Below are 109144 nucleotides of genomic sequence, written 5' to 3'. Positions count from 1 at the left end.
TCCCTTCTCCCCACAACAGATGAATATGTGACCATCTCAGATGGGGAATACGGTGTACAACAGTACACCTCCTTGCTCTGAAATGTTAGGACAACATTAGGACAGCTCCAATAAGCTGAAGTGGAAGAACATGGTCCCGCTCAAGCAAAACCCTGTCGGAGCCCCACCTCCCCACAAAGAACCTGGAGAAGAGGGTGTACATCTCAACCTCGGCAAAGCCTGAGTGCATGGGGCAGCTCCTTCACCTGCCCTGAGGACGTGGTGACAATCAGCAATGGGACACATGGATGGGGCTGGGTTCTCTGTCCTGACATGGTGAATCCTGCAAGAAAACTGCCATTCCCTACCTGACACTGGGAGAATCATAGAGCAATCAAACGGCCTGGGTTGAAAAGGACCACAACGATCATCCAGTTTCAACCCCCTGCTATGTGCAGGGTCACCAACCAGCAGACCAGGCTGCCCAGAGCCACATCCAGCCTGGCCTTGAATGCCTCCAGGGATGGGGCATCCACAGCCTCCTTGGGCAACCTGTTCCAGTGCGTCACCACCCTCTGAGTGAAAAACTTCCTCCTGATATCTAATCTAAACCTCCCCTGTCTCAGTTTAAAAAGACCCTATGGAGGGGAGGTGCATCCCGTTCCCAAATGAGCTCACTGTGCTACATCCTGCTCTGACAAGGGGAAGGGAGAAGAGGCGGCCATCTGGCAGGAATGTCGCATGCTGACCCCAAATCTTAGCAGCTTGCTGTGCATGCAAAGAAAGTCAACTGTTTCCACGTGGTGGGCCAAGAGCAGCCGCTGCTGAGGGCTGCTTGGCCGGAAAAGCCATTTGGAGACTCCATCTTAACTCACAGAAGAGGAACGGGAGGGAAGGGAACCCCGACACGTGGGAGGCACGGGCGGAGGGGGCTGCAGACAGACGGGGTTCCTCCAACACGCAACTCGCCTTCTCCGCTCGGAGATCGCTGCCAGTCCCAGAATGCCTTTCCCTCCGGTTCAAGCAACCCAACACCACCCCAGACACACATGCTTCCATACTACAAAATACTCTTTTCTCTAAGGACCGCCTAATACCGCTACAGTTTGTGCAATCACCGCATTTATTATTCATTGTTAAACTCTCTCTCGCTCTCTCTCTCTCCCTGTAGAAACTTTTTTTTTTTAAGCTTTTCTCTGTTTTTTTTTTTTTTTTATGCAAAACTAATCATTTCACTTTTTCCACTCCATCATAAAATCTCCTCTAAAAACACGACGACAAGAGAACAAACATGGCACAGACACAGAGAATATCTCCCTGGTTTTGTTTTTGTTTTCCTAGGGTGTACGGGGAAGGGAAAGGGATACTTTCAAATGAACTCCTCCCCCTCAACCTCACGCCCTTTCCAAAGGGCACGGATGGATCTTTTTTTCCCCCGTCTCCATTCAAGAGCAAGGGCAAAAACTGAGGAGGAAGAGCGTAACCCACATAAATACGAAGGTCGGTTGGTCGGCCCCAAGCGGCGCGTCCACCCGAGGGCACTTGGAGACTTCCAGATAGCAGCCTGTACCTGGAAGCAGCACAGGATCTGTGTTCCAGATCCAGAGGTTCAGGGTTTGATTCCCACCTGGCGACGCGCCCGGGGAGCGACGCGTGGCGCAGGCGGTTGAGCTGTGTCTGCAAGCCGGATGGCACTCCTTTCATCCTCTGCAAAGAGGATCTACTGCACGAGTTTCCCCGCCACGACAGCACCCCTACCACGACCCACCGTGTGCTCTTCAGACGGTCCCCTTTGCTTGTCACTCCGGAGAAAGGCAAAACCCCTTTAACTACGCAGTTCCTGCCCCCCGCCCCCAAAGAACACTATATAAGAGACATTGGCGAAAAGAAGTCTGCCAAGCCAACGCACCTCGGCCACAACACATCGAGTTTCCTATTAAAGTTCCCTTTTATCTCCCACTTAAACGCTTTGATTTGTTTCAGAACCTCATTATCACAGAACAAAACACATCACCACATACACACCAAACAGCAACTAAACAACCTAAGGTGACAGGCCAGTTTGCATCAACCCCACAAAGCTCCTCTTATCCTGCAGCCTCCAAATTGTTGTGGTTTCTCATTGTTGTTGCTTAGAAGGGGGGGGAAACAAAAAGAGAAGCACCTCCTTGCTGCTTCCCTAAGAAAATGCTTTTCCCCAGAACTACAGACTGCTCATGCTTGAAGCAATGGATAGGCTATGCTCAAATAAGGGACCTTGGGTGTGCCAGGCACAGAAAGATGCAAAAGTAAAGACACAAAGAATACAGGCAGGTATTAATACAGACACGCACACGAGTCCAACACGTTATAGGAAGCCTTAGCTTGGGTGAATGGATCGGGGAAGTCTCTTTCTCCCTGCCCTGGCTTCAGCTGTGAATGCAGCCGCATCCCCAAAGCACCCACTGAGCTCTTAAGGGAAGAGAAAGGAAGAGGTGTGCCAAGGGTGGAGTTCACAGCACCCGGAGCCCCCTTGAACCCAACACAAATGCCATCCGCTACGAGGCATCACTGTGGGCAGGCAGTGAAGCTTTCACTGCACCGACTCAGGAGCTGCAATTAGGGAGGCTCTAATTACAATCGGCGGTCAGTTGGTCCTCCTGCCGCCCCAGTTCTCTCCCACAGACCGCCTCGCTGCTGCCCTCAGACCACAAAATGACAGCTCCAGGCAGGAGCACTGCCCAGGGCAGTCAGCTGCCAGCACCCTGTCCCTCATGCAGAAGCACCAAAGGGTCAGCTCCACTCGTGTTCACCCGCTCAGAGCACATCTGCAGGCCTCAGAGTGGGGAATTCTCTCCACCCTTTCCCACCTCTGCACCATAGATGTAGAAGTAAAACCCCCTGCCCCAATCCCAGCAGTGGGGACAGGGTTGGGAGGGGAGGCTCTCCCACAGGTTGATCCATCAGCACCTTTTCCTTGCCCTTACAGCCCAGCCACATGCAAGTAGAGAAGGGAGAGGAAGGAGTGGCATCTCACCACAACGCTTAGGGTGGTACGGAGATAAGCAAGCCAGAAGTGGCAGGTAGAGAAGAGAGCTCGTTTTGGGCATGAGAAGAGCACCAGAGAAAGAGCTGTGATCTCACTTGCTCTTACTTGCAAGGGCCAAGGAGAAGGAATGTCTGTATCAACCCAGAGGTGCTCTGAGAGAGAGCCAGCACACAGGCTTGCAATGTGAGAGTAATTTCTTGTTAGCACCTTTGGTGGCAGTTGTAAGGGGCCATTTCAGATCCTGGAAAAACAGAAGGGAATACTCCTTCCAGAACATCCTAGACAGAGAGGGCAACAGGAGAGATGAGAGGGAGCGGGAAGAGCACATCACCCACTTTAGCACCCATCCTTCCCTCTGAGGGAGCAAAACGGCTCAGGGGAAGCTTGCAGAGGAGGCAGGAGACCACTATCTCCTCCCAGACTGAAGGACGGGTGCTCCCACTCCCACCACAGAGGAACTGGAAGGGGTGGAGAAGGTACATTTGATGCCCTCTCCGCCAGCAAGTGCAAGTGATGAATGCCAGAAGGAAGGTTTGGCTGGAGGGAGGCTCCCTTTTTCTCCTATTCCACCTGCAGTGCTGAGCATGCTGGAAGATGCAGGGGAAGATGAGACACCAGGCTGCCTGAAAGTGACCATACAACTGCCAAGGTAGCACCGATAGTTGCAGGACCAGAGAAGCCACCATGGGATGTTTGCTGTGTGGGGCTCTCCCAGCCACCCCAGCTTTGTCGTGAGCACCTTGCAGCTATGACACTTCACCTCACACCCCTCTCCTCCTTGCGGGACATCTGGATCCACCACTGTGGCACAGAGATGGTGGATTCAGGCCACGGGCCAAGGAGGGTAAGGACGGTAGGATACAGGTCACAGCAGGGGAAAAATACAGGAATGGAAGAGACTGCGTGCACCTTGTGGGAGAAGGCTCAGGGATGTGGGCTCCAGCCCTCCTTCTACCCACCTCTTGAGGGTCTGGAGCTCCTCTTCAGTCAAAGATGGAAGGGGAAGGGTGGAGGAGCAGCCCCCTGCCACCCCACAGGCACACAGAAACACGCTCACCCCAAAGGCTCCACCGCCAGTTGGACACCACCACATTCAAGGACAAACAACCACTCTTCGGCCCCACCACGGCCCACCCTGCCTCCTGACTCCCCCCACTGCAACGCTCTGACCTCTGCACTGGATGGACCGAGCAGGAGAGGAAGAGGAGGAGGAAGGGTGGCCATGAGGGCAGAGGGACAGCGCAGGGGAGAAGGAGAGAACCAAGGACAGCCATTCACACCACGACTTCTCACAGGTAGAGCCCCCATGCCTCTGGAGCAGGGGCACCTGGCTGGCTCACTTGCTGCCACCTCCCCCGCCACCCGCCGCCGCCACCTTCTCAAAATCCTCCGCATTGCAGAACTCCTTGATGGTGACCGTGAGCAGGTTGCTGGTGACATCCGTGACCACCACGTTAGAGCAAGGGGACATCTCGGGACGCCAGTCGCTGGCCTCCAGCTCTGGGTCGGAAGAGGAAAGGGGCAAGGAGGGCGTCTGCCCCCCGCTGCAGCCTCTGGAGGGAGAACGCTTGCTTGTGGCAGCTGACTCAGGTGGGATGGAGAGATCAAGGACCTCTGACTCACGCCAGTCGGGAATGGCTGGGCTCAGGGTCTCGGGAAGCAGCTTCGGAGGGGAATCATCCGGGTCAGAGGAGGAGTGGGGCGCAGGCGATGGGCAGCCAGAGGAGCTGGAGCTGGGGGCATCGTATGGAGTGGAACCCATCATGAGCCCACAGGAGGCTGCCTGGGAGCCTTCGGCCTCCCCCTTGCCCTCCAGAGAGGGGGCGGGCGCAGCGGACGGCTTATTGTAAAGCGAGAAGCCGCCAAACTTCATGTGGCGGATCTGAGTGCGGAGGACGCTCTCACTGAACTTTTTGCTCTTACCAATGACGCGGTTTCGGGAAGGGATCTTGGGTCGAGCCAGGGCCCCAGACCCGCTGGCCGGCTTCCCACCTTTGTCAATGACTTTGAGGTTGAGGATGATGCGGCTGCGCTTGGGCTCACGGGGTTTCACCTTGCGGTTGATGATGCGGACGGTCTCCGAGAAGGGCGAGACGGGGGGACGGATGCCGGCCCCGCCACCCACACTTCCGCCATTCTGGGGGTCGGGACGGGGCAGGGGACGCCGGGACATGCGGTGGCATCGCCGGATGTCTTTCTTGAGCCGGTGCACGGCGGCGCTGGAGTGGAGCTTGGGAGATGAGGTGCTAGAACCAGGCTTGACAGAAAAGTGTACATCCCCAATGTGGAGGGCCTCCGCTTGGGCCCGAGCCTGCGGTGGTGGGGAGAGAGACAAAAACAGGGTCAGAGAGGTAGCCTAAGTGCAGCCAAATCTCAGGTCAGACGCTGCTCACCTCGCTCTCGCTGAAGAGAAATGCCACATCAAATCTATATCCACATTAATGACAACCATGAATCCACACCACCCTCCTACTGAATCTTGCTGGTGAGTCAAGACAGAAATCTGCCCCTCTGAGGCTGCTCCACAGAAGGGATGTGCCAGCTCATCACTCCCCCTACGTGCTCTCAGTGTCAGATCCAACAGTACGAGCTCCCAATTTCAGCACCCAACTCCCTGTTTCACCCCCAGATGGATGATGGTAGAGAGATGCCACCATCACGTGGTGACAAGCATGGTAAGGACTGCACGGGGAGATGGGGTGGAATATATGTGCAGTCTGGGACTATGGTCTATTGAGAGCTGTGGCACAGCCCCTATACAAGCAAAGGAGGGTTGTCCAGATCCTTTATGTACAGCTTTAATTACTCCCCTGTTGGCACATATTTCCCCAAAGAGAAAACTGCCAGGTTCCACCACATTACAAGCAATGGTTCCCAATGGTTGGTAACCTTTAGCACCAACAGTCTGGCCAGTGTTGAGTTAGCATCCTAAACTAAGTACCAGTCCCGAGTGAGGGGAGCTGCCCTGCATGCTCTGGGAACAAGAATGAGACAAGAGGGAGGCAAAGACAACTACATCCAGGTAGCTCCCACAACCAGACTCATCTGCACCACCAAACAGGGTGGATGTGGACCTTGAGGAACACAGAAGTGGGCGATGGTGATCTGATGAAGCTGTCTTAGATAAGAGCAAGAACTGCAGAGACCGGGAGCTTAGTTTTCAAACTGAGACCCGTGACCAAGTTGCTTAACCCTATCCTGCAGCGCAAACAAGGATGGCACTGCCTTGTCCTTTGGAACACCGTACTTCACCTGCAGCCCACTCCTCCCCCCAACAAAACCCCATCTCTATGCTTCTTAGTGGTTCCTTGAAGCAGAAGTAGCCCACACGATGGGGTGAGCCCCCTCTCCCATCATTACCCAGCTTGCATGCAGCTTCCTCCATCTCGTGGGCACAACAAGAACTGCAGTGCTACAGACAGCTGCTTTTCCTCCCCAACTTCTTTCTCCGATTGCCCCCTCACACAAGCCAAGATCTGGATGGCTGCCTGCCAGCTGAAAGCTTAAGTACTCCAACACCATCTCCTTTGTCACCCTGCAGCCTGTGCCTCCTACCGAAGGAACGCCTGGGGAAAAAAATGTTCTTGTCAAGACAGCAATCTAACAGATCTGAGCGAGGGGCCCAGGCAAACTTTCCTTCCACGCAATGAGCTCAGAGCCCTTTGCGCCTCGACTCCCACTGAGGGCCCAGCAAGAGTCGCAGAAGATCCTGAGCAAAAAGAGAACGGGGATGTGAAGACATTTTGTTCTTCCCTGGCTAACATCAGGTTACTTCCTACAGTACTACGTACATCCTGGCTTTAAAAGGACTGCGACCAAGAGGCCTTCATCCCCTGCTCTATGTGAAAATGCAGACCTAAGTCTCATCTGTGCCACACAGCTTCACACATCCCTCTGTGTCCTGACCAGGACAAAACATTAATAGAAGTGATACAGCCTCCCCTAACTCCCCAGTTTAAAGGAAGCAGTTACCAACAACCACAGTTGCTTTCTACACCCTGAATTCCTTGGTGGAGTTTCCCAGCAACTGGGGGAAAAGAAAAATGGTAATGCTGGGACAGTTGCTGCCTGGCCATTTCCAAAGTCCCACCAACATTCTCTGCCTGAGCTCATTAATCAGCCCCTGTCTTGCTTTGACTATAGAGACCTGTCTTTCTTTGGTGCTTGCAGACTAGTTAGCACAGACCAACGCGCATGGCTGGGATCTTCCCAGTGCACCAGAACCACCAGGTCTCCTTTGTTTGCTGTGTGTCTGTGTTTCCAGTTACTCCCCGCATTTGTAAAATACCAGTTTGGGTACTTTCTGAGCAGCCTACACAAACCACGGACTGCTTAGGCCAGGCTATCATGCAGCGGGGTGAGCCAGGCCCTCCCCAGGTGCTGTCCCCAGCGACCAGCCTCAGCGCTGGTCTCAATGAACAATATGCAGATACACAACTTACCTTCAGCTTGTTTTTCCAGGTAAGGTTTCAAGAAAAATAGTATCAAGACGCTCTATCTAAACCCAGCCCCCACCATCCTCTCACTTGCAAAGATCAGTGTTACTACTACAGGATCAGGTTTATTCAGGCATCAGCTATACAAACTCGAGCCTCTTCCTGAGGGGACAGCACATTTTTCAGGGCTGTAATTTCCTTCTCTGGCTTTCATCTTTAAGCGACTTGCACCTTCAGGTTGCAGAAGACTCAGCACTCAGGCTGGCAGCTCCCTGCTTCGGACCCATGACAATGACACACAAGAGCTGCACGAGCGTAAAGTCTTTAAAACCAAACCTATTTAAGCCTTTCAGCTGCATCACCGGTGAGTTACTCAGCTGAGAACTTCTCCAAATGGAAGCTACCTCTTGGGGTTTTGCTGTTCTCACCCGCAGGATTTGCTCACCACTGAAGAAATACTCAGCATGTACATAAGTAATTCGCTGCCTGCTTACAGCTCAGCCTACATCAGGAGCGGCTTCTGGAGGCTTGCTGCAGTGCTCTGTCACGGGAGCAAGGCAACCGCTTCCCTTCCCCCCCCCTCCCTTTTTGGGATCTGTATCACCTTTATTTAGCTTGTGTAGCTCTTTCCCATTGCCTCTGGGAACAAGTATTATCTCCCTTGTTCCCTACTATTTCTGAATAAATGTCCCTCGAGGCCCAGCACGCATATTTGTTCATTCATTCCCTGAACGCACTGAGGCACACAAGCACATGCACTGACACGTGCTTTGTGAACGCTTGCTTACCTGACTCGTATCAAAACCTTTGCAATCTGTAAGGGGAAGGGAGGTTTAAAAAAAAAAGGACCTTGCAAGGCAGCAGATTTCTAGTTAATTACTTCAGAATCGAGTGATTTTCAGTAGCACTGCTGCACCATAGCAGCGCTGCTCCCTCGTACATTACTGGTTCTGCTTTGTCTTTTATTCTCCACCTGCATTCCCACAGTCCTTGCTCCAACCAGCTCTTCTTTCCCCTTTTTGGCTGCCATTCTGCCTTTTTACTGCCCTTTTTTCTTCTACAGCTTTCCAAGTGACAAGGCAATGGCAAGCCAGTTCATAGCACAGCTCTCCCAAGAAACACCGCCATAAACTACAGCTTCCCTACTGGATAGGGGAACAAAATGCCACAAAGGGGAACAGACTGTTTTCAAACCGCCCGGGGATAATTTACGAACAGGGAGGAGATCAAAAGAAATTCAACTCCAGCTTCAGAGTTCAAGGAAGGGCGAAGTGACAGAACAACACGCTGCTCTGCCCCTCGGTCCCCTCTCACTCTGCTCTGTTACTTATTCCCCCATTAACCTTCTCCAGCCTTTTTTTTCCTTCCATGTATCTGCAGCCATCCCAAGGAGAAGCCTTTGCTAGCCACCCACTGAGCCTGGAGACTGGGCTCTGTTTCTTAATAGCACTCACTATACTTTATTAGATTAGTGGGTGAGCCTTGCGTTCCTCGCAGCAGAGTGCCGAGGGAAAAGCAAAACATAAAGAGCAAACCAAGCAGAGGGAGAGAGGAAGATCACTACAGTGTGCATGACAGGTCGATATCTCTTTCTAACCTTGCACAAGCAGTCCTCAAGGAAGCCTTCTGCAGACATCTAAGCATTGCAGCAAGAGCCTCATGTGCAGCACTGCCCGTTCTGAGCGCTCAGCACAAAGCTTACGGCATACCAGGAGCCTCCCAAGAATGACAGCCTCCCGCCAAGCCTGAGCTCAGTCAGCTGTGGGAAAGTTTGCCCCTAGCATGCAGAGGATCAAATCCCATTTCCTGCCCCCAAACTCTGCAGCTGAGGTTTGAAGGGGTGTCTCACGATGCCGGCCATCTTGATAGAGATATCACAAAGCCCGGCCTGTGACTTCCCTCGGCAGCCTGATGGAAAGGGCAAGTGTTAGGCAGCTCTCAGCAACAGCAGCCTGGCTCACAAAGGCAGCAGGTGGCTGAAGATGCAGCTTTTCAAAGCTTTTCCAAAGGGGCGGGCCTCTAACCTGCTGGAATGCGTTCTGCAAATCCCCCAGGGGTGCCTATCTGCAGCTTTTGACAGCTAATCCCTGGATAAACCTATCCCCATCTGCAAATCGAAACACCCCCGGGCCAGGGAACGGCGGCACGTGGGAGAACTTATTTCCATGCCCTACTAGAGATTCAGAAGCCCAAGTTTAAGCCCTGACACATATGGGACAGGACGAGGACAGGCGGGCCACCAAGGCGGCCCTAGGCCAGGCTCCTGCTTCAACGTCATTTCACCAGGCCTAATCTGTTCAGCTAGCAGATCAAAAAGAATATTGTTCTTACTGCCAACTTCAAAGACTCCCTCTGGGATGCAAGAATCAAATTTCTTCCCCTGCTTCTGAAATTCTCACTGGAAGCCAAGAACCAAAAATGCCGTCAGCGACGCATGAGGCAGAACAGCGCTGAGGGGCTGGCAAAGGCCAACCTTCAAGAAACGATGACCGTGATGCACATTGGTCTCAGCCATTCTGGTGGCAGCCATGCTGCTCGCCGTTTGCCTCAACAGAGCTGAGAAGCTGAGACAGAGCTGGTGGAGATTGAGTTACCTCCCGCCGCCTGGCCCAGGCCGTTATTTTTAGGGCAGGTTCTGAAGTAGCAGCAAGCAAAGCACCAGCGGTTGCACCAGCTCTGTCCCCACGCTGCAAAGGGAGCAGCAGAGTTCTGCCTGATCTAGGCTTCCCTCAGCTGGGCACCTTCAGGACAGCTCCACCCTCGTCGGAGCACTGCACCAGCTGCACAAACCTACAGGTTTTGGGGAACGTTTGAGAAGCTGGCAGAAGGAAGATGTGCTGCAGGAACGTGTCAGGGACGTGATTCAAAGGATGCTGTTGAATAATTCAGGTTCCAAGTTTAGAGGGGTTTAAAGAGCAAGGGGAGGAGGGATGAGAGGGTTTTGCTTTTTCCTTGCTTCTTTTTTTAATGGATTTTGTTGTTGTTTGAATGAGAATGAATCTATTGGCAATAGATTTTTCCACACTCCACAGAGAACCAAAAGAAAAGAAACTGATTATACACGGTAGTGTCAAAAGCACAGAATAAACAAAGGCAACACTTCCCTACCGCCGAACGATGTCAGGTGTTACAAATCCCAGCGCTTTTTAATTCAAGAGGAGAACTATTTTAAGCCGGTGGTTTCCCTTTCAGCTTTCCTTTGCATTGCTGGAAACCTAAACACCAGGGTTTCACTTAATGCATGACTGCCAGAAAAACCACCTAGCCCAGCTTCCCTGCACAATGATTACGAGGTGGCACCCATCAGTTGCATTTGTAGCTTTCAGGCTGCAGATGCAGAAAGCTGTTAGCAGAAAAACAGGCAGGGGACAGAGTAGGAGGGACTTTCAGGGGATTACCGTGTCCCTTGGGTTTTGCTTGGGGCATCAGCATGCGCCCATTCCTACATTTCCCCCATGTGTTTCAGGAAGCAGAGCTGACATCCTGCCCCTCTCGCTGCTCACTCGGTCCAAGCACTGGGCTAACTGGAGTGAAGCTCCTGCTGCTGCCAGGCAGAGGGGAGCGTTAACCCACTGGGGAAACACGCATAAAGGGATGAGGACTTGCTCTGAGCCACAGACGGAGCTGGTGATGGAGATACCTCACCGCACGGCTGTTCCATATGTTTGTATGGGATCAAAACTGCGATCTCCCTTACCTGTCTCAGTCATGCTGAGGTGCGCTGTCTGGGTTCACCTGAATCTGTGATACTCGTGGAAGGAGAAGGGAGCAAAGCACGGAGTTCTGCCTTCGGGCTAAGAAACCCACAGCGTACCCCAAGCTAACACGCTTCTTAGTTTAAAAAGGGAGTAAAATCGAGGGGTCGAGGGCTGCACTGGGACTGCTGGGACGACGGCGAGGGCTCTCCCGGAGCACCAAAGCACCGCTCCTTCCCCCAGTGCCTGCAGCTCACAGATGGAGCTCCCACAGCGAGCGGGGCGTGGGGAACGGCACGCCGAGGGAAGGGGCCACGAGGGGAGAGGCCGTGAGGGGGCCCCGCCGCCCCTGGCTCACGCCAAGCGCTGAGGGCACAGCGAGGGGCTGGATGCGCCGCGCTAGGCCGGAGGGATGTAAATAAGAGTTACCTTCAGCAGGAAAGTTTTGGGTTTCGGTCCTCTCTTCTTGGGCCCGTACAGCTCCCGCTCGCGCTCCCTGCGGGGAGGCAAAGCCAAGGGTTAGGGCTGTCCCGGGGGCCCTTCCCGCAGCCCCCCGCCGCCCGCCCGCTCACTCACTTCTGCTCGAAGGCGGCGATGAGGCGGGAGTCCAGGATGTTCTCCTCGGGCTCCCAGGTGCTGTACCTGCCGGGCGGCACCGCGGAGCGGGTCAGCGCGGGACTCGCCACCCCGCGGCCCGCCGCCCCCCCCCACCCGTCGCCCCGCACTCACTTGATGGCCCAGCCCTTCCATTTCACCAGGTACTCGATGCGGCCCTGTAAAACACACGGAGGAGACGCGGGGGTGAGATCGGACGAGGTGGGGGGAGCGGGAAGTCCTCCCCTCCCACCCGCCCCGGGCCGAGCCGGGCCGGCCGGCCGCCCCCCGCACCTTTCGGATGCGCCGCTTGATGATGGACTCGGCGGCGAAGACGCGCTCCCCCACTGCAGACAGCTCCATCTTGTGCGCCTCGGCGGCGGCGCCCGCAGCCCATAATAATCCCGCGCGCCCCGCCCCGCCCCGCCCCCCCGCCGGCTCGCGCGCGCCCGCGCCCGCGCGTGACCCTCTCCCCCCCCCCTCCCCTTCCTCAATATGGTGCGGAGGGGGACGTGGGGGGAGGCCCTTAAAGGGGCCGAGGCAAAGCGGGAGCAGGGCCCGCGCAGCCTTCGGGGCTTCGCTCGTTAAGCGTTCATTAACCGCCTAAGGCGTCAAGGTACTTAGCGCCCGTCCGAGAGCCGGGGCGTGAGCGTTCCCGAGCGGATGCTGCAGGGGTGTCAGTGTCAACGTGCGGTGAGAATTCCCAGCTGCGAGGCTGAAAGCTGCAAGATGTGCCTCCTCCTGCAGCAGCTGGAGCCCAAGCAATAGCCTGCACCACCCCTCCAGCCTAAGTGGTACCCGTGGTATCCCCACAGCTTTCCTACGAGTTCCAAAGGCAGGCCCAGGCTGCGGCAGCACCCTCGGATTTCCAGCATCCCTCCTTCCAGCAAGGCAGGAGCCAGGTGCCCTGCTTTCAGGCATCCCGCCAGGTTAGCCTGCATGGATGCGAGAGGCGGCATAGCAACAGATCCAGCTGAACCTTTAATCCAGCCAGCACACGCGTGTGGAAGGACAAGGCGCCGGGTGCAGAGTGCCAGCCAGCCGCTGCAGCATTGGCAGGGGTAGGAAGGAAATCTCTGGAGCAGGCTTTCCCGTAATGCTGCACTGCAGCTTCTTACTCCTTCACCTGACTCCCAAGCTGCTGCCAGCAAAACAAGCGGCTGGCTGCAGGCCCGCACCCATGCCAAGTGGTCAGGCCGGCTTAGAGCAGGCATGCTGGATGTGCTTTGGTAATGCGGGTGAGCCCTCAGCATGGCCCAAGCTGACTGGCACAACCGACTCACTGTAAGCTACCTGCAATGAAACCAGGCCGTACTCCACCTCGCCAACCAAGAGCTGCAGGGCTCTTGGAGAGCTCCCTGAAAGCCCCACAGGCCAACATACTCAAGGCCATCCCATCGGCAACGAGCGGCAGCCCAGGCTGTGCCGTCCCCAGGAGACCTGGGATGCAGGCGATGGCCACGCTCTCCCCCAGCCGCTGCTGGCAGACCTAATGAACCCAGAGCCATGGCCGTGCCGTGAGCAGCGCTCTCTCCTTCTCCAGTTCAGATCCACCAAAGACCAGCTGTCCCAGGTCAGCCCTGGATAGCTCTAACTTACCCACTGGTTAAAAATTACTTCAATTCACGGAGGTTAGGCTTTTATTAATGAGGAATGCCAGAAACCGCATTTTGAACGCTCCGTACTTCACAACCCTTTTTTCTTTACTGGTTGTTCTCACGCACACACGGGCCTTTCTCCATTCTTTTTCCAACCACACACTGCATGTTTATACTGACAGGAGCAACTGAGGAGAAATAATTCAGCCGTTAAATTAAAAGAAAAGGAGGTAAATAAGCAGCCGGGCAGACCATTAGGTAAATGTCAGTTTTCATATTTTAATATTTTCATAATTTCGTTTGCAACATTTACCACATAAATCATCTAAATAAATAGATGCTGTACAGTCTCTTATCCGTATCAGTACAAAAATAAAACCACACTTTGTGTCAAATTAGACTTGAGCCTGCCCTCCCTTTGCCATTACAACCTCCGCTTACAGCACACGCTCGCTCAGACAAGGCATTACACTCCGATTGGTTCACGTGGAATTGGTTTACGGCCTATTCCCCCCCCCCGCCCCCCAACCCCTCCCAAATACATTCAATTAGTCTGTACAAAAGCTAGAAGCTCGTTCTGTGCAAAAGGAAGCTTTTCTGTGTGCAAAGACTCTCATACTCTAGCGTGCTGACAGAAACAACAGCAACAGCTGAAGAGACAAGAACCAGGGACCCTCTTCTCCCAGTAGACCCCATCTTCTGCCCCCCAGCAGGAGGGAAGCAAATCGCGTTAGATGAGTCAGTGTGCAAAGAGTCCAAATGGTGTGTCTAAGCTGAGGGGAAGGTTGGAGCCGAAGACCCCAGGAGAGAACTAAGGTTCTTTTGACTGTAGAGCTTGCTAGGCAAGAAAGAAGAGCCTCTCATCCTAACCTGCTCAAAAGGCCCTTCAGATATGCAGAATAAAAGCTTTGTTTGGATGATGTTAGTTATTTGGTTGCTGTTATGTTGGAGATAAGGTGAGGAAACAGCCTCCAGAAAAATCCTGCATTTACTGAAGGCTGCTTCTGCCTCAGCCTTCCTTCCTCTCCACACCACCTGCAAGAGGACAGGTGCCTCCCCATTCCTCCCCCAGATTCATAAGGTGCAATTCTTCAGGCCAGATATAAAGATATCTCCAGAGCTAAGAAGAAGCAGGCAGAGTTCCAGACTAGGACCACTGCAACTGAACTTCCTCCTCTTCCTCCTTTATCCCTTTATCAGATAAAGGAGGTGGTGGGGAGGAAACCAGCACGCAGGTTAGGAACCCTGCGAGCCTCCCCCCTGCCTCGGTTAGCCCCCTCCACTCAGCTCGGCTCCCCTCAGCCATGGGAGGGAAGCGAAGAGCTGGGTGGGAGAGCTCTGGAAAAATAAGGGACAGCTAGCGACCTGAAATAGATCCATCTTACCAAATGCTTTTCAAATGCCACTTTCAGGCAGACGACAAGGAGTACTTTGCACTCCTAGTGCTTTGCATTTTCAAAGTGCTTCAAAACATGCTTCAGACTAAAAGCAAAAAAAAAAGAAGCTGCTTAACATCTTGACAGACTCGCAAAGAGCTTCTTTGTGCTGACACCACGTTTTCTGGTTAAAAATAAAGTAAAACCAAGTCTTTCCACTTCCTCTGAAATCCCCCTCCCAGTCACAACTGCTATCCCACTATCAAGATAAGCTGATAGAGGTTCTGAACACTCTTATAAGCTCTCTACTACAATACCCAATTGGTGGCCTCAGACATATTCAGGGTGTATTTCAGACTGGAACCCCTGAAGGGTTTGCAGGGTGTCCCACAGCAAAGTGAAACAATTCCAGCAGCAAAGCTTCTACCCACACCCTCTTGGTAGGCATCCTTCTTGGGCCTAACTGCCATTACAAACTCCCACTGAGCTCTGCTCATCACTGTTAGCTGGGGATCATCCTCGACCCACTCCCTGATAATTCATCGTACTTTATGAACTTAAGGGGGCAAGGGAAGAGGGCTGGAAGAGGAAAAACAAGGAAGTACCTGTTGCAGGAAAGTATTTGAGAAGTCTGAGTTTCATTCTAAGTAATTACTTCTCTCTTCAACAGTTCCATGGGCATTCCCAGCTGCTTGGCTGGAACATGGGTGCTTCAACACCCAGAAGGTTTATGCTGCCTCTGCAAAGACAGCTCCACTGCAGTCAGACTCACCGGGGCTCTTCATCATAACCTACTGTCTCAAGATCAAGTTTACTGTACCCTTGGGGACAACTATTTTGAAAACAGTGAAAGAGACATGCTCCTTTCACCTGTACATACTAATGCTGTATACTTCCATGTAGAAAGTACCTTACATAAGCTGCCAGCATACGCCTCCCTTGCTTTCCAAATGATAAAGGAGAGACACGAATGGAGCACTTCCTCTCCGCATGGCCTGCTCAGAGGGCCATCCACCCACCGACTGCTCTGAAGCACTGACACACCAGAGCTGATGCAAGGGATCACAGGCTTTGGAGCAGAAGGGACAGCATTAGAACAGTGGCTGAACGTGGCCTCATTTCATCCCCTACTTGCGTCTTCTCCTTCCCCACTGTATAATTTTCGCACTCTTCCTGGAGACTAAGGTAAATCCACAACCAAGGGAGAAGCATAAAGGGCCTGTAAGGAGCAAGCTGCTTTCATTTAGCTGCTATTAACTGACAGGTGGCAGTTAACACCCACCTCAATGAACAATTACAAAAAAATATTTAAAAAATATAATTAGGTTCATCATCTCAGAATTTCTTTTAAAATCATGATGATTTTGGCCCTTGAGTTTTATTACAAGCTCTTTCGTCTTTCATTGCGTCTCCTCTCTCAGTTGCTCGCCCAAAGGCCTGACCTTCGCAACATAGCAGGAACAAACTGGAGGCAGCTCCTTCCCTCTCTTCCTGCCCTTACTATTTTTTTCCTAGAAACTCCAGCAGCTCTCTTCTTCTCACACTGCAGGCAAGCAAGGGACGAGCTGAGGAGGAATAGATACCATTTAGCTTTAGGAAGAGTTGTTTACCCCGCTTTCCCTACCTTAGAAAACCTGAGAGGAGAAGAAGGGGTGGGGAAGCAATAGTAGACTCAGCTTTGCTCAAATGCATGGATGTGGCTAACAGCTCTCACTGCTGTCTTCCGCACCCCAGCCTCTGTTGTGGCTACCACTGAAGGTCTTACACGAGCTAAACCTGCCTATTTTTTGACCTGTGCAAGGCCTCCCCTCTCTATTCCAGAGAAACCATCAAACAACACTGACTGCAACAGAGCAGGAAACAGCACTGGGGCCACTGGCTCCCTGTGAGGCAAACAAACAATTTTATACATTCAGTCACAAAACACTAAGAGAACAATTCTGGATAGTTTCACAACACTAACAACAACAAAAAGAGCCATTCCTTTCTCAATAAGCTTCTTGCTGTACGAGGCTCTGACATAAGTAAGGGTCAGTTCACCAACAAATGTAAGCTTATTTTGGACAACAGAATGGCATCTGGGTGTTCTCATAATAATACCCTGGCTGTGCTTGAGAAAGAAAAAGAAAATAAAATAAATACCTTGGTCTGACTTCACAAGCAAAACGGCCCCCAAGCAAAAGGCAAGACAATAAAGGAGCATGCAGGAGCTACAAGGCTACTTAATGCCACTATTTACGTGTTAAAACTTGCCGTTCCAAGGCATCACTTACATATCTGAGCAACAACATCTACTTTGTAACCAGCCAGGAACAGAGGCAGTCCTTTCCAGTTGTTTTCAAACCACTGTTAACAATAAAGGTTTTCTCATCATCTCATGAAGCCCCTCAGTCCTGTCGCATCACACACAGTGAAGTTACTGTGAGAAGACTGATGAAAGATAAACTTCTGTCCCCCAAACACAGCTGGTCATTCTCACATTGGAACAGTTCTGAAGAACAACAACCGTTAAAATGAGTTCTTCCTTGAGAAGTTTGTTTCTTGTGCACAGTTCATTAAGTTCCACTGGCTGAAGTTTGTTTTCCTTGTTTACACCCATAGAGCCAAATGAGGTATGGGAGAGTTAGCCCATTTCTATTCTCAGCTTGTGCTTTGAATAGAGTTATTAAACTCTGCTTCAGCTGGATGCTATTCTGGCTCTCCTAATCAAATGGAATGCGTAACAAAGCTCTGAGCACAGCATCCAATTTTCATATGTTAGCTCTAGAAGTTCCAGCTCAATATCCAGATTTGGGATTGAACCTAAAGATAGACAGGATTTGGGAGAAAAGTGAACCCAGAGGAGCCCTACTACCCTTCAAAGTAAAAAAGCCCCATACACCTCCACACCCGCAGAAGTGGAATGAAGTTAAAGTCCCTGAAGACCAGCTCCACCAAGGAAGTCTACAGTGATATGTCACCAGACGCTATGGAAGAGTATTAGAAAGACCAAAAGGTAAATCCTTAATGGATTTTTAATGTTGAATTTGTGAATGAAAAATAAAAAAAAAAAAATCCCAAAAGCAGAAAACCAAACCAAACCACCCCACAGTAACTGCTTAGTTTCCTACTGCAAACTCCTCCTCACCCGTGCACATGCAACCTGCTGCACCTTAACCTGGTGGTTAACTCCTGACTGACCTGTACCTAAAGCAGCATGGGAGCCAGGTACCTTGTTCAACACTGCATGTGGTCAGGTGATTAGTCACCACAAAAAACATAAGCTAGCCTGATCCAAGCGTGACTATGAAGAGATGAAGCTGTGGGTGTATCCTCTTTGAAAGAGCACCACAGGTTTTTTGCAAACCTTTACTGTAAGAGAACGAAAAGATGTTTAAAGAGAAATGCCAAAACAAAACACTGAAAAGTCTCAGCTGGTGAGTGGAAGAAAAAGCAGAGGATGGAGAACTGGTTTTCTATGACAAGCTCCTTCCTGCCAAGGGATTGGTACTGCTTCCAGGGCCAGCTGATGACAGGAACCTTAATTAGTAGGAAGGATTTTGGTGTGCTTGTGCAACGTGATGAAGACAAAGGTGGCAGTAACTGCATTAAAGAAAACAGATCCCATAAATGCCATGAAGATTCAGCACGATGAGCTGGAGTTCAAGAATTTTCCCCAAACGAGCTAAAATATTGCGTTTCTATAACTGACTACCTGATCTACTGCAATCCTGGTGAGCAGACTCAGCCACACTAAATGCCCACAGGTCACAGTAAGAAGGAAGATGAACGTATTCTGCCTGTTTGGCAAATGTCAGGAAGAGGGGGATGTGTGTGTGTGTGTAGGGTGTGACAGTGAGTGACACCGTGCAACCTCACACACTGCAGAAGAAAGCAAACCTATTTATGTGATACAATTCCAGATTTGGAAGCCTTGCTCCAGACACCCACATCTTGGGCCTGTATGCTTACCTCATCAGTTTGCCCTTGCTAGCTGTTCTAAGCTTCTTTCCTGCTCACTCTTCCTTTCACTACATAATTATCCCCCCCTTCACTTCTCGCCCTCTCTGATTTCTCCATAATTAAACTTCCATGTCGCTTATCTGGGAGACAAAAGGTTAGTTCAGACATTCAGGATCTTCCCCATGGTCCTGAAAATGCCGTGACACAGTGGAAGACTGGCCTACTTGAACAGCTTTGAGATAGAAGGGGAAATCTTAAGTCTGCACTGACCTGTCACATCCTATCTGAGGTAAAACCTGCTTTTAATAAAAGCTTCAGGGGGCAGCCCAAGCATTTTGCAAAAAGCAGATGTTTGATGACCAGAAGTCCCAGAACTCCCAAACTCCGTAAGCCAGCAGGCAAAGCCTTTCAAAGGAACTGCTGCACACTGCCCAATTCCACAGATGCCTATACCTCCGAGCTCAGAAGGCTCATAGTTTCATCCAGAATAAATATAGCAGGAAATAAATGCTTTGTGTGCAGTGGAAAGAGGGAACAAAGAAGTTAAGGATGGCAATCATGACAGCCAGCGTAACCCTGCAGCTCTCTCTGGCAGTTCCCACCTCAGACTGTAGCTTACTTCTCTTGCTTTCCATAGGAAAATGTTTGTATTTAAAAATTTAAGTTACTTAAATAAAATTTGATTTCAAGAAAATGGAACAGAATACGCACGCGCAGGAACAAATGCTATGCTAAGCTACCAACTCAAAATACAGCATTTCTTCAAATACCTCAAAGCGTCACAGGCAGTCCAGCATGAGGCATTTTTAAGTGCAAGATCAGGCAGGGTCTATTGAAATGCAGACCACTTTCCTTGGCAAAGTTTTAAGCCTTCCAAGGGGAAGTTTCCACCAGTAAAGAAGTACAGGATCACAGATACTGTGAGGAGACTGGAGTCATGGAAGAATATTACTCAGACAGTACAATCCAAGCATTCTCCTTGCTAAGAATTATGATTCCCCAACCCCACCCCCTCCTACTCTAATGCATGACTTCTCCGCATGTTGTTTACCTTGGATCTCCCAATAGCATCCAAGAACAGAATTTACCACTAATCAAGGTCCATTTCTAGCTCAATTCTGTCCAATTTCTGTGTCCTGGGCCTGTGCCAGTATCTTGAATATCTTTGCAGTGCCAGGCAATGCTTCAGTTGTCTTACTGGCCCCTCCTTCCATGAAAGGAGAGTCAGATTTCAACCAACTACCATCACAGATTCAGGGCAGCATTTGTCATTAAGCCAGAATTTGGCAGAAGATAGGAACAACCCCACTTTTCATAACACATTTCTCACACAACACAGACGAGCCTGGAAATGTTGTTTAGCATAGACAGTTAGTTGAGGTATGCCTCAACTATGCTGGGTTTCTGGGCTTTTAACGAGGGCAAAATGAATTTAGTTAGCCAATTTACATTTCAGACACACGTTTTTGTCTTTCCTGTATGACCAACAATCAGAGAAACCTCTGCTGTCTACACGGACCTGCTGCGCTGCACAGCCTTACTTACCACAGACAGGCAAATACGGTTCTGAAGTCCTGACAGCAGGCCCCAAGTAAAACAGCACTGGAGAGAAAGTCTTAACAGGCTGTAGTTATCTACACAGGTAGGATCCATCGTCTCTCAGTGCTGCATGAAGAGAGGGAGGAGGAAGGTGGGAAGAGCAATGCACAGAGAAATGTCTTTATCCAAAGGATATCAATTGCAGAACAAGGCAGCAAGCTAGAGGCCTAGCTCTCTTTCCACCTCCACATACCCTCTCCCCACAAATGCAGCTGCTGCCACTTAGCAGCATAAAAGCCAAATGGTTCAGCTTGCTGCTTTGACATCTAGGAGGGGAGTCTTTGCCAGGGAAAGGGCTGTCAGTTTTTCAGATGGACAAAGCAATAACACCCCCCCCCCCCCCATGCTGCCTTTTTTTTTTTTTGCGTATCTGAAAGGGGAAAAAGGAGAAGAAAAAAAGGTCTCTGTAAACATTCTGAGACGTTTTGGATCTTTTTTCTTAAGGGGTAAAATAAGCCCTCCCTAGCCCCACTCTAAAAGCACTAGATTTGGGGAGCACTGAAAAATGAAGATTCAGAACTGCGCACTCCGGTCTCGGAAGAAGCCCTCAGCCACTTGTGCTTCTCTGAAAGTGACGGTAATGGAGTTTGCCGTGATGTCTGTCACTGTCACTTCGCTGGGGGGCACAGTGGGAATCCAAGGGAGATTGCCATCCACATCTGCTACAAAAGGAGAGGCAGACAGAGCACGTTAGTAAGAGGGAGTGAAGGTGGGAGAGAAAGAGAGAAAAGAGGAGGATGGAAACGGTGCCTCGTTTCTGACAAATGGTGGATGAAATCAGCCTGTATTCAGTCTGCACACAGAAGGCAAGAAAGAGCAAGGGCAAGCCCTCCATTCAGAGGCTAAGGAAAAACAGAGGATCACTGAAGGTTATAAAGGGAAAAGTAGATAGTTGTAAGGGTGTTCAGACACACACCAGCATTGGATCAGTCCACATGGAGATTGACAGCATGCAGTAACACCACCCAGCACCTCCAGCCATCCACACTTCCCCAGCGTCTCCTTCTCAACCCATGTTGTATCAGCTTTATCAGCTAAACACACTCACCCAAGAGCAAGCTGACCTTGCAAATGTCCTACCCCCTGAAAAGTCAAAAATCACAAGCTTTTAGATCCTCTAACAGGAGCCAAATGGATCCGAAGTTGAGGGTCTTCTTCATATTACATCCGTAATGCAGCCTGGCTACAAAATGTGATTATTACTTCACAGAGAGGCTGCTCTCAATTTCTCATGTTCTTCCTTCACTTCCCAATAGCTTCATGGGAAACCCAAATATTTCTGCCCTTTGGCACTGATAATTAACAGTCCGTCTCCCATCCAAAATCTCACCACCCCTAGGTCCCAGAGACAGCCACAAAAATAGGCAGAGAAAGGAAGTAAAACATACCATCCCTCTGCCACCACACCTGTACCATACCTTGTTATGTCAAGCTGGGCAAAGAATATGGGGAATGTACTCTTAAAAGGTTATTTATGGCTTCTTGTCACACTTGAGGTGTATAACCCTAAAACCACCTAGAATTCCACACATGCCATGCATCAAGGGAGAACAAAAGCCATTTTATGTATCTCCCAGTGCCATTCACCTTTCAGATCCCCAAATGCCTTAGAGGCCAGTTCTTCTAGTGAAAACAGCCCCACACATTTGCCTGTTGACAGTATGTGACTCTGGGTTCCTCTATACTTGCCCCACTGCTTCCTCCTTGGATTTCAGGTGCTGTTCTAGTCCCTGTCTGAAAGAAGAGGGGATAGTGCTGATTCCCTGGACACTGTGTTCTCCCCAAAATCCTGCCTAATCCAGCCTGGCTGGCTACTACTCCCAGCATGGAGCAACAGGATTCTCTTAACTACTACAAGCAGCACAAGCCCTTGTTTTCCACTCCTCAGGAAGCCTTACGCCTTCAGAAGCTCTAATAATGCAAGGATAGAGTTTCCCTGGTAACTCAGAGCAACGTACACATCCCACAGCCCTCCTGCACAAGAGGATGGCATCCCTCCCCAAAATGCCAAATGTGCCAGGCCATCTCCCATGCCTACACTCATGCTACCTACTCAGCAGGATCAGGCAGGAGTTACCATCCTCACTTATCTCTTTCACCCCCCTCTCACATAAGCTCTACAGCAATAGGCTTTAGAGAGGATGTGGGGTGTAGAGAGGAAAGGGAAGGAGGGGGCAGAAGGAATGTAATGTGGGTTCCTAAGGACATTCCTGTTTGCTCTTAGAGCAGCACCAGGAGAGGAGTGCCAATGTCAGAGCCTGCCCAAGACCAAGTAAGCTCCTTTAACACGAGCAACAGACAAAACACATGCGGGTGTGTGGGCAAAGGCAGAGGTCACTGTCACCTCTGCCAGAAGGAAATCAGAACACAGCATTAACTTCTAGTAACTTCTGCATGTTTTCTAACACTGGGAGTAGTGTTGCTGATTTAAGACTACAAAGAAGTGACAGCGCTCAAAAACTACAGTCATCCAACCAGGAAAGAAATCTGCAGAAATGAAAGCCACAATGTGAGCCAGCAAGAGATGCTCTGAGGATCTGACCTCAACCACAATCCCAGGACGAGGCGAGCAAGGAGGCAGCTTGTATAGCATCCTTCTCATGCCTCAGAACTTCTCAGTCAAGGGCTGGCTGGCCTTACCTTCTTTGCTGGTGTGCTGCACGGCCTCCCAGTCCTCAGGGCTTTGCTGGGCCTCCAGGTCTACCGCATCATTCAAGAAGAACTCATGCCTGCAGTTTCGGTTCTCCAGACTTGCCATGCGGGGGAACTTCTTCCTTGACAGTCGCAAGTACTTCTGGTTTTTCCGTTGCTTCCGGAGAGAGAATGGCAGGACTGTTCCCCCAGTCTTCTCTGAGAACTCTGCCTGCCCTGTCTTGGCCCCTGGCAGGCTACTGTCTCCTCCTCCAAACCTCCGTGCAAGAGAGAAACAGAGCTTTTCCTTTCCCTTGTGGGCACTCCTCAAGTCCATGCCATACAGACGCTGACAAGAATATCAACACAGCAAGGTTCAGAATGGGAATCTGACGATGCAGTCATCAGGGCTCTCACCTGGGGGCCAGGAATCTATTCTTACCTGAGCATCTAGGTGACCTAGGAGAAGCTGTGGCGCTCCTAAAACACTGTTTCTCTCATCTCTTCACCTGCAATCTAAGCTCTTCCTTACATAGTTTGGCTAGGATTGATTGCTCTGTGTGGCAACCATCAAAGCACGCTGGAAGTCCACTTCCATACAGCTACTACCTTTCACATGCTGGAAAGCCCAAGCCCAGTTTGAAATGAAAAGACCACGTCAACCAGGTAAGATCCTATTTCAGAGAGAAAGAGCTGTTTTTTGTGCTTTCGTGTCTTTTTTTTTTTTTTTTTGCTGTTTTGTTAGCTGTTCAGCTAACAGGTTAAAAGTACCTGCCTACCCACTGAGCTCAAGCATTTTACCTCCAAGTTTTGTCCATGCAACAGCGAACGGACAGCTTCCACCTTCCTGCGAGCAGAGTAGCAGCGCAGCACTAACTAATTAGAAATATACAAAAGAAGAGCAAGAAGCTACCTGCAGTAGGAGGCGCTTTGGTTTGGGACCTCTTTTTCTGTACCCTGAAGCACGGTCTCTCTCTTCCCTGTGAAGGACGAACACAAATGAGACAAAGTAATAAACACCACAGCACAAAGCCTAGCCAGGACTTCCACCTTTTGCAGCAGAGCTCCCTCATTTCCTCTGTTAAAAACCAACTGTGAATAGCATGGACTTGGAAAACATCCCAGAACTGCTTCTTGCAGGAGTGAAATTCTTGCAATACAGGAACTTCTCTGACTTAACTGATCAAGAACAGGCTAGGGAAACTTATCATCTCCCATCACAACAGTCCACCCCTGCACCCAATTAAAACCTGCGAACAATTGTTGTTTGGCTCAATGCTTGTGCCTGGCCACATTCTGCCTTATCGGCCTCAATCAAGGCCAGGTTACAGAGGTGGAGAAGGACTCACTGCTGTGCATCTCATCTATGATTGAAGTACGGACACCACAACAGAATAAGGACACAATTTCCCATGACCAGTGAAAGAAAAGAACACACACACTTACTTTTCTTCGTAAGCCACTACCAGGCGAGGGTCCAAGATATGATCTTCTGGCTCCCATGTGCTGTATCTGAAGAGAAACATAAGGAATATAAAGTAAACAAAGCTTTAATGAAACATTCCCTCTGCATGGCTGTTCCCAGTGTGCTGAGGCCCTGGATATCGTCTTCACAAGGCTCAGTAGGGCCTGCCACAACACTGCTAGAGCTCTGAGGAACCCTAGCCATTCCCCCCAAAACTTGCTGCCAGACATCACCTCCCATTCTGCCAAACAGGCAGAGCCAGGCACCAAGCAGCAATCTGTAAGAGAGTAGGGAAGGCAAGGCTTTCATCCCCAGGGCTCCCCTTGTGCTATTTGCAAAGCCTACACAGAGCCACAAACTAGTTTTAAGGCAATGCATAAACAGGTCACGTTTGCAGCACCCTCAGAAATCCAACAGATATATGTGAGAAAGAGATGAAATCTGATATAGCTTTCTGAAAAATAGGTCTCTCTTAATTTAGAGCACTCAAAGATTAAGTATGCTTTCTTCCCTGCATTATTAATTACCACTAATCATTGGAGCCAAAAGTATTTCTTTAAGAAGAGTTTAATTTTTCCCCACTGTTACCATTCAACTGAACCTGTTTAGATTTGGGCCCCGAGGCAAGTTGATGGCAACTATTCAACTACTGCTCCTCTTACTCAGCTCCCCCTGCAGGTTATTTCTGCCCAGCGTAGGTTGCACAGCAGGAACACCCACCTGCACTGTGGTTAGGGCTACTGAAACCGCTTAAAATGAGCCTGACACTCTGAAAGCAACCCATAAACAATGTCACTAGCTGCTCCCTCTTCCTCCACTGCCAGGCAGCTACAATGAAGCCAGCTGTTCAGGAAAGGGCTGAGACCACATAGCAGGCCACACCACAACCTGTTCCCAAGGGGCATGGCTGTGGTTCACACCAAGCAGAAGCAGCCAAAGATTCCCATGGTGAAAGGTTTCTGGAAGATAAAAGGGTCACAAGGTGGTCCTGACAGTAGGTTAAATCTAATGGCTCACAGTTGCCAAGAAAAGATGGGCAGCATATCTTTATTAGGTAAACTCTAAAGCAAGAAGGCAAGTCTGACACCCCAAATGCCTCAGAGCATTCAGTTTCCTTGTATATGACGTCCACTGTCTCAAAGCAGAGCTTTGAGTCTCCAACCCCTGGAGAGGGGGGCAGACAGGAGAAGTGCAAGTGGCAAACTCGTAGCAGTGCCTTTAAGCTCAGGGAAAACGTTTTAGGATGCTCACATTTCTGGATGCAGCACAGCCTGCGCATGGGAACATGTGGCACACGCGCATACGTACACAGGGAGGTGGTTTGCCTTTTCCTTTCATCTACTCATTAGCTAGAATAAAGGTACTGAAAGACAGGAGAGATCCTGGAGAACAGTTCTATAAATGAAGGTACAGGATTGTTTGTTTTTAATACAAAACTGAGAAGCAAAAATATGGAATTCAGATATTCCTAGTTTCAGTGCACATCTGAGGGGTAAGAACAGACATGTCTTCATAACCAATTGATCCCTCCCTCTCTCCTTTGCCCAAGTCTCCTGCAGCAACCTGTCTGTGAGCTGTCAAAGCCAAGATGCTGTTTGAACAGAAGAGGGTTTCCTCCCAGCTGCAGGGATTCTGGCACTCATTCTACAAATGGGGGGGGGGGGGGGGGGGGGGAAAGACAGCAGAGCACTTTTCATAGGCAGAAGAAAGAAAATTTGCTTTAAAATAATAATAATGATGATAGAAAAACCCATGGTGGGTGTTGCCTTTTTCTCTGCAGTTCAATTCCTGGATTCACCGCAGTGGCAAAACACTGCATATAAAAAAAAAAACCATGGTTCAGTTTGCCGCACACGCACACAGAGCTATATATACGAGCACACACAGCACAGGCTGCAGCAGAACTGCAGAGAGCAGGCACTCTGGAAAACATAGATCATATGATCCTCCTTCCCCCTCCTTCTACTCCTCCTCTTCCCCCTCCCCTCTTAACTCCAACACAAGTTGTAAACAAGCTTGTAGCTAGAATCAGGCTGTCGCTGCTTCATTCCCTGACTCCAGCAGTACAGTCAAGAAATCTGAGGTATGGGGGCATTAACACTTTTTGTGTGTGAAATATCAAATAAACGTTAAAACAGCAAACTGCAGTCTCCTACCCTTGCTTTTTTTCCATGAAGCATCCAGTGGGAATCACAAGATAACTTGAACAGAGATTATAAAGAGTGATGTGACAAGGTTGGGGAGAGGAATGAAGAGAAATACGATGTGGGACAAGAAAGCAGCAGATGTTGGAAGACAAGGATGCAAACAGCTAGTTGGGTGTTACGGGCCATCACAGGCATATTTATGCAAACCAAACCACTGTATGTACAGTTAAAAAATAAATCAGCGTTCTTTGGAGTGTGCGTGAAGAAGGTGTTCAGACTTCTCACAACATCAAAGTAAAGGTACCTTCATATTTTCTCTTGCTCTCTGGGATTAAGCTGTCCTTTTAATTCCCCAGAGTTCCTGGTTCCCCTACAGTTCCAAGGAACAGGGCAAGAAAAGGCAACAGCAAGACTATGGGCTGGTATGTGAAAAGAAATGTGATACCAGGCCTCACTCTACCTTCCCTTGCAATGTCATTTGCCAAGAAAGATATCACTGTGTTTGTCCCATTTCTCCTTTCCATAAGTATCAGTATTTTGGCCAAACAGGACAAACTACAAACATTCTCAAGCTCTGATAATGATTAAATTAGGTGTAGCTACTTAGGAGGGGCAAAGCGGCCCAAGAACTGATCCACATTGCAGCTGGTAGTCATTAAGAGCACCAGGTTACACTCCAACAGCAGGATTTGCAGTCAAGAAAAGTCATCCCAATTTGACCATCACCACCAGAGAGGGGAAGCTACTTATGCACGCCCTGTAAGTACAAGGATTAGGCACACAGAAACACATTCCGCCTTCTTAACGTGAGATACAATTTGTCAGGATCATATCCAAACACCCATCACGTTCACACCCAGCTTTTTGCAACTACAAGGATGAGCTAGCAAAAGTCCCCCTTTACTCAGCACCATCCAGGGCAACCAGACACACACTGCAGTCACACCCATACACACTGGGTACCTACACACAGTTACAAACAGAAAAGCAGACCTCTCTCCCCATGGGTAAGACCATGAGGCTGTTCTAGCAGGCTGCTAGCTGACACAGAAATGTTCTCCAGTTACCTAATCTTTTTAATCTCAAAGCATGTCACAGATTGTACAGACACAAAGCAATGACTCTTTTTCAGAGGCAGCTGCACTTTAATAAAGAAGCATCTGTAAACAGTGCACAGCAGCGATGCAAAAAATATAGACATATTTACATATATTTTTTCCCCTCTTGCGATACGACAACCAAAGCAAAGGCAGAAAAGGCACTAAGAACAACAGAAGGTTTCAGACAAGGAAATAAAGGCATTGCGGTAATTTCCAAGGGACAAAGATCACCTCCAGTTGGCTACAATCCATCTGAAATATTGCCCCTTTGCAGATGGGATACAGTAGGGTAACAAAGACAAGACCACCACTTTGTTTTCCGTTTTAAAAGACTGCATAGAGCTCTACAAATAAAGTGCAGTCCCCTTGGTGCTGACTCAGAAAAGCAAGCACCATTCCAAGCTCTGAAGAATGAGGCTTCCTCGTCAAACTGATATCAAACCGTAAAAGCTTTGTGACTAAAAAGCATCTCAATGGAATATTTCAGTAGTGGCAAAACCCAGTCAGAAGAGGTTGGCACACAGTCTACATCCTTCAGCTGCCAGCTGCCAGACTTTTGGTTTGTGGCTCTTTGTTTATAGTTGTCAGATTGAGGCACATGAGGTTACCCATGAATAACGAGATGCTCAGTTGCAGAGATACAGTGAAGACTATTAACCAATAGCTAAGAAAATGACAAGTAAAACAACTTACTTTGGGGGCCATCCTTTCCACTTCACCAGGTATTCTACTTTACCCTGGAGGGGAGAAAAAGGAAGAAGAAAACAGGTGAAGACTGCAAGCGAATACGGGCTACGGTAAGAGAAGCAACCAATCAACAGGACTGAGCAAAGAGCTCATTTCCCACCACTTCATTTTCAAAACAACACCACTTCCTCTTTCAACTATACTTGTGGTATCTCCTTCCCCGTGGGCACGGAGGGCTGTTTAAAAGGATGCAAACTCCCCCCCAGCTTGGGGCTATCGCTCTGTAGAATCATAGAGGCTGGAAGGGACCTCTGGAGATCATTATGTCCAACCCTGTTGCTAAAAGCAGGTTCCCTATGGTAGGTTGGATCAGGAAAGCATCAGGTGGAACCCTAAATGCCAGACTGCAGCCATCCCTGCACTTACAGGGAGCCCTACAAGAAGTCAGCATATATAAAAGCAAGAGGGAGATGCACGCCAGGAGCATGTGTCAGAGGAATCTGTTCAAGCAGATAAGATATATAAGACTGAGATCCTACGAAGCGTCACTTTGGCATATTCCCTTCCAGCTGCTGCTCTGTAGCACCGCTCCATCCATCTCAGTCACTCCACCTTTGAACCCGAACAAACAGCTCAAAACCAAACAACAAACGTGCAACAGTCGGAAACCACACGCAGAGGCCCAGAAGAACACGCACAACCAGCAAAGAAGTCTTTAATATTACACTACAGGACTAGTTAAACACTTCCCAGAGTACTGCAGGATGGAAGCGTTGCTTCTGCTGCTGGCTCAAAGTGACAGCACAGACAGCGCAGCCCCGCAGCCGGTGTTTTCCTACAGGGGGGCTCCCCAGCTTCCAGATGCTTGCACACACCGCCCTATAAGGCACTTCCCAACGACCAGAAGATCCGAATGCACAGGGTCAGCCCTCCCCCCCAGGGAGGGAGTTCCTCCAGTCAGGGAAACTGAGTCACCGAGCTGAGGCCGAGCCCCCCAAGCACCACAAGGTGACTCTCAGAGACCCCCCCGCCCCGGGGACACCCCCCGTTCCCCGCCCCATCCCAGAGCGGCCGCCGCCACCACGCCCCCCGCTCCCGTGTGAGGAGGGAGGGAGGAAGGGAGGCGGGCCAGGCCGGGCCGGGGGGGACCCCACTCGCCCACCACGCGGCCCACCTTCCGCACACGCTTCTTGCGGATGCTCTCCACCGCGAACACCTGCTCCCCGATAGCCGACAGCTCCATGGCCGGGGAGGACAGCAGGGCCAAAACCGGCGTTACCCGTCGGCAGCCGTTAGCCGTCGGCGGCCGTTGCCCGCCGCTCCCCCTCCCACGCCCCCTCCCCCCGCCCCGCTTTAGAACCTGCGCAACGTTTTCCTTCGGCGCGCGCGGGGGGGGCGGGGCCTCACGCTGGGCGGGAACCGCCGGAGGGGCCGCTCCCGCCTCCCGCCCCGGTCCCCGTCACGGCCGCCTCCGCGCTGCCCGCTCCCCTCAGTCGTTGACACGACAGCCCTCAATTGGGGTAACGGCGGCCGAATGCGGCCTGAAACGCTCTTTGAAACGCAGCCCAGAGCGTTTCTCTTGTGCGAATTATAGCAGAGCCGAACTGAGAAATGGGGGTCGGTGTGTTCTGCTTGATGGTTGGAGCGGGGTTTGGGGTCTGAGAGGAACCGTCACGATTCGGTGATCCTACTGACCATGTTGGGATAAAGTGGAAAAGAAATCCCGCCTTCGCTGCATGAAAACTCGTGGCTGAATGCTTTATGGATAACGGCTGCACTTGTAGGACACGGACATGCCTTCAACTGAAGCGTGACGTATGTATTTTCAACGTGAAAGAACGAATACTGAAGGCGTTCTCCAAAGGAAGTAACCTGCGTTATGAGCAGGGCTGTGCAGCAGGAATCCACGTGCTCGGTACCATCGGGCAGATTTCTATGGGATCGTTCCCTTCATCCTTCCCGCTTTGCCCATTCTCATGTGTGCTATAAGCACAGCTATATCACACCATGCACATGGGGTGGAAAGCAAGAATCCTCCCACCCCGTCCCAAGTCATGAATGACTGCTAAGTGAATGTTACTCAGCCATTCATAAGGACTAAAAACAACAAAGACGGAACGGCTCAAGCAGTCTTTCAGATCTTAACAACCTTTAAAAGCCACCCCGTGATAAAAGACCTTTTTAAAGTATATCAGGAACTAGATTACCAAAACCTTCTCTGGAGTTGCTATGACTAATTGCCCAGTCACACTAACACATACAAGGGAACTCCATGCACGGAAAACCAAAGCAAATATTGAACCTCCCTTAGTACAAATCCAGAGACCCAGATCCAGGAGCCTTTAATCAAAATTCCAATTAACTTCAAAGAGTTTTACTTGAGTAAAAAAAACTGCAAGCAGGATCCCGTACAGGGGAATTACCATTTTAATTGCTTCTGGTTTGATTAAACGACTCGGCTTGCAGTAGATACAGGCACTTACATTAACACTAGAAATTTATTAACGGCCATTTAGATTCTATAAAGCCTAATTCTGCCGAGGGCGCTTTTTATTTATTTATTTATTTATTTATTTATTTATTTACTCAGAAGAGCACAGCAAAGATTAGCACAGCTTCAAAACAGCCCAGCACATCCCATAAGGACTGGACAGCGATGGGACAACGGGGAATGGTTTGAAACTGAGACAGGGGAGGGTTAGATTAGATGTTAGGAGGAAGTTTTTCACACAGAGGGTGGTGACCCACTGGCACAGGTTGCCCAAGGAGGCTGTGGATGCCCCATCCCTGGAGGCATTCAAGGCCAGGCTGGATGTGGCTCTGGGCAGCCTGGTCTGCTGGTTGGTGACCCTGCACATAGCAGGAGGGTTGAAACCAGATTTTCTTTGTGGTCCTTTTCAACCCAGGCCATTCAGTGATTCTATGAATGCTGCTTGACGTAGCTCCAAGAAACAACCCTGCAGCAGGAGCAGGATGCCGCTGTGATTCCGTAACACCACAGGATCTGGCAGCCATGGGAGTCATGCTGCCAATGCTGTTTGCAATGTATCGCTGGCTTGACTGGTAAACCGGCCTATTGCTCTGCTCTGCTGTGTGTTCAGTTATCAGTAGATGGCACTCGTCACGCTGCTTGGTCTGTTTTATACGCGGGTTGTGCTTTTGGTACGCAGCCTCATAACACATTGCAAAAATAAAGGGCAGCAAAAGGACAAAGTCAGCGCTGCATTGGCATCTGTATCCAGCCCAGTCAGAGCTGAGCTGGCTTGGCAAATGCAGGGTATGCTGAATGTCAGCAGTTAGACTCCAGAAAAGCTACCCTATGGAAACGGGAATGCCTGTATTGATCAGTGCTTTTAATGCTATAGGTTTGCTTAAAGCCCGTGGAAAGAATGCAGCTGCCCTCTTCTGCCAATTGGCAGCCCCTTGGTTTACCCAGAGTCTCGCATCAGCCGCCAGCAAATGACGTGTTTAAAGCTGCACTTTTGCTGTGTGTGCCTTGCTCTGATCTTCTCCCAGCTCAGGGATTTCCCAGAATCAGATGGCCAACAAGCCAGAGCCCCGGCACAAGGTGCTGCTCTGCCTCGATTCTATGAGCTGCATTTCCCTTCCATCGTGGCCATGCCTTGAGTGCAGCTCTGAGGTGCCAGAAGTGCCATCTAAATGGGATAGCAAACACCAAACCCCAGGCTGTGCTCCTCTAAACAGGTAAGATGACACCTCGGTGGGCCACTCGGCTTTCCCGCATGTTGGCTCACACCTGGGTGCAACTGGAAAACATTCTTAGGTGTTCCTTTGTGGACTTCCTGCAAGAGCTCAGCTAGGTCCTAGCACAGGGTCAGTGCCAGAAGTAGCAGCTGCTCTTTGTCTTTGAACGTGCCGCTGAAAGAAGATCTGTTGTTTTCTTATCTGTTAAAGTGTAGCTCAGCAGTTAGAGCACACACCCCAGCAGTGCTAGACATTAAAGTCCCTGCCCTTTTCTGTCTTTGGGACTATGAAATCCCATCTTGAGGGACTTGTTCTTGTCTATCTTGAGAGTAAGGGGCGCGCAATCACTTGCTGACGTCGTCCTTCTTGATGCAAGCCACATTCAGAGCTCACTGGACCAGGGAACTGTATGACGCAGCCCAACCTTATAGGTATTTTTTTAGAGATCCGTGTCCTGGTTCCAACCCCTGCCTTCATGCACGTGTTGTCCAGTGACTGATTCATGCAAAATACGTAAACGGGTCCTTGCGAAGGTGCTGAAACACCTTCCAAGATAAACACTTTGCTAGAGAATGGTATTCTTTCTCCCTAGGCTGCTCTGAGCGCTGAATGCTTCTGTGTCAAAGCAGGTCTGAAGTGTGCTGCTTTGGTACACCAAGTACACAGTGCTGATTGCTCCCTTCTCAGGAAGCTCCAGTGGGATTTTCAGTGCTTCAAACCCTGGGACAAATAAGTGCACGTGGCCGTATGAACTTTTCACGGCAGCAGCACTCCTGCAGTCCACCTGCACTGTAGAGCACCCAGTCCTAAAACCTTCTCTTTTCAGAGGACATTTTACATGAAAAGGAGCGCACGTCCCCCATTGTGGCACTGGGAAGGGGCCAGAACTGTGATGCTTGCTTTCTACAAGCTCAGGCCCTCATCTGAGGGCTGCAGGCTGTGATGGGAATGGCACCTGTGCTCACAACCAGTCTGGGGCCAGGAGTGGGCACTGAACTGCATCTGAGCTGAGCCCTGGGAATACAGGAGCTAGGAGGCGGCCATTCAGGCATAAAGTGTTACACTGTGCCCTCCTGGACCCAAGAGTCCAAGAGAGGCAGAGGGAGCGCCCCGAGGAAGCCCTTGCAGCCATCGCCTGCTTTTCCCGTCTAAGTAGATGCTCGTTAGGTGGCACTGCAGGCTGGGATTTAGGGCGAGCGCAGTCTCCCGAGGTTCGGAGCAGGGCTGTTGCGGGCTTTCCTTTCCTCAGCTGCGTGTTTTATCGCCAAACTACCGGGAAATCTTGAAGCCCGCAGCGGTGTGACGTGCAAGGAGCGACCTGAAGATGCTGCCTCATGCCACATCTGGCCCATGGGACCGGCGCTTGGCTCTGCTTTTGACAGGGGACGCCCCACGTTTTGATGGTGTACCTCCTCCCCCCAAACACCCAGAGGCGAACTGGGGAAGGGAAAGTGACTCCATTCTCCTACAGCCTTGGGAGCCACTTTCTTCCTCACCTCGCTTCCCTTGGTGTGGCTGTGGGTAAATGTTTATCCAGGTTCCCAATGCCAGGCAGTACATAGGCAGGATCTCAGGGCGCTTCCCTCGCAGCATTTGGCAGAAGAGTTTTAAGGCTCTTCCTGGGGCACTGCCAGCCAACCCAGGCCTGGTAAGAGCACGTACCCTGGCTCTACAAAAGCAAACACCATGGCTGCTCCTGTCCTGGCTGGGGTTGTGCAGCTGAGTCCTACCCCAGCCCAGCACCTGTGCCCCACCCCCTCCTCTTCACTGTCTGAGGCCGGGAGATAAATGCCCTTGAAATCTGAAGTAACCGTGATAATTTGATTTTGAACAGGAAAATGAACTGGTTTTTTTTTTCCCCTTATCTAATTGATTAGGAATGTCAACTATTCCTTTCTGCACACCGTGCGTGCCTCTTATTTATGTAGGAAGCAGCTGGTCTGGTGATTCAGCCAAACATTTTTTTAAAAAAACTAAAAAAAAAAAAGCTTTTTTTTGGGGGTGGGGGTAGGGGGTGGGGAGTGCAGGTATCACTGTATTTGACCACAAGATGAGGTCACATCCATCTCTCCACTTCTCCCTCTGCATCCTGGTACATCTCCATTCCAAAGACAAATGGCGGTGTCTGGGGAACAGGGTGTCACGACGGGACACAGGCTCAGCAGCCGTGTCTGGTGCCCGGCTGACATCAGAAACCTCCCTAGCTTTTGTCTGGGCACATTTTTGCCCATAGCTATTTCTGCACGCAAGGGCTGGCCAGAGGATGATGGGAGCTTCTCGACCGCGTGACTCTGCGACTACTTTCTGTCATGGGCTTAAAATGGAGCGTGTGTTCCCATTTTTCTTGGTAGGCAGTTACGCTTCCCTTCCGAAATTATACAGACTTCGGATGCATTTCAGAAAGTTTTCTTAGGAAGTGCCTGAAACTGCAACATAGTGAGATTTGTTGCTAAGGAAATCTGTCTGTGCAGCCCAGCTGATGGCTGCAGCGTTATCTGCTTGCAGAACCCGGTGGGAAGATAGTTCTTGGCAAGATTTAGGCAAACAAGTAATTAGAAGCGCCTAAGAGATTTCAGACTGTGTGCAGGCACTGATCACCCCACCTAGGAATTGATATCCAACCAACATAGTCTGTATGATAAACATTTAAATAATTGAAGTGTGAAAGGAGAGAGCTGGAAGATTCCGAGCAAATGGGATGGCATCTTGACTCCCCTTTTCAATGAGTTCTCAGGACTTTGTGTTGTTTGGCCACTGTTGATATCACCACCACTGCTTCCCACTGTCTGTGACGCAGATCAGCTCGATGGGATTACATCACACCTCATAGATGTGTGCCCGCCCCCCATAAGTAAAATAGGATCATGATATAGACATTATGTCTGCAGAGAGCAGAGCTGCCCCCAAGTGAGCATGTGAACTAACAGGTATGAATGGATTTTCCAGGTCAAAATAGCACAGTCCCTTTGACAGGTTGCCATGGCAAGTGATTGTTTTGATCATAGAATCACAGAACTGTTTAAGTTGGAAGAGATCTCTGAGATCACACAGTCTAACAGAGCACATAGTCTAACAGTCAGCCCATCCCCACCATGCCCACTGACCACGTCCCTCAGTGCCACATCCACACAGCTCTGGAACACCTCCAAGGACGGTGACTGCACCACCTCCCTGGGCAGCCTGTGCCACTGCAGCATCACCAGAAATTTTTCTTAGTATTCAACCTGATGGTCACCTAGAAGACCATCCAGTCTAGTGGCTTGGTGTGATGTTGACATGGCTTTCAACAGGCCAAGCTACCACTTGTCCATGCTAGATTCCAAGCTGGAGCTGTGAAGACCATTAAGAAGAGTTTGAAGGAGCAGTGCTGAGTCGAACTAAACTACCTGCTGAGACAACCTGGACTATACTAATGTGAATATTCACCTTCCTACACCTTGTCTGTACATCCTTTTTTAGGGCCATCTCAGCAAACGAACACATGGCTGTTGTAAAACAATGACCAGAGCAACCCCTCATGTCTCAAACCAGCACAGAGAGAAACATCTGAGTTGCTGCTTGCTGCCCATTGAGCTTGCAGGAGCTGGCAGGAGCACTGCAATTTGTTTAACCAGCTAACCAAACACCCTCCAGCACCTGCTCCCTCCGCAGAGGAGGCCAAACAACAAACATTGGGCTGAATAAACTTTCCACTGTACTCTCGCCTTTAGCAGGGTGAGCTGTCGGCAGTGTTGCTCAGCCACCGACAGAACACAGGGGCTGAAATGGCCAAACAGGTAGTGCCAGGCTGGAGGGGATGCACGTGGTGATTTGGGCTCAGTGTTTGGGTCTGGCTACCACAGATTTTCTCTCATGTTATCAGAAGAGGGCGAATTGTGAAAGGCTTGGCAGCTGATAGGAACAAGTGCTGTGCCAAGCCAAGGGAAAGCCCCATGCTCAAAGAAGCAAGCTGTTAGCCTCCACTCCTCTCTCTGATGTGCTCCACGGTCCCCACAGAACATTTTCTTTGACAGCACTTCTGGAGGACAAGGCTTGCTCTGTAGGTTGAGCAATCAGTGTTTTGCTGAGGCAGTGGTTCTCATGATCAAATGTGAGCAGTGACTGCAGCTGTCCAATAAAATCAAGGTGGGAGCCCTGTTCTGGGACCTGTCGCTGCCTGTAGTGCACTGGCACATTGTTCTCCCTAGGTGGGATTCATTGTGCCTACTGTTTGCCAGCTGAAAATTAAGCACCTTCAACAGAGCTGGCTGAAAATTAGGCAGTCAAACACCTGCAGCCTTTGTCTCCTACTCTAGACAAAAGGGAGCATTGAGCGCTGCCACAGCATGATTCATCCCAACCCTCCAGAAATTAAGCTGAGTTGCTTCACGGAGGTGCCTATCTCTGTTGACTGTGGAGGGAGCTGAGACGGCTGGGTGAGACAGGAGCCAGTGTCCAGATGTGTGCTGTCAGGTGAACCCTGCTGTTGGCCCAGCTTCTGTGCTAGCAGGTAACTGTCAGACGTGGATGGTTTGAGTGCATCCTAAAGGCTGGGTCCATCTCACCCAGCAAACTAAGAAAGCAGAGATCTGGTAGCACATGTACAGCTGAAGCAATGCCATTTTGTGTACAAACATGGGGAGGGGATGGGGGGATGAAACCCAGGATTTCTTGCACCTTATATTTAACGAAAAATCCCCAAAATCCCATGACAAAAAGATAGAGATGGAGATGGAGGCAGAGAAAGAAGAGAGGTAGAAACAGAGATGGCTGTTGATTGACACTGCCAACAAACAAGAGGCGTGGTGGTGCCTCAGATGCTAAATATTTCAGGAAAGAAGCTAAAATAAACAAAACTGGTTTTCCTTGGATTCCTCCACAACGCAAACATCTGTCCGGTGTGGGGGCCAGCAGCACTATCGTTTGGAAGAGAAATCCCCGTGAGAAAAAAGCTGAGCCCAAGCCAAGTGGGACCTGAAGACTGGAGAGCCAAGTTTTTCCCCTTATCCCAAGCTGGAAACCTGGCCAGAAATGTCATGAAACCATTCATCCTATGAATTTTGTGTATATATATTTTTAATTCTATTTTATTTAACCTGGCAATAAATCAGTGTATTCCATATGACTGCTGTGATCACCTCCTATGCATGGCTTCTAAACTTGGACATGTCTACATGGGGGTAACTTGGGATGGCTGCATGGCTGACCCTGGGGAGCTCCCACTTCACAAGTCATCTCAGCCCCAACCTGCCAATGGGTGGCAGAGTCTGGGAGGGCACCCTGAGCCACCAGGTGCCCTCACTCCTCCTCAGCAGCAGTGGGAGCAGGCAGGGGCAGTGGGGGCAGAGCAGCTTCCCCAAGGCCGTTACCCTAAGCTTGGACCCCGCGACAAACAGGGGCGGCCAGAGAGGGCCGTGTTGCGAGAAGGAAGTATTATTTAACGTGCATTGTGTTGGGAAGCGAAAACAAGGGGTCTGGCACCAGGCCAGGCCCCTTGGCCTCTGATTTTTTTCTTTCTTTTTTTTTTCTCTTTTCTCCAAGGCAATTGTTCTAGTTAAACCTATTTTTTTTTTTTTTTTAATTATTTTGTTTTGTTTTGTTTGCTTTGGTGTTTTTGGAGCTGACAATGCGCGGGGTGATTGCTCAGCGCACTTCCTGTGTTTTGGCACGGGGGGGGCTGCTCAAGTGTTTGGCAGCACTTCCTACCTGCCACCGTCACCGCCGATGCCACTGTTAGCACACGGTCACCACGGGTACGTGGGTTATAGCAGGGGGATGTGGTGCTTTCTCCTGGCCCAGTGGCGTGGGGCAGAGGGGAGCGGCTGGCAATAGCGTGAGTCAGTGTGGAAAGGCTGCGCGCATTTCTGCTGGCTGACTCACCGGCCCTGAGGAAAGAAAAAAAATATATATATATAAAAAAAAAAAAAAAAAAAAAGAAAGAAAGAAAATTCCAGCCAGATTCTTTCGGAGAGGTAAACAAGGTCAGGCAGCACAACCAGATCCTGTTTACCTGGGACAGGACAGATTTATGGAGCCTGCACTGCAAGTGTGACGTGTCCATGAGGCTGGGGGCACCCACAAAGAAGCCCCCAGCCCATTTTACCTGAAGTCCAATGGCTCTGCCATGGAGTTAAATCCCCACATTTTTAATTCTCCTGTCTGCTCTGATGCCTCCTTTGCAGCTCCCACTCCTGCTCTCCATACAGAAGCCCTGTCGGCCCATCAGCTCCTCCAGACGCTGACTGAGTGTTTTTTCCTGATAGCGAACTGTGTGTGAGTGGATGTTGCTTGGGCAAATATCCTGTTCTTGTAATGGGACAGGGACATGTGTTTGAGGGGGGGGGGAGGATGGGGGTGGTGTGCCGGGATTTCACATTCCTGGCATTCCTGCTTTGGCCAGGAATGGGAGAGCTGCAGAACAGCCTGGTGCTGAGGACCAGGCACCCACCTCCTTCTCATTAAATCATTAACTTTGGAAAGATCACTAAGATCAGCTGGTCCAGCTGCCAGCCCATCCCCACAATGCCCACTGTCCCTCAGTGTCACATCCACATGGTTCTGGAACTCCTCCAGGTATGGTGACTCTCCCACCTCCCTGGGCAACCTGTGCCACTGCAGGACCACTCTTTTGGAGAATAAGTGTTTCCTCATATCCAACCTGAACCTCCCCTGGTGCAACTTGAGGCTATTTCTTCTTATTCTATCACTGCTACCTGGGAGAGGAGGCTGACTCTCACCTCACCACAGCCACCTTTCAGGTCATCATAGAGTGTGATAAGGTCTCCCCCGAGCTCCTCTTCTCCAGCCTGACCAACCCCATTTCCCTCAGCCGCTCCCCATCACACTTGTGCTCCAAACCCCTCACAGCTCCGCTGCCCTTCTCTGGACACGTTCCAGTACCTCCATGTCTTTCTGGCAGTGAGGGGCTAGAGCTGATCACAGTACCTGAGGTGCAGCCTCACCTGAGTGCTAAGTACATAAGTACTCACAGGACAAGCCTTGAGGTCTTCTCCTACGTTCTCTGCTTCTCCAGGAGCCTTCAAGTCCACACAGCACGGCCCCATGTGGGAATGCATTGGACTGCAGGAACCTGTCAAGCCTCCACGTGTGCCCTTAGCCAAGCAACATGGAGATACATCAGGGGCTTAGTGCATGAATCCAGCGTTCATGGGTTTCGTGGTGTGAGAAATCATTGCTCTCCGCAACACTGGGCAGCTCTTCTTGGGACAACGGGTTAGAAGGCACCATGTCTGGGCAAGCTTTCTGATTAATTTTGTATAGTATATAGCATCTTCCTCTTTCCTTTCTGTTTGTTTTCTTTTCTTCCCCCTTCATTCATTGACACAATAAACCAAACAGGGCTAAAGCTACATTGCGGTGGTCCTCCCTCATGGTCAAAGCGAGGTGCTGGGCTCTCCCTTTCCATGCCATGCTGGGGCTTGGTGGCTTCCTCAGTGAAATGCACACATTGTACCCTATGGGCTGTTCAAAAGGAGAAGGAACCCCCCTGGCTCCAGCCGTCCATTGTACACATGTACTGTTGGAAGGGGAAGGGACAGGCAAGAAAGGAGGCGATGTTTCTGATCACATGCAGAAGCCAGGTTTTGAGGAATTGAAAGACTGTTATATCTGCAAGATTTCAAAAAAATATATACATAATAATATCCGGAAAAGGACACCAAGCATGCTGCTGCCTTTGAGGAAGCAGAGATGTGCCCCAGTACTAGGAAGGCTCTTGAGGGAGCCCTAGCGATGCTGTCCTTGTGAGACAGGCAGGTCCTAGAGCCCAAAGCATGAAGCTCTGGGTGCAGAAGGGCTCCAGCCTTGCCACAGGCCCTTGGGGTGAGAAAACTCTTCTGTGCACCCACTGTGTCCCTGAGCATTGCAGCACAGATGACTAAAGCCATTAGGTCACCAACATGATTTGCTTCCTTTTTTGGTCAAAGTCAAGTGTCAGAATCACAGGTTTCCTCTTTCCTTAGAACTGGGCTTTCTTGATACCACAAATCCTTCTTGCAAGGCTAAAATTAAATGCCTGAAAGCACATGCACAGTGTTGCAATCTCACCGCTCTGCTCGCTGCGCTGTGTAATGCATGAGCAAGGGAACAAACAATAGAGGTTGGAAATAGCTGGGATGGAGATTTCCTCCTTTAGTTGCAGAATTGTTTCCTTGACTGGTGCGTGCATAAGCCAGGTGGCAAAATGCTTGCCCCCACTGGGCAAGCAAGGGGGATCTCTGGGCGAAGGGTAGAAATGAGTAGAAGAAAAAGTCCCCCAAAAGAAACTCCCACACTACTTGAACTATACTGCACTCTCCTACTCCATTACAAGCTCACTGTAGCTGTTTCTTGCAACTCCTCACCAACACCCCACATTCATTTGAAGACCCATGGATGGATGGGAGCTGTTGCCGCTCCAGCGGTGGAATGTGGATGCCCATGACTAGAGCACGCCTTCTGGTGGCTCCTTCTTGGCCCCGGGCTTTGAAACTTAAGTAAGTAAAGAAGCACAACAATAGGTTGCAGCTCAGCTGGTGGAACTATCCATGGAAAAGGGAAAATGCGTATCATGGAGGAAAAGTGTAGATCCTGTTCAGCTGCTCCTTTCTGTTTCATTTAACACACTTGGAGGTGGCTGTGCTGAGAAAATGCTTTATTTGGTGTCGGGGCTGTTCACAGCAGCCAGGGAAGGAGCCTCATCCATGCCAAACCCCAGTGCCAGGACTCAGCTCCAGGTTCAGCCCCGCTGGTGAGAGCTGCACTAGGTAGATGACGAGCCCATAACAAAGCTGAAGGACGTTCTGATGAGATCCATCCCTCCCTTGAGAGAAACCTTACGGCAGAGATCGCTGATCCTGCCCTTTGTGGACCTCATCTGGGTTTGTGCATCCTTTGGGAACACAGATTAGGTCTGGTCAAAGCCATGCTACCATGTCCTCGCACAGCCCCAGGGCTGCTGCCCCTGTACCACGCTTCTTGGCTGCCTCACATTTTCCAGGGCCAGCTGTGCTCCCATCTCCATGTGTTGTTCACAGCCCCCAGGTTTATAGGACACCAGGGAGGCCTCCTTTTCCTCCCGGCCCCCCAGCACATGATTTCTGTTTTTCTTCTTGATTAGCGGAAAAAATTCCTAAATCCATTGCAGGGAAGGAAGGTCTTTTCTCTCTTTCTCTCTCTTTGGTCAACCAGTCAGATACAAACAATTTCCATCATGGCCATGAAGCACTTTTTCCACCGAAATAACACCTCTGCAGGCTTTAAAGGCACAGGTCCCCCTGCAGCCTACACAAGAGGGATGCACACTGCAGTTCATCCATCACTGTGCTCTGCTCTGACCCCAGGCATGGAGCATCGCAGAGCCGTTCAATGGTGTGGGTTGAAAGGATACTCCAAGATCATCCATTCCCAATCTCCTACTGCAAGAAGGACTGTCAGCCACTTAAATCAGGCAATGGATCAGGTTGCCCAAGGCCCCATTTAATCTGGCCTTGAACACCTTTCCTCCTCTTTATTACTGCAGCAGAACCCTGTGAGTTGGGCTTTTAGGGCATGGAGCTGAGGTTCAGTGACTGCGTTGGCTGAAGGTCAGCAGATTTGGGAACCGAGGAGTTTCCCAAGCTTCTCGGCATCCCCAAACTGAGCGTGCTGCCTCTTGGCTTTTGCAGTGCCTGCAGAAAAAATCACAGCAAGCATTTCGACACTGACTGTCAAGCCACAAACCTCCCCGCTCCTTACTTTTGGGTCACTGCTTAATTGTTTGCAAACAGTTCCTTTGGCTGAGTTGGTAATTCCAAGGGGCTGTGTTTTCCAAGTCTATTCTGCTCCCAAAACCCTGGCAGCCCATTTGGATTTTGGGGCCCAGGGGTTCCTCGTTCCACTAATCCCAAGATGAAAGCTGGAAGCAGCCAAGGCTATTTGGCTCCTTCTCGATGCCTTTTAAGAGGGGAAATTCCCAGGTCTGCAACATGTTTGCTTGGTCACAGCAGATTACAGCTAAGGGGGGACACGGCTCTGCTTGGTCACAGGCTGTGTGAAGGCGAGCTGTGAACAGCTGCACCACTTTGAGAAGAGCTTTGTGGGCTCTTTTTTCCTAAGTAGGTTTTAATTCTTCATATTTTCCTCCCTCTGTGTGCTCTGCTTGGCACAGGCAGCTCCTCCACCCCCAGGACCCACCGGGCTCTTATGCATGGACAGTACAGTGGGGCCACTAAGGGATGCAACCCCTCTCCCCACCATGTCCTGCCTTGCCTTGGTGTCCCATGAGTCGTGTCCCATCTCCCTGCCATGTCCTATCCCGTGTGGATTTGGTGTCATGATGGGGGCTCCAAGTGTGGCTTCGAGATGCCACCTGCCTGGAAGGAAGGAATGCTTCTCCCAAACCTAAACCCAAACTGAAACCCAAACTCAAACCCAGCAAGCAGCTTTGCCAGTCTTGCACTCACTGACTGCACAACACTCCCTTGCTCGGGGGGAACAGGAAAAACAGCAGCCCTTCTGAAGAAGGGAAGGACTGATAGTGTCTAGACAGTGTGACTAAGGGGGGACCTGGCTGAATGTTTGCACAGCTTTGAAGAGCATAAACACCGTCCCAGCTCCTTCAAAGCAGAGGAATCCGGCGCTGCGATGAAAGCGCAGGGAAATTCTGGCTGTGCCTCGGAGCGGAGCTGCTAATGAGAAGGGGACCCTCGATAAGAAATCCCCAAGGCCTGACTCATTTTGATGAAGCCCATGAGCTGGCAAAGATGCTGCGGGCAGGTGTCTGCTGAGCTGCCCTCATGGGAGCGAGCAGGACTTTCCCTGCAGCGCTCGCTCTGTGCTGCAGCCTGGGTGTAAGTGTGAAAAGTGAGTGTAAATGAAACAGGCCGTGCTGGGAATCCCGCTGTGCCTGACCACGAGCTGTGTGTGCTTCTGGTTGAATTTCCTTCAGCTCCCAAAAGAAAATGTTCTTTGAGAGGTTTGGTTTGCTTTCTGTTTTCTTTTTTTTTCTTTTTTTTTACAACTTTAAATACAGTACTGAATATAAATTAATCTTACGTTAAAAAAACAAAACAAAACAAAATTAGAATAAAGTAAAGCCTCACCGTCTTTACAAACTGAAGGAAACATTTTGAAAGAGGAAAACGAAGTGCCTTAAGACTCGAGGGCTGGGGGCTGAGCCCATATACCACCTGAGAAGCCGCACACTGTGGCTCTGCCCCCATCCCCAGCTCCCCCGGGGCTTTGCTGGGTGACACCACAGCGTGACGCTGCCAGGTTGGAGCAGGAGTGCAAAAGTCCCACAGTGGGAATTCCCATTTTGGATGGAGATGATGAAGGAGTGCACAGCTCGCTCCCTGCAGGAGCATGTAACATCCAATGGGTAAAATCCTGATAAGTTTGAGAGGGGAAAGAAAAAACAGATGGGAGAGCTGGAGAGCAACAAAGGCACGGTGCACCGGACACCCACAAAGGGGTTAAGGAGCCCGGGGGAATGACATGATTCTGCTTTCAGGACCACAGAGCAGGCAAGGACAGCTTGATGGAATTAAGTCATGCTTCTAAGTTTGGCTGTTGTTCATCGCCTTGCGGCTGCCGCTTCACCTCCTGCAAGGAAGTGGTGCTGGGTGGTGGTGGAAAGGGAGAGAAAAGAGCACCCGAGGCAGAAAGTTGTTAGCAGGGATCTGCCTGTCCTGGCCCCAAACTCACAGGCACTGAGCAGTGCAATGCCAACCCAATGGAGCCAAGGGGGACGTGTGCCTCCAAACTGCCCGCGGCCGGGAATGAAATCCGTTTAAGAACATATATATATATATTTATATAGGTATGTATAAATACGCACGCACACGCACACACACGTATACATATACACACATAGACACGCTCACACATACAGAGTGAATTTAAAAAATAACTCTGAGTCCGAGCCTGGAAAGTTGAGTTCTCCACCAGCATGTGCAAAGGCAGCTCCTCAGCAGGGCCAGGGCATGGGGACGGCTCTGCCACCGGCTGCTCCTTCCCCTCGGTCCAAACACCTTCCAGTCAGCACCAGGAGCAGGAGGGGAAAAGCAGGGGGGTAAGGGGGGTGGAAGGGGGAATGGCATTTGGCTTCTTTGTTTTCGTTCTGTTTTTTACTTGTGTTCCCCGAGATGTCGTGTATTTCAGTGGTTTTGGTTTTTCTTTTTCAAATAAAATATACACACGCACGTTAAAAATAGATCTCTGTCCAGGTAGGAAGATAAAGGTCCATATAGTGCATTTTCCATCATGGGACGCCGCCCGCAGTCTGAGATACGCCTGTGTCAAATCGCAGGTCCAGTGCAAGTGCTGATCTCAGCCGGGCCCAGGCCATACAGAAACACACAGGGAAGGACGAAAATGCCCCTTCTTCCCTCAATGCATTCGTTTTCCTCCTCCCTGCAGTAAGGATTTGGCCCCACTCTCCTTTTCACATTTTCCATCCTGTCCACCTGAGCAGGGAGGGCACTGTTCTGTCCTCGTTGTGTGTTGGGGGGTTTGTGGTTTCATTTCTACTTTGTTCTTTTCTCATACGTATATATATATATATATATATATACACATATATATATATAAGCTGCATTTGTCTTTTTTTCTTTTTTTTTTTTTGGTTGTTTTTGTTTGTTTGTTTTTTTGTAAAACTTTAAAATGTTAATAAATGAAAGAAGGGAGAGGCTTCGGTAGGAGAAGGTCCACTGATGGAAAGGAAAGCACCATTTGCCGCCTGAATCAGTCGTTGAGGCAGACTGGCAAAGAGGAAAAGTTATCACTCCAAGGACCCCATGGGGGCAATACAGCAAATATATTAAATTAACCTGTAGGGCAAACAAAAACAGGCACAGCGTTAGGATAAAGAATCATAGAAGGTTGGAATCATTAAGGTTGGAAAAGACCTCTAAGATCACTTGGTCCAACCGCCAGCCCATCCCCACCATGCCCACTGACCACGTCCTCAGTGCCACATGGCTCTGGAACACCTGCAGGGACGGTGACCCCACCACCTCCCTGGGCAGCCTATAACCCTCTGCCATTTCCTCCAGAAATGTTCAGGTATCAAAGAGCTCAGGAGGGCTTTTGACATTCTCTATATTTCCTCATAGATAGCTCAAGCCAAAGCTGAGCTGATCTGTCCCCAGATCCCCAGGAGCTGTTGTCCCCCTGTCCTGACTGGGGCATGGCCCAGGCTCCTCCAAGCAGCTGTGGTGGGGCAAAATTCTTCTGATGACGAGGGAATTACTCCTGTTTACACAAGTCAGAGAGAGAAGAATCAGGCCTTGGACTGACAAAGTCCAGATCTATTGCCTGAGATTCCAGCTCTTCTTTCCCTGGTGTGACCTCTCTCAAGCACACAGGCTTCCCGCTAGGAGAGGGATGAACCAAGCGCTTTGCTGCCTCAGAGTCTTTCTGCCAACTAAACTAATGAAATGAAAGGAAAAGGGATCCCCAGAGCAACATTAATTCTCTTCTTTCAACAGAGAATCAATAGAGAAAGGAGAACAGGAGCCGTTCCACAGAAGAGATGAATAACATGGATCCCACGGGAATTTAGGTGTGGAGAGAAGTCAGGCTTGCTGTCTGCCTTTGAGGAAGGCAAAGGAGAGGCTGAAGCCCAAGAGCCACAAAGCCATACATGGGTCATATGCACTGGGCTTTTCCCACGCTCAGGTCCCGCTGCAGCCCCATGCTGAGTTGCTGCTGGAGCTGTGGGAAGGATCCAAAGCACCAGGACAGAACCCTGACCCAGGGAAAAGAACAGTCTGCTGTCACCTGCCTTGTGCTCTCTCTCCCCTGCCAGCACTTCTATGCTATGAGGATTTCTTTCAGCACTTTCTTATCATTGACATGCTTGTATTTCTTGTGTTTTCTCTTCTGTGCTGGTGGCCGGCGTACCCGCTTCCTCTGGGAGATGGCAGCTGTGGTGAACGACGGCGAGAAGCCTGCCAAAAGAGAGGGGAGGGCGTACAGTGAGGGGAAGCCAGGTCATGCTGGAGTGCCTTTCCCCACGCACTGTCACCAAAGAGCTCTGCAGTCTCACCCAGTCCCACCTCCTGCTATAAGCAGAGCTGCCCCCCACCAGCTCAGCTGCGCAGGGCCCCATCCAACCTGGCCTTGAACCTCCAGGGATGGGGCACCACAGCTCCTCTGGGTAGCCTATGCCAGCGCCTCACCGCCCAGCGGGGAGCTCATTCCTCCCTCCCAAGCCTCCCCCTGCACTACAAAGGCTGAGGCCCTTACGTCTCTGCTCACGGGGTGCCGGTCGGCTGCTCCTGGGGGGCGGCCGGGACACCGCTTCACACCGGCACTGCACGTGGTCCTCCAAAGGCACGACGACTTTTTTGAATACTGGCTTCTTCTGGACAAACTCGATTTTGTTCACCTGTTTGGAGAGAGATGCGGCCAAAAGATGAACGTGGCTGTAGCTCCCACTCTGCAAAAATCATCAGTGTTTGTGCACTTACACACTGGCTCTCTTCCTATCGGGGCAGAAGGCAGTGCAGAGCTCACAGTTTGAAGCCAGGGCTGGTGTACAAGGAGCTAATTTTGCACACACCAGCGGGACAGAGCTAAACTTGGATTTGACTGCTTGTTTCTCCCATTCCTAACTTGTCTCTGCTGCTGGTGGGGAGAAGGATGAGTGGCTGACCACATGCAGAAGCTGTTGGTACAGCCGGGATGGTGTGCACCTGGGGGCAACCAGAATTAATCACCGCAGGATCCCGCAGGAAGGGCAAAAGGAGAACAGCCTGTGCTCGATGCGAGCAGACGTAGCCTCACCAGGCCTGTCTGAATCTGTCTGCAGCTCTTTAATAACTCATGGGGCTGAAGCCCTGTGTGTCAGTGCAAGGCGGTGCTCTGGAAATTCCCTCGGACTCTCCACCAGTGCTGACTCAGGGAAGGCTCACGCTGCATCCCACCACTGCCTGGGGTCCTCCCACTCTGGGTCTGACCCCATTCAGCTTATCTGACAAGCACACAGTCCCTAAGTGCTCTGCAGCTATAAATACTTGCCTGTGGGATTGAATTCCTCCAAACCCACTGCCCCCCAGCAGCATCCCTAGGGCAGCACTGCTGCGGCCACGCTGTTTATCTTTCCTTGAAAGCCCACTCCATGCGCTTCAGACCACACGCTGCTCGCTAGACAAACACTTCCAGCCAAACAATAGTGAGACCTCTGTCCTCAAAGAAACCATTTCCAGGTCACTTTTTGTGGCTGGCTTTTGACCTCTCGCTTGCTTTTTCCACAAAAACAACTCCTGAACCACCACCCCCCCCCCCTGCTTTTCCCTCATTTCAGCCTGGCTTTTCTGAGAAAGGAATTTCCTGACGAACAGAGCTGCCTGAATGCAATCTCTCCCAGTCAACCTCTGCCTGGGGGAGTCTCTTAGGGCTCAGGCAGAGGATTAATGAAGAATGAGTATTATTTTTAAAAGAGCTGTCCGGGAGGAAGCTACAAGGAGATCATTGTTAGCAGAGAGGCGGGCAGAGAGGTGAGCTGTCAGGTGTCTGTTCGATTCTGGAGTGGCTCAGGAGGTAACCGTGGGGCTGGTAAAGAGAAGCTGCTGTAACACCTTCAGCAGCTGAGGGATGGAGCCTTGACATCATCTAGCCCTCCTCTTTCTGCACTGAAAACAGTTCCTGCAATGAAAGTATCCTGGTTTGTCTGGTTTGTCATTTAAGTTGGAAAGGACCCTTAAAGGTCATCTAGTCCAACTCCCCTGCAATGAACAGGGATGATTACGGCTCAATGAGGGTGCTCAGAGACCCTCTAGCCTGACCTCGGATGTGTCCAGGGATGGGGCATCCACCACCTCTCTGGGTAACCTGTGCCAGTGCCTCATCCTGATTCTTCTGCTCTAACACAGAAGATGAGGCCCTCTCAAGACATAGAAATAGCAAGGGAGCACTGCTGCAGTGACAATTCACACATGCAGGACAGCAAAAGCATGGACATCACCGTGCCAGAGACTGAGCACTGTATGGACCATGCAGGACCACGTGGCCATAAAGAAAGCATCAGGGAACAGGCAGCTATGTGAGCTTTGAACAAGGGTTTGGGTTTTAGGGGGCTGTGTCTGCCTTACCTGGACATGCCGGACACGAATCTGCATGGGACGGCACTGCACATTGCGGTTGTTGCAGCAGCCGGAGCACCGCTGTACCTCCACGCAGGGGGGCCACACCACGAAGTTGGCGTTGGTGCTGTCCACCATGTCACGGGAGATCTCAAAGACCACCGTCCGCGTCTTGCACTCGGCGAGGACAGCTGGCTCTGCTGCTGCCAGAGCATCTGTAGAGGCCAAGAGGAGGTGTGAGGATGAAAGAAGCTGTGCAACTGTCACCAATCTGCTGGGGTGAGGAACAGACCCCAGACGGCTTTGCCACATTCACATGCTCTTCTCCTTTGCTCACCTGCCCACCTCCCTCCTGGACACAGTGCCTCCATGTGTACTATAATCTGTACCCCACCACAAGTATGAGGTGCAGCACCCCACACTCACCAAGGCTTCGCCTCTCTCGAACCAGGGACACATGGTTTTGGCTGGGCTGAGTTGCATTCAGGTCAAGGCTAGAGCTAGAGCTGTCCTCCTCTGCAAAGGGAAAGAGAGATCTGGTAGCAGTGGGTAGGGGTGGGAGAAGAATCATAGAATCGTACAACATCGGAATCATAGAATCATGAAGGTTGGAAAGATCACTGTGATCATCTAGTCCAACCATCAGGCACTGGTGCTCTGCCTACCAAGCACAATGCAGACATGTGGCATAAGGAATAAGCCAAGGCCCTGGGGTGTCACGCTGCATGTGTAAATCCACAGCAAATCACAGCTGTGACCTGGAGTGGGAGAGGTGCAGCCAAGGGGTTCAGATTGATCTTCTGCAACCAGGATGCGGCAAGCGGGTCCACAGCCCAGCATAAGAATCTCTAGGCTAGAGTCAGTTTGATAGCTGAACATGAAAGTGAAGCTGAAATGGCTGTTTTTCCCCTTTACTGCTCTACAGCAAGCTGCAGGAGCAGGAGGTAGCTCCGTCAAAGATGGGAGAGGAAAGCAGATAGCATTCAGCCCAACTCTGTGCAGGGCCCTCCCACCCCTCCACTTTTTCCCATAGGAAGTGCTGAATAGAGAAATGCCCATAATCCCTACGGAGCACTCCAGCACACAGCCCCTCCTGAGCTGCGGACAATGGCTGCTCTCAGAGATAGCTCCCACCCGGCCACGGCTCTTTCCTTCTGTGGCCTGCTTTAGCAGCTGAAGGAAGCTGGATGGACGTCAGCATCTAGGGAGCAATATTCATACAGGGGATCTGGGGCCAGTGGAAGATATCTGTTTATCAGATATGTGCTGGAGCAGACTTCCCATACCCATCACATCCCATCCCTCTTCCTCAGTGCTATCTGAGCACAGCCCTCCCTGTGGGGATGTTGCTCTCCGCTCAGCTCTGAAGCAACTACTGAAGGATTGGGGTTATGTGCACAGAAGCTGTGTACATGAGGAGGAATTGTGTCTGTTCAGCCCACATCTGTGCGTGAGGCAAACTCCCTTCGGAGTGTCTGGAGAGGTGTGATTAGTTCTGGGTCACCATTTATTTCATCCAGAGGCAGACACACAGAATCTGGGGGGTTGTGCTCTCTAAGGACCTACAGCTCTTCAAGGGCTACAGAGGGTGTTTGGGTGACTGCCTCAAGTGGCCGTGGCTAGCCAGTGGGCAGCCATAGTTAATGGAGATGACTTCCACCCAACACACCTTAACTATTGGGTCTATAGGAATGTTTAAGGTCAGGAGAGCAACATCTCAGTCCACTTGGCTCCTGAAGCTCCTGATCCTGGCTCTCTGTGTCCCTGTCCTCTGTGCCAGGGACCTCAAGTGAAACTGATGACTCCAGTCTCTCTAGCCTGTTCTGTACCCTTTGGGTCACCAAGCCAGCAAGAGACAGCTCGCTGTATTTCTCAGCCTTGAATGCAGCTGGTGGCTGCGATAGAGATGAATCTGTTCCTTGGGCACTAGGAGATGACAGACTGCATGCATCTCCCCACCCCTCCATCCTGCATTTCATCCAGCCAGGGTGGGGGCTGCCTTTTGCGCAAAGGTTAAGCTGATGAGAGGAGAGGGAGGGAGAAAAATAGCAACAACTGTTGACTCGAAACAAATCTCCTATTGAAAAAGCGAGTCCCTCCCTCTTCAGGTTGTCCTTCTACACGCCGGGCCGGCACCGAAGAGGCTCGGGGCGGGGGGACCAGCTTGGGACAATCAATCCGGAGGGGCTAATTTTGGAAGTTGCCCCATTGTGCGGCTGGTGGATGAGGAGGAGGGAACGGGCGAGGGCAGGGAGCGGCCGTGGTGGTGGTGGGGAGCCTCGTCGCCTCTTTCTAAGGCAAACAATAGCAGAACGCAGCTGGTGCCCTCCCCCTCGCGTTCCCCCCCCTGCCCCTCCAGGGCCGTTTTGAAAGGCAGCGGGAATGCTTTTGAGACTGCGCCAGTGGTTGGACTGGCATAGGAAACAAAAGCAGGAAATTCTGTTCCCCCGTAGATAGTGTCTCGGCAAGGATTACAAAGCTCCAAACAGACAAAACACGAGAGAGAAGGCGAGCTGGGGGGGCCGGGGGACGACAGGCGGGAGCGGGGTTAGAATAGAAAGGAATTTGCTCTGAAGAGACCGTTTATAAATAAATTCCTGGGCCAGCCCAGCCGCCGTGGCGCGTGCTCCAATTCCCACACGTGCCGACCCCTGTGCGCTCCATCGCTCTGCGCCAAGTGACCCCGCGGCACTGCAGCCCCCGGAGCTCTTATCTGGGGGCAGGAGGTGAGGCAGGGCTACCCCGGCCAACCTGACTTCGTCCCCGGGCACGTGGCTTCTCTTGCAAGCTCAAGCAGAGAATCGCTCAGCCCTCTTTCTGCCGCTTCCCCCTCTCTTTTCTCCACTTCCCAACCTGACCCTTGGCCAGCACGAGCCCTGCTGTCTGTGCACCTTGCAAGGTGAGAAGTGCTGACCCCTGTTCCAAGCACTCCCCTTGCCCATCCCCTATCATTTTTTGTAGACCTGGCAGGTTCACAGAAGCATCTACTTGCCTAACTCCCATAGGTTTAAGTGGGACTGGGCGTGTAAATGCCCAGGGCTTGGATCCTGAGTGGTTAAGGAATCACAGAATCATGGAATCACAGAATCATGGAATGGCTTGGATTGGAAGGAACTTCAAAGATCATCGAGCTCCAATCCCCTGACATGGGCGTGCTCCTGGTTACTGCATTGATAGTGGGGTCTGCTGGGAGTGCGCCTGCTGGAAGATGAATTGCTCCCTCCCTTCTCCCCAAAGAGCAAAGGAAATAGAGAGGAGTGTTTGGTGAAGAGGAGATTTACCTACGGAGTCTATCCGCAGGGCGCGCTGCAGGTCACTGATGGAGCGCACGGAGCTGCCACCCAAAATCTCATAAATATCTTCAGGTATGGGGTCCCCCTGCCAAACAAGAAAAAAAAAAAGAGGAAAATGAGAATTAGAGGGGTGGTGTGTGAATGCTGCATCATGGAGCATAGGGAATCGAAGGAGTGTGGGGGAAAGCTCAGCAGAACCAGTGAAACAGGGAGAAAGACACAGCCCCGTGAAAGCATGAGCCTGAAACCACGACCAAAGTGGTTGGTAGACCCTAAAAAATGCAAGGAAATGCCACAGCTCTGCAGTGAAGCCCTGAGCACGATAAAAGCAGTCAGTAGTGCTTCCTCCTCCGGTACCGTATGACTTCTCCAGGTGGCCCCTCATTCCTGCTGCCTGCAGTACAGGCGTTTTAACAGACTTCCCTTACGCTATCAGATAAAACCTTCCCAATATTTCCCTCTGTTATGAAACTCCCTCACAGGCTTTGTGAGATTACCGGGTGTATGTGCGTGTGCATGCGCGTGTTTTTCAAACCACAGCGGCCCAATTATATCCACCATTTGCATACACTCAAAAAACAGAGCTCTGGGGCAGAGAGGCAGATGGACCTTTGCAGCTGAGCTCACCGCTCCGGCGCAACTGCAAACAGTGCTGGGAGGACAGCAAGGGTGGGCAGAAAGGCTGATGTGGGACGTCACCGGGTGCTGGTGCCAACAACCTGAAGTCATCAGGTCTGTAGACATCAGATGATAGACCTGCAGACAGGTGCAACGCTATCAATCTCTTGGGAATCTTACGCAACCTTGAATGGGTCCCGTTGGCAGCACACAAGGCAACAACAAAGGAGTGGTGTGGGAAAGCAAGCACTGATTGATACCTACTTCCGAAAGAGGAGAAAAAGAGAGGAGGAAAGTGCTGGCCGGAGTGTTTGCTTAGCTCCTAGCTTTCTCCATTCAGGGCTACTCATGCGGAAAAGCGGCTCTTTCAGCGGGGTACTGGATGCCGCTGAAGGCACAGCCCCACGCCGTGCCCTGTAACTGAGAGCACAGCTTGGCTCGTGCGCCTGCAAAGCATCAAGGATTTTCATGTGGGCTTTTATGGGCGGTCAGTGGCATGTGTGTGGTCCCTCCGGTGTAGTGCTGCTCCTTCCCTGCATGGGTTCAGGGCAGAACCTTTCTTTTCTGCTCGGGGAAACGCAGCCGGTGGGTGGCACAATCCCAAACACATGGGTCCTTTGGCCACCCACCCATCACCTCTACTGATGGGGCAGTGGGAGTGCTCCCATCCCATTGAGTGGGCGCTCCATGTAGTGATAAATGCGGTGGCTGAATGTTGTGAGACAGAAACCTCCTCCTGGGACAGATGTTAGGCACACAGCTGGACCCAACAGTCAGAGCCCCGGGAACCCTGCACGCAACACAAGCAGAGGCAGTGCAGGGTGACCCCCTCAAGCCTCTGTGCCCCACTCCATCCCTGTCAGATCTCACAGCAGGTCTGGATGCAGATTTCAGAGCCCCAGGCATCACTTCCTCAGCCTCAGTGATGGATGCACAGTGAGAGTGACTCACATCATTCAGGGATCACTGAATCGCTGCACAATGAAGATGCCTTCTGACAACCCCACGGTGTGAGGACGAGAGGGACCAGCAGCCCAGCAATGAGAGCTCTGGGGCACCTCCTCACCCTGTGCCATGCACGGTGCAAAGCAGTCATCTGCAATTCTCAGCACCAGGTGGTGAAATACTCTTTAGTGCTTGCACCTGTCAGCTGAGAGCATTTGTGCATGAACACTGCTGTGCACTGATGGCCCTGCTCCTTCCTGATACTTAATACTTGTAGGAAATGGGACTTTTATTTAGACTCCACCACCCGCTGGGGGAGAGCATCAGTAGGTGTGACTAGGTTGGGTGTCACCTTGCTGCTGGCTACCAAGACCAAGCAAAGACTGCACACCTAGGGGTAACTGGTGGGGAGGTTTTGGGGTCGGGAGGTGGGGAGCAGTGCAGGAGGAGGGATCCCCAGCAGCACAGCCCAAGCAGCTGGTGCTTTTCCTGCTTAACAGCTCCTTGGAGTTATTTGTCTAACACAGGTTAACAATCTCCTTTTTTAACTGCGCGGCAGATCAAAGAAGACTTTTGTCTCAATGGACTCCTGGCTGGCTGTCAAGTGCCCCAAGGCCTGGCCTCATATTCTTGCATGGCCGCTGAATTCCTAGAAGAAAGTAAGTTTGTTTTTCCCTCCCTCTGCCCCCAGTGCCTGGCTCTCCCCCGAACTACACCCACGGGGACGTCCCCTCCCCTTCTCCCAGTGCCATGCACGTCCTACAGCAGAGCCACAGGCAGCTTGTGGGTGCAAGGACAGGACCTCCTCCCAAATCTCAGCAGCTCTGGTTGCTGTGAACCCGCGTGCACACAGTCACAAGATGGCTCTGTCCTATGCCACCATAAAACTGGCCTTGCCCCTAGCCCCACCACTTCTGGAGCTTTCTGCCAGCATAGGATTTTGAGCAGCAGGGATGCTGAAAGGTTCAATGTATGGGCAAGAGATGCCGAGTCCTGCCTGGTGGTGCAGTATCTCCACTCCTACCTAGGTGTTATGAAGGACGGAGTGCAGCAGGGAGGGAAGGGAGACCCTCAGAGCCCCGAGAAAGAAGCTGAGGACAGGCTCAAGCTCTCTTTTTTTCTATACATCCATGTGCTGGCTTCAGGTAGGAGAGCACCCAGCGATCTGCTCCTCTGCCCAGCAATGGGAATCTCCACAGTGACTATGCAAGAACCTCCTTGCAAGAACCGCTTCCACGTGGGATGTTGCCATGGCACAAAGCACACATACAACTTGCCTCCTGGCTCTGTCCACCAGCCCAACCCTGGTATGCCATCCAGCCAGCCATCACCGTCTGCCTGAGCTTTCAGTGTCCTTGTCACTCTCTGATGCTTGGGATGAGCCCTGCCACCTTCCAGCAGGAAGAGGCACGGCAGAGCCCAAGCTACCTTTGTGAATGCTCAGCCGCACCCCATTCCTTGGGAATTCCAGAAAGCCCTGCCAACAGGGCTTCACCCAGGCAAAGCCACGCCTGGCTCAGCCCATCTCCGTAAATGTTGCAAGGCAGCTATTGCAGCCCTCGGGGCAAACACAAATCAGTTTGCATCCTCACTTTCCAACTGGCAAATATTTTCCCGCTGGGGCACGTGCTCCCTCCTTCTGAAGGGGCTCCAGGGCCCCCCAGCTCCCAGTGGGTGTGATGGAGAAGGGACTGGGGAGACCCCCGTCTCAGTCTCTGCTGCACTGTCCTTGGCAGGGCTGAGCAGGGGTACAAGCCCCCTCCGGAGGATGCCGGCTGTTTGCAGCCTGATAGGAATCACACCGTGCTCCTGGTGCAGAGGTGACATGCCATCCTTGAAGCAGATGTTGGGACTGAACAGGCTCTGGCACAGGCTGCCCAGGGAGGTGGTGCAGTCACCGTCCATGGAGGTGTTCCAGAGCCGTGTGGATGTGGCACTGAGGGACGTGGTCAGTGGGCATGGTGGGGATGGGGCTGGCGGTTGGACTGGGTGATCTTAGAGGTCTTTTCCAATCATAATGATTCTGTGACTATGCCTGCTCATGCAAAAGCCTTCTCAGTTCTCCAGTCATAAAATGATAAATGTCACTGTTCTTTCTAAGAAACCCAAAGGAGACCCAGAATTGCCAAGCTCCAACCCTGCATACATCAGCAGGGCCCTGGGATTGGGCACATCTGCCCTACCCCAGCACCAACCAGAGCTGATGTTTGGTATTGCATAGGAGAGCAAAATCTGAGCCACTCACAGAGGAAATGTCATCCTCTGCCAAAAACAAACTTAACCACTGGGCAGCCCACAGCTCTAGCTGCTTCCCTTTGTGGCTTGGGCAAAACGGGCCTGTGGGGTAGTGATGCCATGAATGGAACTGCCTGAAAATGGAGAAGGAAAAGGCAGACATGATGCAGAGGGTGGAAAGTTGGGGTGGAAGATTTCCTCTGACAGCAGCTGAGCTGCTCATTGACACATGGCTTGACTGTCTAGGGCTGCGGTGGGAACTGGGCACCGCATCTTTTTGATCCCTTCAGTCATAGAATTATTTAGATTGGAAAAGACCTCTAAGATCACCCAGTCCAGCTGCCAGCCCATCCCCACCATGCCCACTGACCACGTCCCTCAGTGCCACATCCACACGGCTCTGGAACACCTCCAGGGATGGTGACTGCACCACCTCCCTGGGCAGCCTGTGCCACTGCAGCACCAAAATCTTACAGGAGACCAAAGGGCACTGCATGTGTTGGGGTCCCGGGGCTCCAGGTGCCAGGATACCCACAGGGCAGCCCCCTCCCAGCCCCAGTTCTGACCCATATTCCTGAGGAATTGTGGCAAAACACCCTACAGCCCTCACACCCTGCAGGCACAGCCCTCTCCTATCCTTGGCAGCACGACCGATCTCCCCTCCCCGCTTTGCTCCTCCGTGCACGCTCCCCACCTCCCCCTGCCTCCCCCCGGGTTCCCCTCTCTATGGGACTCACCTCCAGGCGGGCCAGGGGCAGGGAGAGGATGACGGCGAAGACCACGCCGAAATTCATGCCGGCTTCAGGCCTTGCCGGCTGCGGGCACATGGACAGAGAGCCCAGGGAGGGAAGCACTGGCAGCTGGCCTCAGGCAGCAAGCAGGCTGCCGGTCCCCATTGCCTCAGCACCGGGAGGTGCGGGGAGCAGGGCCGGGGGGCTCTGCTATCTCATAGGGTGGGTGGGGAGAAGCCCCTCTGAGCACCAGGCATCCAGCTATGTGTTCCAATGAGTGGCTCCTCAGCAGGTGGTCGGTGTGCTATTTTCCCTCTTGGTCTTCTTGCTTTCTTAAATGCATGCGCATTGAAAAAGAAGAGCTTTTGGGAATGAGTAGCAGTGTTCTTGGGGGTGAAAAAAAAAAATAGGTATTAAAATAAAAACAACTTTTCCAAAGTTTGGTGCAAAATCCAAAAATTAAGTCTTCCTCAGCTTCTCCTTTCTGTTTTTAAATACTCTTTTTTTCTTTCTTGTTCCTTCAGACGTTCCTGCAGATTGGATCTTCCCCTTTAGATCAAATCTTCCCCTTTAGATCAGACCTTCCCATGTAGATCGGATCTTCCCCTTTAGATAGGATCCCCACGCCGGGCGCTGGCTCTGGTGCCGTCCCTTTCACCACGCCGGCAATTGGTTTTGCTTTGGTTTGGAGACAGGTGAGGGCAATCAGATGGCTTTTATTGCTCCGGGTTGTGTGTGTGCGAGTCTCGATGAGCCTCAGAGCCCGGCCACCTCCTGCGCCCTGCTGAGGGAAAGGCAGAAAAGTGAAATGCAATGGGAGCGCAGCGAGCTGGTGGGGCTTTATTGCAGCGGCGAGCTGGGAGAGACTGAACTGGCACCCGGGGCTGCCGCTTTTATAAAGGAGAGATGGGTGGAGCATAACTTGCCATCCTCCTCTTTCCGAGAATCAAGTGAAAAATCTCGCTGCTGCTGGCTGACAAAATAAAAGTGTGTTCAATGGAATGATTAATTGATTAGAAACGACTGACTCTATGATACCCCCTTTAACGTGGCTTGGAGGAGCAGGGACGGCAATTCCTTCCTCCTCAGGCAGGGATAAGCAGAGCGGAGTTCCCAGCACGGGAGTTTATTTTTCTGCCCCGGGTTCTCGGGAGCCGGTTTCCCCCCCCCGGCTCCTTCCCTTACAATACTGTGAGGAGAGAGCCGGCTTTATAGCTGCATCTCTTTGTGTGCGGGAGGAAGCAAGAAAAAGAAAGCCAGAGAAATTGAAACGTTGCTGCGAGGCGATCGTTGGTGTTGTTCGTGACACCGGGAGGTGTTTTGCGGCTTGATTATCCTCACAACCTAATAAGCATCTGAAGGGAAACTGAGCCAGCAGCGGCATGCTGGGGGGGAGGGAAGCTGCTAACAGGTGAGTCCAGGAAAGAGTCACAACCTATTGCAAAAACACACGTTGGCACGCCCTCTCATGTGCATACGGGCGATCTCCCGGTGTGGAGTTGCACACTCGCCAAGCACACGCCTTTGTGCAGCCTGCTCTGCGCCGACACATTCCTGCAGTGTCATGCACTGCAGGCACTCGGCAGGCGATCGCTCTGCATCCCAAGCATCTCCCTTCTCCTCCTCTCTGCTACGTCGCATGCTCGGCTACGTGCAGATTTCATCTCATTCACACATCCCTGGGCATCCATGTGTTCTCCTTCACTCTCCCCCTCTCCCTTCCTTTCTCACATGCGCACACCCTCATGGCCTCATCTCGCAGCATCACACACTCTCTCTCAGACTATCTGGGTTTCTCATGCAGCCAATCCTCTCTGAAACACGCCACCTCACGCCAGCACTCACATATATACTATGCGAGGTGTCATCAAACGTCCTTGCATAGTAGGCATGACAACGCCTCCAAGTTGGATAGTTATGCCCCTAACCTGACTTTGGTCCCAAGGGTTAGTGTGGAAGGTCACAATGAGGTTGGGGACCCTCTGTGGCTTTCCCTTTCAGAGACATGGAATTCAATTGCAAAATGGAAGGACCTATGGTTGGGCAATGTATCAAGATTCCCTTGGGTTGCAAGGGATCAAGATGCCTTTAGGTTGCATACGATCACAGCGATTGCCCCTGCTCCAGAAGATGAAGGGAGGATTTCCCCACTGATGGGGCATTCAGCAGAGCTGTGCCAGCTCCAAAGGCTGGGGAATCTGCATGAGTGGAACACGAAGACTGTCCTGGGAGTCCCTCAGGTGGCTCAGTCCCAGCCTGAAGCTCAAGTGGGAGGAAGTGGAAATGCAAGACATACCTTTGCTCTTGTGTCCATGGCCAGACACTTTAGTAAGGACTTCACCTTAGATGCTCCAGCGGTGCTAGCCCTGTCCCACCTCTAATTCCTCAGGACGCTCTTAGAATTCCACTCATTCTCCATAGCATACCAGGTATTTCTCCAACCCCGCCCCCCCAGTGGAGTGGAGCTGCTGCCCTACTGTCTGCCTGAGTTAAATCTGTAGGAGGCTCCAAAAAAAAAAGGATTTGGGAAAGCTCTACCTCACCTCACTCCAGGTGGCACCAGCTGAAGGAAGGCCATAACCATAGAGGTCAATGGGGGAACACTGATGATGGAGCACGGCCAAACCAGCTTCCGGGTGACCCCACAACACTTTTGATGTTCACGATGTGCCCTTCGAGGAGCTCTGGAACAACTTGTGTGGCCTCATCCCAGTTGTGCAAGGCTGTCCCGTGCCATAGTGTTGGCCGCCGTGCCAGGGCAGAACAGCCTGCGCGTGGGAGGGCTGATTAAACTCCTCAGCAGGGAGATCTGTCACCATCAGAGAGGAGAAGGATGCAGCTAGCAGGGAGTGCTGCTAATTTTCTTGCTTGGTAGGAGCAAGAGCTGCTGCAGGGCCTGCTTTTGGGGGGCTACGTGCTTATTTTTTTTATATAATATCCGGCTACGTTACATGTGAGCTGGGATAGAAATAGAGTTATTTATTTTCACGTGGATGATGCAGGGCGGTTTTTAGAAGCTCGACATCAGAAACAAAAAGCTAATCCCCGCCGAATCTCCAGACGGCAAGGAAGAGGATGTTTGGAATTTGACTAATCATCTACCTATGACCCTGCCTGGAAATAGAGCAAGACGATATGCGATATGCTCAGGCTTCAGCCGTGTTGCCTTGCTCGTTCTGCTTTTAAGACAGGCACAGATTTTTCTGCAGTGAGGTATTGAGATTCAGTCTGTGCCAGTCTCACTCCACCAAGTTCATTGGGGTTGAGATCAGCAGGGCTGCATGCACTCAACACTGCTGTGCCCTGAGATTAGTGTTCCATTTATTCTCTTGCTTTTGAGAAATCAGCTCATGATCTACCCTATGAACCCCTAAATTTAATAGGGACCACTATTGTCCTCTCTCATGGCCTGTTGGGTGGAGGCTTGCAAGTCCACTGATGGATATTAGGAAATATTCCCAGGTTGGATATTAGGAAAACTTTCTTCCCAGAAAGAGCGGTGCTGCATTGGAAAGGGCTGCCCAGGAAGGTGGTGCAGTCACCATCCCTGAAGCTGTTCCAGAGCCGTGTGGATGTGGCACGGAGGAATGTGGTCAGAGGGCATGGTGGGGGTGAGCTAACGGTTGGACCAGATGGTCTTCATGGTCTTTTCCAACCCTAATAATTCTGTGATTCTATGATCAGTGCCACAGATCTCACAGCACATGGGCTTGGAGCCCAGTGCCATTGCATTGCGGTGGAAGATGCTTCAAGGCTACGTAGAGTGGCCAGACCATGTCCCATTGGAGCACTGCAACTTGACAACGTCCTCTTGCAACCATGGCAGCTGGCAGTGGCCCCTCAGACAAAGTGCAACACAAACAGATTTCGTTAAGAACCTGTAGTGGGATTTCTTATTCAAACACTTTCACCACCACAGCAGCTCCCCAGCTGCAAACAGCTGTGCTCTTCACTTATTTTCTAATCACAAGGGAGGAGGTCAGGACATGCCCTAGGGCGACACATGGCTTCTTGATGTGAGGCCACCATCCCTTCATCTTACATTGGTGGAAAAAATGATCTACTTGCCACCATCCACAGAGGCACGATGTTAGGGTGATATCTTCTCTATCTTCCCTTCCCCCACCCCCACTTTTTTCTTTTAGTATTGTGAAACAGCAGGAAGCAAAACAGGGTTCACAATGGAAAGCAAGACTCAATCCAAACAGCTGAGGTGTCTCAGCCTCACCGTGATGAATCCTACTTTGCAAAACATCAATGGAAAGAAATTAGGAGGTGTTGACAGCCCGCGTGTAGTCAGCCCGCCCACTCAAGGCACCTAGTTTAGGTGTTGCACTGCTCCCGGAGCAGGGTGAGCCATCCCCCACCTCCTCTCCATGGCTGCTGTCAATGGAGGGGAGCAGCTTTGCACTGGGAGGTTCTTGGGGTGCATCGGTTTTACACCACCGGGAATGGTCTTGTTGGGTTTATCCCAAACAGAGCCATCAGGCTGAAGCTGCCACGGCTTCCTGATGGCTGGGTTTAGTCTATGGGAGGAAGACAGGAGGAAAGGGGAAGAGGAGCGAAGGAAGGAGACAGAGACAGGCAGGCAGCTTGCTGTTTATATCTGGTGCCTGAGAAAAGCAGAGCCTCAGGGCATGCAAGGCTTGCACAATTCGCCTCCTTGCCCTTGGCGCTGGCAGGGAAAGTGCTTTCCAAGGATGAGTAAAGCACTTGACCCCAGGGCAAGGAGTTTGGTGGGACCTGCCAGGCTTCCTCTAGAAGCTCCATGGCAGAGGAATTCCTCCTGCCCCTCACCTTGTCTGTTTGCTCACCCCTTCCCAAATCACCCCTTCCCAAAGGAGACCTGGCAAAGGTGAGCATGACACATCCCTGGGACAGTGCACTGATCCTGACAGCAGGAGATGGGAGAGGGCTTGTGCCAGTCCTTGGGGTGAAGGAGAAGCACCACCATCCACTGCCAACCTGATTCATCTGTTTGTTCATTGCAGGGGAATGGGACTGGATGACCTGTGAGGGTCTCTCCCGACTCCAGTGATTCTATGATTCTAGGAGCATGCAGGTTGAGCAGGATTCAGGGATGGAGGGCAAAGCTGAGGATACTGATTTCCCATTGCTTTCCTGCAGGCATACAGCAGAGAGGAGGGAGTGCAGCCTTCTCTGCTCACACCATCTGATATTTCTCTCCCCCCCCCCCCCCCCCCCCCCCAAGTTTAGGGTAGAAGGGAACAATTTCCTTACTCTGGCAACCATCCATTATGTCTATGGATCTGCTCCCCACCCCATTCCCCCTCTCTTTCCTGTTTTGATGAAAGGAAAAAATGTTCTGCTTTCCTTCTTTATTTTTCCAGACTGGTGAATAGCACTCGAAAGGAATTTCTCTCCCTCCCCCCTTTCCCTTCTCCTGGTATAACAAATATATATACGTGTGTGTGAACGCGCCACGCACCGCGGGTCAGCTGCTGTTTTTGACGAGGCATGGGCTATTTTCGTTCCCAGGGTGAGGAGGTGGGCATCCTTCCCCCTTCCCATCCCCAGCCCCATCCCTGCCCGCAGCCCCTCCACTCACCTCATCCCCATCCTCTGCCCCTGGGTGCGCAGTGAGCGGCGGTGGCAGCGGTGAGAAGGAAGCTCGCGGAGCTGGAGTAAAAATAGCCCCAGCAGTTACTCAGCTCAGAACGTAACATGACTCATGATGTGAAATGAAGATATGAGGGTCGAAAACCAAAAGCAAGCAGCTCTGCCTCCCCCTCCACCTGCTATGTGTGTGTGCTGAAGCAAGACGTGCTACGAGCCCTGCATGTGGAGTCAGGGCAGAGAGTGGGCTGGGGAGGGGAAGCCCCACGAGATCCTCCTGCCCACCTCGTTTGGATGTGCCCACCCCAGTCTGGGTGGCTCTGGTGATGCTGCATCCCACTCCCATCAACCTGCCATCAGCCACAGGCTCTGCACAGCCGTTATCCCAGGCAATGTGTACCCTGCAGCTGCATTGCAATAGCGCACAAATAGCTGGGCACCCCAGATTGCTCAACGGCAATGGGCAGAGGAGCAGGTCGGTGTCCCACCACGTGCCCTGTCGCCATGCTGGGCACACAATAGAGCAGCACCTTGCTATGGGGGTGGGCAGGCCGTGGCTATCTGCTGGTGTGTGTAATAAAGGAGGGAGTTTAAAAATAGACTTTGAGCTGCAGTGCCGGAAAGGCAGAGAGACGTATAGAGCGGGTGTGTATTTACCCTGCATTTACACACCCTGCGCCCGCTGCCCTGCTGGCATGGGGACTGCTCACCACGGGGCCCCACAGCCGGCATTCCCCAGCATGGATGGGGCACAGGGGGTAGGTACCCTGCGGGTAGTGGGACTGCACAGGTGCCCGAGCATAACACTGGAGCAGTGGGATGGGTGCCCCCATCTGCCCCAATCTGCGGCTCCTCCGCCCCCCTGTGCCCAGACAAAGTGGCATCTCTCAGGACAAAGCTTTTCAATAGATCCCCTGCCCTCTGCCCTCTGCCAAACAATGAGAAATCAAGGAATATTGTCCGAGCTGAATAAAAAGATCTAAATTTAGAGTGTCTGATGTGTTCTTGGTTTCCTGCCATGGCTCCCCTCCTCCTTCCCAGCCTCCTGCTCTGCCGCTGCCTGCCCTCAGCACAGAAAGGTTTCTGCTGGGCTGAGATCACCAGTGAGACCCTGTGTCCCCAGCCATGAGACAGAGGGGAATTCCAAGTCCGACTCTATTTCTGCAAGGAGGGAGGGGGAAGCAGGGCATTTCTTTGCCTCACCAGCTTAGATATGCATGGATGGGAGGGAAACTTAAGGTCAGGAGAAAGGGAACGTTCCCACCTCAGCCTGTGGGAATGTGTCATGGTGTCCCTATGCTTCATCCCAGTGTCTCCACCTGCAGCCATCATTGGCCCCAAGGCTTTCCCCTTGAAGAGTGCTCATACCAAGGCTTACAGAATCATAGAATCATGGAATCATTAAGTCTGGAAAAGGTCTTTAAGATCACCCAGTCCAATGGCCACCAGCCCATCCCCACCATGCCCGCTGAGCACATCCCTCAGTGCCACATCCACACGGCTCTGCAACACCTCCAGGGACGGTGACTGCACCACCTCCCTGGGCAGCCTGTGCCACTGCAGCACCGCTCCTTCTGAGAACAGAATTCTCTGAATTAGAATTCTTCCTCATATCCAACATGAACCTCCCCTGAAGCAACTTGAGGCCATTCCTTCTCAACATATCGCTGTTACCAGGGAACAGAGAGACCTTCACCTCACCACAACCTCCCTTCAGACCACTGTAGAGAGCTGTAAGATCTCCCCTGAGCTCCTCTTCTCCAGACTGAACAACCCCAGTTCCCTCAGCCGCTCCCCACCAGACTGTGCTCCAGACCCCACTCAGCTCCATGGTGAAGGGCCCTCACCATCATCCTGCTTTCCCTGAGTGGTCTGGCACAGAAGAAAGGGGCTCAGAAAGAGCAGATAGAGGCAGAAAAAAATCCAATGCAACAACAACAACAAAAAAAAAAAAACACCAAAAAAAAAAACAACAAACCAAAAAACCAAAACAAAGCAAAAGGCCAAGAGGGTGTTATCCAGCAATGCACTCCCAATGTTTAAACAAGGGACTCCCTTGGGCCCATGCCTGATAAGCTGGGTGTCAGGGAAATCTATTCATCTGTTTTCCTCTTTAAACAAAAAGGCCTTCCCATAAGCGTGGTGAGGAGGGAGCCAGCAGCTCTTGATGAACAGCCTTGTCTGAAGTGTCCACGCGGGAAGCCTCTCTGTCCTGCTCCTGGGGAGGAAGGAGCCCAGGATGTGAGTGCAGACAGCCCTGCGCACTGCCAGCGGAGGGACAAGAGCAGCGCGCTGATGCATCAATGGGGTGTCTGGAAGTGCAGAGGTCTGTTCCCACAGCGGGACACGGGCAGGTGGACAGAGGGGTGCATGGGCAGACCCTCCCAGCTGGGTGCTGGAGCAGCGAGCAGGTGGATAGAGCAGGGCTTTGAAGGCAGCCAGGCTCTCCCACGCTCTGCTCCCTTTTGCCGGCTGCGTAATCTGGCAAGGGGGAGTTACAAGCCTTCTTCTTTCTTTTTCTTTTTTTTCTTAATTCTTATTTCTCTTTTGCCAAGAATATAGGGGCAGCTCTTTGAAGTGATGCTCGCCTTTGCCAAGGACAGCAATCCAGGCGTGGGACAGGAGGGAAAAGGAGCAGCGCTGGGTGTTCACGAGGATGCGGACGGCCACTGCAGCCCCAGCCAACACCATGTGAGTGGGCAGAAAAACAGAGTGGGGCTGCGCCCACCAGGGCAGGGGGAATGGAAAAGTTCAGGTCTCCCATCCCACGTGCAGCCGGTGCCAGAAAGCATCGGGCTAATGGATGCAGCAGGGCGGGGAGGGAAAGATCAGCATCAAGGCTGCTGGAGATGAGGCTGCCTGCCATGAGCTGGCCTGCAACCAGAAGCAAATGTGGGGCTGCTGCGCGAGAGAGGAACAAGCCACGAGGTGGGGGATCCCAGCTCGAGGTGACACCAGCCCAGGCTGTGACCCTGCTGACATAGGTGCAGTCCCACAGCATCCCAACAGTGACAGAGACAGGACCAGAGATGAAGCCCCATCCCTGGAGCTTCTAGGCCAGGTTGGGTGGAGCCCTGGGCAACCTGAGCTGGTGGGTTACAGCCCTGCCCATGGCATGGGGTTGGGGCTGAATGGGCTTTGAGGTTCCCTTCAGTCCAACTGTTCTGTAGTTCTATGATGCCACAAAACAAAGTGAGTCTAGAGCCCATGTGGGAAAACCAGTCAGTAAGCCTGAAGAGCAGGAGACAAGACCAGCCAGGGATGCACCAACAGCACAACCTGGGTTAAATGGGGCTGTGAGAACTAGTGCAAATCCCAGGTGGGTCTTGTTGAGGCTCACAGGGCACAGTAGTGCACCCAAGGTCCTGATGACCAGCAGGGTTGGGTTCTCACACATCATGGAGACCTGGGCTCAAAGGGTGATTCCTCAGCTGATGGTTGGTGATGAGCCAGACCCAGACCCCAACAGGAGATGCACGGGAGGTCCAAGGTGCATCCTGAGAACAAAGCTACCAGCAGCTTAGGGATGGAGTCCATCCAGGGCAACCCATGAGGGAACCAGGACAGCAGGGGACAAGGTGACACATTGGAACAGGCTGCCTAGAGATGTGGTGAAGTCACCGTCCCTGGAGGTGTTCAAGAGCTGTGTGGGTGTGACACTGAGGGGCATGGTTAGTGCGCATGGTGGTTGGACTAGATGGTCTTAGTGGTCTTTTCCAACCTTAATGATTCTGTGATTCTGTGGTTGACTCCAAGACCAGTCAGAGATACACCTGCAACATCGCCCAGGCCAGAAGCAGCACCTGAGCTCACCTGGACCCCCTGGTCCCTGGGCAGAGCATTGGGAAATAAGGAGAGCATAGCTGGGGCCACAGAGTCACACTGCTGCCCTTGAGGTGCCAACAACCATTCACCATCCCCTGGTAGGATATTCCCAGCTCTTCAGGGCGTGGGGCCTGTAAATCGGTCCCTGGTGAGGCATACGATCTGGGCAGGATGCGGATTACCTAAGCCAGCCAGAGGGAAAAGAGGCTTCAGAGCCAAGACACACCTGAGCAACACGTAGCTGGGCTGAGCTATCCTCGCCTGGCCTCGTCCCTCCTTTGCTTGCTCTCCCTTTCTGGAATGACAGCACAAGACGCTGCCTCCACCTCGGCAACCTATGCCAAGAAGCTTTTATTTTTAAATTCACAAACAATGACCTAGCAGCTGCTCCGAGGGGGTTTTTGTGTGTGTGTTATTTCTTCTTCTTGGTAGCGGAGTGGAAATTATATATATATTTAATTAGCTCATCGGAGCTAAATTTCCCTTCCCACCATTCTTCCTCAAAGGCAGATGTAAAATGACCCCCGACTCTGAGCTCCATTGAGGGGGTGTGACCCCTCGCCATCAAACCGAGGTTTCCAGAAAGGCAGTTTCTCCCATCCTGCCTCTTTTTGCTTTGTTTGATTGTTGGTAGTTGGAGTCAAGAGTTTAAAATGCCACTTCTGTTGCCTCTCCATTATCTTGAGCAGAGGGAAGACAGAATAGGAAAATGGCAGAACCCGGACAAAGGAGAAGAGTGTGGCACAGTTACAACCCTCATGTTCCACAGCCCCTTGCACCCAGCCTGCACCCCAGAGCCCCTTTATTGCTGGGCTCATGCTCCAAGGTGCAACCACACCTTCTCTTTCCCACCAAAAGTCCCACTCAGCACCTGGGTTTTGGATATATGCTACTTTGGAGCCGGGAGCTGTGGGCTGCCCTGCACTGCCCCAATCCCCATGCTGTGTCCATCCTGAAGTTTAGAATCCACTTGATCGCTGCTTGAGCCACAATAGAAGGTCAAGTCAGACGTAAAGTCTGGCAAATAGGTCAGACTTATCTCAAGAAAACATGGCTCCAAGAACAACGCAACACCTCTGGCCAGCCTGCCTCATTCTCCTTCCCCTGCCAGGGCAGTCCTGTAGCTACAGGGATTTCGGGAACACCGGTCCCATGAAGCCCACATAGGGACAATAGCTCCTTCCTTCCTCCCCTCATCCATCCTTCCACCTCTGCAGCTCTTGTGCACTTAGATCCACATCCAAGGTCTTCCAGCAAGCTCTGGGCAGAAATGCTCTCCTGTCCTCCAGCCATACAGAGCAGCCAAACGGGGGCTTTTGGGGAGGAGGGGTGCACTGGCGCTGTGGGAACAGACACATTTACATCTCTGTCTGTGACCGAGGGTGTGGTTTTGGAATTGGAGTGAGCCACTTGGAAAAAGCTTCTGGAGAAAGCGGCTCTCCTCCTGCACCCCTCTCCTTCTGGCAAAGCATTCCCTCTGGATGTTTCAGGGCTTTGTTCTTTTTACTGAGGTCGTTTTCAGATGGATTGGGGTCAGATTGCTACCCTGCTGGCAAGGAAGCTGGGCAGAGTGGCTGGGATTGAGGCACCCGCCCCACTGCTGGCTGCTGGTGGCAAAATCTGACAGCAGCTCTGAAAGCATTCGCACCGAGACCCCCTCTCTCCCTGCCAAGGAGGCTCTATGGGATGTGTGCATCTCTGGGTCTCCTGCCTCATCCCCAGCTTGTTCCCTGACACAATTCCTAACTAGGACAAGTCGCTGTTGCAATGAGCTCTCAGGTTAATGAAACCCTGAGCCAGCAACCCCCCCCTCCCCTCCCTTTCCTCCTCCCTCTACAGGGAAAGCATCCCAATGGCAAAACAAATACCAGGGATGTGTTATCAGTTCCAAAGGAGGCCTATTCCCAAGGACACCCATGGGAACCCAGCGTGGAGGGCTGGGGGCAGTGGATGGTTGGCATGGAGCAGGGACATTGACCCCATTTAGTGCCCCAGGGGATGCACTGGGAGTGATAGGCCGTGCATCAGGGTCAGAGCTGCTGGTGCTGGGCTAACGGAGCATTTTGTAATACCTTTGTTCCCAGAGACAGCTTTCTTTTTTTTTTTTTTTCTTTTTTTTCCTTTAACACTGTTGGAAATTACCAATCTAAAGGTTAATGTGTGATTGCGTTACCCAGGGAGGTGGTGGACTCCCTGTCCCTGGAGGTGTTCCAGAGCCGTGTGGATGTGGCACTGAGGGACGTGGTCAGTGGGCATGGTGGGGATGGGCTGGCAGTTGGACCAGGTGATCTTAGAGGTCTTTTCCAACCTTAATGATTCGATGATGCTATGCCGGTGGCATCGTGGTGTTCCCTGCTCCTCCTCCAGCTCTGGGCAGGGATGCATTGATGGGCTCTGTGATTCTGCCTGGAGATGGTGCTGGGTAGGAATGCCAGACTGGGGCTGGTGTTTCAGCAAAAATGCAGGCAGGAGAGGGAGCGGGGGGGAGGGTGCATGAGTTGCACAGAACAGATCCTTTAGCCCTGTCTGGAACTAGGAAAAATCGCAACAATAGTAATATTCATCATCATCACAGCCCTCAGATATCAATTTCCATCTTGCAGCTTCTGCGTACGCACTGACTCATTTATTTTCCCGGGTGAGACAGGGAGGAATTGTTAGCCCGTGGCAGACGTGGGGAAGCAGATATCCCCTCCAGAGAGGGGTTCAGTCGATAAATCGGTTCCTGTCCTCTCGTTTCATGTTCAGAAGGCTTGGTGTGATCAGTGCCCGCTGCAAAACCAGCCTTGCCACGGTAAGTTGCTTAAGCCATCCCAGCGCGGTACAACTCAGCACATCAAAGTACATCTCTCCAAAACTATTTGGGATGATTTCTTTCCTGTGTGGGCACATGGGAAGGCATTCACCATTGCCACGAGATCCCGAGGTCACGTTCTGGGCTCAGTGCTGGACTCTGGCACTCTGCAGTGGGACTAACTCAGCTAAGCTGCGCGTCTAAACGCCGAGCCATCTGCATGACGCACAAAGCCACCGTGTATGGGGAGATGCCAAGGCCTGAAGCCCTTTTCCCAGGCCAGCCTCCCCCATGGCCAGCTGTGCCGGGGCCGGGCAGGGCCCTCTCTGCAGCCAGGGGACCGCTGCTCCCTGTCATAGTCGGCTTCAATAGCACGCATTGTCCTGGAAAGGTCAGCCGAGCAGGCGGCAGAGAGAGTGAGGCTTCTGCTGGAGCAGCTGGGCATGGGGAAGGGATGAGGGCAGGGGGTGGCCATGAGGACAACAGGGGACAGGGGTTGGAGGAGGTCTGGGTGGATCCGTGCAGAGTGTGTGGCTGGTTTCCGCAGAACAGAGCTTTGTGTTGGTGTGGGCAGCACCCAGACCCACGGTGTGGGATCACAGAATCATGGAATCACAGAATAGTTGGGTTGAAAGGGACCTCAAAGCCCACCCAGCCCCCACCCTGGGCCGTGGGCAGGGCTGCCACCCCCCAGCTCAGGCTGCCCAGGGCACCATCCAACATGGCCTTGAACCTCCAGGGATGGGGCACCCACAGCTCTCTGAGCAAGTGACAAATCCACAGCTTCTCTGGGAATGTCTAACTGAGGGCTCCCCATGGAGATCTGCTTTTCCCATAACTGGCCACGTTCTGTTCTCAAGGTTTTAATGGCTTTAGCACCACCACTACAGCAGCATCACCCAGTCCGTCTCTCCTTACACCCCTCAGCCCGGCAAGTCATGTCGTGCTTCTCACCGCAGCACCAGGGCCCTCCTGGCAGTCGTCTCCTTTTCCCTCATCCTCTCTTTCTGGAAAATTCACTGGAATTTCACTAACAAATATTCCTCCTTTTTTTTCACCACTGAGTATGTGTTCCGCAGCCCCTACCAGCCCAAGGGTGGGTGTGCAGCTCCACTGGCTTCTGCCTCCCTATAGCCATGGAACCACTTGCAAAGCAGAGCCATTGCCAGCATTTTTTCCTAATCTATTCATAGATCTGTAGGGCTTCAGTCAATGCTCTGGAAGCACTGGGTGATCATCTTGCACGTGAACAGCTGCTAGTCTCTGCAAATTTGCATCCACCCAGTTTTACAGCCTCTGTTAATGTCAAGGTATTTGGTTTTGGGGTTTCTGTAACAAGTATTTTGTTAATTTTCACAAGCTGTTCTCATTATCGAAGAGATCGCCCTGGGACAATCATTCTCCAGGGAGAACAGAACGGAGATAAATTAGGGATGCGCTTAATTGTAATTCAGGTAACGTGCCCAGGATGAGCTGCAGGGCAGCTGGGGAGAAAGAAAAGCAAGAGCAGTTTGCCCCTGGGTGCTCACTGAGAGAGCCCTGGATCATTATGTTTTGAGCCATCCTCATTTGGAAAAGATCCCAGAGCTGGTTTCTGCCCCAGACCCTGTGAAAGCTCACCGTGCCCCGGACACACCTGCAGGTCAGCAGGAGGCTCCTCTGCTTTGGGCTCCTTCTTCCCCAAACGCTGCATCCCAGCCTTCTCCCTGCCCTTCCTCACCAGCCGAGGAGAAACCAGAGTTGGTTTTGCTTTTGCCGCCAGCAAAGCAAGGTCCACCAAAGCTTGTCGCCAATGGGAGGCCCCAGAGAGCAGGCTGGGCCATGCTGGCTGCACCAAGTTGGCAGAACCTGCAGAGCCCTGCTTCTCCCGCTGGACCTGCTGGAACCTGCCCCTGCTTTCTGCCAGGCTTCTTTATGTTGGCACCAGCTCCTCTTCAACGAAAAAATAAGGGGACTTTCCCAGACATCCTGCTGTAGTGGTACCACAATGAGACAGCTCTGAGAATGAGCTGCTCTGAGCTACCCATATCCTTCTGCCTTCTCCGGGCTTGATGCTGCATGGAGCTCTGCTGCTGTTGGGGCAAATTTCTTCTATTTGGCATGTTTCTTCTTCAGTCTGCAGTTATGATTTCTGTTCAGTTTTGTTCCAAGATGGAGCATGAGCCAGCAGTGTGCCCAGGTGGCCAAGAAGGCCAACAGCATCCTAGCTTGCATCAGCAAGTGGTGGAGTCACCCTCCATGGAGGTGTTCAAGGAATATTTAGATGTTGTACTGAGGGGCATGTTTTACCAGGGAACTACAGGTGATAGGTAGATGGTTGGACTGGGTGATCTTGGAGGTCTTTTCCAACCTTGGTGATTCTATGATTCCATGATTCTCAAGACCTGCCAGAGACATTTTTGCTGTGGGAGACCTCAGGTATCATGAGGAGCATCCAGCACCCATAGCCTCCAACCTGTGAGAAGAATCTGGATATAGGGGTGCTTCCTGTGGCTTTTACTCTACAAAAATCTCATCCTCCGTCCCCATGATGAGCAAACCCTTTTATTTGCCCTATGAATGTTTTGTCAGCGTGTAGTCTGTGCTACAAAGCCATCTGAGGTGCCTTTGTGTATGTGAGATGCTGGCGGACTTCACTGGGCAACACTGGTGGTAGGTGGATGGTTGGATTAGGTGACCTTAGAAGTCCTTTCCAAACATAATCTGTGATTCTCTGACTTGCCATGGGACTTGCTGAAGATCCACAACCTTCTGGAGCAGCCAGCCAGGACGTACCACCTCATTTGAAGCCAAACTGAATGCTGGTATTTGAGCAACTACCTCAACTCACTGCTGAGCGAGATGTGAGTGCATCCCCCAACTTGAGCGAAACAACTCCAGGGTGAATAAAAATCTGAGCACTGAGCAAACTGTGGCACTGCTGAGCCTTGCAAGCACCCCGTCTTCTCTGCCAAACCCAACCCAATTCCTGCGCTAGCACTGAGCTGAGCTGCTTGTCAGTTCTGCGACAAAATAATTTCCTCCCCACTCGGGTTGGCCATCTGTTCACTCTTGGGATTCACACAGTTTCACTCCGTAGCTCTGTAACCCGATGATCAATAGCTTCTCCATTCCTGGCAGCTGGCACGCCGCATAAAATCATTCCCAAGCTCTCGTCTTACATGAGTGGAGTGGAAGGAGCCTTGCAATTTCATGATGGTGTTGACCAGCGGTTTCCTCCTGCTGCCACCAGCATGGAGGATGAGTTTCCAGTATCTCTGCCTGTCCCACAGGTGGCCACATGGACTGTTTAATTCCTTCTGCTTCCCCATTGCTGGCAGGACATCTGAACACCTCCACACCTCCTCCACCTGCAGCCAGCAGGCTCCGATGACTTTGGTCACTGCACTGCTGATAACAACCTTAGTTCTGGTTTCTTGGCCTCAATTACAGCTCCTGCTCAAGACTGTGGAGAGCTCTGTCACCATCACATGGCTGGGGACACTGTGTACCACCTGGGGGGACTGGAATGAGACCACGGCACCTCCAAAGACAAGCAGATGGCCTCCATTTCCTGGAAGGAGCCCCTAAAGTTGAGGAGGATGCTGGTGGGTGCTCAGGGAGGGCCGATATGCACACAACACCCATATGAAGGTACAATGGGAGATGACCAGAGAGCAGTGGGACCTGATCTCATTGCATCCACGCTGGGCTGGGGACAGGGGTGGAGAGGCTCCCTGGGGAACAAGGGAGCATTGAGCCCACCGTATCTCTCTGGGGCACGGGAAGCGGAAAGGCGATAAGAGCCCTCTCGAATGAGGAATTCCTTCTCACTTTCCCCTGTTTGCTTTTCACTGGAGATAACGCGAGGCTCAGGCAGCTTACCTGGAGGCCAGCGCAAGAAGGGGCAGCCCCAGCACCCCTGTCAGCACCTATACCTTCTGTGTGCTCTGTGAGGGGAGTAGCCCAGCCAAAACCCCACTCCTTACTTCCACAGCTGACCCATGTCCCCATGTCCCTATGTTCCCCCAGATTGGTCACTGCCAGGAACTGTAACCAAAGGAGCAGCTCGGAAAAGAGAAATGAGATTATAAACAGTACAGCCAAGACTGATAATGATGGCAGAATGTTTGGGCAGTGTTTCACTATGGGTCTGTCAGAGGGGGAGCTGTCTCCGGCCTGCGTTGGGCATGTAGTCAGGAAAATCGATCTCTGCTGACCCGCACAGTCCTCAAGCCACACAGCATGATGATGGTCTCTTCATAGAGTTGTGGAATCATAGAATCGTTTTGATTGGAAAAGGCCTCTAAAAGACCACCTGGTCCAACCAGCAGCCCACCACCACCATGCCCACTGACCACGTCCCTCAGTGCCACATCCACACAGCTCTGGGACAGTGACTGCACCACCTCCCTGGGCAGCCTGTGCCACTGCAGCACTGCTCTGTCTGAGAAGTTGTTTCTGATGTTCAACCCGAACCTCTCTTGACACAACTTGAGGCCATCTCACCTCATCCTATTGCTGTTATGTGTGAGAAGAGACCATGTCCCATCTTGCTCAGTAGAGCAGTTCTTCCAGACGTAGGTCCCTTCTATAACTACCCAAACCATCTTCAGAAGAGGCTGATCTCCAGACTGCCTTCCTAAATACAAAGACAACAACTGACTTCTTCCTTCTCTTTCTCCTGCCATGCAGAGCACAGTCTAAATATTCTGTCTTGCCAAGCCCTTCCCCATCCCGTACTAACGTGGTTGTAATGGCTCCAGGGCCAGCTCCTGTCAGTGTGGTACATCAAGGTACAGGCACCTTATGTGCACAGTAGCCAGCTCGGGTCACCTCTCTGGGACCTGGGAAGAAGACAGAGAATCCACAAGCAGGCAGACCCAGCAGGGCTCAGCCTATTGCCAGTTTTCTCAAGGCAAGCTCAGCTGCACAGCTCTTGGGAATCCCAGAGCATGACCAAACTTGCTGGTTGCCTCCTTGGCAGATGTGGCTGACGAGCATGGAGTATGAGTTTGGCTGGAGATGGGTTGTGGTGGTGCCCCAGCTCCACACCCTCCCGTTGCTGCCTGTGCCCACTTGCAGCAGGCAGATTGCCCTGTCAGTTTGAGAGGAAGGACACACAAGTTCCTCAAGGTGGGCTCGGATATGCAGGCTGGGGTCCACCCATTCACTGCTTGGCGTGAAGAAGCAAACAAGAGAAAATACAAGGAGAAAAGGTCAGGTTGGATGGGGCCCTGGGCAGCCTGAGTTGGTGGGAGGCAGCCCTGCCTGTGGTATGGGGTGGGACTGGGTGGGCTTTGAGGTCCCTTCCAACCCAACCATACTGTGATTCTATGATAAACACAGAGATGGTATTTTTTCCTTGGATGGAGCCAGGTCTGAGCACAAAACCCTGGAGTGGGATTTGGCTCTGTCTCTAAGAATGGCCCTTTTGAGCTGGGAAAGGCTGAATCTGACCAATTTAGGAAGGGACTTGTGATCACGGCTTCCAGTGGGATGACTCAGAGATTTCCTTGTCCCTTGGAGTCCCCAGCCCATTGTCACTCAGTGATGTGTGGTGCCCAGACCACGGTCCCCTGTCATGCCAGGACTGGGACACCGTGTACCAGGGCACCTGAATAGGGCTATCGGTGCCTTAGCCATCTCCTCCTCTTTATGATTCATTCCTGTTTTTTCTCTCCACTTCTTGCCAAAAGGAAGGCTGAGGGAAGATGGGATGACTCAGGCCTGAAGCCCAGGTGGCCGTCTTAGCCCAGGGACACCTGAGGGCTTCCGGTGTGGCAGGAAAAAGCTAGGAAAAGGAAACATTCCCAGAGGAGCCATGCGAAATAACCACCGAATAACAAGGGTTTCCCTGCCTCATTGTGCCTCTGCATCTGGGAATCTCATCAAGCCCACGCGGCAGAATGAGCTCATATCCAGGGTGGGAAGGCAAACCTGCAGGCTTTGTCTACCCCAAAACTGCCTCCAGACTCTGGCTCCTCGTGCTGACACTGACACTGGAAGGGAGCAGCGTTATGGCCACTGCATCACACTGATTTGCTCATGGGGGGACAGGGAGGTGGGATGGTCCTTGGCAACCATGCTGTGCCCGCCAAGGAGAGCGCAGATGGAAATGGAGGAGGCAGTGCTCCAGATACGGGAAGCTTGAGAAAGCTGGGGGAAGCCTTTTGGAGGTGTTCAAAGCCAGGTTGGACAGGGCCTTGGTCAACCTGGTCTGGTAGGTGGCAGCGCTGCCCACTGCAGGTGATTGGTGCTGGGTGGGGTTTAAAATCCCTTCCAACTTAAGCCATTCTACAGTTCTATGATTCTAAGCTGGGATTTGGAATGAGCTGGAGGTGGAACTGCTGTTAATGAATACTGTATACGACCTAACATTGAGCTAGATCGTACAGCGAGATTAGAGGTCACGAAAGTGTATTACGAGCCCTGCATTGCTTTTATTCACTGGAGACTGCTAGAAAAACAAGCAGGAAGGCAGCACAATAGGTCCCCCAGCTACGGACATCTCAGCACACATTGGAAAGACAATGGAGAAAACGATTAACTCCAAGAGTCCTCTATCCTGTCTCCAGTAAGATGCATGCCTTGTTTTGCCTGGCTAAGAACTAGAGATCCAATGGACAATGCCAATTCAAAGAATAAAAACATCTCTTAAAGATTTCTTCAGGGGAAAAAGGGGGTGGGGAGAAGGGAAGGATGACGCAGCTGCCTGTGCTAAGCTGGGTCTCCATCAGATTTCAACCCACAGAGCAAAGCGGGGCTGAGCATAGCCTGTCTGATTGCTCTGGGAACCCCTTGGTCCCCAACAAGGTGTGCTTTGTTCTGGGGACGTGATCTGAACATTGTGGTCCCCGTGGTCCTGCAGGAGGCAGCCCCCAGGTGCAGAAGCTGTGCATTTCTCCTCTTGGTGTGCAACATCCCCACTCACGACCTCACACACAAACACACATCCATTTTGGGTAACTGCCAGTAAGCAACCAATGAGGCTTTATTGAATACCTTTGTCAGCTGGGAGAGCCAAGGGATCCTGGAGAGTGACACCTGCACAAGGTGACCCATGTCCTTCAGCTTGGAGCAGCGATTGCAAGGCAGAGGATGGAGATGTGTGGGCATCTCCATACCGGCAGAGATTTGCCATGCCCACCTTGGGATGGCACCATGGCGGTTCACAATTGACTTGAATAATGCAGTGAATGGGCTAGTGCTCTTGTGGTCCTTGGTAGACAAGGGAGGGCAAAGGTGATGTTCACACTGGTGTCCTGCTCTTTCAACCCCCCAAAGCCACGCTCCCCATGGCCTCTCCTGGGTCAGCAGTTTCATGCCTCTGCCCTACTTTACTCCCCACGATCCATTTGCATCCTGTTTGTGTGCATTTGGAAGCTTTCCGTCGCTGGTTCTCCTTTCAGAATGAAGAGGGTGGGTAGGTGGAAACACACTGTATGGGTGGAGGAAGGCTAGGAGAAATGGATAAAGTGGGAAGAGGCGTGGGGCAACCCCTCCAGGGGGCACCTGCTGGAAGCCACCCCCCACCACTGCTCCTGAAAGAGCCCCAGAAATGTACCGTCACCGCTTGGCTCGGGAGGAGAGGGGATATCCTTAACATCACTTCTTAAGGTATTTTGGCTAAGCATCCGGTCCCCTCTTCCTCTCCCTGAGTTCCTGTCCTCTGGAATGAGTGGTGACCTCAGCTCGCTCACCGGTTTGTTGATTACAGGGATGTGAGACCTCCATAGTTCCCTTTGGGCCAGTGGGATGCTTGGTTCATTTCCTAAACCTGTAAATAACCTGTTATTTCAGAGGATCCTTTCCAGTTTTGAAATCATCCTCCTCAAGGCTGCTGTGTTTTGCTGCTTTGACTTATGTACCCCCTTCCTCCTCTGTCTCCAGCCCCAGATTTGACCAGGGATTGGTGAGGTGCTATGAGGCTGCAACTGTAGCAGTCCCTGGTTGAATAGGTTGTCCACAGTGGAAAGCATCCCCATGCACAAAGCGGGAGATGCTGATCAATGGGAACATTCAACTTGCAGAGCATTTATGTCATGCTGGGCTTCATCCCTCCGCATCCAATTCACATCCTCAGACCTTTTGTGTTCTGCATAAACATCTTTTCCCAGCTCTTCTGAAGGGCGTCAGAGGAAGCAATAGTCTACAAAGAGCATGGAGTCTTTGTGTCATGGTCTTGTCTGTTAGCCCTTTGTGGACACTGACAAATCCAGCTGCACGGCACTGTAGGAGGCAGGGAGCAAACTGAGATATAGAATCATAGAGTCATTAAAGTTGAAAAAGACCTCTAAGATCACAAAACCCAACCAGCAGCCCATCCCCACCATGCCCACTGACCACGTCCCTCAGTGCCACATCCACATGGTTCTGGAACGCCCCCAGGGACGGTGACTGCACCACCTCCATGGGCAGCCTGTGCCACTGCAGCAACTCTCCTTCTGAGAAGAAATCTTTCCTAATATCCAACCTGACCTGAATTTCCTAATATCCATCCTGGCTGAATATGGTGCTGAAGTCAGTGTGTATCAGTGACAGATGCAGAGCTGTGATTTCCCTCTTCCCAAGCCCCCAGTTTCTGATCTGCGTTTGTGTAAAGCACCACAACCACTCCACCTCACAGCATCTTCCCCAGAACTGGAAGCCCACATTGCATGGACCGCCACGCACCACAGCTTTGCCCTAGGTCATCAGATGCTCCTACAACCACATGCAGGGACTGAATGTGGTCCATGCAGGAGGAAGAGCAGGTGCAGATAAATCTGGAGCGCGAGGAGCCGGAAGAGGACGCGCAGCTTGGCGGAAAGCAGCTGTGGGTGTTGGGGCAGCTCAGAGAAGTGGCACAGAGCAAGGTGGTGGGAGCTGGGGGAGGCTCCAGCGGGGAGCAGGAGAAGGGTATCCGGAGTTGTAAGTGAGGTCAGGTACTGCCTCATATAGCAGTTCCTGCGGTGCTTTGGGAACAGGCAAACAAGGCCTTCCTTCCTCTCGACTTCCTCCTCCTCGCCAGCACTCCTTTTCAGGAGAGGCTTTCAGCTGGATCGCTCCTCCAGTGTCAGCATCCCGTGGTGGGGGACACCTGGCCCAGGCTGTGCGGGACCTGCGCATGGGACAATTGGTAGCGGTGTCTTGGTGTGTCCCAGAGCTCCCAGCACTGGTCTGGGAGGAGCGGGAAGGCACAGGGGAGCAGAGCTGCCATCCCCTTGCAGAACCATAATGACACTTGACCAGGTGTAAAGCCTGGTGCTGACCAGCCTGAATGGCAGTGCTATTTTAGGGATGTATTTTTTTCCTCTGCTGGGGCTATTTTTGGAGACTGTGTGGGTACCGAAAGGACCCAGATACATTGCAGATAAGGGGCCGATGACATTTTGGTGCTCATGCTGCAGCCACAAACACTGTACACAAAGGCTGAGCCTGGGAGTTGCTGCGCTCCTCATGGAAGCCCTCCAGCTGCTGGTCTGTGGGGTAGCAGTGCTGTGAGCTTCCCCCAAGCAGTGCCATCCCATGGGTACCTTCAGATCCCCATGATCCATGGTGCTCTCACAAGGGTGCAGCAGCAGTTTCCTGCACTGGTACCATGTGGACAGAAGTATGTGGTCTTAGTTCAGGGAACAAGGAGATATCCTTGTTCTTTAGGATGAGTAGCACCTAGAGGATAGGATGTGTGCAAGGGTGCTGGGACACGCTGGGGACAGGGCTGGGACAGCCTGTGACGCCACCAGGAATAGGTTCACACGTTCCCAGTGGCCTTTTGGCTCAACGTTTCCTTTTGTGCTTGCGGGACAGAGGGCCTGTTGTGTGCATAGAGGCACATTGAGGAGGAGAGGCAGAGCTCTGGGACAGCAGCGAGACCCGTGCCCACGCTGCCGTGGTGCTGCAAGGATCCCAGTGCAGAGCCGTGCAGAAATCCCAGTTTGTTTAACCACAGGGAAAGGGCACAACATGGCAGCGTATCCATGAGCTCATCCCAGGGGACTGGGGTGGAGGGAAGCCATGGGTTGGCAGTGGGGCTGGCAGTAACACAGCCCCTCTGAATCCCTCTCTTTGTTCCCTCAGCGGCTGTGAGGGCTGCTCCTTGCTCTCTCCAGGAGATGATTCTGCTTCCGTCGCGGCCATTTCCTGTGTTTCTCTCTCCTGTAGGGCCAGGCAGCATCAGCACAAAAACAGGATCCAAGCTGCTTGAGAACTGCCTCAATAACAATGGCCAAGGAGACAGCTCTGGATGGGGTGAACGCCAGCTCTCTGCTCCTGAACAGCTGTAGGCTATGGAATTCGGGTAGGGAATGGACAGCCAGAAAGGAGAGATCCAGGGTGACCCCCAAGCCTACTGGCAGCTCCATTCATCCCCACAGTGGCAAAGCAAACGCACTGTCCCACCATGGCTTCCAGCTCATATGCAGCCAGCAAGGACCAAGCCATGTCTTCCTATCCTACCCAGCCCCATTTCTCAGGGGAAGGAGCAGCCCAGACAGATGGCAATCCATAGAATCCTACAATATCCCAAGTTGGAAGGGACTCATAAGTGTCATAGAATCACAGAGTCATTAAGGTTGGAAAAGACCTCTAAGATCACCTGGTCCAACCGCCAGCCCGTCCCCACTGTGCCCACTAACCATGTCCCTCAGTGCCACATCCATGGCTCTGGCACACTCCACCACCTCCCTGGGCAGCCTTTCAGAGAATAAGTTATTCCTAATATCCAACCTGAACCTCCCCTGGTGCAACATGAAGCCATTCCCTCTTACCCTATCACTGTTAGCTGGGAGCAGAGGCCAACTTCATCACAACCTCCTTTCAGGTCATTGTAGAGAGCACTGAGGTCTTACCTGAGCTCCCCTTCTCCAGACTGAATAACCCCATTTCCCTCAGCTGCTCCCCATTCACCTTGTGCTCCATATCCTTCATTGTGTCCATCTCCTGGCTCTTCAGAAGCCCACCTAAGTTCCAGATTTACCCATCGGCAAATACCAGTTTGGGATGGAGGGATACCAGTGTCACTGGTGTTCTGCTGGTCCTGAATCTGCTGCTTTGTCCATCCACCCATGGCATTCCCATGAGAGCTGGAATTGCTTAGCATCCTCAAAATGTGGAGAACCTTTTCCCATGGCCCCAGATTCTCAACCAGATTTAGCTGTGGATCTGGAGCAGCTCCCATCCATCCCCAGGTGTTCTGCACCACTCCCCGGTGTCCTACAGCTTCTTTGCATGCAAACTGGCCAGCACACATCTGATACAAGGATAGAAGGGGCCCACACGAGCCTGGCTGCTGTTGCCTGCAGCAAGATGGGAAGCACATGCACGGACCAAACTACTGGCAGCTCTGGAGGTAGTGACAGGCTGAGGAGCGAGAGCACAGCTGGGTCCTGGAGAGGACGCGTGCATGGCCTCGCTCTGGCTTGTCAAGCAAGCACTTCCCAGCCCCCTTGCAGGTGTGTGTTCACCCTTAACCGAGTGCTCCCTTTGCCTCCTGCATCAAGGACTTGCAAGATAAAGCCCTCCTGGTTGATGCTCCCCAAGACTTACGGCTTGGAAGATCCACCAGGGATCATGGTCCTTCTTGGGACCAGGACCAAGTGCTGGTGCATCCCCTGAGAGCCAGAGCTGTAATCCAAGGGTTACTGCACATTCATGGCGAGGGAAGAAAAGTTGACTTTTGGCCAACATAGGAGGTCCCTGGCCAACAGAGGCAGGAAATAGCAATGGTGAGCTAATAAATAAATGGTACAACAGCGGCTCTGCCTTACATGGTCTTCGTGGGGAGTTTCCTTTGTTTACCAGGTTGGTTATTTATACCTTGAAGCATGAGAATGATGTAAACCAGCCCCAGGGCTTTCTGTGGGGCTGAGATGTCCTCCAGCATGGGGCTGCCCACGCTTCATCTCCATCCTGTCCATCCCAGTGGTGTCCCCCCAAAGGGAATGTGGGGATGGGGGTCCCCCACCTGCCAGGGCTTTGCTGCAGTGGGATGGGAAGAGAGAAGGCATCGGGAGTTCAAGGATTGCCGGTGAACTTGAGACAAGCAGAGCTCTTGCCGGTGACACATGCATCAGGTGTTCCAAGACGATAACAAAACCTGCCTGAAGTCATCCATTTAATTAGTAATGGGTTAGGTTAAACATTACTTACCCGGGAGGAAATTTAACCCTTGGTGGAGACGGGAGGGAGAGAGAAATTTGCCTGCAAGAAGAGGGATTGTTCATATTTTTGGTATTCCCAAAGCTGGCATAGGGGAAACATCCCCCTCCCCAAGGCACCTCACCAACAGATGGGACTGGGATTTGGGCTCCGTGGCACTTATGGAGGGCAAAGAGGGCATCCTGAGGAGGAGGAGGGGGTTGGGATGAGATGGTGAAACAGCCGGCTGTGCTATGTGGATGCACCCGCTCCACTCTAAGAACAGATCCACAGAGGTCCAACACTGGGCAGGGAAAGTCTGTACCAGGGTCTGGCACCAGCAGGGGAGGGAGGTAAGAAGATTTCCATTCTCCCCAAAACAAGGGCAGGGCACCACTGGTGGGTGTTTTATCTTCTGCCCTGGAGGCAGGTGGTGACATGATTTCTTCCACATGAGCAACACCACTTCCCCTCGCCCACAGGTTCTGAAAACAGAAACAGGGATAGGAAATGAGGAAATGCCCCATTTTGGGGCAGAGATGGCAGCAACAAAAACACAGCCCTCTGAAAGGCAGGGCAATGATGGGGTGTGGGACCCACAAAGGCAGGAGCAGGGGCTGCAGCAGGGCTGCAGATGTGGCGATTTCATCCTCAAGGAGCGAGGAAATGTCCCGGAGCTGTTTGATCCTATTGTGTGCAGGGAAGCGGCAGTGGGCGTCCAGGCTCTCTGTAACTAAACAAAGATTATAAACACCTCCCGCCAGCAGCATCTCCCAGACCTGCTGGCTTGTCCGTTCCCAACGGGACAAATGGGTTTTGGGCTCCATCCAGACCCAGACAATGGTGGCACATAGGAGCGATGTGCATCAGTAAAACTGAGGGGGTCTTCTTGTAGCCATGGCAGGAGGATACTCAACGACCACATCTACGGCCACACGTAGCTGCGTGAGCTCAATCCCCATTGCTGCTGCTGTCAAAAAGGGAATTAAGAAATAATGGTAGTAATTAAAGCTCTTTGAGGTGGTGGATGGCACTGAGGAACCCTGGGGACCTCATGGTGGCCATCCCAGCCCTGTACCCATGCTTTATGGAAATGGTGGTGTGGTGGGGGATATAACTAGTCATCTTCACGTCATCCCATGGCTGCCACAGCAACACCACGTGGTTCTCCAGCTTGCTGATGGCTGCGGTGGGCTTTCCAAAAGCCACGTGGCCTCCTGCAAGTCCTATGCCACCCAGTGAGTAATCAAAGTCTGGAGGGACACACAGCACCTTGGGGTCCCGCTGAGTGTGCAGCCAGGGGCTAGAGTCCCTTGTGCTCAGGGGACCTACAAAGCAAACAGTAACTTGGAAGAGGCAGTGAGATGGGGAGCAACAGCCTCCAACCTGCCCGCTCCAACCCGTAGACATGTGCTGCTGGGCTTAGCGTGCACTGCGTGAACCCAGCCTCACCACCCCAGGGCACGTTCATGATCTCCTCTTCCATGTCGAGCACGATTGAAGCTCAGCGCCTGTCACTCAGATCAAAGGCGCGGTGTCAGCTGGGCTGCTTGCGGAGCTAATTGCAAGAGCCAAGACCCCCAACTTGAACCCACTCTGCACCCCCCGGGCAGCATCACAAACTTCTAACGTCTCCGCTGGAGTATCACAGCTGCACCTCGTTTCATCTCCAGCAAGGGAAGGCGCTAAGAAGAGCTCCGACCCAGATGTGCTGCGGGAAGTTGTGAAAGCGAGCCCCCCCCCAGTCCCAATCCCTGTGCTGTCGGCAGCTGGGGAGTGCTGGGGCTTCCAGGTGCCAGGGGTGAAAGTCGGCCCCACTTCCCAGCCATCCAGCTGGGGCCAGGCATGTTCCCACAGTGCTGCTTGCTCCCCACGGCTCAGGGACCAGCAGGTCTCCCCTGTGCATCATTAGGATGCGGGACCCTCCCTGACCTGCTGCCCCATAGATGCGGTTGGAGTTGGCATTGATAGGAAAAGCTCAGAGTGAAGATAAGTGATTAAAACAATCACAACAGCAATAATAATAATAAAGATCTTGGCTCTAAGGCAGAGAAGCCCATTTTTTGTCTCCTGGCTGGAGGGCCAATGTATGACCTGCACTGACTTCTGAGCATTCCTATGGGGACTGTCCCTGTCATCCTGGATAGTTGGATGGATGGATGGGAGGAGAGGGGTGGATGGAGGAATAGATGTGTGGATGAATGGAGGTCTGTAGAAGCAGCAAGGCTCAAGAGATGAGAATCAGACCTACATGACAGGAGTGTAGCTTGGTGCTCCACAGCTTCTCCCATCCATGTGGCCCTGCCAGGTTCTCAGTGGCTTTGCACCTAAGCCTGGTGCTTGGTACCCAAGCAGCTTCCAATCATTACAAAGAGACCAGAGTGACCAATCAAATGGGGCAGCCCCACTGGACTCAGGGACAAATGTCATGGACACCCTCTGCCACCGTCATTGGTAGAGGGAGGAGCGCCATCTCCTGACGTTGGATGTCCTCCTGCCCCCAAGTTTTCAGGAGGAAAAAGGATTAAAAAACACTTTTGCAAGTATTGTTTTCTTACCCACCCAGTGTTTTAACAGCAACCACCGCTCCAGGCAGAAACCAATGAAAGCTTGGCACCAGGTCCCCAGCTGAATGAAAGAGCTCCTCGTGCGAGATGGGCACTGAGCATCCCTAACACGGATGGCATTTCTTCGGGATTGCTTCCTTCTAATTAGGTGCTAATTTGACTGAAAATCCCGGCCGTGCTCCTTACTGCTTGGAAATAAACCCACCAGCTTCTTAGCTGCCACTGGAGACCCCGCCATGAGCTGCGGTTTGGTAGAGCAAGGAAGTCTCAGTGGTTTTGAAAGAGGCAGAATTAGCAGCACGTAATTCATCGTGGGTTTCCATCCCCATCACCTCACTGCTAATCCCAGTCCCCTCCGATGCCTCAGGATCAAGTAGCAGCAGCAGGTACGGCTGGTTAAGAGCTCCGTGTGCGTGCTCTGAAACGATCAACTCACAGCCAACCACGAAGAGCAAGGCTCTCTAAGGGGCAGGGAAGCCTCCATCTTCAGAGCCGCTCATAAAGCTGTCACCTCGAGATGGCTGCTGGTTGGAAACCCCACTTTCCTGCACTGGAGAATTAGTAATTTAGGACTCTGCTCTACCTGCCTGCCAATTTGAGGGAGAACTCATGAAGAAAAATCAAGTTAATGTTGGTTGTTGAGACCTCTCTTGTTACACTTGGCTGAAAGCAGCCAACAGGTTCATGTGTTAAACGAGGCTGACAGGGAGCCAGCCGGATTGTGCAGTCATGGAGTCTGGTTTCTAGGGAAACAAGGTAAATGTTTTTCCTCCTCCTGGCCACCTTTTAACTCTTGAAAGGTTCTTACGCATGATGACGAGAGGTATTTTCTCCATCTATCCTCTTCCATTCCTATCAAAGCAAACAGCACTGGCCTGGATATATCTCAGTGCAGATCCACGTGCCAATTCATTTGGTGTGTAAATCTGGAGGGTTATTGCCTTAATCACAGCCTCCTCTCCAATTATGGGCAGCAAAGGCTACACCAGCTCAGTTATCTAAATTTACACGAGCCTTCAGTCTCAGGCTATGGCCCAAAGCACGAGTGATCTCACTATTGTGGCTGGAGGCACCCAAGCGCTCAGGGCTGTGCTGCCTTTCTTGGTATAACACCACAGCTCCCATAAACGCAATGCTTGTCAGGACTCCTGCTATACTGAGCTGAGTCTGTGCAGCAGAGCTGCATCCCCAGTCCTACACACCAAGGAAACCCTGCTGGGAACAGCAGCCAAACTGCCCCCCCCAAAGACCAGAGCAATATTTTCAGCCAGCCAGTAATGCAACACCAGTAGCACACAGTGCTCCCTCCTCAGCGTTACACTGAGGGATCAGGGTGAAAATATCACCCTCCCCACCTCCCAGGCAGGCCCACTCCTTTCACCAGGCAGCTACACCACACAAGGAAGCATCAGCCGCCCACCCTACAGGTACTTACACAAAATTCAGGGATATACCAACTACCCAAAGCAGTTTCATTAACAGTTCTGTGCAAAGGATCCCCAGCTGCCAGGCAGAAGATGAAGCAGTTACCAAAGGATTCCATGTTGTTTCATACAACCACATAGAGCCTCGCTCTGCACGAGAATCCTCACTGTGTGAGAGAAACAAGTACAGCTTTTTAGCCATGACAGGAATCCTGTTACAACTGGGGTACTCATGAAAGGGAGATTTTTGTCTGCTCGATCCCACGCATAGGACCTGCAGCAGCCAGAGTGCCTGACTCGACGCAGCTACACATAAAGCAAGAAACTAAGTGAAGTTCTTTAAAATCTTTATTTTTTGGGTCTGACAGCACACAGGCCACAGAGCAGAAGACGATTCCACACATTAAGCCGCCTCCTCTTTTGCAATACGATCTTTCTTGAGTGGTCCCTGAAGGGGAAAAAAGAAATGTCAGCGGTCTATTCCACCAATAACCACATCGCATCCCAACTGCCTTTTTGCAGTTTTATTACTTTAATAAGCTCTATTAGTACAAATAAAAGCCCTCAATGACGCCACCTGTTGGAAGCCAGAAGCTTCAGGAGAAAGTCAAACTTGGTGCAGCCGCACTGCATCAAATCAGACTTTGAATTTAGCAGGTTAAGAAGTGTTGGTGCCACCTAGCGGGGAAGCTCCTGTGCACTTACCAAGCTGCTAACCAGCACACTGCCTACACAAAGGCCTGACATTGAAAGAGCACAGGGACTACAGCTCCATTTCTTCACGTGCCAAATTGAAAATGCCACCCACAGTCCACAGCAAACACCATCATCCCCAGGAGCTGTTTTCAGCCACAGGCAGTGCCAGCTGCCAAGGTAAGTGTAACACTGAGAAACTCATCAGCTTTAGACAATATCCTTACCATGAAAGACTTCTTTTCTTCAGCTGTCTGGAAGCGGCCATGACCAAATTTGGAGGTTGTATCAATGAACTTCAGATCAATCTTCTCCAGGGCCCGACGCTTGGTCTGCACAAGCAGGGACTACAAGAGAGATTCCAGCTGAGTCCAGCAGCAGCACCCCTTCAACCAGCCACCAGCATTCTGGCATTCTCCTCATCATCTCCATAACAACATTAAGTCACTCTGACCTCTTATTTCAGCTGCTATTACACGAGGAGCATTTGCTAACAAGCCAATTTACACTTTGTACAACAGTGGTCAGCCCCCGCCACCAAAGAAACTAAGAACCCCCACAGCAGCAAACAAAGACACTCAAACCAGAGGCAATGCAGCTGAGAGAAGCTATTTCACCCCATCTGACAGATGTCTGCCCTACTTACCTTGCGCAGGGTTAGGACCCTCTTCTTGGTCCCAACAACGCAGCCTTTCAGCATGATGAAGTCATTAGTCACCTCACCGTAGTGGACGAAGCCACCCTGGGCAGGAAGAAAACAGTCAGTGCACACCATAAGGTGAGATGAGCCATTACATACGCCCACAGCCTGAGGTTCCTGCACCAATTCTGCAACTTGGCCATTCCTTCATTCACTAAAATCCCCACTTTTTCTATTGTCTTTCAGTGAAGAAGTCTCTCGCTACAGCAATTCACTTGCTGCTATGTGAACTCTGCTAAGAACAGCAGCAATGTTGAGGCTGACAGAAAAAACACCTGCTTTCATGGCTGAATTATTCCTTATTTACATGACTATCATTCCTAGCATCCCTTCAGACCGCTGCCAATTATTAAATGCAGTAAGCAAAAGTTACACAAGTCAATACTGAGAATGACTCAGCAGCACCACAGCAGCCTCCTCAAGTGCTCTTCATTCAGTCATTTCACATCATGTACCACACCCTACTGCCTCAGAAGACTCCAACTCTTTCCACACAGCTGTTACAAACTCACCAGAGGGTTAATGCTCTTGTCAGACAAGTCATAATCAGTCGATGCATTGTTTTTGATCAGCTTTCCATCCTTGATTTGGTAACCCTGGCCGATCTTGTAGATCTTCTTATTGATTTCGGTACGATGGTGATACCCCTTCTGACCAGCACGGGCCACAGAGAAGGCCACACGAGCAGGATGCCATGCACCAATACAGGCCACCTTGCGCAGCCCCCTGTGAGTCTTGCGGGGCAGCTTCTTGGTGTGCCAACGGCTGGTAACACCTGGAACAAGAAACGCAAGCAGTGTTGATGTTTCTTGTCAAGCTTTGATGACACTGATTGTTCAAATAGAGCTCAGAAGCCTAGACAAGTCTAGACATAGCACTCTAGGAATTGCTTTTCTTGAAGCACACTGTCCTAAAAGTGCCCACGCTCCCGCGCTGGCTGTCCCTAGGAAGTGTTGTTCTCAGAAGGAAGGCAGCATGGAATGACTCCTCACGGATGTCAGGCGCTGTGCCCAGCGCTTATTCCATGGTTTCATCACCGAACTGTGACAGCAATACCTCCTCAGCTCTTGGCCCACTCAACTGTGAGAACCAAAGGCCAGGATTATATTAAAATACATACCCCGACTACACAGAAATTCCATGTATTTACCTTTATACCCCTTGCCCTTGGTGACTCCAATGACATCTATCATCTCATCCTGACCAAAGACACTTGACACAGGGACCTGCTGTTCCAGTTTCTCCCGAGCCCAATCCACTTTCTGAGCAACAGTGCCACCATTCACCTGGATCTCCATCAGGTGAGACTTCTTCTGTCTCAGGGGAAGCAGCCGCATCTGTCAAACAGAGGATGAAATTTAGTTCCTGTTCTTCCAGACTGACCTTGTATCACCTACTCCAGTATTATTCCAGTCCTGGCCTCATCTTTTTTGTAACTGAACAGCAGCCATGTTTATATTTAGAAGGGAGGCATTGCTATGAGTATTAACAGCAGCTGCGATGCTGCTCTTGCTGTCTAATATTGGAAACTAGCTCCATTATAATCAGCAAAGGTGTAATTAGACATCTTACCATGCTTACAGACAACTCAGATTTAATTACACCTCAAACAAGCCTGACATAACTCTTGACAGCTAGGCAGACACCACCGCCATTCAGAAGTACAGCTCCTCCAGCAGCTCCTCTGAGCAAAAGCCACTGAAATCCTGAGTGTTTGCCGTCCCTGCAGAACAGCTTCAAACTCTACAAGCACACTACAGTTCTAGCTGTAGTTAAGTATCTGGTCCACTTCCATTTGTAGCACAGGACCGAGTCCAAGTAGTGCCCAATATGGTTCAGCCTCTTTCCAGCGCAGCTGTAGATGAGTCTGTGGTTCCCCTCAGGGCTAATCATGCACATTGAGTATACACTGAATAGAGAATGAAGACTACTGGGATTCACCATGTGCTGAACAGTTATCACTAGACTGTGGGGCAGGCAGAAATCTCACTGCTGAGACGGACCAGGCTTTATGCTTGCAATCTTAGTTGTTTCCACTGTGTACCTACGTACAACTTACCTGAGTGTGAGCCATGACTCTAATAACCTGGCAGTATTTCTTCATGCTATTGAAATCCTTCTCCAACTGCTTTTTGCCCTCCTCGTCTTGCCATTTCTTGCAGTACTTGGTGAAGGCCTTCTTCTTGGATTTGTGCCTTCAGGAGCAGAGCAGAGACAAGGTCTGGCTGAGCCCTTCATCGATCCCCCCAGGGAAGGGGGATGAGCGGAAGGAGCTGCCACCTTAGCCAGTTGCGGCTCATTGCCAGCTTCTAAGCAATCTTTTCCACTGGCAAGCGGAGCCTGGAGCTCATCAGACAAAGGCAAGACTGCCAAAGCTGAGCGGAGCTGCCATGAATCCCAAAGCACATTAACATTCAGAGTACAGAAGACAAAAGACTGTAGAGAGATGTCGAACAATAACAGAAAAACAGACCTTTAAAGCAATTGCGTCAGATGACTGCTATCTGCTACACAACACCGTAATTTCCCCCCTGTAAGCCTGAGCTATGCCTGACAGCAAGGTCATTACTGTAACACCCGTGAGACAATTATTGCACTACGCTGACATTTTCCCTGCCTGCAAAGTTCATAAACAAGCTGTGAGCCCTAGACACGCTGGAGCCATACTCAGGCAATTGTGCATACTTGAAATCACAACAACAGTGCCCGGAACAGTAATCAAAAGTAACATTCATCCTCCCCTTTCCTGAGAAAACAGGGCTACAGTCAGGACTCGACACTCAACAACAAGCGCCAGAGGCGATTTCCTTATGTCCGCCCGTCGAAGTATCATCATACGTAGCCTGTTAAGGAGATCTCAGGCCAAAACTACTATTGTCACCCCATGCCAAGAATATCATTAGTGCTATGCTGTCACCTTCCCAGAAACCCTGCTCTGGCACGCCATATTATCACACCAAGTCACCAAGGCCAAATGCTTATCATGGAAAAGCTGCATCAAGAAGCTACACTACAATAATCTGCAACCTAGAAGAAAAAAATAAGTCAGTAAGTCAAAGTCCTGCTCTCTTACCAGTTCTTGTAGAAGCGACGCTTGCACTCGTCGCTGATGTGCTCAGCAAAGATGGTCTTGAAGCTGCGGAGACCACGAGGAGTCTCCACATAGCCCACAATGCCCACAATGACCATGGGAGGAGTCTCTACTATAGTGACAGCCTCAACCACCTCCTTCTTGTTCACCTCTGCAGTGAGATAGAAATACAGGTTAAGCCAAAAGCAGCTCTTCAGCACCTTCTGCTCTTCCTCACTCACAGTCTCAAGCTTAAAGGGCACAAATTCCTTTCACAGAGGTAACAATGATGCAGGTGATTTACTTAGATGTGCTATCAAGGAAAGACCTTAAGTAGCACATCAGAGTACAGCTAAACCAGAATGAGGCTCCTATGCAAGCCTCCGTGCATGTCACAAAGGGGACCATTAATACAACTATTGCTAGATATGAGTTCCTGCAACTAGGATTATCATTCATGATCAAGTAGGAATGGTTTGGGATGCTTCATACCTCACCCACTCAGCAGAAACACCTGCTGAAGAAGGTGTAAAGCTAAGGCAGGATTAACATTCACAGCTACCTATGAGAAGGTTTCCTCTCTTATCTTTTGCCACTGATAAGGAAAGATTCATACGTACTGGACCCAGGTCTGTCGACTTCACGGACAATGTGAGTCATCCCAGCTTTGTAACCCAAGAAGGCAGTGAGATGGACGGGCTTGCTGGGATCATCCTTGGGAAAGCTCTTCACCTTGCCCCTGTGCCTGCTGCTGCGCTTACGGGGCAGGAAGCCCAGGGAGCCATGCCTGGGGGCCGAGAACTTGCGGTGAGACTACAAAGAGAAAAGAAATATATAACGCTTGCTTCAGAGATTCACCGATATCAGCCATACAAACAGTTAATAATAAAAAGGCTTAAAAAAAATGCACTGGTACAGAAGTTGCAGTAAGAAGCGTAGCAGTCTCCAAAGGGGCTTTCTGCCTTTTGTGAACCTCGTGGCAAGGCCCAGAACGGCCTGGCTATCCCGGCAAGCAGCCCGCACTGCCGGCAGTTCCTCAGTGAAACACCCCATTCCCTTCTGAAAGAGGCACGCAAGCCTCCCCAGTGAGCATGGACCCACAGCTGCCCACCATCCTGCCACAGATCCCACACACACGGGCACCGGGCCCGCCGCTGTCCCCACGCTAAGGCCTCGCCCGCCCACGGTGACAAGAGCCCCAAAATAAGCTCAAGCGCCAAGTCCCGCAGAGGCGGGGGGCAGCCGGATGAGGAGCTGGCAGCCGCTGGGGCAAGGATGGCAGCAGTAGCAGAAGGATGGCACGGCCAGGCCCGGCCACCGCCACGACAGACACCCACCATCTTGTCCCCGCGCCGGACCGGAAGGAGCGAGGCGATCCCCGCACGTGGTATTTATAGTCGGCCCGCCCCCTGGTGACGCAACACGCAGCGTGAGAGATCTCGCGAGAGCAGGAGACGCGCGGCGCTACGGGAGGGGAGCGGGGTCAGAATGGTGGCGAAGGCGCAACAGGCTCGCATTGGGATAGCGAGCGCCATCTTGTCCTGGGCAGGGCATTGACAGCTCTTGAGCTCTCACCTCATCTCCACCCGCTGCTCCTCAACCTGCTTTTTTCTCCAGGCCGAATTAAGGCTTGTCAGGGTGAAGGAAAAACAAGGAGAAGGTGTCATTGCTAAATAAATATCGGGAATATCCTCCCAAATCAAATCTGGGAAGAAAAAAAGGAAGAGTAGGATAGGAGGTCCCTGCTAAGCAAATTAAAGGCAAAGCTGAGAAGAAGGATTTCAGTCACAAGGATCTGATTAAACAAACTTACACACAGCGCGTGCCCCCTGGGGGACCTCTTTATTCAAATGAGGAGAGATGAAGACTCAATTCTGTCTCTTTTTTATACATATAAAGATGATTGAGCAAGTTGATTGCAGCATTTTCCTAACAGGAGTGTAGCAGTCTCTCGCATGCAGATGTGGCCTTTATGTGCATCCACAGCATCATTGAGGTTGGAAAAGACCTCCAAGGTCACCTGGTCCAACAGCCAGCCCATCCCCACCATGCCCACTGACCACGTCCCTCAGTGCCACATCCATATGGCTCTGGATGATCTTTGTGGTCTTTTCCAACCTCAATGATTTTATGCAATGCAGGAGAATGTGAGGCAGGGAGCAGCGGGAGCTTTGCTGGTCTTGGTGGTTTGTAACTTGCCCACCAGCTTCCATGAGAGCGGAAAGCCCAAGGCAGAGGCGGGCTGTGCTGCTGGAAGCTTTACACAAAGCTACCCACGGTTGTCACAGCAGAACAGAGTTTGCTGAGCCAGCTTGGAAATCTGAATTGGCTGAATTTTCTGAATTAGTTTCAGATGTGTTTGGTTTTCGTCCACAGCGGTAAATATACAGGGCGGCCAATGCAGAGGTGCCTTGGGTAAGAGGAAATGCATTGAAGTAAATAAGTCTTTCTTGGAATGAAACTTCTGTGACAGAACAATAGGAAAAAAAACCCAAAACATATTAAATACCTTGCTGAATTTATTGAAAATGTGTGTATAAACATACAGGTAATAACAGGCAATGTTATAGTTCCATAATAAAATAAAATATAAAGGGAAGTATATAGTAAAACACCTGCAGCTTCTTAAATGAATCTCCTAATGATCTGTAACTCAAACGATGCTTGACGAATCTTCGTCGCGCTTTAAAAAAGAGATGTTGGGCAATGTGAAGAAACACGGGAACAACAAAGAGATGGAAACGTGGTGTTTAAAAATGCATAAGATCCAATAGGTTTTCCTGCTAACATTGGCACCCGTTTTGCTTATTTGCATATCTCAAAACATCAAAGGAGATCAAATAAATTCCTTCTCGCAGGGACACGTTCTCAAGCAGATTGTGTGTTCTCCAGGAACCGCGTCCCACTGTGTATTTCTATGGTGCTCGGTACAACACAGCTCCAAATTCAATTAGGGCCTCTCTCTGTGCTATTGCTGAATTAATAATAGCCAATATCAACAACTTAAGCGCTAAAGTTATGCCTCAGAAGAGGAACTAAAAATAAGGCTTACTGTGGGACCTGTCTGGAGATCTTATCGCTCACGCTGTTCGCACATTATTTCTCTTGCTCCATGTGCTGCTGATGCTGGCTCTGCTGCTGCACAGAAACATCAGCACAGAGGTGAAGCATCAGAGATGAAACCTGAACAGGAAAGGAGATGGAGGATGGGAGATAAATTATTCACTCTCCCTCCGTGGGCACCAGGAAACTGGATAGGATCAGGCTGCAGAAACTCAGACTTCCCTAGACTTGAAATGGTGTGAGTGCCATTGCAGGATAACTGATTTGACACATGACTCTAGCTGAAACGTGCCCTGAAGTGGCTCTGATCCTTGGTGTGGGGTTGTAGGGTTTTCATCTTCAATTCCCAAGTGCTACCTGGACAGCAAAAGCACAAGGAACCAGTCACCACTTGCAGTAACAAAGGTCAGCGTGTGGCTATCATGTTTTTTACATGGCTGAGACACAAGACACCTACCCTGTGGACAGAGAGCAAAGGGAGCGGAGAGCTCCAGGGCAGGAGACAAAACCAGATTGATAGAGGTCCCAAAGCTTGTCATCCTGGGGCTGGATGACTGGGGACATCAGGGGTGTCCTGCAGGGAGATCATTGGGGCAGCATCCCTGGTCCAGCCACCTCCTCCCTGCACACACCTCGTGCCAAAGACACCTGAATTCCCAATGCTGGGATGCAGAGGAAAAACTGCACATTATGGTTATACCGAATTACTGCAAACATTAATTAAAGAGCTGAAGCAAACACCAAAATATAGAGCCAGATCCTGCTCTGAGAGCTAAAGACAAGGCGCAGCTGGGTCAGATTGCAGGGCTGGCTCATAGGCTGCACCAAAAACACCACCCCATGCTTGGAGCAAGCTGAGCACGTTCCCCACGGAGCTGGCTGTGTTCAGGCATGACCCAAAGGTGACAGGCCCAGAAGCGGTCCGACCTGACATGCCGCTCCATCCACCTTCGAGCTCAGTCCCTCAGAAGAGCTGGAGGTGTGGTTGGCCCAGTGGAGATGTGGTGCAGTGTCTTCGCACAACAAAGGGACACCCCGTACCTGCCACCCTTTTGTGGGGGTGCTTCAGTATCTAAGGGGGTTATGAGAAAGAAGAGGTCAGATGCTTCAGCAGGGTCTGCTGGGACAGGACAAGGGGAAATGGTTTCAAAGTAGAAGAGCAGAGATTTAGATAAAAGGAAAAAGGCTTTTATGATAAAGGTGGTGAGGCACTGGCATGGGTTGCCCATACACGTGTGGATGCCCCAACCGGGAGACATGCAAGGTCAGTCTGGAGGGGCTCTGAGCACCCTGATCAGGCTGTGGGTGTCCCTGTTCATTGCAAGACAGGAGGGAGGTGGGGGGAGGGAGTGCGCGCTCTCGTACGGCGCGGCCCCGAGACGTGAGCGCGCGGCTCGCCTCCGCCGCCGCCGTGCTGCCAGGCGCGGCGCTGCCCGGCTCGGCACGGCACGGCACGGCCCCGCCGAGCCCCCCGCGCAGCAGCACACCGCGGGCCCCGCCATGGACGGGGGCGCCTTCGGAGCGGGGAAAGCCGGCGGCGCCTTCGACTTGCAGGCCTTCCTCCGGCAGCCGCACACGCTGCTGCGGCTGCTCTCCTGGGTGAGGCCGCGGCACGGAGCGGGGGGGAGCGGGACGGGGCTGCGGGGCGCAGCGGCGGGGCCCTCGGCTCCCCTCCCCGCGCATGCATGGGCGTCTGTGCGTGCGCGTTATCGCTCCGTGTGCGGTTATATAATGCAGATGAGCGTGTTGCTTCGAACGGTATATGTTCGATATGCGTTAATATATATTGCTTATCATCCGTGCGTGCACGCGTAGCTCTCCGCGTATGTAAGACAGGCATATCCGTGCCTCCATAGGGATCCGTCTCCATCCATACGCGTATATCTGCATGCCCGCATCTGCCTCCAGATGTGCCGATCTCCGTACATAGCTCCATCCATATATATATGCTCTCATAGGTGCACAGCCGTAGGCACGCAGATGTGCAGGGACATAGGGCCATACGTAGGGCCATGTGGGGTGAGAGCGCCCTGCTGTGGGGCTGCAGCCCTGGGGAGGATCCAGGGTGGGCTCTCCCTCCGTCTCCATCTGTTTGGGGGATCCATGCGTCCTCCCCTCTGGCTGGGGTGTTCGTGGGATGTGGGGTACCAGCAGGCTGGGGGTGATGCTTTGGGGTACACTGAGTGAAAAAGGTGAGCTGGGGTGGGGTCTGTGCTCCCTCCTCTTCCTGTCCCCTCTCATTCTGCTGCTCTCCATAATGCATTCCCCCATCCCATGGCTGCCGGCCCCGCACGTCTCCGCACGAAGGTCATTGGGATTAAGGCAACGAGCTGCGGCAGGAGCCGGCGCGGGAGAGATTGAGGTCTGGGCTGGGAGCGGAGGAGGGAGGGCAGGCAGAGGAGAGAGGGCACATGCGTGCTGGCACTCCTGGGGCAAAGTAAATGAAATAAAAGGAAATCAGCACCGAAGGGGGAATGGGGAATTGAAGCTGGGCATGGGGGTGCTGTCTGTCCCTCACGGTACTGTGACGTGAGGATGGCTGCAGAGCCCCGGGATGGCTGAAGATGTCATTAATGCAGGTGTCTGTCCATCTGTCTTTCTGTCTGGACTCACTGACACCAGTCTTGGGGTTGTGATGGGGGCATGCAGCGATGTCCCTTTGCCTGCACAAGTATGATGGACGGAGTGTGACCTACAAAGGCTCTCCCGCTTCTAATCCCTGTGGCAGAATTTCCTCTCTGTTTCTCTCTCCCACCCTCTCTGCCTTTCTTTTTGGTCGTTTTTTTTTCCTTCATGACTTCATTCGAGCACTGCGGGGTTCTGGCTTCCCAAAGGTGAGGCAGAGAGAGAGCAGGATATCTGTCTTTTTATTAGGCACCTGCTCTGCTCCACAGTACCTCAGTGCTCCCTGAGCCCACAGCAAGGAGTGTGTCCTGGGGACCAGCATCTCCCCATAACGTTCCCCTATGGCTGCTCCTCTGACCTTGGCAGAGGACAGGATGGGACTGACTAGCCCTGCATGGGGCTGAGGAGGTCACATCCCATTGTGGGTCAGCCAGGACCTGGTCGGGCTGTCCTGAGTGGCACATCACCCTTTACTCTCCTCAGCCATGGGTTCTTCCTCCTCCTTATTCTGTTTATGGAGCCACAAGCTGCCTCCCATATATTTAGTCCTGAATTTGCCTTCCAGCCTTGAGACCAAGAAGGGTTCTGATGGGTGTTGAAGTCCTGTCTCAGGCTGCGACTGGCACCAGAACCGCTATAATATCATTAAGGTTAGGAAAGACCTCCAAGATTACCTAGTTCAGCCATCAGCCCATCCTCACCATGCCCACTAACCATGTCCCTCAGTGCCACATCCACGTGGTTCTTGAACACCTCCAGGGCCTCTCCGTGAATCGGTGGAACTTCACTCAAAAAACACAAGCTCACTTTTGTTTTGCCCTTCTCACTCCCTGTGGGAGGGAGTTCAGATGCTCGAGGCTGGAGGCTCCTTGCAGCCACTTTCATGTGATGAGCTTTAATAAGGAGCAGAACATTCGATGGTTGCTTCCCAAGGAAGTGACCGTGCACTTGGGTCATGCCTTGGAGCAGACTTGGTTGTGACATCGAGGTGTAGATGAGTTTAGGGCATTGTACCAACAGGTGACCACACTGGCTTTTGCCAGCAGTGAAGGGCTCTGGGCTCAGGTGCAGATGGGCTGGCAGAGGAAGAAGGGATGGGGTGGACTTGGAAAAGGAGGATGCTGAGCTGTGGCACAAGGTTAGCAATTCTGGAGAGCCCATCCAACGAGCTCAGGTTACTTGGATGCTCCAAAGGCTTTTTTAAGGCATTACTCCCCATACTGCCTCTTTGCTTGTGGCTGGCTTTGACCAAAATTGTACTTGCTAAGCAAAATTTTCTGCTTGTGCTTTGCACGGAGCTGGCCAACAGAGCAGCTCGACACCAAGGGAAGGATGCAACCCTCAGGCATTGAACACAGTACCAGCTCCATGAATAAGTAAAGTGTGAACTGAAACACTGTCCTAGTATTGGAGCAGGTGAGTCTGGGGCCAGCCGCAGTCCCCACCTTCTTCCTGCCCTTACTATGTGCACCTGGGATGGGTTTGGCTGTCATGGCCACTGTGTGATGGTGGGACACATGGTGAGATGAGGGCTTTGGGGATAAGGGTACCAGGCTGTGCCAACAGAAGGGTGGTGGATGTGCACAGCCAGTTTGGGGCTGCATGTGGTGCTTTTCCCAGCGCAACACTGCCAGGAAAGATTTCGGAGCTAAAGCAAATGGCTGTGGTTGCTCTAAAATAAAAGTGAATCCTTGCAGAGGGTGCTGAGGGCCAGACCCCGATGGAGAAAGGTGCGCTATGTGGTTCCAGAATGACAGCGGATAGGTGACAGTGCTCAGCAGAAGGGTTAATGGTGAACAAAAGCCGCCTGGCAGGGAGAGCCCTGCTCTGATCCTAGGGCAGGAATTAGGGATGTGGAACTGCTCCCCCCAGCATCACCTGCTCCAGCTCAGCTGAGTGGCAGGCACCACATGACTGCCAGCCAGGACTGCCTCCAGGAGCTGAGAAAAGCAAGGGGGACTCACAGGGGTGGGCAATACTCTGGGATCAGGGCTTAGCAGAATGCTGGGGGTTAAACAGAGGCCTTCTGCTTTCAGGCTGCTGCTCCCACACGCACCCAAAGCTGCGTGTGTTTTTCTTCCAAATGAGCTAAATGCAAGCAGATTTAACGATGGGGATGATGATAATAATCCATGTCTGTGCAGGGTGCTCTGATGCTTTCCAGAAGCTGTGTTTGCGGGTGAACGAGTGCAGATGAAAACCCCATCATCTCTGATGTTTGCTCTCTTCCTCGTCCCCGTGTTTTTAAATAGATTTTATTCTTGCTCGTTGCCAGATCAGCATGGGAGAGGTCATCGCTTCGTTCTGCCTGAGGTGGATTGGATTTGAAGTCCCATGGGTTATGTTATGTCACCGAACTGTTTCCTCTCCCTAATGGAATAAAGCAGGGGAGGAAGCAGCAGGAATCGTGGCTGGAAGGCACCACATCAACCCAACAGCTTTGTGCTTGCTGGGGCTGTCTTTGGGTTTTTGGGGAAGAAACTGTGGCAGATTCCTGGGAGGAGGTGCCGGAAAATCCCTGCATGGTGCCGGGGCACATCACATGATGCCTGGGGATGGGGATGGGCGCATTGCACAGACCTCACATGATGCTCAGCAGGTTCTGCCTGGCCAGAGCAGGATTAAAACAAGGCTTTGTATGGCAGGAAGCAGTTCATTTTTTGGTTCCTCTGCCTGTGTCAGCTCTACAAGGTACCTGGCTCTGGGCTTCCTGGATGCCACCAGGCACCTGCAGTGGAAAATGAGGGTGCTGCGGTCCTACAGATAATGAGGAATGGCAGCATGCAGGGGAAGGAGGGTGGCTGGCATTTCTTTGTAAGTGATGCAGATGTGCTGATGACGGAAACATAAATGTTTTATTCTTGCAGGCTTGTGGTGTTTGGTTTTTAATCCAGGCAGACATTCACACTGCACCTGCTGCCTGGATTATCTTGGCATATGTACAGCTTGTGCAGCCTAGGAGATGTCGAGTATTTAATTGGTCTGAAATGCCTTGCAAAGGCAGCGAGCTTCCACCCACCACCTGTGCTAAGTTACAGCTGGGGTTAAGTGTGCAGCAGTAAAACTTCTGGGCTTAGCCCCCAGGGAGTGAGGGATGTGGCACCAGGGTAAGGAGACATTTTGCCATGCTTTTCTTCTCAACCTATGGACTTAAGGTAATGGCCTCAAATTGTGCCAGGGGAGGTTCAGGTTGGATGTTAGGAAAGACTTCTCAGACAGAGCGGTGCTGCAGTGGCACAGGCTGCCCATGGAGGTGGTGCAGTCACTGTCCCTGGAGGTGTTCCAGAACCATGTGGATGTGGCACTGAGGGACGTGGTCAGTGGGCATGGTGGGGATGGGCTGATGGCTGGACCAGGTGATCTTAGAGGTCTTTTCCAACCAGTCCCTTCGGTCTCACGCACTCAACTGATTCATCAGGAAGTGTTGACATGGATAGCTGTGAAGGAGCAAGTGCAAAAAAGAATAGTTCTGCTGCTTTTGCTCAGGGAGAGTCCATCCAGGTCAGCAGCAAACCCAAAGATGAGAGAGGTGAGATGAGTGTCAAGGCAGGATCAGAGTAAACAGAAGTGTTTCTGGGGAGTAAGAAGCTCACTGAACCCAAAATGAACAAGCAGAGACTCACTGCAACTTGTTGCAAGGGTTGGCCTGACCATTTTTGAGCCCTAAACTGGAAGCGAACACCAAACTGTGTCTCTTTGGAGGTTGTTCTCGCATTCCAAAGAGAAGGTGCACTTTCTGCCCACTTTATAGCACCAGTACCAGGAGGGTTACGCCTTAGGTGGTCATAGAATCATACAATCATTAAGGTTTGGAAAGACCACCAAGATTATCTAATCCTACCGTAGTCATGTGAGCCCTGGGAGCACCTGGACCTCACCTCCAGAAGATGGCCCTGCTGTAAGTTAGAGGAACACAGCAATAACTGCAATGATGCCAAGCAGACCAGCCAGCCCTGCTGGCAGTTAAGGTGTGCGAGATTTTCCACTGAAAGGCCATGTGTGTAATTGTCTGCAATTCTACTGCCTTTATTAACCATTCAGACCGAAATTTCGAAGACAAAACTTTGCTTCAGGAAGAAATAATTTTTATTGGGCTTTGTTTTTTCATGGCAATTTGAGTAAAATATGAACAGTTTTCCAATAGAAGGAGGAGGAAGGCAAATCAGTCATTTTATTTCCTACCATAAAAAATCTCTTGCAGCCTTTTAAAGGAACCATATGGTCCTGATGGTCAGGAGCAGGATCCACATGTGTGTCACATTGCTGTCAAAAACATGCCCAGGGTCAGCAACCCAAAATGGGACTGAATGATGAGCCTTTGGGTGTCAGCAGATACTTGTTCAAGCTAGGCAGCTGCATTGTGGCCAGTTGAAAGCTGTCAGGGCTAGTGAATAGGGTTCCTCTGGTTCTTAGAATCGTAGAGTCATGGAATTATTGAGGTTGGAAAAGGCCTCCAAGATCACCCAGTCCAACCACCCCACCATGTTCACTGACCACGTCCCTCAGTGCCACATCCACATGGCTCTGGAACACCTCCAGGGATGGTGACTGCACCACCTCCATGGGCAGCCCTTTCCAATGCATCACCGCTCTTTCTGATTAGAAATCTCTCCTAATGTCCAGCCTGAACCTCTCCTGGCACAACTTGAGGCCACATTCCCTCTAGCCCTGTCGCTGTTCCCTGAGAGCAGAGGCCAACCCCCTCACTGCAACCTCTTTCAGGTCATTGTAGAGATGGATGAGGTCTCCCCCAAGTCTTCTCCAGACTGAACAACCCCAGTTCCTTCAGTCACTCCCCATCAGACTTGTGTACCATCTCTGCCCCTGGACACACTCCAGGGCCTCCATGTCTTTCTGGTGAGGGGCCCAGAACTGAATGCAGCAGTTGAGGTGCTCACCGGTGTTGAGTAAAGAGGTGCCACTGGCCAAACAGCAGAGATCTGGTCTATGTGCCAAGGACATACACCCCACTGGTGGGAAATCATTGAGTCATAGAATGGTTTGGGTTGAAAGGGACCTTAAAGCCAGTTTCACCCCCTGCCCTGAGCAGGGCTGCCCCCCCACCAGATCAGGCTTTCCAGAGCCCCATCCAACCTGGACTTGAGCGCCTCTAGAAATGGGATATTCAGTTTCTCTAGGTAGCCTGAGGCTGTGTATGGGCTGGGTGTTTATCAACACTTAGGTTTCCCTGCTGTCACCAAGCTGCTGCTTCTTTGTTTTTTGGGTTGTCTTGAGACCTAAAGATCTCAAGACACACTGCAAAGAGAAATCTGTGCATGCTGCCTTCTCTCTCCTTCCTTTTCCTTCCTCCTTTTCCTTCCTTCTTCCTCCTGCTGTGTGAGAGGACTGGCCGTGTAGCAGGAAGCAAAGGCTAATTCGGTGAGCAAAGGTTAAACCGGCAGGTGTGGATTATGGCATCTCTACCTGGCCTCATCCTTAATTCTACCTGATTTAACATAATGCGCTGCTGCGGTGTTGGTGGTGGGTTAGGGAAGACTCCTGGTGCTTCTGCTAAATCTGTGGGCAAGGTTAGAATTTGTCACGGGCTGGGCTGAAGGAGGGCAGTGGGGAGGGGGAGCTTATGTGCAAGGAGATGGGGAGAGCAGGAGCCTAGTGGGTCAGCAGGAGGAGCTGGGGCTGTGGGAAGGCAAAGAGGAAAAGGAGCACAGTAGCCAGATGGAGAAAATTGGAGCGTAGATGTGTAATGAGACAAGGAATTCCTAGAAGGGAAAGGAGTGGGTGGGAAAATAAGTGCAGACTAAGCGGATTTCTGCTGCTGGGAGCCCTTGCACGCAGGCACTCGCACCAAAGCTGTATCTGCATTTACACTCCGCATCACCTCCCTGTGCGCCTGCGGGAAGCCGCCCTTCCTCCAGGCTGAGGCTGCTTCACATCGGTTTGCATCAGATGGATGAACAGACTCCATCTAGATGTGCCCTATTTTAAGCTAATCCTCTGAAATCAAATAAAACCACCCCTGCTAAACTGCCACAGTTGAGGCGAGGCAGCAGGATGGGGGCTTGCCCAAGCTCCGTGGAGCTCGTGCAGAGCAACCTGCCCTGATGTCCCTTTGCCTGTCCTCCAGGTGTTCTCCATTGTGGTGTTTGGCTCCATTGTCAATGAGGGGTATGTGAACCGCCTGGATGAATCAGAGGAGCACTGCATTTTCAACCGCAACCGCAACGCCTGCAACTATGGCATTACCGTGGGTGTCCTCGCCTTCCTCAGCTGCCTTCTCTACCTGGCTCTGGATGCCTACTTCCCGCAGATCAGCAGCGTCAAGGACCGCAAAAAGGCAGTGCTCTCAGACATCGGTGTCTCAGGTGAGCTTCCCAACTGGCTTTCTCTGCCCTTTCCCTGCTGTCCTGCTGCTGATGGTGGGCTGCTGTCAGATCCCTGGCATCCCCCCTTCCTAATAGCTGTGCAGGATCTTCTCCAGTTCTTAGCTCAATTTACCTAGATCCCTACATTCCCTGTGTTGTGATGGGACCACAAATGGAGCAAGAGCACAGCCTCTGAATTTGTCAAGGACTTCTGTCTTCCAAGTTGGTTCATATTTAGCCTAGCAGTCCCACACACAGCCAACAGGGCAGAAAAGGAGAGGGACCCAGTGCTGCTTGATACAGTACTTCAGTGAACCTGGAAGCTCACTTGGGCTTAGAAAGCATCACCCACTTTGCAGCATGACGATGGGTTGTGTGGGGTTGTAGTTTGCAGAGCAATGTGATGTGTTTGTTTTGGGCTCACACACACCTTCTTGATCACTGTCCCCTGCAGCCTTTTGGGCATTCCTCTGGTTTGTTGGCTTCTGCTTTCTGACTAACCAGTGGCAAGCTTCAAAAGAAGAGGACAACCCATTGAACGAGGGAGGAGACGCAGCCCGAGCAGCCATCACATTCTCATTCTTCTCCATCTTTACCTGGGTAAGTAAATCAACCACAATGTCAGATTGAGGCTCCTCTAATATTGTATTGGTTGTGGGGAATGGGAGGTGACAAGATAAGTGATTCCTTATGGAAATGACATGGCCTTGGGGAAGGAAATGGAGGAGCAGAGGCAATTAGGAGCTAAGCCTGGTGTAGTGGTTTCAGGCAGCTCAGCTTCTTCACACCACCTTCTTCTCTAAAGAACAGGGGAAAAAATACATTGGAAAAAGCTGTTTGGATGAGATAAGGACAAGATCACTCACCAGTTACAGTCATGGGCCAAACAGGCTGAGCATATGGAGATTAATAGCATTTATTGTCTACTAATAACAGATTATAGCAGCGGGAGCTAAATGTGAATTAAAAATACCTTTTTCCCCATCCTCTCCACCTACTCTCTTCTGAAGCGGCACGGAGGGGTGGGGAATGGGAACTGTGGTCAGTCTATACCACTGTCATCTCCATGGTCACTCCCTGCCCCTTCTCCACGTGGGTCCTTCCCATGGGATACCGTCCTTCTCAGACTGACCCACATGGGCTTCCCACAGGCTGCAGCTCTCCAAGCACTGCTCCAACATGGCTCTGTAGTATGGGGCTCATCCTTCAGGAGTTGCTCCTGCATGGGTCTTCATGGGTAGAAGCTCCACTTCAATTTTCCTGTCCATGAAAGGATTTTGAACAGCACTTATAGCTCACTGATGCTAAGCGGAGAAGGGAGCTGCAGGCTGGGGGCTCACATGAAATGTCCTGAGTGGCCACAAGAGGCTGCAGTTGCATCCCTCCCATCTTTAGGGATGCAGCCTGCAGCTGTGACTGCAGTAGTTGAGCAGTGCACTGAGATGGGTGGCAGTGGGGGCAAGGGACAGCAGTGTGACCCCCAGCTTAAGAGCCAAAGGCAAACAGCAGCATCCCTCAAGCTTCATCAGAAGGCATGATGGAACCAAAGCTTGTTCAAGGAGCGGTGTTTGCAGCACTTGCAGGGTCCTCCTGGACGCATGGGCTGCAGGTGGCTGAAGGCATCCTCTGCCCCAGATCTTTGTGTTTGTTTTTCATCTCATTCAAATGCTCCGTTCTGATCTTCCTCACTGATCCTCCTCCTCACCCCTCTCTCTCCTCACAGGGCTTCCTCGCCTTTCTGGCTGTCCGACGGCTCAGAGACATTACTTTTCAGGAAGAATACAACACGCTATTCCCCAACTCCCCATCCTTGCTGCCATAATGCCCCTCAGTGATGAGAAGCCTGGGGAAGAGAGGTGCAGACAGAGGAAGCTGTTGAGCACTTGGCTCCATCTGTGTGTTCCTCCTCGGCCCCTTCTCTCCCTCAGCCTAACTAATGCTGCGTAACACTTGTGCCTTTCTTTTGATGACTGTTCATGTCTCAGCCAGAAGATGCCTTCTGCCCCCCATTGCTGTGTCTTCTCTATTCCCCCCAGCCCTCATTCCACAAACCCTGCATCCAGGGACAGCTCACAGCCTGCCTGACCACTCACTTGTGCAGGGGATGCTCTGGGAAGACTGCTGGAGTCCAGGTGCCCACACGCCACTGCTAACAGCCCCATCCCATATCTCTCCTCTTCTCCCTGCCATGGGATCGGTGCATACTGTGGGACTGTCTCCCAGATGGGCTTCGCACACTAACCCGTAACCACGACTAACCTCCCTTTTGTTTATTTCTCTCTCTCGGCACGTTCCCCTTTCTCTCTTTCCCATCCCCTCTCTGCCTCCCATCTCTCTCCATCCTCCTGAAGGTGGGCCAGGCGTTCCTGGCGTATCAGCGCTTCCGGCTGGGTGCCGACTCAGCCCTCTTCTCCCAGGACTACATGGACCCCAGCCAGGACTCCGGCATGCCTTACGCTCCCTACACGAACGAGGAGGATGCGACGGACGCGGTGGGGACGTACCAGCAGCCCCCTGCAGCAGATGCTTTTGACACCGAGACACAGGGGTACCAAACGCAGAACTACTGAGTCGCCGATGCCCCTTTCCCCGTCCCCTTCCCTTTCTGCCCCCTTTCCCACTGCCGGCAGTGAGCCGAGGCACAAGCCAGACACGTGCGTAGTGGCGCAGGAGGTAGCTCTCAGCTATGCTCCAGCCTTCTGGGTCATCAGTTTTTATTTATTATTTTTAACAAAAAGAAAAAAAAAAAAGCTTCCCATTGCCTCTTCCCCCTCCTCCCCCCAGAACTACCCAGCACCAAATTGTTCCAAAACCTGGCACCGAGGGAGGTCCACCCCTTCCCCCTTCTCTCTCTTCCTTGGAAGAGAGAAGAGGGGCTACAGCAGAGGTGGAAGGGAAGAGGTGAGAGGGAGCAGGATGTTCATAGGCAAGGTGGTGCTGCTGCATGCTGCAGTGCTGCTCCGTGCTGCAGGAGCATCTGAATTGGCTCAGGGAGGGGAGAGTGGAATGGGCAGGCTGAGCTGGCATGCAGGCATGCAACAGTGGAGGGAGGGATACAGTGGAGGGAGGGATGGGGAAAGAGGGTACTTTTCACTGTGAGTCAGGGGATGCTTTGTTTTGAGAGGTTTTGGCAAGATTGAATGGGGATGGGAAAGAGGAATATTTGCAGGTACAATCAAAATCCAGTGTTTTTCACAGGTTTTGCTGTAGATGAAATCAAGAGGGCTTGAGAGAGCAGAGCAGGAAGGCAGTACCGTGAGGGCCACTCCTTCTCCGTGCAGAGGTGTTTTCACTGCTTGGGTACTGATGCATCTCCCTCCCTTCCTTTGGCCATATCATGCACATAGGAATGGAGCAGGAACCCCAAAAAGAGATGCAGCTGTTGTGTCCAGACATCACATTGGGGTGCAGTGAGTGGTGGAGAGTCCAAAGGTGGTCTTCACCTCCCACTTAAATGGGAAGGTCAGCAAAGATGGGAGAATTCCCTCCACTTCCACCCTCCAATTGTTTGGGGTCACAGTGGGCTCCCTGAACACTGATCCTGATGTACCTTTAGTTAACTTGGTGCTCCTGCAGCATCTGACATGTCTTTAAAGCCTGACCTAGGTGGCAGTAGTGAATCTTAAATAGAGCTCATATTGACATTACTCCACGCTTCTCACGATTTTGCTTCAAGAAACAGCTCTGGAAGCACAGTATTTATTCCAGGATAGAATTAATGTCAGTGCCTAGAAGTAAGGGACTGAACAGTAGCCAGCTGGACTGCTTCAGCACAGACATCTTTCAGAGCACAAGCAGTGGGGTATGTCTCGAGGAGCTCTGTCCCCTGGACAGCTACCATGGTCTATGTGGCACTGGCCCAAGGAGCAGAGATCAGGAACAGATCCAGCATCCATCGGTGCCTCCCCCAAGCATTCAACCCATTCTGTGTAGCATCCATAGGAGCCAGGAGGACAGGATGAGGGTCTAGTCATGCAGACACCTCATATGAAGGACACGGTCCTCTTTCATCCAGGTCACTTGTCTTCCCCCTCCTAGCACTACTTCTTTCTAGCTGCCCCACGTCAGTGGAGAAGGAGTAGACAACACAAGAGTTGTGGGTTCCAAGGGGGAAGGAAGGACAGCACTCCATTGCATGCAGGCACAGTTTCCACCTGCTCCACACCTTTCTCTGTGGCTCTGAGCGAAAGCAATACTGTACATAGGAGGGGTATTTTTCAGAGGGAAGAACCTCAGGCTTTTTTTTTTACGATGGGATCAGCCTAATATTTAGGCTTGGGAGGGGGTTACTTTATTGAGAGATTCAGTGTGGGGGGAGCTCCTTCCAATCCACCTCTTCCACCAGGGGAGAGGAAGGGAAGAACGGTGAGGTGGAGAAGACAAACTAGTTGTGCTTACCCAGAGTCATCTGTGTCATCCTTCATGCTTTCATTTTGGATGTGTGGGTTGGGTACCAAGAGGAGGAGGCTATAAATAACAAGCTCTCAGCATGAAGATCTGTTGAAGTGCTGGGAATTACCCATCATTTGTCCCATCTCATTGGGATGAGGGACCAGGCACATAAGAAGCACTGGCCATAAATTGAAGGGGTGTGGGGGGGTCTACCTGGGGTCTTTTTGATAGTGTAGCACAGGACAATTATCTGTGCCCCTTTCCCCAGTGAAGATACATTGATGGCTAAACATCTTGGGGGTGTGACTCATGACAAAACTTTTCTTTATTCTTCTTTTGCTTGCTTCCCTCATGTAACCAGCTGGTGGACTTCAGTGGCTTTGAGGTGGGACAAGCCTCCTCCTCAGCCAGCCCTTCAGCAGGACATGAGCCAGGTAGCTTCATCTTGGGCTATTGCCCATCTTTGTCTCTTTCTTCCTTGCTTTGTGTTATGGCAAAAGCACTGGTATGGTAGGGGACACTGTAACAGTAGATGCTTGGGCAACTTCTTGCCTTTGCTCATGGGAGAAGGGGTACTCTCCTTGAGTTGACTTCCTTTGAGCCTTTGCAAGGGAGGATTGGTGGTGGCAAACCTGAGGGTGGGACTCATCTGGTTAGCACACAGCCCTTGAAAATGCAGTTTCAGTGGCATATGGCTGGCTCTGAGGAGACGGACCTACCCAAGGTAGGTGGTTATCATATCTTGGGAACTTCTGATAAGGGGCTGCTGGCGATCATATGAAAGCCTGGGCACCTGGCTGGAACATGTCCCTTTTAGATCCTAAATGAGTGTGAGATCAGTCCCACTCTAGGGATTAGGAGATCAGAGGGAAGGCTGCATAAGCAAAACGATAAGAAGGCTTTCTTCCCTGCCGTGCCATTTGTCCGGATTACAGAGGATTACTCATCCCCTGTTGGGAGCAGTGGCCCCTTGATGTCTTCTTATCTTGCCAAGTCCCCAAGTAAGGTACTTTTATGATAGCAGGGACTGTGAAGGTCAAAGGGGTAATGAAAACTTGCCCCAACTCTACCCATGACTTCAGCCTCCTGACATGCCCCCCATCCCTGGCTCACCTACGTCCCCACCACCTTGTTCGTTATCTCATTACACACCCATCCCTTCTGCATTAGTCCTGGCAGTTCCCTCAGGGCAGGAGGACAGTGTGTTTCCACACATTCAGGAGCACTCAGGAGGACCCAGGAAGGCAGCGTAGTGGGACAGTCTCCATGGGAGCGTTGGCTCTGGTCTCTAGAGCAGGTACAAGGCAGGGAACCCAGCGAGGCCACCTCATGCAGCAAGTCCAAACCATCCATCCAGACACCTCCCTGCTGCCCTCGTGGCATCCATCACACCATCTGGGCTGCCCTGCCCCTTCCCCTGCCACATTACTGCCTGTGTATAGTATATATTATATATATATATATATTTTAAAAGATGTATAATATAAAGCTATACATATATACGTATATACGATGACTCATGGATGGCCTGCCGCATACAGGATCCCCTGAGTGGTCTTGTCTAAGCCTGAGTGTACCTTCACCCCTTCTCCCTTCGTCCCCATCCGTCCTCAAATCCAACTACAGCAAACCCCGCCACCTCGGCACATGTGTTTACAATATCCTATATATTTGTGGTTAACAAAGTGAAGGTGGTGACTACTGGTGTCTCAATAAAGTTACAACATTCAAAATAACGAAACGATATGAAAAATTGGTCTGGATTTTCTTTGCAATTGGATGGCTTTTCTAGCCACAAAGGGTCTTGGGAGGTCTTCCTGAAGCTGGGACATAAGCTGGGGCACCTTAAGGAGCAGGAGTGCCCATGCCAACACTCGTCCCATTTGAACCCAGGATACCGCCGTCCTCCAGGTTTAGTGAAAGTCGGCGGTATCGATGCAGACAGACCTAAATGGCTGCCCTTATTGAGAGAGACACTTCAGGAGGTGCTAAGAGTGGCTTGTTCTGCTTGGCTTGTTTGAAATCACACCTACCATCAAGTGTCTCTTGCCTTATCAAGAGGAAAACATGAGAAGGAGCTTGAAGTACTTATTAGGGTTTATTGTGAAACGGCTATAGTCACAGAAGGTGTGTGGATGGGGGACATGAAAGAATATGGAATAAACACCACTATTTTCACACCCAGGGAAGAACATCTGTTTATTAGTTTGATGTGTCTTCTATTTATCTCTGTGTGACCATTGCTTGGGTGTCTAGCATAGCACACATTTTCAAAACATAATCAAGTACTGGGAAACGAGAGCTCTCATGATACTGCTGACTGGGTTTCAGTAATAGATAGCTCAACACTGAGAAGGATATCATTGCAATTTCCTCCGTGACAAGATTCAAAATAATGTTTTTCAGCAGTGCTTAGATAGAGCTTCCTTCTCATCCCCTTTTAATGTACCTATCACCTGAGTACCCCGGTATCTAACGTGCCTACCCTTGTGTAGCCTGAGGACAATAAGCAGGAGCACACGATGGTCTACTGGCAGCGTCAAGTCCTCTGGACTGTCTCCCCTCTTGGGTACGCAGCTGAGACATACACACTGTAGCTACACCTAAGCATATACCTAAATGTATTGATATACCTACCCACCCCTTCTTTCTTTGGACAAAGACCCTTCCTACAGTCCTATAGAGATGCCATGCCCCCAGAAAGTCAAACGCCTTGGCAACAGGAAAAGTTAAAAACTGATGAGGCCAAATGTTGCCAAAACCAAGCCTAAAGCTCTGCACAAAATCTCTTCTGCAGTGACAGCTCTCTATATATATTGGTGTGGGGAGGGTGTCTCTGCCTACAACAGCACTGTGATGGGGTTGCACCATGCTCCCTGCTCTCCACAGCACCTTGTTCAATAATGTTTGTTCATCTTTTATCTGCTAGCCCAGCAGGGTGACCGGTGGAATGCTTCTTCCCTTTCTGCAGAGGAAACATTTGTAAAAACAGGAAGGCAGTAACACAGCTTGGCACTAGAAATACTGTGCATATAATCCCTGGTGCTGGGACCAGGGAAGCATGAGAAACAGTAAGTAGAAAGAGGCAGAGAGAGAGAGAGATAAAGCATCAATAAAACAGAAAAACAAAACAAAACAAAAAAAAGAAAACCAACAACAAGCTCCATCAGTACAGAAACTGTTGGTGCAGTCCTCCATTTTGTGAGTGCTGCATAAAGATCTTGATCTCTGCAGGCAGGTATTCATGAGGCAGCGCACAAGCTTCAGCAGCACTTTCCTTTGGAAGATTGCAAAAGGTTGGACAGATATGCATTCAGCATTGCAAGCAGCCTTGTTTGGCAAATCCTACCGTTGTCATTTTGCAGACTTAGTAGTTAAGGGCCTTGCTGAAGGTTAGGATGGAGGCTCAGTGACAGCACAGGGACATCCTGAAGCTGACACAAATATTTTCACCAAAAGAAAACGTTTTGTATCAGCTCTGTGTTCCAGCCCAAACACAGAGGAGAAAATAAAACAGGATAACAGTGGTCAGTGACCGTGAGCTGCAGCCAGACACTTAAATTAGGAACAGGACAAACATGCAGACACTACTCGTTAGTCTCAGAAGGACACACTCAACAATATAAGAGCACAGCAATGACTCGTAACTCCCCAGTCCTGCAATGTGATACACGCTGGCGGTCACTGAGCGCATCGGAAGCCTTGCTGATATCAGTGGTGCTCTGTGCAAGGACAGGGGCTGCCTGAGCTCACCAAAGTGCATGATTGCAACCTTGAACGTCATTAAATAAGCATAAGCTTCTGCTGCAATGCTGAAGAAGTGACATTGTGTTTTAAAGCAGATGAACTTGCCTGTTGTGTTTGAGCAGTGCAGACGATGCTGTTCTACACGGATTTCTGCAGCATAAGGAATTCTTCTTGGTACTGTAAGAAAACAGATCTTTATTGGAACAAAATCCATCCACTCCGCTTTTAATGCAGACTTGAGCCCCGCTCCTGGAATTATTGCTACCGACTCACAGTTTTACCCACAGGAATATTTCAAATGTCATTGGTGAAACCAAGCTTAGACTTAAAGCTAAACATGTAGAATCCTGTGTGGAGATGGAGGCTGTAAATTTAGCATTTTATTCTGCTAAATA

At 51.4% G+C, this 109144-nt stretch overlaps 5 protein-coding genes and 1 non-coding gene across 14 annotated transcripts; 1 reads left to right on the top strand and 5 right to left on the bottom strand.

The window, feature by feature from the left end:
- Positions 1-1200: 1200 nt before the first annotated feature.
- Positions 1201-12159, bottom strand: CBX6 (chromobox 6). Of its 2 annotated transcripts, none has more exons than XM_072346699.1 (5): positions 12027-12159; positions 11868-11911; positions 11715-11780; positions 11568-11634; positions 1201-5318 (listed from the first exon to the last, which is right to left on the bottom strand). In XM_072346699.1, the coding sequence occupies exons 1-5, from the start codon at positions 12093-12095 to the stop codon at positions 4344-4346; spliced, it is 1221 nt and encodes a 406-aa protein (XP_072202800.1). In that variant the 5' UTR covers positions 12096-12159; the 3' UTR covers positions 1201-4343. The 2 variants fall into 2 exon arrangements, with proteins under 2 accessions (XP_072202800.1, XP_072202808.1); XM_072346707.1 differs by having other exon boundaries at positions 1201-5264.
- Positions 12160-13589: 1430 nt separating this feature from the next.
- On the bottom strand, positions 13590-29651 carry CBX7 (chromobox 7). Of its 4 annotated transcripts, none has more exons than XM_072328046.1 (6): positions 29452-29639; positions 28284-28327; positions 24325-24390; positions 23792-23858; positions 22888-23056; positions 13590-20909 (listed from the first exon to the last, which is right to left on the bottom strand). In XM_072328046.1, exons 1-6 carry the CDS (start codon positions 29518-29520, stop codon positions 20761-20763), a joined length of 564 nt encoding a protein of 187 aa, XP_072184147.1. In that variant the 5' UTR covers positions 29521-29639; the 3' UTR covers positions 13590-20760. The 4 variants fall into 4 exon arrangements, with proteins under 4 accessions (XP_072184147.1, XP_072184137.1, XP_072184165.1 ...); XM_072328036.1 differs by having other exon boundaries at positions 13590-20906; positions 22888-23227; positions 29452-29632; XM_072328064.1 differs by having other exon boundaries at positions 20126-20909; positions 22888-23227; positions 29452-29651.
- Positions 29652-42937: 13286 nt separating this feature from the next.
- PDGFB (platelet derived growth factor subunit B) lies at positions 42938-61677 on the bottom strand. 4 transcript variants are annotated; one of them, XM_072337916.1, is made up of 8 exons: positions 61420-61677; positions 55857-56634; positions 51310-51406; positions 48455-48544; positions 48038-48243; positions 46191-46332; positions 45723-45892; positions 42938-44770 (listed from the first exon to the last, which is right to left on the bottom strand). In XM_072337916.1, exons 2-7 carry the CDS (start codon positions 55944-55946, stop codon positions 45756-45758), a joined length of 762 nt encoding a protein of 253 aa, XP_072194017.1. In that variant the 5' UTR covers positions 55947-56634; positions 61420-61677; the 3' UTR covers positions 42938-44770; positions 45723-45755. The 4 variants fall into 4 exon arrangements, with proteins under 4 accessions (XP_072194017.1, XP_072194006.1, XP_072193997.1 ...); XM_072337905.1 differs by having other exon boundaries at positions 45727-45892; positions 61420-61665; XM_072337896.1 differs by having other exon boundaries at positions 45727-45892; positions 55857-56631; positions 61420-61616.
- Positions 61678-84466: 22789 nt separating this feature from the next.
- Positions 84467-90007, bottom strand: RPL3 (ribosomal protein L3). The gene is made up of 9 exons (XM_072357084.1): positions 89937-90007; positions 89220-89412; positions 88603-88771; positions 87589-87724; positions 86680-86866; positions 86042-86304; positions 85476-85571; positions 85057-85176; positions 84467-84584 (listed from the first exon to the last, which is right to left on the bottom strand). The coding sequence occupies exons 1-9, from the start codon at positions 89937-89939 to the stop codon at positions 84540-84542; spliced, it is 1212 nt and encodes a 403-aa protein (XP_072213185.1). The 5' UTR covers positions 89940-90007; the 3' UTR covers positions 84467-84539.
- On the bottom strand, positions 86482-86574 carry LOC140247493 (small nucleolar RNA U83B). The gene has a single exon (XR_011902679.1). It is a non-coding gene; the product is annotated as a small nucleolar RNA U83B (small nucleolar RNA).
- A 3047-nt stretch (positions 90008-93054) lies between the features above and the next one.
- SYNGR1 (synaptogyrin 1) lies at positions 93055-103339 on the top strand. Of its 2 annotated transcripts, none has more exons than XM_072356438.1 (4): positions 93055-93261; positions 100373-100610; positions 101065-101210; positions 102334-103339. In XM_072356438.1, exons 1-4 carry the CDS (start codon positions 93163-93165, stop codon positions 102430-102432), a joined length of 582 nt encoding a protein of 193 aa, XP_072212539.1. In that variant the 5' UTR covers positions 93055-93162; the 3' UTR covers positions 102433-103339. The 2 variants fall into 2 exon arrangements, with proteins under 2 accessions (XP_072212539.1, XP_072212467.1); XM_072356366.1 differs by having other exon boundaries at positions 93056-93261; positions 102962-103339.
- Positions 103340-109144: the final 5805 nt, after the last annotated feature.

The sequence above is a fragment of the Excalfactoria chinensis genome, chromosome 1 (assembly GCF_039878825.1).
Source record: "Excalfactoria chinensis isolate bCotChi1 chromosome 1, bCotChi1.hap2, whole genome shotgun sequence".
In the NCBI taxonomy this organism is placed as follows: Eukaryota; Metazoa; Chordata; class Aves; order Galliformes; family Phasianidae; genus Excalfactoria; species Excalfactoria chinensis.
This window is presented reverse-complemented; position numbering and strand designations above follow the sequence as displayed.

Excerpts from the sequence above, each read along its gene's own strand:
- CBX6 (XM_072346699.1), bottom strand. The coding sequence starts at position 12,095 with ATGGAGCTGTCTGCAGTGGGGGAGCGCGTCTTCGCCGCCGAGTCCATC. Across the intron at positions 11,781-11,867 it reads TGGAAGGGCTGGGCCATCAA|GTACAGCACCTGGGAGCCCG; the intron begins GTGAGTGCGGGG and ends GCCGCCCGGCAG. Across the intron at positions 5,319-11,567 it reads CCAAAACTTTCCTGCTGAAG|GCTCGGGCCCAAGCGGAGGC; the intron begins GTAACTCTTATT and ends CCACCACCGCAG.
- CBX7 (XM_072328064.1), bottom strand. The coding sequence starts at position 29,520 with ATGGAGCTGTCGGCTATCGGGGAGCAGGTGTTCGCGGTGGAGAGCATC. Across the intron at positions 28,328-29,451 it reads GCAAGAAGCGTGTGCGGAAG|GGTAAAGTAGAATACCTGGT; the intron begins GTGGGCCGCGTG and ends TCTCCCCTCCAG. Across the intron at positions 24,391-28,283 it reads TGGAAAGGATGGCCCCCAAA|ATACAGCACATGGGAGCCAG; the intron begins GTAAGTTGTTTT and ends GTTTCTCTTCAG.
- PDGFB (XM_072337916.1), bottom strand. The coding sequence starts at position 55,946 with ATGTGCCCGCAGCCGGCAAGGCCTGAAGCCGGCATGAATTTCGGCGTG. Across the intron at positions 48,244-48,454 it reads TCGAGAGAGGCGAAGCCTTG|ATGCTCTGGCAGCAGCAGAG; the intron begins GTGAGTGTGGGG and ends TGGCCTCTACAG. Across the intron at positions 45,893-46,190 it reads GGCACCCCGTGAGCAGAGAC|GCTTCTCGCCGTCGTTCACC; the intron begins GTAAGGGCCTCA and ends CTCTTTTGGCAG.
- RPL3 (XM_072357084.1), bottom strand. Across the intron at positions 88,772-89,219 it reads AGTCGACAGACCTGGGTCCA|AGGTGAACAAGAAGGAGGTG; the intron begins GTACGTATGAAT and ends ATCTCACTGCAG. Across the intron at positions 85,177-85,475 it reads GGGTCCTAACCCTGCGCAAG|TCCCTGCTTGTGCAGACCAA; the intron begins GTAAGTAGGGCA and ends TCTCTCTTGTAG.
- SYNGR1 (XM_072356366.1), top strand. The coding sequence starts at position 93,163 with ATGGACGGGGGCGCCTTCGGAGCGGGGAAAGCCGGCGGCGCCTTCGAC. Across the intron at positions 93,262-100,372 it reads TGCTGCGGCTGCTCTCCTGG|GTGTTCTCCATTGTGGTGTT; the intron begins GTGAGGCCGCGG and ends CCTGTCCTCCAG. Across the intron at positions 100,611-101,064 it reads CTCAGACATCGGTGTCTCAG|CCTTTTGGGCATTCCTCTGG; the intron begins GTGAGCTTCCCA and ends TGTCCCCTGCAG.